Source organism: Juglans microcarpa x Juglans regia, chromosome 6S (assembly GCF_004785595.1).
Source record: "Juglans microcarpa x Juglans regia isolate MS1-56 chromosome 6S, Jm3101_v1.0, whole genome shotgun sequence".
In the NCBI taxonomy this organism is placed as follows: Eukaryota; Viridiplantae; Streptophyta; class Magnoliopsida; order Fagales; family Juglandaceae; genus Juglans; species Juglans microcarpa x Juglans regia.
The window spans coordinates 16917818-17060352 of NC_054605.1; the positions used below are offsets into that span (position 1 = coordinate 16917818).

The 142535-nt window shown below is 33.8% G+C and overlaps 15 protein-coding genes, 2 long non-coding RNA genes and 1 pseudogene across 21 annotated transcripts; 9 read left to right on the plus strand and 9 right to left on the minus strand.

Moving 5' to 3' along the window:
- Positions 1–13077: 13077 nt before the first annotated feature.
- Positions 13078–17971, plus strand: LOC121236521 (rab GTPase-activating protein 22). Of its 2 annotated transcripts, none has more exons than XM_041132966.1 (5): positions 13078–13677; positions 14767–14902; positions 15041–15090; positions 16175–16228; positions 16370–17971. In XM_041132966.1, the coding sequence occupies exons 1-5, from the start codon at positions 13403–13405 to the stop codon at positions 17646–17648; spliced, it is 1794 nt and encodes a 597-aa protein (XP_040988900.1). In that variant the 5' UTR covers positions 13078–13402; the 3' UTR covers positions 17649–17971. The 2 variants fall into 2 exon arrangements, with proteins under 2 accessions (XP_040988900.1, XP_040988901.1); XM_041132967.1 differs by having other exon boundaries at positions 13535–14001.
- LOC121236524 lies at positions 14121–14410 on the minus strand. Its single transcript, XR_005934788.1, has 2 exons — positions 14265–14410; positions 14121–14233 (listed from the first exon to the last, which is right to left on the minus strand). It is a non-coding gene; the product is annotated as an uncharacterized LOC121236524 (long non-coding RNA).
- LOC121236523 lies at positions 15123–22578 on the minus strand. Its single transcript, XR_005934787.1, has 3 exons — positions 22563–22578; positions 22159–22161; positions 15123–15268 (listed from the first exon to the last, which is right to left on the minus strand). It is a non-coding gene; the product is annotated as an uncharacterized LOC121236523 (long non-coding RNA).
- LOC121236522 (protein HLB1-like) lies at positions 20010–26582 on the plus strand. The gene is made up of 14 exons (XM_041132969.1): positions 20010–20524; positions 21379–21501; positions 21694–21763; positions 22243–22356; positions 22785–22868; positions 23274–23324; positions 23521–23550; positions 23724–23786; positions 23927–23992; positions 24076–24204; positions 24415–24450; positions 25517–25636; positions 25993–26181; positions 26386–26582. The coding sequence occupies exons 1-14, from the start codon at positions 20148–20150 to the stop codon at positions 26494–26496; spliced, it is 1563 nt and encodes a 520-aa protein (XP_040988903.1). The 5' UTR covers positions 20010–20147; the 3' UTR covers positions 26497–26582.
- A 139-nt stretch (positions 26583–26721) lies between these two features.
- Positions 26722–30590, minus strand: LOC121236520 (metal-nicotianamine transporter YSL1-like). Its single transcript, XM_041132965.1, has 7 exons — positions 30050–30590; positions 29590–29762; positions 29189–29283; positions 28943–29089; positions 28664–28853; positions 28469–28583; positions 26722–28122 (listed from the first exon to the last, which is right to left on the minus strand). The coding sequence occupies exons 1-7, from the start codon at positions 30408–30410 to the stop codon at positions 27197–27199; spliced, it is 2007 nt and encodes a 668-aa protein (XP_040988899.1). The 5' UTR covers positions 30411–30590; the 3' UTR covers positions 26722–27196.
- Positions 30591–38958: 8368 nt separating this feature from the next.
- LOC121236510 lies at positions 38959–39982 on the plus strand (annotated as a pseudogene).
- Positions 39983–45577: 5595 nt separating this feature from the next.
- LOC121237267 (serine/threonine-protein kinase BLUS1-like) lies at positions 45578–53488 on the plus strand. The gene is given in 22 exon segments (XM_041133943.1): positions 45578–45996; positions 46588–46842; positions 46957–47081; positions 47212–47256; positions 47690–47771; positions 47896–47964; positions 48096–48266; positions 48353–48418; positions 49014–49082; positions 49165–49245; positions 49346–49695; positions 49832–49968; positions 50077–50171; positions 50285–50323; positions 50412–50471; positions 51098–51199; positions 51327–51378; positions 51465–51488; positions 51491–51519; positions 52405–52469; positions 52547–52598; positions 53105–53488. Coding segments are annotated over 22 exon segments (2211 nt in total). The 5' UTR covers positions 45578–45822; the 3' UTR covers positions 53174–53488.
- A 1843-nt stretch (positions 53489–55331) lies between these two features.
- Positions 55332–58135, plus strand: LOC121237804. 3 transcript variants are annotated; one of them, XM_041134683.1, is made up of 6 exons: positions 55343–55670; positions 55767–55976; positions 56072–56151; positions 57041–57116; positions 57375–57503; positions 57588–58135. In XM_041134683.1, the coding sequence occupies exons 1-6, from the start codon at positions 55533–55535 to the stop codon at positions 57729–57731; spliced, it is 777 nt and encodes a 258-aa protein (XP_040990617.1). In that variant the 5' UTR covers positions 55343–55532; the 3' UTR covers positions 57732–58135. The 3 variants fall into 3 exon arrangements, with proteins under 3 accessions (XP_040990621.1, XP_040990617.1, XP_040990620.1); XM_041134686.1 differs by having other exon boundaries at positions 55770–55976; XM_041134687.1 differs by lacking the exon at positions 57588–58135 and having other exon boundaries at positions 55332–55670; positions 57293–57504.
- Positions 58136–58563: 428 nt separating this feature from the next.
- On the minus strand, positions 58564–60199 carry LOC121237935. Its single transcript, XM_041134868.1, has 3 exons — positions 59753–60199; positions 59014–59386; positions 58564–58847 (listed from the first exon to the last, which is right to left on the minus strand). The coding sequence occupies exons 1-3, from the start codon at positions 60128–60130 to the stop codon at positions 58645–58647; spliced, it is 954 nt and encodes a 317-aa protein (XP_040990802.1). The 5' UTR covers positions 60131–60199; the 3' UTR covers positions 58564–58644.
- Positions 60200–79455: 19256 nt separating this feature from the next.
- LOC121236921 (MYG1 protein) lies at positions 79456–83140 on the plus strand. The gene is made up of 7 exons (XM_041133431.1): positions 79456–79711; positions 80207–80353; positions 80511–80609; positions 80867–81058; positions 81225–81344; positions 81801–81872; positions 82680–83140. The coding sequence occupies exons 1-7, from the start codon at positions 79505–79507 to the stop codon at positions 82902–82904; spliced, it is 1062 nt and encodes a 353-aa protein (XP_040989365.1). The 5' UTR covers positions 79456–79504; the 3' UTR covers positions 82905–83140.
- A 159-nt stretch (positions 83141–83299) lies between these two features.
- LOC121236920 (2-keto-3-deoxy-L-rhamnonate aldolase-like) lies at positions 83300–84710 on the plus strand. Its single transcript, XM_041133430.1, has one exon. The coding sequence runs from the start codon at positions 83497–83499 to the stop codon at positions 84571–84573; it is 1077 nt and encodes a 358-aa protein (XP_040989364.1). The 5' UTR covers positions 83300–83496; the 3' UTR covers positions 84574–84710.
- A 333-nt stretch (positions 84711–85043) lies between these two features.
- LOC121236922 (mavicyanin-like) lies at positions 85044–86960 on the plus strand. The gene is made up of 2 exons (XM_041133433.1): positions 85044–86243; positions 86416–86960. The coding sequence occupies exons 1-2, from the start codon at positions 86039–86041 to the stop codon at positions 86805–86807; spliced, it is 597 nt and encodes a 198-aa protein (XP_040989367.1). The 5' UTR covers positions 85044–86038; the 3' UTR covers positions 86808–86960.
- A 2103-nt stretch (positions 86961–89063) lies between these two features.
- On the minus strand, positions 89064–93086 carry LOC121236843 (N6-adenosine-methyltransferase MT-A70-like). The gene is made up of 7 exons (XM_041133319.1): positions 91797–93086; positions 91498–91596; positions 90865–90948; positions 90440–90762; positions 90072–90288; positions 89862–89941; positions 89064–89542 (listed from the first exon to the last, which is right to left on the minus strand). Exons 1-7 carry the CDS (start codon positions 92877–92879, stop codon positions 89317–89319), a joined length of 2112 nt encoding a protein of 703 aa, XP_040989253.1. The 5' UTR covers positions 92880–93086; the 3' UTR covers positions 89064–89316.
- A 949-nt stretch (positions 93087–94035) lies between these two features.
- Positions 94036–97680, minus strand: LOC121236844 (probable serine/threonine-protein kinase WNK10). Of its 2 annotated transcripts, none has more exons than XM_041133321.1 (7): positions 97109–97680; positions 96510–96547; positions 96111–96338; positions 95800–96020; positions 95565–95713; positions 95064–95469; positions 94036–94987 (listed from the first exon to the last, which is right to left on the minus strand). In XM_041133321.1, exons 1-7 carry the CDS (start codon positions 97187–97189, stop codon positions 94272–94274), a joined length of 1839 nt encoding a protein of 612 aa, XP_040989255.1. In that variant the 5' UTR covers positions 97190–97680; the 3' UTR covers positions 94036–94271. The 2 variants fall into 2 exon arrangements, with proteins under 2 accessions (XP_040989255.1, XP_040989254.1); XM_041133320.1 differs by having other exon boundaries at positions 95556–95713; positions 97109–97678.
- A 2715-nt stretch (positions 97681–100395) lies between these two features.
- On the minus strand, positions 100396–104528 carry LOC121237284 (plant UBX domain-containing protein 10). Its single transcript, XM_041133965.1, has 4 exons — positions 103536–104528; positions 101585–101755; positions 101205–101408; positions 100396–100914 (listed from the first exon to the last, which is right to left on the minus strand). The coding sequence occupies exons 1-4, from the start codon at positions 104358–104360 to the stop codon at positions 100684–100686; spliced, it is 1431 nt and encodes a 476-aa protein (XP_040989899.1). The 5' UTR covers positions 104361–104528; the 3' UTR covers positions 100396–100683.
- Positions 104529–108768: 4240 nt separating this feature from the next.
- LOC121237812 (aluminum-activated malate transporter 10-like) lies at positions 108769–110931 on the minus strand. The gene is made up of 6 exons (XM_041134697.1): positions 110486–110931; positions 110193–110333; positions 109835–110107; positions 109621–109742; positions 109382–109525; positions 108769–109248 (listed from the first exon to the last, which is right to left on the minus strand). The coding sequence occupies exons 1-6, from the start codon at positions 110826–110828 to the stop codon at positions 108808–108810; spliced, it is 1464 nt and encodes a 487-aa protein (XP_040990631.1). The 5' UTR covers positions 110829–110931; the 3' UTR covers positions 108769–108807.
- Positions 110932–114769: 3838 nt separating this feature from the next.
- Positions 114770–119937, minus strand: LOC121237906. The gene is made up of 10 exons (XM_041134835.1): positions 119272–119937; positions 118921–119007; positions 118682–118781; positions 118540–118581; positions 118326–118385; positions 116387–117943; positions 116065–116166; positions 115803–115961; positions 115584–115709; positions 114770–115449 (listed from the first exon to the last, which is right to left on the minus strand). Exons 1-10 carry the CDS (start codon positions 119379–119381, stop codon positions 115273–115275), a joined length of 2520 nt encoding a protein of 839 aa, XP_040990769.1. The 5' UTR covers positions 119382–119937; the 3' UTR covers positions 114770–115272.
- A 16454-nt stretch (positions 119938–136391) lies between these two features.
- On the plus strand, positions 136392–139063 carry LOC121237806 (BTB/POZ domain-containing protein At3g05675-like). Its single transcript, XM_041134689.1, has 2 exons — positions 136392–136628; positions 137596–139063. The coding sequence occupies exon 2, from the start codon at positions 137666–137668 to the stop codon at positions 138959–138961; it is 1296 nt and encodes a 431-aa protein (XP_040990623.1). The 5' UTR covers positions 136392–136628; positions 137596–137665; the 3' UTR covers positions 138962–139063.
- Positions 139064–142535: the final 3472 nt, after the last annotated feature.

Consider the following 142535-nt stretch of genomic DNA (forward strand, 5'->3'; position numbering starts at 1 on the left):
TAATTGGGAAGGTGGCGACATGTATGTATATATATATATATATATAAGTGTTTTAATTTTTCTTTCTTATAGCTATCTTGGATTCTTGTACATGACATGTGATACTATCGATGGGATAATTATATATGCTATTTGGGCCTCCTCTTGTTATGTCATAATTAGAACATTCATTATATATCATTCGTGAGTACTCTCCAATTAATAGATTTTGGGTTTTTATCTGATTTGGATGACATTGGACGTGTACACAGACAAACCCGCCCAGTAGGCCACTGTACTGTCGGTACACAATGGCCCACCAGTACTTAATAAAAATCCAATCCACCACCTTCTCCATATATATGCATGTTTTGGGAGATTTTCATTTTCTTTTGTTAAGAGGATATGCCTTCGATGATTAGTATATACTGGTCCTGCCCTCCTTTAGAACCCGTTTGGATTGCAAGTTGGTTTGGTATGCTCTCATCTCATTTTATTTTAATATCTAAATACTATAAATACAAGTATTTTTCAATTTTTAATTTTTTTATCTAATCATTACAATTTTTCTAAATTTAATTCCAAATAAAATATAAAAAATAATTCAAATTTTTCATACACCGAAACAAAAATTATATTAAAAAATTATATTTTAACTTTATAATATTTTTATACAACTTTTTCTCTCTCATTTTTCAAAACTCCATAAAACATTTTAACTCAAATTATTTTACTACTATTCACGAACTATTTCAATACTATTTATAAATTTTGTATGTCATCTCAACGTCCAAATGAGCGTCCCATGCATGATATAATATACATATATATTGGGTCACCCACCCCACGATTGCGTCCCTTTCTCGATTGCCATATCAAGGACACAGTCTTCACCCGTGAAACATGGGTCGACACAAGTGCTAGATGATGGACGTCCGAAGTGTGTAACAATAAAGCAGAATAAAGTGAGTAACAATATTCTCCAGTAGTGAACCTGATCATAATTATGGTGGCATTTCCAGCTGGTCAACAAAAAGATGATTAAATAACTTAGTGGGATCGATCATGAACGTCCGAAGTGTTGCGTGATGATCATCAAATTATAACTTGTGGGAAAGATCCCAACCAGATCGTGCTGATTGAAAGCTTGTGTTGCGTACGTGTTGTACGTACGTAGATGATGCTTGTGCATGCATGTCCAGTTCCATGAACATGTTTCCAAACTTGACGTGGTTTTTTTTTTCAAAATAATTTTGAACCTGCGGATATTATTGGTCACAAATATTCTTGCATATGCAATTAAATCTATTTTTTTTATTAATTCATTCGTGTTATATACATCGATAATCGTCCGCACTCTTCGAGATCTTGCAGGCCGGGTAGAACACCTTTGGGGAACCCTAGCTCTAATTCCAAGAGCTCTATGCAGGAGTGGCGGGAGAACTCTTCCCAGCCATGCATGCACGATCGATCATGGCCCCAACTCGGTCTTGCTGTTCCTCGGGCAGTGATGTGCCGCTCTTCGTGATTTTGCGTTGGCCGAGAACAAATTGATCCAAGGTGATCTGCGGCGAAGAATGGAGATGTAACACCCGACCCAGTTAAGTTCAATTTTTATTTTTATTTTTTTTATTTTTTTATTTATTTTTTATTTTCACACGTTAACTTCCTCGCACGTTTTTTTTTTTTTCGTCTATTTTTCACCCTTAAGTTTTCCTCTCGTCCACGGCATGCATGATCATACACGTCTCTAGTGTATTTTTATCCACTCCATGCACACACAAGACTCTATTTTCAGCTCTCACCACACGCACGTCTCCCTCATATCTCTAGGATTTTTGCATCATATATATACGCACACATTAGCCATGCTTAGAGAAACTGTTGTGTTACGTTCACTGCCGCCAACCATATTTTTTTTCCTCAGCCTCATGTCGCACGAATTAGCCTCTCCTAGTCCGACGCCCATCCCTCCACCGTACACGACCAGCACCCAGGGCCCAAAGCCTCCACCATGCACCGCCCAGAACTCTCACTGCCCCCATACCCAACCCACGCATAACTCCCTCTCGTTCACTGCCTCTCTGCGTTCTCGACTCTATGCTCATCAACTTTGCCACCATAAACCTCCACCGCAAACCACCAACACCGTAAGATAGCCACTGCAAAACATTCCTCTACCTTGGTCACGTAAACCCACCCCAAACCGTGCAACACCCCAACCGCTGGCCAAGCCATAACGCCACACGGTTTGATTCTCCTTGACGCCGCTGCCCTGCCACACGAACTCACAAACAGCAACTCCTCCTTGCAAACAACGCACCACCCTCCAGGCCGTCCTCGCAGCCACAGAAAGCCAACCACCGTCGCCCAGCCGTTGAAGAAGGAACACGCACGGCATACTCTGTTTTTCCACTCCCGAAACATAGCAGTCATTGCTCAAGCCGTTCCACTAAGCTCCTCCGTCAGCCTCTCCCTCTCCCTATGCCCCTTGGTTTTTCAGCCACGTTACACGGGAAGCCACCGCACGTAGCTCCCGACCAGTCGCACGCCTTCTCGTTGTCCCACGGTGAGCTCTCTCCCCTTCCGCACACCATACTCTCTCATCGTGTTTCTCTCTCTCACTCTCTCTCGCTTCTAGTGCTCCGCTGAGATCACCACCGTAGACAACCGCCAAACTCACCGCCCATCGAGCTCTCAATTTCTCGGTGAGCCTCTGCCTCACAAACCACTGTTTTGCTTTTACGTAGCATGAGTTTTTTTTTTGTTTAGGTAGTTTTGTTAATATAAGTTTACGTAACTTGGTAATGTGTTGTTTAATTAAATAAAATTACATTAATACCCTTTATTACATATTATTTAGATATGGAATTACAGTTTTGCCATTATTATTAGATGGTTTCAATTTGAAATTTTGTTTATATTAAATCTGTTTTTACATGGTTTATGCTGGAAGTATAAAAAATTTTACAGAAAATAAATAGGATTTTCAAACTGTACTATTGGTAGCAAATTATTTTAGTAACTGTGTAATTTTATTTTTAAACATTTAAATTATGATTAAAGTTATTTGTTTATTATTATTTAACGAAATTTTTACTAGTACTTACCTTAAATGTTGAGTATTATCAAAGAAATTTAGAGAATGGGGATATTTTAAGGTTATGAGGATTTTTAGGTATTGAAGGATTAAAATAGGATATTTTTGAAGCTTTTGATTAAATATCGAAATAAGTGATTAATTAGAAATTTACGAGAATTACGTAATTATTTTATAGATGACGATTAATTATTATTTGACATTTTGAGAAAAATTCTGAAAAAAGCTAAGAAGTCTAAGTAAGTAGGGTTCTTATGCTAGACTTTGCATTAAAATCAAATGAGCTGAGGTTGATTTTTGGAAAATATACATATTTGGTTATGAAAATAAAATTGAATTACCTCAGTTATTTGTTCTGCATCACTCATGAGATTATGTTTAATAAGAAAGCATTTTGTCATGACTGGTGTAGACATGAGTTTATTTTTGACATTCTGTTTCTGAACTTTGAAAAAGAGAGCGAATAGAAAATTTTGTATATAAATTATGTTGTGATATGATTTTGTTCTATTCTGAAAATTTTTTGTACTCTAATATAATCTGATGTGATTTCTGAAAACCTCTGACATAATATTCTGTTTCTGTTTTTGTTTCATTCTGACCTCACCACGGGTGTAAAACTGTGGCCTCTGTTCGGGTTGGTACTAACTTTTCTGTTTTTGATGCGCCTATTTTGGAAACAAAGTGGTTTTCTACGTGGTCTTTTCTATGTGCACACTCGGAGCTCCGAGAATGAATAAGGGGAAGATTCACATTCTGTTTCTGCTCGGTTAGCTACCGGGATTTGCACAACCCTACCACGAGTGTTAAACATGGTATTTGTTCTGATATGATAAGATAAGATGTGATGTTTCAGTTTATGCTATGCCAAAGGGATTTTGATTATGAATATTTTCAAATTTTTGCTCTGATATTTTTGATAACATGTTTCTGACGCTGCATTTTGAAAACATTATTCTGAATCTGCATTCTGAAAGAAAATATTTTGTTCTGCATTCTGAACTCTATAAATGCTCATGTTTACACACTAGTTATGTCCTCTGTTTACTGAGTTGTTGATAACTCACTACTTATCTTCAATTATTTTTCAGATAGTTTTGATGGTTCAGCTGGAGAACAAAAGTAGGAAGTTTAGCAAAGTGTGATGATCGTAGTGGAATAAGTGCTTGAGGGTACAAGTGCTTATTTGAGAGTCGTAGTTAGTAAACTGATTTATTTTTTGGATATTTTGATTTGATGAGTTGATGATATTTTCAAGTTTTTGGAGAATTTTTAATTTATGTTATGGGGAATTTCTTTATTGTTTCCATGGAGGAACTTAGATATTTAGATTGATTAAATGGATTAATATTTTATAAGATTTAAGAGTTAACTCTCCAGACCTTTAAAATCGAGTATTACAGGAGAACAGTGCAATCAAGTCTAGCATCAATGTAAGGAATCATCGAGAACGAATGAAATTTTACGTTATTCGCGTTGAAATTTTATTTTATAACAATAAATCTAAAAGCACTCATGCATGTCACCTTTTTAGTAATCGTACAAGGAATCATGCAAGAACTTAAAACGAAAATAATAATTAAGAGAACAGGTACGGACTGATCCTACTCACCCACAGGCCGCATGTAATTAAACAACGCTAGCTAACGAACGTACACCTCGATCGGCCATTGCATGGTTAATGGTTGTTCGATCCCTTAATAACTATAGTATCCGAGTGACTACCATACCACGGTTCGGATATCAGGAGAGCTACCTATACACAAGTTTTAAAATGTATTGAAGTATGTTATGCATTGTTATATATATATATATATATATATATATATATATATATATATATAGAGCTACCTATACACAAGTTTTAAAATGTATTGAAGTATGTTATGCATTGTTATATATATATATATATATATATATATATATATATATATATATATATATGCGTGTGCTTGTAAATGATCTGTGAAGTCTTTAAAAGAAGAAGAGCTAGCTACTATTAATTGGGTCAATAGCGATAGAGTGAATTACTGTAGATATTGACTATAAAAGCGTGATGAAATATTATAATCATAAAAAATAAGAATTCAACTAAATCAGCATTCAATGGTCACGAAAGTATTGACATAATAGTTAGATCCTTAACAAATTGTAATAAAAAGGGATATACATGAGGATTATATTAGTTATTGGACTTTCTCTTAGAAACTTAGTATTAATTAAATATGCAATATGAATGATATGTCATATTAGGGATCAAGAGAGGCCAGGTACGTAACGGTAACAAGTGAGATTTAACATATAGCTAATTAGGGAAAAAAAAAAAGGAGTTGTTTTGTATTTTTTTTTGTTTTAGATAGCTGGGGAAAGGGACCAAAACCGAACCGATATGGTTTTCAGGGGAAGATATTGATCGAAACCAGTCGATGAAGGGTGGGAAAACCGGCCGGCATAGTTTCGACCAGTTGCTGTCAGTTCATCAGCGTTCCAATCGGTTCCTATCACATACAAATTTCTCAACCAAGTAACCAACAATCGGATTCAAACAATTTTAGTAACCAACAATCAAATCCCCCAACGCTAGAAACAAATTAAACAATACATCGTCATCCTGTGAGTGTGTGTGAGAGAGAGAGAGAGAGAGAGAGAGAGATGATGAGACTTGAGAGGGAGTTGACAGATCTGAGACCAGAGTCAACTGAGAGGGAGAAGATGCGCGATCTGTGAGGGAGACGAGAAATCTAAAAGGGAGATGAGAGATCTGAGAGCCTAAGAGGGCGATGAGTGGGAGATGAGAGAGAAAGAGAGAGATGAGAATCGGAGAGTTGCAGCGGAAAGAAAAGAATCGTGAAAATGAAAAAGGGAAAGGGGGTTAGGGGGTTAGGGTTGCAGCCTTAACCCAAAACAATGTCGTTTGGTGCATTAAACCAAACGACGTCGTTTTCATATATATATATATATATATATATATATATATATATATATATATATATATATATTGCAAAATGGGAACTTAAAATAACATTGTTTTACTTAAGTTTAAGTAAAACGACATCGTTTATACGTATATAAATATAAAAATATATATATTATATATAATCGGCTAGTTTAACTGGAACCAAACCGGCCAATCATGATTTTTGCTAATATCTACTGTTGGCTAACCAATTCCCAAACAGTTTCAGCCTGCTCCATGCTCTGGCGACCAATCTGAATCGATGCCGGCCGGTTTTCTCGGTCTCTATACAGCACTAACTAGGGATCATTACAACCCGTTGGACTTGGAGGATTGACTCCTATACCCTTCAAAGACCGATGGAGTCCATGGCCCATTCCATACGAGATGGACCGGGCTATCGTACCTGATGCTCTAGGTGGGTTTAATTTGGTCTCTCTTATTTGCTAGAGCCTAGACCGTTCATTGCATTCTACGTCTTAATTGCTACGTTTGGATAGTGAGAATACTTGAGAAGTGTTGAGAATGTTTATGAATAGTTATAAGTAGAGATTGAAGTGAGTTTGTGGGTCCCATTGAAAGTATTTTGAGTTGTTTGGATGTATGAAGTATGTTGAGTTGTTGACTTTTGAATAGATAATTGAAAAATGTGTGGGTCCCATCAATGATTGATTTTTTTTTAATGATGATTTTATTTATATATAATAGTGATAAATATTATAGTGATTTTATTTTTTATTTATATTTATTTTTTATTTATATATAATAGTAATAAATATTATATTGATTTTATTTTTTATTTATATTTAATAGTGATAAATATTATAGTGATTTTATTTTTTATTTATATTTAATAGTGATAAATATTATAGTGATTTTATTTTATTTTATATATAATAGTAATAAATATTATAGTGATTTCATTTTTTATTTATATTTATTTATTATTTATATATAATAGTAATAAATATTATAGTGATTTTATTTTTTATTTATATTTAATAGTGATAAATATTACAGTGATTTTATTTTTATTTATATATAATAGTAATAAATATTATAGTGATTTCATTTTTTTATATTTATTTTTTATTTATATATAATAGTGATAAATATTTAGTGATTTTATTTTTTATTTATATTTAATAGTGATAAATATTATAGTGATTTTATTTTTTATTTATATTTAATAGTGATAAATATTATAGTGATTTTATTTTTTATTTATATATAATAGTAATAAATATTATAGTGATTTTATTTTTTATTTATATTTAATAGTGATAAATATTATAGTGATTTTATTTTTTATTTATATTTAATAGTGATAAATATTATAGTGATTTTATTTTATTTTTTATTTATATTTAATAGTGATAAATATTATAGTGATTTTATTTTTTATTTATATTTAATAGTGATGAATATTTAGTAATTTTATTTTTTATTTATATTTAATAGTGATAAATATTATAGTGATTTTATTTATATTTAATAGTGATAAATATTATAGTGATTTTATTTATATTTAATAGTGATAGATATTATAGTGATTTTATTTATATTTAATAGTGATAGATATTATAGTGATTTTATTTTTTATATATATAATAGTGATAAATATTATACTGATTTTATTTTTTATTTATATATAATAGTGATAAATATTATACTGACTTTATTTTTTATTTATATTTACTAGTGATAAATATTATAGATTTTTATTTTTATTTATATATAATAGTGATAAATATTGGAAAGATTTTGGTATGAAGATGGTTCATTGCGTTTGGCATGTGGAGTATTTTCAATAGTACAAGAATATTTGAAAAGTGTTGAGGTATCTTGGCTACCCAAACTAAGCTAAGTCTAGTTTGGATTGTGAAAGTATATCATCTCATCTCATCACTATAATTTTTTTAAATTCACATACAAAATATAATAAACAGTTCAATTTTTCTAAATCTCAAAACAATAATAATATTAAAAAATAATATTTTATTTAACTTTTAACTTTCATTTAAAACCATCTCATCTCATCTCACTATCCAAACCGCACTTTAGAGTTATCCCGAATATCCAGGTTTTGATATATTGAAGGCTCAATCCGTGTTCTATTCTTCTTTATTTTTAGTGGATCTATAATATTTTCATTACCTAGATTTTGTATCTAACATATTATTTTGTCTGATATATATTTTATAAATCAACGATACGAACTAATGACTAAATGAGATCAAAATTAAGTTAATTATAGCTCGGCTCGTTTTGATGAAACACGTATATAGTAGTTCGGGATTGCGAATCCGTCTCTATCTTTTTCATCAAATAATTAATTTATTTTCCTTCTATATTATATAACCCATTTTTTTTAGTTATTATTGAGCGTAATTATCCCTTCGTCTTGATAATGATCCAATGGGTATATAATTACAATGTCAATGAGAGCACCCATTGACACACAAAATATAAAACATAAAATACTAAATAAGATGAATCCTCATGCTTCACGTGACTTCATTTAAAATGGAGGTAAAGGAGCCTTTTTTTTTTTCTTTTTTTCTTTTGTTTTTCTAAGCAAGTAAGTAAACTTTATTAGAAATTAAAAAAGATGATACACGAGGAGGGGGTGGGGTTCCCCCACTAACATCCCAAAACAATAATAACAGTGCAAATTGGTGGATAAAAAAGAAACAAAAAAAAGGTTTTTGCAAATCTCTTGGTCTTCACTCATATTCTACAAAAAGGACGCCATCTTAAAAGACGGTGATAAGTTGTTCACAAAAATTTACAAACAATGGAACCACAGCTGGTGGCGGTGGAACCTCCATTGAAAGCGATAATAGTAGCGGGTGCACTGTTGTATGTTATCTTGAGATGATTTTTGGAAAGATTCGCAATCCCTTTTTCAAGATTATCGGTTAGGGAAAACGATAACATAGCTGAAAACATGTCATCAGGTAGACTAATTTGCGGCCTGGGATCATCTATGTTCCCACTCTCATGTGATGGCTCGTGGCAACCATGCGCCGGTGGGATGGAGAAGGGTGGCTCAGATCTAAAAGATCTCGGCGAGACGAAACTACTGGGACAGTGTGTGTAGCCATCAGTGCGCGGTGGCACGTGAAAGCCATGCGCGCAAGCCGCATGTGAGATCCACGTACAGATCATTTTGGCATGACTCCACCTCATCCCAGTAGATCGGCAGATGGCAGAAGGGGTGGTGGGGCACGTGTAGGAGAATGGTGGTCGGAGAGCAACAGATCTATTTTCCTCTCAGGCCACAGCTCTCGTTGAAATGAAATTTTATAGGAAGAAGAATGAGTCTAAAAAAAACATTCGAAAAATTTGAATTTGTGCCCCACGTGACTTTTTGAAGCAAGGAGCCATGTGGTCGGACATGATTGATTCTTTGTTTTTGTCTCCCCTCAATGATCTTTTATTTTTTAAAATTTTTTTGTGCTGTCTAATTCACATGCATAATGTTTGTATTCCATTTGATCAATTCCACCCTCGTCCCACTAATTAGAATGCTCTGATTATCTTTTTGACATTCATTTGATTGTATAAATTAGATGAGATAAGAAATAATAATAGTAAAATAATTTGTGAATGATTTTGAAATAATTTGAGTTAAGATATTTTATGAGATTTTGAAAAATAAGAAAGAAAAAGTTGAATAAAAAATTATAAAATTTAAAAAGAGTTAAAATATAATTTTTATTTTTAGATTAAAAAGTTGAATTATTTTTTATGTTTTGTTTAGAAATTTGAGAAATTTATAATGACTAAATAGTGATTAGATAAAAAAATGTGAAAATTTAAAAATATTTATATTTAAATGATAATTGAATATCGAGAAGATGAGATGGTTTAAAAACTTATGAAACCAAACATCTTTTAGACATGGATTCTGTTTTTGTGACAGCGTGAAAGTAAAATAGCAACGGACATTATTGTAATTCTGCCTTAAAAAATGAATACTTTATAAAATAATAACCCTTACAGTTATGTTTTATAAAAACATTCTCGATTAAATTAAAATTATAAAAAAAAAATGTTACTTGAAGTGATAAAAATTATTGATAAAAGTGACCGATTGAATTTTTTAATTTTTTAAAATTTTTTTACTTAAAGATTAAGGAAGTAACTATTAGTATATTGATATTTTTATTTATTTTTTAAAAATACATAAAGATATATAAAAAAATGATTGAAATAAAAGAGAAAAAAATTATAAAAAAAAAAATTACATATGCACTTATCGGTCAAATTTCACCGATTCATTATTGGTCTCCATAGTATTACACATTATAAAAAGAGTCATGTATATAACAGTTTTTTATAAGATGCACACAACATTATTCAAATAAAAACAAGATGCTCAATTTCATATGGTATTTCTTTTATAACCAACTAATATGATAATATCAATTTATTAAAAATATTAAAATTAAATTGCACATAATGTTTGTTTAAAATGAAAGCATTTAAATAATTGTAAAATATTGTGTGTGTATGTTTAATTTTTATTAAAACCTATTTAAAGTTATGGCTTGATTTTCAAATTTTAATTTATTTTATAGATATTTGTCGTAAGGAGAATTATTAAGTCTAATAAAAATATCTTAAGGTGATTTAAATGCAAGACGCAAATAAGCTTTACCATTTGATATTTTCATATCAAATTATATCAATTTATAAATTTATTTTTCTAAAATTTATTTGATATATAATTATATTTGTCGTTCTCGAAAATGCAAGTTTTAAGTTGTGTTTGATAAATGAAATAATTTCAGATTACTTCACTATTATTTACAAATAGTTAATTATTATTTATAAATTAATCACTATTTTTTTACTATTATTTATTACATTTTTACTACTATTTACAGATCTTCTGAGATCATATCAGTATTCAAACGTAACTTAATCATTTCATTTAAAAAAGTAAATAAATCTAAAACGTATATAAGAAAATTATTTTTTTAAATAATCAATCATAGTTTAAAGAAAAATCTACTAGACTTATAAATCTAAAACTATATTTAATATTACTTTCTATACATTATTTTAAGAAGATATTAATGTTGTGCGACGAGAATGGTTATTTTTAATATTTAAGTTTCATTTGATTATATATATAAGATGAGATATGATAAAAACTAAAATAAATTGAATAAAATATTGTTAGAATATAATTTTTTAATATAATTTTTATTTTAAAATTTTTAAAAATATAATTATTTATTATATTTTATATAAGTGTACGGAGAACTTATAAAAAAGAGATGAACCGGCCTTGACGAAGCGGGCCGAAACACTTTAGGTGCCGGACTGGGCCGACCATTCCCAAAGTGCAAATCAAGTTTTTCTACTATTATCGGCCCCACTATCCGTCACAGAGAGAGAGAGCGAGCCGGGGGGGGGGGTGACAAAGTAAAGAAAGACAAGGAAGTTTCGCTTCCCAGGAGAGAGAAAGAGACAGAGAGACGTGGATTGGCTGATTTCTCAGAAGAATAACATAAAAATTAGTAAATTTGTGTAACAAGCCGAGTAACTTGGGCGAATCCAAACCATGGATCGCATTTTTTTTTAACTACCCTTGTGTGTGAGGTTAGGTTTGGTTTGGAGATAAGATGTGATGGTTTTAGATAAAAAAATAAAAATTAAATAAAATATTATAATAAAATATTATTTTAAATTGTTTATTATATTTTATGTGAAAATTTAAAAAAATTGTAATGATAAGATGAAATGAGACACTTTTTTAATCTATACGGGGTCTTAAAGTATCTTATTAGATATTTGGTTATAATAGTTAAGGGCTTAGAGCACTCACAATGGATTATGTAAAATCCATTTATCTGTAAAATTTGAAGGATTTAGCTTAAAATGCACATCCAACCGATTCTCTACTTCATCTCTATTTTTCAGTTTGCTATAGGGTTACCGCTACATGTAGCGTGACACTGCTCACGAATGTAAACATTTTTTAATTTATTTCTATGTCTTCTTGTACTCTTTCATCTGCATCAAAATTCATCTTATTTCACAAAAGCCCCTTTGTGTGTTTGGCGCCATCTTCATTCTTCAGTTCTTGTTGATTCCAGCAACCACTCATTCAGTTTGCTTCAAATTTCAATTCAAGAATCCTGTCATCCAGTTCAAATTTGCAAGTTCGGTTGCTCTTTCTTGCTTAAGTGGGTTCTGGCCTCTGGGTAATCTTTCCTCCGCATCCAAAGTTCGCCCATGAGCGCAAAATAAAGGGTTTGTGAAGTCAAGGGATTGTTGGAAATGGGGTCCTAATGAAACTGGTTTTGATGGGTTTTGGAGTGTGAGATGAGGGTGGGGTTTGCTTTGGTTGGAAACAGAGCGGGTGATGGTGCTAAGTGAGTTGGTTTGGGTACGGCTTTTGAAGGTGAATTCTCAGACTCTTCTGCAACGAGATCCAATATGAGGTAGTTGTTGTCCTGAGACTCCTCAACTAGTTCTTATTGAGTTCCAGATTTTTTCAACTTTTGGAGATGGTGATTTCTAGTTTTTGGAGAGAGAAGTTAGGAGGAAGATAAATAAATACGGGAAGAAATTGTAAATATTAAAAGATAGGAGGATGTTATTGATAGTTAGAAAAAATATTAGAAATGAATAAAAAATATTATAAAATATAATATTTAAATGATATGAAGAAAAATAGATAAGTTGATGTATAATATATTGTAAAAATCAGTATGTAAAATATAAAAAGTAGATTTTGGTAATATATTTTGAAGGATTCATTGGGAGTACTCTTAGCCAGTAAACTTAGGTTTCGTTTAGATATAAAAACGGTTTCATCTCATTTAATAATTATTTCTTAAATTTTTATATAAAATATAATAAATAATTTATTTTTAAAAAATTTTTAAAATAATAATAATATTATAATAATATTTTATTTAAATTTCATCTAAAACCTTTATTATCTCACTGTTTAAACGGGACATTAGTTGACTTTGCAAATTATGATTTTTCTGTTTTGGTTAGTTAAGCCCACTAGGTTGGTCAATTTGTTAGGAAATACAGCTATATGTATTATGTAATGAGCGGTTTCTGCTCTGAAAAATTATCCAAACGGTAAAAAAAAAAAAATCAATTTTCTTCTTCTATCATCTTCTCGTTTCGGAAGTACTCAGCCTCGAAGTGAGATTTTCCTTTACCCCTTGGGAGTGTTACAATTTGATTTAGTAGCTCTGCACTAATTAATGCATTCTATGGAAAGCGAGCAGAGGTCCAGATAAAGCAGTCTGCAGAGAGAGCGAGCAGAGAAGAAGGGAAGATAGATATATAAACGAGGTGGGTGGGTTTTATTATTTTCCTTCCCGGTTATGGTGTTGAGGACGGGTAAGAGAGAAAATGGCTGCGAGGTCTTGACGGTGTCCTCGCCGTGCTTCCTCTCGTTCATTCTGTTCCTCTCCTCCGGTGGCGGCGCTGATTATAAAGGATGGATCCTGTTTGTTGAAGGCAACGGAGGCGGCGGCGCTGGTGGAGGAAGCGGCTTCGGCTTCTGGGCTTCTGCGGCGGCTTCCAATGTCGGAATAACCATCGCCGCGACGGCCATATTCGGTCTCGCCTTGGCCGGCACCGTCGTCTACTCTCGTAGGTAAAAAAGGAAAGAAAAATCTCAAGGATCGAAATCCGAACCATAACGGAATGAAAACGAATCAAAACCAATCCCCGAATCCAGTTTCAAACCCTGGAAGAACTATATAGATAGATAAATGCTTACGAAAGAGAAACACGTAATGAGAGCCCTACGGCGAAGTCACATTTCTTCACCGTCGTCGTCAAATTCCTCTTCACCGTCAGCGTCTTCGTCTTCTTCGTCGACGTCATCTTCTTCGTGGGTTCATTTGCGATCGGTCTTGTTAGTCGTTGCTCATTCTTCATCGTCGTCGTCTTCGTCCTCACCAGTTTCCACCGATCGGTGAGTTCTTAATTTCCTCTTCCTATAATCCTCAGTTTTTTTCCCTTTGATTCTGTTTCCCATCAATCAATGTGATCGCATCTCTCGTAGAGTAGGGTTTTTCTCTTCACAATCGAGTACTTTCCAGATCCCGATCTGGAAAGTACTCAATTGTGGATTCCATTGTCCGAAAACGCCACTACTCAACTAGTTCTTATTAGTAAAACTGTCCCATTCTGTGAAATTCATGTTCCTTTATTTTATATTTATTCGCGGGTCTAGACTGTGTGTTCCTAGCTGGTTCGGTCATATGAAAATGTTGGAAATGGAATCGGCGTTTGATTATGAAATTGTTTACTGATATCCCCTCATTATAGTGGAACGTATGATTTTAAAAATTAAAATTCCTGAGTTGATTTCCTGCTGTGACTGTTATGGCAAAGTCTCTATCTTTTAGTACTTCGGAATTCGTTTTTTTTTTTTCATGCTCGTCAATTTTCGCGTCAAAAGAAATGCTTGTAGAATCTAGTAGAAGTTCATTTTTGTTTTGCTCTTATATAAGTAGCGTGGTAGAAAACGTCACAACTTCATGTTCTTGTTAATTGGATTTTTTAACCACCGTTATAAGGTTTTTTAACCTCGTCTGTTTTCTGGTGCAGATCAATGCTTTATGCTACTGTGTTCCTCAGTTTCTATTTGAAGTTTCATTATCGTCAGTTTCTTTGCTATTTTCTTTTTTGTTCCCCATTGGGAGAAGTTTTTATTCCTTTTTTTTGTTTTCTTCAGGGTTGGTCTTAAATCACCCTGGTCACGCCGGAGAAGAAAACATGCCCTTCTGCCAAAACTATGGAAGAGTTTCTTTACACCAGATGGGAAGCTCAGTGATGGTGGGGTCAAGTTTCTGAAGAAAGTTCGTGGTGGAGTAAGCTATCGATTTTTCTCTGGCCTAGTTGTTTGTTCCTGTCAAATTTAATTATAATGTTATGAATTGCTTCTGTTTTTTTCCCTATATTTGTTACTGTTTTGAAGATCTGAAATTCCCAATATCTCTGATGTGCAGGGTGTCGATCCAAGTCTTAGAACAGAGGTCTGGCCATTCCTTCTTGGAGTGTAAGCATGCCATCTCTACCTTTATATATTGATGACTCCACTTGTTTGCGTGTTTATATTTGCATTCTCTCTCTCTCTCTCTCTCTCTGATGAGAATTTGAGATAGATTTTGCTGCCTTTTGGACACATCTTGTTACATTGTTATTCATAGCCACAGGTTAGCCTTTTTGTTTTATTGCTCAGGTGGTTTTGTGTTATTTATTGCTCCACTGTCGTCCATATCTTTCAATCATTCTTGTTTTAGACTCAGAGTCATTCATCTTTGTCTCTATACATTGTTAGTCATAGGCTCATAGCTGCAGGTTAGCCTTTTTGTTTTTTGGGTGGTATCCACCTTTTTTGTTTCTGAGTTGCTTCCTCAGCTTGACATGTAAGTTCAGGCTCAGTTGTAACAAGAGATACCTTTTATATGACTTTTTTTTGGCCATGCTTAATTTGTTGATGCTAGTTTGGTTAAAAGAAGCCTTAAGAAATAAGCTAACTCAATTCTATTAATGCTAGTTTGGTTGTAAGAAGCTTCCAGCAGCACCATTATGGTTGCTATGTATGTTGACTTATTGGAGAGTTTCTCTCAGAATGAGAAAGCTGACATATAGGTTGCTATAATATTGTTTCTGGCTATATATAATTGCATTTCTTGTGTTCATTGTTGCTGTTTTTTTCAAGGGCCAAATTGCAGGCATGTTTGGGTAATGAGATGAGATGAAAATTCTGTGAATAGCAGTGAAATGGTTTGAGTTAAGATGTTTTATTGAGTTTTGGAAAATAAAAGAGAAAATGCTGAATAAAAATATTATAAAGTTAAAATATTGTTAAAGTATAATTTTTTAATATAATTTTTGTTTTGAAATTTAAAAAAGTTGTATTGTTTTTTGTATTTTGTTTGGAAGTTTGGAAAAGTTGTAATGATTACGTAATGCTTAGATGAAAAGTTAAATATTTGAAATTAAAAAATGTTTGTGTTTATATGATGTTTGGGAAGGAAATTATGAGAAGTTTTGAGATGAGATCATCTCACTTCCCAAACAGATGTTTGAGATCATCTGTTGTTCATGTCTTGACTGTGATTTCTCATGTGCAACAGCTATGACATTAACAGCTCTCAGAAAGAAAGGGAATTGGTCAAAATACGGAAAAGGTGGGGAATTTATCTTAGTTTGTAAATACATCCAAAATTAGGTTTTTATGTTTTGAAGCCCATATATTTGCTCGTGTTTTCCACTCCCTCCTTCCCCCTCTTTTCTTGTTCCCCTAGTCACTGTCCTTACCTGTGATGCAGAAAAGAATATGATAACCTGCGGAAGCATTGCCAGAAAATTTTAAAATGCAGTGAGAACAGGTTAAAGCTGAAGGAAACTTCTGGGAACTGCTGCAATGAGGGCAGTGGGAATTTTAGTCAGGTTCTAGATTCTCTTAGCTTAGAAGAGGTGGTCAGTGCCAGTAGGTCCCTTTTTACTGAGGGAGGAATCCCATTAGCCGAGGATGGACCCTCTTTCTGTGATCATGCCCCCCAATCCTCTGATTCATTTTTGGAAGAAGATGCACATAAGAGAGGACTGACATTTGAAGATGCCTCTGCTGGAGATACAGAGTCTACTGATTCCGACTCTTGGGAAGAATCTGAGGACATGCGACCTCTACTTGCCACCAAAGTATCTGAAAAGAATGACCTTGATGAGCCTGCCAAGGATAACACATCTCCATCTGATGCAGGAAATGAGTCTCCCTCTAATGCTAAAAGTGAGTCCAAAATCCACACTGCTGAAGATTTTGCCAATTGGCAGAGAATCATCCGTCTTGATGCTCTGAGGGCAAATGATGAATGGTTTATATACTCGCCATCTCAGGCTGCAGTGTCTGAGATGAAAGCTCGCTGGTTAGCAGAGAGTGTTGGTTTGAATGAGTATGATCACTTGGATCCATCCAGGGTTTTCCATGCTGCTCGCCTGGTTGCTATCCTCGAAGCGTATGCAGTCTATGATCCTGAGATTGGTTACTGCCAAGGTATGAGTGATCTACTTGCTCCAATAATCACAGTGTTCGAGGAGGACCATGAAGCCTTCTGGTGCTTTGTGGGTTTCATGAAAAAAGCTCGGCATAATTTCCGGCTTGATGAGGTGGGAATCCAACGGCAGCTGAAAATTGTTTCCAAGATTATCAAGGGCAAGGATATTCATCTCTACAGGCACCTGGAAAAGCTTCAAGCTGAGGATTGCTTCTTTGTGTACAGAATGGTGGTGGTTCTCTTCCGTAGGGAGTTAAGTTTTGAGCAGACGCTGTGCCTCTGGGAGGTAATATGGGCTGATCAGGCAGCAATTAGAGCAGGGATTGCCAAGTCAACATGGGGGAGAATACGGCTGAAAGCCCCTCCTAATGATGATTTGTTGCTTTACGCTATAGCAGCCTGCGTGCTACAAAGGAGGAAGCTCATAATAGAGAAGTACAGTGGCATGGACGAAATTATGAAGGAGTGCAATAGCATGGCCGGCCATCTGGATGTGTGGAAGCTTCTTGATGATGCTCATGATTTGGTGGTCACCCTCCATGACAAGGTTTAGGAAAACCTGCTCACGTCTCCTTTTCCTTATCTCCCTCCCTCCTCCCACCCAAAGAATCCCTTTGAAAATTAACTTCTAATTTATTGTTGCTCCTGTTGAGGATCCCTTCAAAACCTATAAATCTTCAGGTTGATTCACAATGCTCGATACCAGCGCCCAGTGGGCAATTTCCAGAGTGAGTAAATTATGAGATCTATAATGTATTTGTCCTCACTCAGGTCTCATTTGAGTGATGGTGGCAACACTGCAGAATTACTTCTAACTTTGCCGAGTTTCTTAACCCTGTGGCTATGATATTTATTGATGTTCTTTTTGCTTTTGTTCTCTGTTGTGATTTATCGATGCTATCATGATTCATGACCCAAATTATGTTGTTGGCTAGTGATGCTGTTATTTAATACTTGGAGGACTCTCGAGAGCAAATTCTATAATATTATATGATTTTCTTTAAAGATTTTAAGTACAGATAATAAAATTAAAACATCTAAATTCGATCTTTAAAACCTATTTCATTAAAAGCAAATAGATATTTTAATAATGTTTTAGAATGTTAGAAAATACTTCATATTAGTTTTCAGTACATATTATTATTTATATCTTAATTTTAATATAATATATATTGTACAAGGGACTATGCAAGGGTGATAATTTAAATGATAATAATACTAATAAATTATATATAATTATTTTATATTTATAAGAGGAAGATTGTGATTTCGTATTGACATAATTATATTATAATTTTTACACAATTTTTTAATAAAGTAATATTATTTTTTAAACTTCTTTAAGGCCTAGTTCGTTTTTATATGAGTTGAGATTAAAGTTAAAAGTTGAATAAAATATTGTTAAAATATATTTTTTTAATATTATTCTTGTTTTATGATTTGAAAATGTTGAATTATTTATTTTATTTTGTGTAGAAATTTAATAAAGTTGTAATAATTATATGAGATCAGATGAGATGAGTTTTGTTTTATACGTTAGAGAATGAGGTCAAACCCATGATCTAGGAGTGAAAAAAAAAAAAACGGTAAACCGGACCAAACCGAACTGGTGGGTTTGGTTCAGTATCAAGTTTGGTCCAATCTGATACCGGTTCTATTTTTCTCAAAACCGGTCGAAATAGGTCCGGTTTCGGTTTTTCCGGACCAGACCGATTCATATATATATATATATATTAATTCTTTATATTGTATAAAATATTATTTATATGATTTTTAATATTATATATAATTTTTATATACAAAATATATAATTATATATAAAATAATTTTGTACTATATGATAAATTATTAATTAATATAATGTTAAATTTTAAAATCATATATAAATAACTATATATTATCATTATAATCTATTGTATTGGTAGTTATACTAATACTATATGACTTTATATTATAATATACTATAATATAGCACTATATTATATATTATAATATATCACTATAGTCTATAATATAATTATAACATATATTATAATATACTAAAACATATTATTACTATTGTTAACGCCTAAAAACGCGCAGTCCAGAAGGAAAGAAAGATCCATTTCTTAGATACGTTGAGGTGTGTTGGGCCTCTATCGGTGTTGTTGGGAGCCCCTGTCAATGATCCGGTGCGGTTATACGGTGTTGGTGCATATATCTGTGGCGATAAATAGTATTTAAATGTAGAGAAAATAAGAAGAGATGAACACATATATTTATATGATTCGGCACTAGGCCTACGTCCACGGCAGTTTGGGGGGGATTCTATTATAATATGCTTGTTTACAGTCTCTCGTAGTCTTTCATTTCTCACTATACAATATGAGTCGGAGATCTATATGCTGGAGAATATATTTTCTCTGGAGCTTTATGTCCTGAGGTTGAAGAAGAAGTCAAAACCCCTAAAGAAAAAGTCTGAAGAAGTCCTTAAAAGTTCCTGAAACCGTAGGCTCCTTGTCCCTTTTATCTGACCCTTTGCTAGCGTGCCCCTTGGTAGTGGTGATGAATGTTTGTTTGGCGTATCTGACCCTCTCTCTCTTTTTTATTTTCTCCTGACACCCTCATCCCTTAGTCCCTTATTGTCTCCTTTCCCTCTCACTCATTTTGTCTTCTAGTGATGGCCCCCTCTGATGGGCTGGCTCTTTAAAACTATTTTGAATCTGGTGTATTTTACTTCCACATAACTATATTATTATATATTATAATTAAAAAAGTCAGACCAAAATCAATAAAATTAAAAGTGTCGATTTAGAGGTATAACCGATACGATATTAATTTTTAAAATCTCAAAATTGATACATACTGGTATAATTATAAAATATATTCAAAACCGGATGGAATCCGACCCATTACACCCCTACCATAATCTCCATTTTGGAGATGTGGGTCTTTTGCGGTGGAATCGGGGGTTTTCTCTTTCACCGCGAAATCAGTCAAAGTGAGAGGTTTAGGACTCCCATTTCCTTTCCTCGCTTGCGACAGTAAGAGTCTAATAGATCTGTCTGTCAACATGTCCACCACCACCCCCGAGGAACCTGAATTGCAGAACGGAGTTCAGCCAGAACCAGAATTGAAAACAGACTTAGAACTGGAACCCGAACCTGAATCATCGGAGCCTGAACCAGAAATAGAACCGGCGGTATCGGATTCCGCGCCGGAGCCTAAACTCGAGTCACCGGTGGCAGTCGATGCAGATCTTCAGCCTGAAGAACTCAAACAAAACTCTCTCCAATCTGATGAGGCCGATGACTCTGCAGCGAACGCACCCGCCCAGCGTGAGCTACGAAAAGACGAAGGAAGCCGAACTTTCACGATGAGGGAGTTACTCGGTGGATTGAAAGGCGACGAGCCAGATGAGAGCGGTCCAGGTGTCCCCTCACCTTACAGGTCAGCCAGTCTCCCTTTCCGCATCCGACTAATAACATTTTCTAGATTTAATTAACACCAAAGCATGCTTGATTAACATATTTATTGGTCGAATATAGCTCATAGGGTGAGACGATGAGCCACGATGCATTAAATCTTACTGAAAATTAGTTTCCTTCATGTAGAATCAATGAAGTTATCTCTAAGCCATGTATATAAATTCATGATCTGAATTATGTACCCAACAGTCAAGAGTGATTTGATTCTAGTCGCTGACAGAATTATTTCTAGTCGTTTTTTATATATCATCAGAATCTGGAATTTGGTGGATAATTTTTCCCGTGTTTTGATTCACTTGCTTTCGCGGTTGCTCTGCTGAGATTGGTCTTTGCCCGGCCTATTTGATTGTAGCTGCCATTTTATAGAAGTGCATGTGTGCACTCTCTATATCCTATTGAATTTGATATGACATAACATTGCTGCTTGCAATGGCAGATGTTGTTGGTTAAAAATTTGATTCCAACCGTTTCTGTTGATGCTTAGATGTTGCCTAGCCGCATTAGACTTCGTGGCTTTCCTCATTATTCAACCTTTAGGCCTAATTCTATAGGCATATCTTAAAAGCATCGAACCTGAACTAAAATTTTTCTGAAAGCTGATTCTGCTGGTAGGAGTAATAGCCAAAATACCCATCAATTACCAGGGTAACAATTATTTCTTATTAGGCTGTTTGCTTCTTTATTTTCACACATCGTTTTTATATTATCCATCCTCATATTTTCTCTAACTTATATATTATCACGAGTAAGAATAACTATCTGTAATTTTCTTTTACAAAAACTTTGCTTTTTACTATGTGCTTCTCAATTGTTTAGTCAAGAAAGTCCACAACAACATGTAGACCAAAACAATGCTGCTATGGACTTAATCAATAGTGTTACGGGTGTAGATGAGGAAGGTCGGTCTCGCCAACGGATCCTTACATTTGCTGCCAGGAGGTATCATCATCCTATCCTTCATAATTATCAACTTTGCCAGTATTGTCTGTTTTGTTCCTTTCTTTTACTCTTAACAAAATCTTAATGCTTTGTTATGAACCACTTTCTTAGACTTGTAAGTTTATTAAAATACAAGATTGTAAGCTCTTTTAGAGTCCTGTTCCAAATTTTTACTATATTCAAATTTTGTAGGTATGCTTCTGCCATAGACAGAAACCCTGAAGATTATGACGCACTATACAACTGGGCATTGGTTCTTCAGGTCTGAAATACTGTCTCATTTGATTCTCACAATATTAACATATGTGAATTTTATTTTTCTTTCACTCTACTAAAACTTCAACCAACTTGCTTTGGTGTTGACCTGCTTAACTGGTTGTCCAGATTTTATGCATGATCATAATGTATTTCAAGAGTGTGTTTGAAGTACACCTTATTGTAAGAAAAAGCATTTTCCTGTAGTGTGAAATTTTGATATGACGAATTCCTGCAAAGGAGAACACTGCTCAACATCATACACCAAAAACTTTTGTGTAGAATGGGATGAGTTTAAGTGCTTAATATTTGATATATTGCCCTTTCATCCCACGATTACGTAAAAAGGCTTCAGTTTCTGTATTTGTTTGGATCGAATCAGTTTGTGTGATATTTAAGCACATTCTATTTACTCTAGAGGCACTGTAGTGTATTTTTTAAGTGAATTTTATTTCGCCTCATGATCCTTTGTCACTTGGCATGCAGGAAAGTGCAGATAATGTTAGCCAAGATTCTCCTTCACCTTCTAAGGATGCTTTGCTTGAGGAAGCCTGTAGGAAGTATGATGAGGCTACCCATCTTTGCCCAACACTTCATGATGTATGGACACAACTCACCATAGCTGTCAATCTTATTAAGTCTAATGGTTGATACAAATTCTTAGAAGTAAAAATTAGCTGGAAGTTTGATAGCTTCCTTGAACGCCTATGCCATCTAAGCAACTAAGGGTGGGGAGGCAGGTTGGGGGGAGAGGATCTTTAAAGTTCTCTGACTGTACTTATACCATATTCTGTGGTATTTATAACCTTTGATCTGTGGTTGGTTATATTTTAAATGCCAAGGAATTTGCAATATGATTTTTCTCTATTCCTGGCAAAATATAAGGGCATCAATATTGCTAAAATGGAGCTCTCTAAATTCTCACCTAGCAGTTCATATTATCCATGATGTATGTATCCTGAAGAATCTGTATAACTTCCATTGATAATATATATTATTTGAAAGTAACATGTTATTCTTACTTGCAGGCTTTCTATAATTGGGCTATAGCAATATCTGATCGGGCGAAAATGCGTGGTCGTACAAAGGAGGCTGAAGAACTATGGAAGCAGGTTTTATCCCAACCTATCAGTAATCAGTCGCGATTGATTTTGACTTCCATAACTTTGAAATATTTACCACCTTTTGTAGTTTTTTGCCTGCTACTTTGGTGTCCAGACGATTTTTTGCAGCCATAAATGGATATAATAGTTGAAATGGTAGAGCATTGTAGATATAAAACAATCTACTTTGTAGTATGTAGTGGTTTGCTCTGATGATTGGAGCAGCTGAACTTTTTGACATTAAAAGACAATAATTATGCTTGATGCAAGTTCCCACTTCCCTATTTTCACTTTTATTGTCTACCATCTAGGGTTATACAATAGATATTATGCTCTTTGCATTGACAAGTAATCAAAGCTTTTTTCAGAGAATTATAGTGCTTAAACGGTGATTCTCTTAATCTGATTTTGCAGGCTACAAAGAACTATGAAAAAGCTGTCCAACTCAATTGGAACAGTCCGCAGGTATCTTAAAAGAAATTGTTGAGTTAATTTATGATTCCATATGGTGTACTCCAGCATCTTTATTGATACTCTTCCTTGTCTTTCCATTTCTCTCCCTTTGTTCTCCCTTTCAAAAACTTATTTTGATTCATCAAAGCACATAAAAAATCATTTACATTGCATTCATTGGTAATAAGTTCATTGAAATCTGTTTCAGGCACTTAATAATTGGGGACTTGCTCTTCAGGTATTTTTAGTTACATTAACATTTCCTACAAAATTAGCTTCTCTTTCTTATTATTTATTCCTTGTTAAATAATTTTAATCTTACTTTTGTTCCTTAGGAGTACTTCAACAGTTTTTCAAATACATCTATACCTGTGTTTATGCTGGGAAGTTTAATTTAATTTATACTTTTAGGAACTCAGCGCAATTGTTCCTGTACGAGAAAAGCAAAGAATTGTAAGAGCTGCAATCAGTAAGGTACAAAATATATTTGAAAATATCAGAGTGCATGGATAGCTGTATAGGAACAACCTGCAATGTGATTTTACCTATGATACGTCCAAAGATTTTCGATATGTACTAGTCTTATGATACGTTTTAATGGTCTTTCAATGTAGTTCCGTGCAGCAATACGGTTGCAGTTTGACTTCCATCGAGCAATTTACAACCTTGGAACTGTTTTGGTCAGTTGGTAACTTATCCTTCCATATTTGAGACGTCCAATCTTCCACTGGTAAATTTGTAAAAATGGTGTCATTATTTGCAGTATGGATTAGCAGAGGACACATTAAGAACTGGGGGATCAGTCAGTGCTAAAGAAGTCTCACCAAATGAGTTGTATAGCCAATCTGCTATATACATTGCAGCTGCCCACGCACTGAAATCAAATTATTCAGTACGGATGATTTCATTTTGTCTGTGACAATATTAGTTGTTTTACTAATGTAACAGAGTTTTGACTCCAATATGAACATGACCAATGAAATCTGAAGTGAAATTCAAAAGTCTTACAGTAAACATATTTTCCTTTGCCCTTACTTTCTGGTGTTTTATTGGTGCATACATTGATTTCATTTTCCACTTACTATTCTAATGTGTTTTATAGGTTTACAGCAGTGCCTTGCGGCTGGTGCGTTCCATGGTTAGTTGCTATGAGATCAGTCACTAGCTTTTCTATCTTTTCTTAATTTGTTCTGCGCTAGGGTGAGATACAGGCCTATGAATTCTGTACATGATTTGTTATGGCTGGCAAGTGTATGTTCTGACCTTTAGGTCCCTACATCAAGCATATTCTATGTTTAGGCTGTAAAGACATTCTTGGGTGATAAGGCTTGGTTTGTTTTTACAAACCATCTCATCTCATTTCATCTAATCATTACAACTTTTTCAAACTCCCAAATAAAATACAAAAAACAATTCAACTTTTTCAAATTCTAAAACAAAAATTATATTAAAAAATTATATTCTAATAATATTTTATTCAATTTTCAACATCTCATCTCATCTGTGTAATCAAATGAGACCTTACAATATAACATTAACCGACTGTGCCTCCTATTTATAATGAGATATTTATACTATTTTCTAGAAGTAAAGTAAGAGGCCATATCTTGGGAGCAAAATTAGTTTGATGCCGGGGTCGAAGAATAGGTTGGGAAGTGCAGAGGCTTCGGGGCCCGCTATATGACAAAGGAATGGAAATTTCCATATACTAGGCTAGGGTTTGGATATATATGCTGTAATCCTAATTTTATTGAGTACAGTAAAAAATAGTCTCTCTGTGGACATAGGTCTAATGTCAAACCACATTAAATCGATGTGTTGACTCTTCCTTCTCTATTCTCAATTCACCATGTTTGCATTAGGTCCAGTATGGCTGGCATCACAGAATTGTTTCGGTGGTAAAATTCGCTGTTGGAGCTAAATAATTTACCCTGCCTCAGTTTGGGAACTCCATCCCTAAACTTATTCAACATCACTTCAACTCAGAGCACCACCCTTATTCCTTTTCTCTCTCTTTCTCCCCATAGTATGTCATTGCTTCTCTTCTTGATGTTGCGATTGATTATTGTTCACAATGGAATGATACATTTGGTGCCCAAATGAAATTTAGATGAGTCCCTCAGTTTAGATGATAGCAGGGCTATGTGTATATGTTTCAATGCTGCTAGTTGAGAGAATCACTGACAGAACTCAACTGTTGACAGCTACCTTTGCCTTATCTGAAAGTTGGGTACCTGACTGCACCACCTGTAGGAATACAAGTGGCACCTCATAATGATTGGAAGCGGTCGCAATTTGTTTTAAACCATGAAGGGCTTTATCAGGTATACTTTATTTGTTTATATTTTAAAATAATAATATTGTCTATATAATGAAAATCATGCCTTGGTTTTGATAGGCTGGTAACCTCTTGTGGCAGATTATAATTATTTCTGTAGCGGCCTCGTTTGTTTTCGCAGATGAGATGAGATAAATTGAGATGAACGTTGAAAGTTGAAAAAAATATCGTTGAAATATATTTTTTTAATATTATTTTTGTTTTGAGATTTGAAAAAGTTGAATTGTTTATTTTATTTGATGTGGGAATTTGAAAAAGTTGTAATGATTAGATGAGATGAGTTGAGAAGAGTTGTGAAAACAATCGAGGCCAATCTTCTTTCTTTGTTGCCCCTCTCATCAGGTAAACAAAGTTGAGCAAAAACAAGTGCCTCAAAGCCTCTCTGGAAGATCGGGAGATGTAGTGAATATTGACAAAAGAGCCATCAGAATTGATGTTCAAGATATAGTTTCTGTATCAGCATGTGCTGATCTGACTTTACCACCTGGTGCAGGACTCTGCATTGATACAATCAATGGGCCAGTTTTCATGGTAAGCATTATCTTATTTGTTCCAAAGAGATTTTTGTTGTCCTGCATTGTAAGTTCAAACCCAATAATTCTTAGTCAGACAGAGACCAGTTCTCCATTTGCATTATGGCCTGGATCTTGATTCAAATGAAAAGAGGTGGATCAGTCTACTAGATTTTTGAAATTGGAAAGTCATAAATTTAATTTTTGCACATTGATTCTTCAGGTTGCTGACTCCTGGGAATCCCTGGATGGATGGCTTGATGCAATCCGTCTAGTTTACACAATCTATGCACGTGGTAAGAGCGATGTTCTGGCAGGTATCATAACTAGCTGATCCTTTTGTTATATTTATTGGCAGTGCTATGTTTTTGTTGAGTTGATTAACAATTTGTGTAATAAAATTTGAGATACATTTGAGAAGGCCTGAAGCTCGTCCACAATCCTTATTTCTTCCTCATCTTAGCGGAGAGCACGTCACTCACATCACTAGTCTGTTCCTCTTTCTTCTCTTCTCAGTTTCTCCCTTAATTTTTCTTAATTTTGGTTGGGGGGAAACCAGGGGTTCTCGAGGTGTTCTAAAAACAATAATTATCATATGAAGGTTCAGACCGCAAAAAAAAAAAAAAAGAAAAGAAAAAGAAAACCTATGTTATTCTCTATACATTCGGAAGCATGAGGTTTTGTACAACTGTGGAGCAACAACCCATGTGTGCCTGCCAAGGGAATATAAAAGTACGCATGTAAAGAAGGTTTAGTCCAATAGGCTGTGTTTTGTTTAAATTTCGCATCTTCCTGCCCCTCTCCTCGGGCAGCCCCAAAAATAGAAAGGTGATGAGCCCGACCAGAACAACAGACAACAATACAAGGTGCATTCTTATTGATGATTGAGAATGGATACAGTTTGTTTTGCACTTCCATCTAGTTGATGTTCGTTTTTTTTCTTTTGGCAACCTCGCATTGAATAATCTGAGTCAGGATTACCTTGCCCATATAATGTTATTAGCCAAGTCCCCTGAGAAATTGAGAAATTGTTCCTAGGAAGGCAAAAATTTCATGCAGATGGGAGGATTTACTTTGGCCAAAGCTAGAACAGCAGCAGGAAGTGTCCAAAGCCCTTCCCCACAAATTAATCCAGAAGCAATTGCAGAAACCATAAACTCAGCCTTCTTGGAGTTGAGCTTGTGCGACACAAACACAATCAAACTCCCAATACACATATCAATTGCAAAGTATGCCCCAACTAGAAAAGGCATGGCCATGACCATCGGAAGTGGCAGATATTTTCCGACCTTCTGAGGAGACATATCTCTCACTACATTGACTCCAATTGCAAAGGCGAAAAAGCCATAGCAGATTTGTAGGCAATGGTTAGGGAGAGCAGAGAAACCTTGAACTCCTAGAATAGCCATGTTTCTGTAAATCAACGCAAAAGGAGCTTTGAACTCTCCATCTGGGTTTCCAACATCAAATGCCTTGTAGAATAGAAAGAAGCTAACAGGAGTTGTCACACAGCCTAATGTTGTGCCAATGACTTGGCTCAAGAACATTGCTTTTGGGGAAGTGCAAGTCAAGTAGGCTGTTTTGAAATCTTGCATCAGAATGCTAGCCACAGAAACAACACTTTTGATGAGACCACACCCAATGAGCGCAGCTACCATGCCATCTTCTTTTCCGCTCATTGAGGCCAGGACGAAGAGGGCAACTTTCGCATAATTATAGGACATGTTTATATCCGTGAGGCCAACTCCATAAGCATTGCAGAATGCTAGAGATGGAGCAATAATATAGGATGAGACTACATAGTACCATTTTAATTGAGGGAACATGAATGGGATTGCGATGGTGGAGATGATGGCGAAGAGGGCGTATCCCACGGTTGCAAGCCATATGGGAATGTTCTCTCCGATGAAAATTTGGTTCTGTTTCAAAACTTCAACGGGCTTCTCTTGGCCACCCACAACTACAGGGGACAAGAAGACCAAATGTTAAAAGTAAAATAACGTAAATTAATATCTTCTTCAACACCTACAAGACTTTATTTACTGGTTTTGAGGAATTACAATTCCACTCTCCTTTTAGAATTGAAGTTATCTATTGTTTGTTGATATGAAAATAATTTATACAGTTTTAAATTATGTATGCTTCACGCACTCTTTTTTTAAAAAAGTAGATAAGCCTGGGACTTACATGACAAAATTTATATTTTTTTATGATAGTTCCTACTTTTTTAAAAAATGCGTAAAATTTGCACATCCCAAAACTATATCTAGTTAATAAGATGTCTACTTTTAGGTTGTTTGTCATACCCATTTCGAGGTCCCTATTCTTCAATTTGTCATGAATATTGATGATTGTGCATGCCAATATCTTCGCGAAATTGTAAAGCCCATCACCTAGGATTAAAGCAATGGATAAGAAAACCTGCCAAGAAATTAGAGTGTAAATTGGCAAAGCATGGATAGCAGAAGTCAGATAAGAATTGGAGAGAGAGCGAGCAAGACCTTATAACCAAATAAGCTCTTCATGTCGCTTTCTCGCAAACTCTCAGGGAACCAATCTCCTTTATGTCTACTAATAAGCGGCCACATTATTCCATGGGAAAGCACAGCTCCAAGAATCAAAGACAAATTTACGAGGTGGGAAACAATCATCCCAGCTCCAACATATGTCATGCTAAAATCGGAGTAGAATCTGCAAAATCCAATATTCAACTGAATAGGATGATCACTAACAGCAATATGTTGAGCTCAAAAGAAGCATAAAAGAAAGAAAATACACACGTTTGCTTCCATGCTTTCAATCCAAAAATGGGGAATTGTCCGAATCCACATTGCACTTTCCCAGTCCCAGTCCCACTAAAGAACCACTTAAAGAAACCCCAAAAGAAACTGACTGAAAAATATTTCATGAACCCCTGTACTTGTTTCCTGCAAAAAAATGTCTCCATGTCAATTTGAGGTTTGATTTTTATATGATTTTTGCTGATAGAAAATTATGGATACTAAAATTAAGAGAAGTGCAGTTACTTGGCCATCTTATCACTCTGATTGTGGAAACCATTAATGAGAACCGCAGTTGCCAAGCCACTTGGATAAGTTAACTTGAGGTCTAATATCATTATCTGCAAAATGAAAAATGATTCTTATACTATTGATAATTTGGCAGAAATTCATCATGGTTTTCTTGTTTTCATAGATAAGATGAGATGAGATGGTTTGAGATTAAAGTTAAAAGTTGAATAAAATATTGTTATAATATATTTTTTTAATATTATTTTTGTTTTGAGATTTGAAAAAATTATAATGATTCGATGAGATGAGAGGAGTTGTGAAATCAAACGAGGCAACTGCTCAAACATAGTAAAATGTTCTTACAATTTTTGAAGAAAAGAATGGCAAAGAGAGTAGAGGCCATGTAATATATGTACCTTCCTCAAAGGAATTAAGGCAAAAAGGCCAACAAAGGATACTAAATACAGGTAGCCAGTCGTCCAACCAAGTTCAGGATCCTTAACACTCTTTGGCGAGTTCCCCTCATTGTTGACCCCAGCCAACTCATATGTCTTCTTGCTCAACGCCAAAAGATAAGAACCAAATCCACCTGCAGTTCATCAAAAGAGAAACAGAAGTGCTAGATTAGATCAAAGTTCTTGAAATAAGATTTATTATGCATCAGTTACTATTCACTCTGACATCTCACACCTCTAACTTTTTTGTAAAGTGTGAGAGTGTTTTTTTATAATGTATGAGGGTGTTTTTCATAAGATGTAAGATGTGGAGTGGTGAATAGTAACTGATGAGAATATTTTTTCTCTTGAAATAGGAAAAGAAAAAGGGGAAAAAGTAGAGAATTTGATATGCAAAATTCGAGATATTAAAGCTTCAAACCTCCAGTAGCAATGCTATAGCAAGCAACTGTACAAGTTTGTATCATGGTATTCTCTTGGCGAGTGAATGGCTTTGACACAAAACCACTCTTTTCGAGCACCTTTAACCATGTCCGGATAAATAAGAAGCCAAGAAGAGCAGTAGAGACATTTAGGTTAGGAACTACCCCGGTTGCGAGGGTTAGCTTCATGGTTATCACACTGTACATACTTCCAATCATAACGCTCACCAGAATTCCCCTCACTGTTATCTGCTTTGTCCATGGCTGGAATCTCTTCGACCCCTCGTGTTCATCAGCTTGAAATCCCACGTCTTCTCCTTCAATCTCTTTCTTTTCTTTTGCTCCTAATTCAATGCTCATGGCTCCTAGATAAATCTTCTAAAACTTTCTATGTTAGAAGAAATTTCAGCTTGAAAATGCTATAATCCCAACTAGTTGGCGAAAAAAGGATATGAGAAATTTTTTAATCGGACCGTGCATGAAACTTTGAATCAAACTCTAATATGATGAGAAGAGGAAGACAGATTTATAAGAAAAAAATCTCACTGGGTTCTTGATCTTGTAGTTCAGTTCTAGATTCAATAATGGTTGGTGGAGTACTGCAGAACCATCATGCAACAGCGGAACTTGTCAAAACCTTGATATATACCCACCTTTCAAAAGTGGGTAAGTCTAGTTTCATTTGAAAAAATTTACTTTTTAAGAGTGGATCTCCTTTTTTTTTTTTTTTTTTTTTTTTTTTGAGATGATCATGCAAGATTTGTAAATCTTAAAATTGTATCTAATATTATTAGAATTGTGAAATTTAGAAGCATTAATTTAATTCAGAAAAGAAAATATTATAATTAAAAAGAGATTTTATAAAAATAAATTTATAAATTGATGATGATTTTATACAATAAATTAAATATATCTTATAATAAAAATAATTTTACAATATAACGTATCATATTAAATTACGTCAATTTATAAATTTATTTTTATGGAAGGAAAATGATAGTATGACTCTCAAATATGCTCACTAAATATGTCCACTCATATTTATTTTTTTTAATATGTAAAGAAGTGATTATTAGTAAATTTATATTTATATTTTAATTTTTTTAATAATTAAGAATGATTAAAAAATACTTAAAAAATAAATAAAAAAACTCATTTGCACTGATGCATATTTGAGCGCACCCTAGCATACTGTCGTTTATGGAATCTCTGCAGAACAAATAGTAACGAATCAAACGATGGGTAGTGGGTACGTCGCACATAAGAATTCTCGAAAAGAAGTGTTTTTGAGGTGAGCACGTGCACAAATACTCGCAACTGTGATCACGATGGGACTTTCATTATGTACGATTTTGATATCATTTTTAGAGTAATGATATACAGTATATTATACAATAATATTATAAAAAGTAATACTATATCTATCAAAAATTTATCCCGATTGTGTTTTGAAAAGTACATTTTATTTTTTTATTTTTCTTTTCTTTTTTTATGTATTTTTTAATCATTATAAATATTTTTAAAAAAATAAAAAAAATTCACAATATTATTAAAAAATATTTTCTTAATCATTAAATAAATAATAAATGATTCAAGACACTTTTAAGATACAGTTTCGATGAGTTTAGTATTTCTGTATTATAAAATGATGATATTTTTTATAAAATTATATTATTTTTATAAAATATTTTATAAAAATATCCTTCATTTAAAATATAATATATAAAATAAATATTGTAAAAAATATTATGTTTAAATTATTTTCTTTTCTTTATAAGTGGTAACTTGAAAAACAAATTAAAAAAAAAAAAATCAAATAGTCATTCTCGTGCTACACCCTAGCTCTGCTTTTTTCGTATGGTCATCATGATCTATAGGCTAACATATTTTCTCCTATTTAGATTTTTTTGCTACACAGGAAAGTAGCATTTTTTGACACGAAAAACAAATTGTCACCATCCAATATTAATTTGCTGCTAAAATTTGAAAATCTTCATCAAAATTGAAAAGAAATTGTCACATTATTTATTTTTTCGTCCATCATAATAATAAGTGGTCCATATATCATGATATCAAACGATCATATCATAATAAAAGGGTAATTGCAACTTCAGCACTATCTCAAACTCATCTTCCTGCGTGGAATTCTCATGAAGTAGATCATGTTTCAAAGGACCCTAATAACCATCATTTCTAAACTGCATGTATGATATAAATAAGATGAAAAATTCTATTCATTATCTTTATATCATACATCATATATAATTTTTTTATTTTTTTATCTTATCAAATATGCAGTATACAGATGATGAGTAGAATAACTCAATTAATTTAGAAAGAATAAAACTAAAAATATCTAAAAATAAATATGGTATGTGTTGTGTGGCCGGATGATGAGTAGCAAAATTGAAATAAGATATATTGCATGAATAGTACATCTAAAACGCTTTTGAGTACTATTTTTCTTTGTATCAAGTATTTTTTTTTTAATTAGAAAATGATACTTATACAATTCGTTACACTACCTTAATTTAAATAAGGAGTATTTTTATAAAATAACTTATAAAAGTAGCATTATGTTTTAAAAATATCCTCAATTTATTTAAAACATTGTTATATAAAAATTATTAAAATAATTGTACGTGATTACTCGTTCTAAATTATTTCCAACTAGCCCGCATGGTCGTATTTTTAAGGAGGAAAAGTGAAAACGAGGTAGAGGAGGGTTACAGCATTGGCAATCGTATAGTTATTATTAAATCTAAAATTTGATTTAAAGTTAAGGTTTTTGCTAAAGCCAAAGTTATTGGAGATATTAGTCTATATTGGACTATATATTCTAAAGTTAAAATAATAATATAATATTATATATTTTAATAATAATTTTTAAATTTTTTTTATATTTTATAGATACACTCCATATATTAATGAATAATTTAATTTTTACTTAAAATTATTATTTTTTAACTATTTTTTTCATCAACCTAAATATTCAACAAATACACTCCAACTAAAGAAAAAGAAAAAAAAAAGAAAAGAAAAATGGGAACTGAATATTAGAACCGTAGAAATTAGAGAATATTTTTAGACTAAAAAATTGTTTTCGATATAAACAATAGAACTTTAAATTTGGAGAATAGTTTGACTTTACTGTAACTCAAAAATTGAGTATTGAAATTTTGACTACTTCAATACAAACCACTTTAATAAAAATTAAGTAAAATTTGACTAAACTAATATCAATACTCTAATTAGAGTCAATGATATCTTAACCAAAAAATACTGTAACAATGTACAGATTTCAGGCTATTACGAACCACTATATATATATATATATGTATACTGTGGAAATTGACTTAGATTTATATAATATTCAATATTCATCATGCGAATTAGCATGAGACTCTTTGGCAATATCATGAGTCGACCATCGATCTACTTTTTGGCATTGATTGGTTTTATACGGATTGTGATGGGATAGCCTAATAATATCCCTTCCTTAATTCATCACCATTCTAAGTGTCGTCCTCTGTTTCAGCTTCTTGCTCGCTTTTTCCACCACCTTCAAATAAAAACAAAGAAAATGAATTTAGGGACGACATGCAGTAGTAGTAGTACATTATTTATTTGTAACACTTGCACATGAATATCTCTCTCTCTCTCTCATCATATATGCATACGACTAATTAGGAGTGGTGATGATGATGAGTTGATTAGGCATTCGAGGAAAGAATGTTGGACGGTGTCAATTATATATAAGAAAATGATCTACACATAACATTTTGTACAATAATATGTTAAATGAAGGGTATTTTTATAAAATATTTTATAAAAATAACATAATTTTATAAAAATATCTCCCTTTTATAATATTATTGTACAATATATTATATAATTTATTGTGTGTATATTATTACTCTTATATATATCTAATTCGAAAAGGATAAATTCATTCCATCATTATATAATATATATATATATATATATATATATCCTTAATTCATTCCCTGCCGTTCTTTATTAGTACAGTGACAGATCATTATTTGTGCAGACGAATCGAGCACGAAAGTATCAAAACCTCTAAAATGCTTCAATCTAGTGGAATAGTACTTTTTCAAGTTTCGATTGAATATTCCGGCCAGCTCATATATATATATATATATATTATTATATATATAGTCATAGCGCGCATACATGAGCTAGCTACCACATTTCGGCCTGCATGCCCCTTCTCCATCATTATCAAATATTCCCAGCTAATTGATCTGTAAATGAACTTTGAACGTACGTTAGAAATTAGATAAGGTTTAAGGTCGATCTCTTTTAGCGATGCCATCCTACGTACGTACGTGTTCAACTCATGAGCATCACGTCGTACGTATTTATTATATTTATGCATTCATGGGAATCTTTTCTTCTAAATTTTCTCTAATTCGTTGTTTTTTAATCAAATCCAGAAACTTAATGCATCAATAGCTGCAGCGCGCATCATTCATCATCCACCAGAGAGATAATGCTTGATTGAAAGTCAATGCTTTTTCTACTTGCGTACCCATACACTGTAATGGATAACTTCTTCACGATAATGCCTTAGCCAAATCAAGTAATTACCATATTAAAGTCGACAAGTTTATCATTTTCAATAATTAAGGTCGTTTTTTTTTTTTTTTTTTCAGCCATTGCATGCACACTAACATTAATGCATGCATATATCAGTGATCAGCTAGAGCAGTGGTACTGATCTTGCTTTGTTTTTTACAAACACATTTTGCATAGGAAGAAGCACCATTCTCGATGCAAAAAGAATCTCGCTTTTTGTGGGAGTCGCCGAACTTCCCACTACAAACTAAAGAGAAAAGGTGGAAGATGTACGTATATATTTTAGTTTCAAAATGCTTCAGGACATTCTTATTGGATTGGATAAAGACGACGGTTGACTAAAATTTAAATATTTTATGTCAAAAAAATTCCATATTAGATTAGACATCTCTAAAATAATTTAGATTTTAACTACAGTACTTCATTAAATATAATTAACTACAATTATTTTATCAAATATTAAAATATTAGTTTCTCACTCCAAGCAGATAAATTAAATTAATTAGAATATAATTAACATTTAACATTTAGAATATAATTATTAACATTTAATAATACTTTTTTAATATTAATTTAATTAGAGTATAATTATTATTAACATTTAATTAGTAGAACTACAAAATGCGATAAAAATCAATTAAATTAATTAATTATTAAAGTAATAATATTTTTTTATTATATAGAGAGTAAATGAATAATCCGGGATTGAATTTAAATGAAATAGGCAAATGTAAATTCATGTGATATTAGCTAAAATTTGAATATGCATTTGGTCAATCCAATGAGCACAAAAACATCGGATTTCTTATAATTTAAGGTTTATTTTACAATTTTAATCAAAATATTTTCTACATCCTAATCTTTCTTTTAGAAAAAAGGTTTAGAATATGAACAGTAATTTTCCAAATATAGAGAATCACTATTCATCCCCTAAATTATTTTTTATCAATATTTTATTCTTATACATTAAATAAAATTTTCTTCCAATCATCTGTACTTTCTTTTATACTTATATTTGTTATAGTTTTAAATAATAATTTAAAAAAATTAATTTTAAAAATATTATCATATCCACAAAAAAAAATATAAAATTTAGGAAAAAAATTTAGGAAACTTTTTAGCTAAATTATAGGAAATCTTATGGAGAATGAGATGAGAATGCTTGCTACAAATTAAAAATATATATATAACATAAAAATAAACTCACAAAATTATGTGATTTAATGGAGTATGTTAGATTGTAAAGTTACGTACTTTTATCGTAAAATAAATCTAACGGATCATATAAAATTACATTACTTTATAGATTTACTTTTGTATAATTCCTCTGTTTGTAACACCTTTTTTTTTTTTTTTAGTTTTACTATAATATGCTCATCCTACCATGGGACCTATTATAATTTAAAACGTACAAATTAAAATACTGTAGTTTTTATGGAAGTTGATTTACATATTTTTTTTAAAATAAAAATTGCTACAGTCACAAATAAATTGTATAAAAATAAGTCTATAAATTAATATAATTTTGTATAATACGATATATTTATTTTATAATAAAAATAATCTTATAATCTAACGTAACATATCAAATTATACTAATTTATAAATTTATTTTGATGAGATTTTTTTATAAATAAAATATTTCTCTTTTTAAATTAACGCAGCGAGTTTGTCAATAAAAAGAATTAAAAATATATTTTAGTTTGATTACAAATGTACTGGCCAGGCTTGTAGTTTAACGCTGCCGATCCACTTAGCCTGATAACCAACAATTTTGGGGCTTAAAGCCCATAAGCTCTACACCTTTCAACACAAAAGGAAGGTTCAATTAAACATAAAATCAATACCACATATTCAGAAGCCATAACAGCCCATATATGCCATAATAAATAAATAAATAAGAATCTCTTAGAGCATTGGTCCAACCAAATTCTAAATTTGACTAAAAGTTGAGATTTTGGCTAAGGTTAAAATTATTAGAGATATTAATCCATACTGAACTGTCCACCTTAAAGTTAAAATAATAATATGATATTAGATATTTTACTAATAATTTTTTTTTATTTTACAAACACACTCCATATATTAATTAATAATTTAATTTTTCCCTTAATCTAATTATGCAACAAACACATTTTGTCAACTCTTCTCACACCCAACAATTACATATATAATTTTTGCCAACCTTTCTTGGAGTAAAATATTGTTTTGAAGATAAACAATAACTAGTCAAATTTGGAGAAAAAAATGACTTTACTGTAGTTTAAAAGTAGAGTTTTAAAGTTTTAACTACTTCAATATAGACCATTTTAGTAAAGTGTGGCTCAACCAAATGGCCACTCGGAAAATTGAAGTAGACCTGACCAAATGCCCATGATTTGGTTTAGCTGTTAAGGCCATTTATCCTAACTTTACTTAATAGAATGATAACACAAGATGATTAAAATATACATTGTTGATATTAGAAGATAAAAATTATATATATTTATAAAGAGAATTTTAAAAAAATGTTTATAAAATCACCCAGGGAAAATAGATGATACGAATAAATTGATCAATATGTTTGAGAATCAGCCAAATGCTGAAAGGAACCAAAAATAAAAAATAAAAAAATACATGTTCATGTTCATGTTCCCTTTTTTTTTTTTTTTTTTTTTTCTTCCTTCTATTTTCCTTTAAAAGAAAACCAAAATATCATGTGGAACTCAAAACAAGTACTCTCATGTTGGTTTGTCACGCGAGGCACAAAAAATGACAAGTTCCATACATTGGACGTGCCCGATGACCTCATGATTTGCCTTCAAGACAGAGAATATAGACAAATATCTATTCCCACTTGAGTGCTACAAAATAATTTATAAATATATATATAGAAATGAAAAATGGCTCAATTCATGTACCTCCCCAACAACCAAACGTACACCATGTCATTTCTCCAACAATATATTCCCATTATATCTTTTATATTTGTCAATGTTCTAGTACTCTCTTTTTATATATATCGAGCTAGCCATTTTTAATTAATGATGAAGTTATATATATATATATATATATATATATATATATATATATATAGAATTTATTGTCAATGTTTTAGGGTCTATATTAAAAATACAGTGTGTAAATCTTATATTATTAATTCTCTCCGATATAGATTCTTCGATTTCAACAAATATCATAAAATTTATGCATTATGTTTATTTTTGTGTAATGAATTGCAACATGATAACTATATCTATTATTGGCCCAAAATTCATAGCGGTAGGTATTTAAATTTATTCCCTTGGAAACTCATTGGAGAATTTCCTATTCCATACTGCATGCCCAAACGGTATTTAAATTCTTTTAGGAAAGTTAACAGACTTAAAACAAGAAAAACAAATATAATAACAAAATGAAATTGATTTGTACATATCTAGAGGGTGCAAGTTTTGGATCCTTTGAAAAGAAGTACTTTAATCCATTATAAATAAATAAACAATTTATATAGTTTTAGAGTACTATACAAGTTTTAGACTATACAAATTTCACTCATTTGATTTGAAAATGTAGAAAAAAAATCTGAAACCTATATAAAAAAAAAAGAGAATTGTTATAAATACAAAGAAATTATACAAAAATAAAATTATAAACTAACATGATTTTATGTGATGTGTTAGATTTAACTTTATATTAAAAATAACTTTACAATCTAACATATTGTATCAAATTATATTAATTTAAAATTTTACTTTTATGTAATTTTTACGTAGTCGTGTATGACATTACTTGGTGAAAAAAAAGAAACCATTATTAAAAAATTTACTTTTATGGGACCCATGCATCCGCTCAGATCAAATGTCTAAGCCTAATTTGCTTTCAAAATTAAAATTTAAAACTTTAAAAATTTTAAAAATTTTCTATCTTATCATTACAATTTTTTTAAATTTTTATATAAAATAAAATAAATAATTTAATTTTTTAAATATCAAAATAAAAATAATATTAAAAATTATAATTTAATAATATTTTATCTAATTTTCTAACTTTAATTCCAGATCTCATCTCGAAATAAACAGGCGAGTACTTTAAACGACGGTTTTTAAATTAAATTTTGCAATGTCGCATTCAGTCAAACTCGCAAATCCACGATGTACCGCAGTCCGCGTCGAACAGAATTTTGCGTGACGGGAAAGAAGATGTGTAGGTCAAACTCCCAAACTCCCTGGACAAAACAGTTTTGTCCACGTCGGCATAGAGAAACCGCGTGCTCTCCCGCCCCTCGATTCAGATTTCAGACCCCGATTCCAAAACAAAGAGCTCCAACCTGCCATAGCCGCCCATAAATTCACAATTCATGAGAAACTGTCTCTCTCTCTCTCTACACACTATATTAGCCGTTTATTTTCTCTCTTCCTCATCAAGAAGATGTGTAGGTCGACTGACTTTCACGGTTATCGATCCGCCGGTCGAGATTCTCGCCTGAGAATCAGGGCGTTCTTCGTCCGGTTTTCGGGTCTAAATGATCAGAACCCGTTGCCCGAATCAATCACTCTACTCTACCTCCCGCGCATCAACGAGAACTCGCTCGACGTCGACGGATCGAATATAAAGCCGGATTCACCCGCGTTCGTCACTCTGCACCGGGTCGTTGCAGCCAAGACGAGGGAGGGGGAGGTGGTGTTCGGGAGCAGGGAGAGAGTTCGGGCTGGCGAAGGGGTGCAGTTCGAGGTGTACCTAAGAGAGGAGAAGGTTTTGAAGGGGATTTTCAGAAAAGACGAGGGCGGCGAGTGGACATTGGAGTGCAAGTGCAAAATGGAAAGCGAGGTTTCAGTTTCGGAGGCGGAGGTTTGCGTGGCAGTGGAAGGGCACGTGGCGATGAAAGAGAGGGTGGATATGGCGGTGAGGAGAAGAAGCTGGAGGAGGAAGCATGACAGCAGGGTTTGCGGAGGGTTGGAGGAGATCCCAGAGGGAAGAGAGGAGGAGGAGGAGGAGGAGGATACTACTGAATCGGACGGCCGCTGCTGTTGTTCTTGTGGGGAAGAAATGGAGAGTAGATCGGACGGTAGAGATGTTGGGGCAGGGAAGACCGAGATGAAGAAGATAGTACGGATATGGCGATGGAGATGGAAGGAGTGAGATGGGCGGTTGATGTGGGGATTTGGGTAATGTGTTTGGGGGTTGGCTTCTTGGTTTCTAATGCTTCTCTGATCAACAACTTCAGACGCAGGAAAATACTTTTGAGGCTCTTTTAATCGATGTTTTTCATTTTTTTACAAAAAATCTCTGATCGGTAATTGTAAAAAGTCATGAGTTTATTTTGCAAAATTGAGAGAGACAAACACGTCCATAAATTCTACAGAGTTAGCTAGCAACTCAACCATTGTTGATGAGATGGAAGGTGGCCGGCAACTCAACCATTGCCCACCTCCCTTCTTCCTCGAACAAATTAGTTTGCATGACTTGCGTTCACTTCTCTTTCTTTATTATTAATAAGGCAGATTAAAAATTTGAAAATCTAATTCCAACTCCACTCTGAGTCGGAGTTGGAGGTGTATCGATTCCGACTTTACCTTTAGACTTTAATATTATACATATTTTAATAAAAATATGTCTTTTATATATTAATAATATTTATTTTATATAACTATAGTTAGTTAAATACTAATATGAACAGATGTACCTAAAATAATATATTTATATTATAATATAAATAAATTAAATTGACTAATAATAATTTATTATATGTAAATATCATACTATTACTACCATGTAATATTAATGTATAATAACATATAATACTAATATATAATAACTAACGTATAATAACATTTAATACTAATGTATTATGTATAAAGATAAATTTATAAATTTATACTAACACGTAATACTAATGTATAACAATAAAAGTTTAATAACATGTATTAGTAATGTATTATAATCAATGTATAATAACATGTAACACTATGTTATCAAAAAAGAAATATGTAACACTAATGTATAAATATTAATGTATAATAACATGTAATACTAAAATATATAACATGTAATAGTAATGTATAGTAATCAATCTATTAACATGTAATACTAATGTATAATAACATGCAATACTGAGTCTAGTATATAATTAAAGTATAATAACATGTAATAGTAATGTATAAAATCCATATATATAATAGCACTAGTGTAATAACATATAATACTAAGTCTAGTATATACTTAAATTAGAAATAAGTTAGAGATTAATATAATAACTTGTAATTAAATGCTATAATATACGTCTACAATAAGAATAAATTAAACATTAGTATAAAATAGTATAATGTGTTAATATTTAATAACATGTAATACTATAGTATAATACCATGTAACTAGACACCAGTTAAATAGTAATTATACTAGCAATTAAATTTAGTGATAAAATGATTATAAAAGCCATAAATAAAATTTTTTATGACAAAACAAAGATTAAAATTGGTTTAAGGTTTAATCTAGTGTTTAGGAAAAAAAGAGGCCTAGAACGGGTTTAAGAGCCTAGTAGGGCCAATACACTACAACGGTGCAGCCTAGCCTAGCCCACCCAAAATGGCCAAAGGCCCAAAACAGAGTCAAAATGACGTCGTTTGACTCCGTTTTGGACCTTTGGTCACAAAATCCCACACACAACGCCGTTTTGGCTTATTTCCCTTAGAAAGAAACTTCTCACTCCCCCAATCTCCCTCGAGACCTTATAAGTTCTTTATAAAAATTCTCCCAATTTCCCTGTTAGAGAACCCTAGCTGTACGAACCTCAGCCTCAGCCTGTGATAGGTGTTGCCTATCTCTGCTCTCCTCTCCCATCACCACTCTCTCTCTTATGGAGACCAAGTAAGCCATTTTCCCTTATCCCATCACCTATCTCTCTCTCTCTCTTCTCACGTTGCCTCTCAGCTCTCATGGTCACTCTACCTCTCTGTCTCTCTCTTTTTTGTTTTGATGTTTTATTGGCAAGGTCTCATTGGAATCTAGTACATGACCTCTCTTTGTCTCTCTCAGTATCATGGAATCAGAGTGAATTGTTTTGAACTTATGCATTTTTTTTACTGATTTGATTTCGAAGTGTAAATGAAAATTTTTCGATCTTCATGGTCTTTTGAAAAGTGGCTTGGTGTGCTCATGTGTTGTCTGTCATATTTGGTGTTGGTTTTTCTGTGGTCCCAACAGAAAATTATTTATGCCTCAAATTTAATTTTCTCTACTGCTTATCTTAAAAGATTTAAAGATTTCAAATTATAGGATTTACCCATCACTTGATTTGATTGTGAATCTGTATAATTTTGTGTAATTCTAGGTAGATGTCTTTCATAGTTTCGTTACTTTCGTATGTGTAATTTTGTGTAAAAATCTGTGATGAGTAATCTGGTTGTTCCCATTTTATGCCATGACTTTGTTTGTGAATCTATAATGTGGTTATCATAAATTTATAACATCTCCAATTTCAATTAATATTTATGTATTGTGTTTTTTTAGCTGTTTTGTAAGGGTGTTTTGAATGATAAACCCGAACATATGGAGCTGTTTTAGTGATTATAAATCACTAAAACAACCCCAATTTGAGTTAATACATGAACTAAAATTTAGTTATAAAATATATATATATATATATATATATATCTCTATTGTCTGTGTTGTGCTCAACTGGAACTCATGTTCATTTGCTATAGTAGCAGGTTACTTGGTACATCTAATTGGAAAATAATATGAGACATCCCGAATATGAAACCTAATATGTTTGGTGTTTGAAAACAAAACTAAAAGGATCGCGTAAACTTGTAAGATTATAAGCAAAAGGTAGGATGTATACAATTAAATATATTAATTTTATATTTGCTTATTTTTAATTACTAGTTACTTATCATGCAAGATTAATGCATGCATTATTCATGGTAATAAGCTAGCAGATTATATATTTATATAGACGGAGGTTTTGATTTCTTGACCATCCAAAATGGTACCCATGTTTGTAATTTTCATGTACTGATATATCATGTTGGTCTAAAAATATTTTCCTTACTAATCTTCTCATATTTTTTTTCAGACATAGCTTGGAAGTTGGAATGACACTTGGAATGGAGCAGTCAGTAGATCTTGTAACAATGGGACTTGTAGTAGAGTAGTCAACAGATCTTGTTACAATGAGACTTTTTTTTTTTTTTTTTTTTCTAGTTTTTCGAAGCATATATGTATGTTATTTGTTTTTATTTAGTTGTGTTTTTTGTTATGTTTTTAGTAAAATTGAAGTAAAATTGAATTTTTTAGTTTAAGTTGTAATTTTTTAAAAAATTAAAATTTGAAAGTCCACATATATATTTTTAAAAAGTGGACCAAATATGAAATTAAAAAAAGCCTATTGGTCAGAGCAGAGGATGTACATCTCGGAGTTGGAGGTCGAATTTGACCTCCAAAAAAGTCAGAGATAGAGCATACCAACTCCGACTTGGTCAGTGCTCAACCCTAATTATTAGTACTACGGATAAGGATAAACTTATCACTGTATAGGATAATGATCCTTCTTTTTGATACTTAAATAGCTCGTTTTTTCTTATCACATAGTTCGCTAGATAATGTAAATACCCACTGTCTAATGTGAATAATGATGTATACAAATTCAATATGTACAAGTCTCACGCTAATTTTTTATAAAAGAGTATGAAAAATTTATTTTTATATGATTGATCCTACTTTTTTTTATAAAAGGCTTTCATAAAACTTATATATTTAAATATATAATATTATTCATCCAATATTATCTTACATGGATTATTTTTTTCCTAAAAAATACATCAAGATTGATGATGTACGCCATCCAAAATAATATGGTGCCTTGATTCAATGTAGACATTGAATCAAGGACAGCAGCACTACCGTAATGATCAGCCGATCGGTCCCATCCCTGTCTTGTTTTCACTATATATATGGACGCAGTCACACAGCCCTCGTAGTGAAAATGGCGAATGTCGAGCGAAGAGACAGACGAACAAACCCGTAATCATCGCTGTGCTCCATCTTCCCAAGATGGACAAGTCTTGCCGGTTGGTCAACCTGCCTTTCATGCTTTAATCCACTGTCAACCTGTCCTTAGTTTCTTTTGAAAGGTTATTTTAAAGATTAATGTTATATATAAATTCTAAATAGATAATTTTTTTTATAAAATAATAGATCTCACTAATAAATAATAATTTTTTTTATATTTTTTTAAAGTAGGGTTTACTTTTTTACAAAAGCTTGTATAAAACTTGTCTATTTGAGATTTGTATAAATCATTTCTCTATTTTAAATAGAGCAGTGCTACACTTTCCGAAAAAAAGTTTTCGAATACCCTTTCCGAACAGTATATTTTATATTTTATTTTTTTATATATATTTTTAATAATCATAAATATTTAAAAAAAATTCACAACATCATTAAAAAATACTTTATTAATCACTAAAAAAAAAAAACTCAATCGGGACACTTTTTGCATCCGAATTGTTTAGCATTTCTCTTTTAAATAAAACATAATAGAAAATTATTAAGAGAAGGTTGGGATATAAAAAACATTTTTAACTCATTTCATATTATCTAATCGTTATATATATTTTTAAATTCTTACACAAAATATAATAAAAAATTTATTTTTTTAAATTATAAAATAATATTAATATTAAAAAATAATATTCTAATAATATTTTATTAAACTTTCAACTTTTAAATAAGTAATATCGTGAATTTACCTCTACTCAATTTTATCGTTCATGTGTTTAATTTTTAATTTTTAATAATTAAGAATGCGTGTATTTTTCAAAAAAATATTTAAAAAGAAAAAAAATAAAAATGCACTAAAAGCCCGATCAACTGTACATGATGGGCTGCCCTAGAATGGCGTGAACAATGCCAAGTTATAGATTAACAGGTAATTAATTATAATGAGATCATTTAAGAAGGAGAGTGCCAAAATAGAAAATTTTAGTTTTCCTTGTTTCCAATAAGACAGCGCGTGATATATCGAGCATATAATTTTTAGAGAAATAATTTATACAATTTTAAAATATATAAATTTCACATATTTTTATTAAGAAAATTATCAAATTGTGTTAGGTTTGCATACTATAAAATCAAATCTAGTACTATCCTAATTTTTAATAATAATAATAATAATAATAATAATAATAATAATGAAAAATACTTGACTTATAAAAAGAATTGAATAAAGAAACTTATAAAGTACTGATACCCATATAAAATATCTTTTTAAGACCTAAATGAAATATCTTTCAATTTTTCTCATCCGAAGTTTGCTCTATCAATTTTTACAAAATCTCATAAAAATAATTTTTAGAAATAAAAAAATTCAAAATTATCTTTTAAAAAAATTAATGATACTCATATAATATATTTCACAACACATTTTATAATAAATTTCATAACACATTTTACAACACGTGTTTTAAAATGGAGATATTTTTATAAAGTAATATTATTTTTATAAAATGTTTCAATAAAATATCATTTATTTTAAAACATAATTATATAATGAAAAATTTTATATATCATATCATCTCACTTTTATTCTAATATATGATACGTGATATATTTATTATTATTGAATAATTTTTTATTAAATTTTTTATTATTTAATAGTGATAAGTATTTTATATTTTATATAGTAAGGTGAAAATATTGTGTATATAATTATAATTAGTCTTATATAATATGTCGTGGAAAGCAACGTATTTATCATTTTACGTCTAAAATATCCTGGGTCATCTATCACTTCTCCCAATCCTAGTCACGCTGTTAGTCGGAACTCCGTTGCAATTGTTGTTAAGGACGAGGCAAACGGGGGTCCCAGCCGTCCCTTTGTGACGGCGTACCTTCGTGTCAACATCACAAATAACCCAGCAGCCAGCAATGCTACGACACGTCAGCAAACGCACCTCTCTCGCCCGCTCGTTCGCTCCATCTCCCATCCCAACTTCCCAAGCAAGGAGTCCAATCTCTCTCTATCTACTTACCTTCCTCTCATAGCGGTCAACGACTCCGTACTGCACCAAAACAGCCCGTGAATACTACTGAATTCTCAGGGCCATAGAGATTGAGAGACTGGTTTTCCAAGGGCTTTGAAGAGCGGTTTTCGACCTGTTTAGGCGGTTTCACGAGCGGCTTTGGTTGAGGCATGGGGAGGATGGGGAATAATCAGAGGACTTATTCGGCGAATCCCAGTGACTACAAGCTTCTCGAAGAGGTTGGGTACGGTGCGACCGCTACGGTTTACAGAGCAATCTATCTTCCGCTCAACGAAGTCGTGGCCGTCAAGTGCTTGGATCTCGATCGCTGCAATAGCAATCTGGTTAGCTTCCTCGTTCTTTTTCTCTCTCCTTGCTATTTTCTTTCTTTGAATCTTTTTTTTACTCGGCAAAAGCAACCTTCACCTTTAAATTTTCCAACGATGTATGCGCTTTGGAACTTGATCAGTTCGTGCCTGATGTGAAGTAATGCTATGTTAGGGGGAAAAAAAGATTTAACTCGTGGCTAAGTGAATTTTTAGATGTCGAGATTGGATACTTGTATAGAGAGAAGTTGGATCTTTGAAATTGCAATTAGAGAGTGTGTATGATTTTAGAGGTGGGGGCTGAGTTTCGTGAAGATTGTGATTGTAGGGGGAGAAACTTGTGGTTGTTCAGCGGCTGTGTAATTAATTCTTAGGACAATTGCAAACATCTATATATCTTCAGGAGTACAAGCATATATATTCGTTCTAAAACTCGTCTTTTTCATAATTTTACCAATCTTTCTGACGTTTATAATTTTACTTGGTTGTTTCTCTCTATGTCACTTTAAGTCCTTGTAATCGATTAGAAATTAGTCAGTTCCTTTTTGGGTCAATTTCTGATTGTTCTAAATGGCGTTGTACTTGTTAATGGGTTGTATTATTTTTCAGGACGACATACGCAGGGAGGCTCAAACAATGAGTTTAATAGATCATCCAAATGTTGTTAGAGCATATTGTTCATTTGTTGTCGAACGGAACCTTTGGGTGGTCATGCCATTCATGGCAGAAGGCTCTTGTTTGCACCTCATGAAGATAGCATATCCAGATGGGTTTGAAGAAGCTGCTATTGGTTCTATACTTAAGGAAACTTTGAAGGCTTTGGAGTACCTTCATCGACAAGGACATATTCATAGGGATGTTAAGGTCAGTTGATCTGGAACTTCAACTTTATTTTACTGTTATTTTCTCTGTCTTCTTATTTTAAAATTTATGTTTGGAGGGTTTCAAGCATGTTGGTTTTGATATTTGTGATTGCAGGCTGGAAACATATTACTTGATAGTAATGGGATGGTAAAGCTTGCCGACTTTGGTGTATCGGCTTGCATGTTTGATACAGGTGATAGACAACGTTCAAGAAATACTTTTGTAGGGACTCCATGCTGGTAAGATATCTTGTCAATGGAGTTACTTTTACACACACAACACATACATATATTGGAGTTGCTGTATGTTATGCTAGTTTTTTTGTTTTATCCATCAGTTTTGAGATTTCAACTTGTCTTTTCTTTCCAGGATGGCACCAGAGGTGTTGCAGCCAGGAAGTGGATACAATTCCAAGTGAGTCTTATTCCATCTTGTAACTCCAAAGAAACATTGAAGTATTTTGAGGGGGCTACGTATGGAAATTGGGAATAGTCTTTTCTTGGTCAACTGCACTTGAGTACGGACAGGGTTGCATTTGGCATGAGGGTTGAGGCAGGATGCTAGTATATGTACACATGCATATGTGCAGCCCTTGTAATAGACAGTTCGTTGAACTTGGTACCCCTGTGATAGGAATTGGGGTTCGTTGTATATCACTGTTTATTACAATTTCTTCTTCTTCTTGTTCTTTTAATATTTTTATTGAAAATAGGATCACTTTCTTCTGATAGTTGTTGAAAATTTGTTTGCATAAAGTGTCGAATGATTGGTTGAGAAAATTAGATCTATTTTCAGTTTTAGATATTGTCTTAACACTTCATTGTCTGCTTTTATCAATCTTGTACAGGGCTGATATTTGGTCATTTGGTATAACAGCACTTGAGTTGGCCCATGGTCATGCACCATTTTCTAAATATCCTCCAATGAAGGTACTGAATTATGACGGTTCAATAAGATTGTATTATTAGATGAGGCATGAGCTTTGGGAGGCTTCCTTGGAAGTGTTTTTATCAAAACATCTTAAATATATCTGACCCATTTTTGTTCTGATAGGTTCTCCTGATGACCATACAGAATGCCCCTCCTGGTCTTGATTATGATCGTGATAAAAAGTTCTCTAAGGTACTGATGTTCTTTCTGGCTAAAGTGGTAAAATACATAAATATGTGCTTTGCACTTAGGTAGTTGCAATCGTTCACTCTCTTTCTGTTATTGAATAATATTCTAATTGGAGGATTTCCAGTTGTGATCAGTCATTTAAAGAAATGGTTGCAATGTGTCTGGTGAAAGATCAAACAAAGAGGCCAACGGTGGAGAAATTATTGAAACACTCATTTTTCAAGCAAACAAAGCCTCCAGAACTTTCTGTGAAAAAATTATTTGCTGACTTGCCACCCCTTTGGAACCGTGTAAAAGCCCTCCAGGTTAGCCGTTATGCTGCTGTAATGAAGCTTTCATGCTTTCACTTGTCGTGGCACACTTGTCTGATGGACTTGTTAAAAGTTTGCAGCTTAAAGATGCAGCACAACTAGCTCTAAAGAAAATGCCTTCTGCAGAACAAGAGGCAATATCACAGGTCATTAGATACATTTTGCTTGTTTCTTTCATAATCTGTCCATTTGTAAGAACAGCAAGTAACATGATTCAGTAGCTATTAGTGACAAGTGCCTCGTATTTTGAAGAAGTATTGATGCTGCTTTATTATAGTAGAGGAATGTAAAATTGCAATCTTGTTCCTCAAAAAGAGTACCAATAATTGAAATGAAGAAAACCATCTTTTAGAGGGTGGGGTTTTCATAGAAGATGTTTCCTGTGGTGATGCATATTAGCACCTTATTGGCAATTTGCTCTTTTATTCTGCTTAGATATGTTTCCTAACTATTTCTGACATCTGATAAAGTGATATAATTAACAATAGAGCTAATTTTTTTCTTCGTTTCTTTCTTTGTGGAGTTTTGTAATTCAAATCCTAGAGGCTAATATCTGTTATAACATGTATATCTTTCCTCAAGCTAGAATTAACTTAAATAAGTTGGGAAAAGGATGCTTTTCAATATAGATAATGTGGTAAGTTCTTACATTCCATTGTCAGAGATATCTAAACTTTCTCACTTATGCATGAGTAATTTGATTATTTCTTATTTTTAGTGATAATTTCTTGTTCCCACCAGAGTGAGTACCAGCGAGGAGTTAGTGCCTGGAACTTTGATGTTGAGGATTTAAAAGCACAAGCATCACTGGTAAGAAACAGGTTTTAGTATCTATCTTGATATTCAGTATTGAGATGGTATCTTCTCAGTAACATGAAATATATTTTGATAGGTGCGAGATGATGATGATGATGATGATATACCAGAGATGAGGGAAGAAGACGAAAGCATAAAATATTTGGCTCGCAAGAAGGTATGAGTTTTTCTAAATCACATAATACATATCATTCAGATTTTTCTTTTGAATATTTTTATCCTAAGTGAACTTATGATTTCTTGTCTTTTGTGGGCAGGACTCAACTGATAGCCATTCCAATTTTGCAAAATTGAATTTAAACAATGAATTGGCACAGCCTGAGCACAGAGGACAAACCAGTGGTGCAGAATTACCGCATGTTGACTACTTGAATGGAAAAGGAAAAAATTTGGGAAGTGATTTACTGGAATCTGGATGCGAAGAGAAAGTTGGTTCGAAGAAAAATGGTTCAAGCACTGAGGCGTCATCATCTATGTCAGAAAAGGACTTGTTACTGGCCAAGACTAAAGCTCAAATGGCGAAAAGTCGTCAAACTCAGAGTGGCCCACTCATGCATGGTACTGTGCTTAGTCATTCATTATCAGAGAGAAGGCGAAGCTCGGAAAGGTTTGTAATGATTCGTTGTGATTTATTCCATGAAGACAAATCATTAGCTTCTGTTTCTTCATATGCTGGTTGGTTTAGTCATTCGGATATATATTTAGTGGTTTGGATAAGTGGCTCATGGTCAGTCAATTACTAGGAGTGAGAATGAAATTCAACCATGTACTGAGAAAGCTTACCGTGAAGTACGTCGGGCACCAAGCTTTAGCGGTCCTTTGATGCTTCCAAACCGAGCTTCAGCAAACAGTTTATCAGCTCCAATAAAGCCTTCTGGAGGTAATCAAGTTATGAAATACGCAGCAAAGATCTTCATTGTTGTTGTCACTGCTGCTCTTACTGCTACAGGCTTAAAGATTTTGTGGCATTAATTGTTTTCTCTTATAGGATTTAGAGATTCTTTGGATGACAAGTCAAAGGCTAATCTGGTGCAAATTAAGGGACGATTTTCAGTAACATCAGAGAATTTAGATCTTGTAAAGGTAACATTTCTAATAATGGCATTTTGTTATCCTCACCCACTTCTTTTCTCTCCCCTATTTTCATCCCTCCCTCCTAATTATGTGACTGTCACTAACTTAAAAGTGTGCCCTAGGATATTCCATTAAGTACAGTTGCACGTCGGTCTTCTCAGGTAGGTGGGCAATTTTGATTGAAAAAATTCATCTAACTTTTTTTAGTTTTCGACTTCTCACCTGATGTTCTGTTTGTGTTGTTTTTAGGGTTCTCCACTAAGAAAGTCTGCTAGTGTTGGTGATTGGACGTTTGAATCTAAACAAATGGTTTGTATACTGACCTATCGATCTTAAATGGTTTGATTACTCATTTAACAATTATTTTGTTTATCACAAGCAAGATTCTGTTGGTACAGCTTCTTAAGGATGCAATCAATATGATAGAACAGTCACTATTTTTTTAATTTCATTTTATTATTTTTTAGAGGAAAAAAAGGCAATGTTTGATGTCTATGGGTGCGTGCAACACTATGCAACTAATAAATTCTTCACTGCGCCAATTTATGTCTCATTTCCCATTTTGGGAGTCCCAAAGTGAAAAAACATACTCAAGACATTTTCTTAAACTACCCTTGGAATCAAGACACATATTTTGGTAGAGAGGGAATATTGCTGTTCGTAGATTTTCGGATTTATTGTGGTGTAATTTCCAAATTATAATGTCCATATATGCGCACACAGACAAGCGGATACAATTAATCACTTTTTGTTGCATGTTTTTATCTTTTAAACTTTCAGGTTGTATGTATCCAACTTCTAAGTAGCAAATTATGTTAGGAAATTGTTCCCAACTTTCAAGAAGCATAATACCTGGAATGTTGAGTCGCAGATAATGTCACTTCGATATATTTATCCCTTTAAATTGGTACATTGTGATTCTCTGTTTTTTTCAGCCTGCTAATCAGTCACCAAAGGAGTTTAGCAACAGCAGTTTACCTGCATCACTTCTTATGCCTCACCTTCAGAATCTATCTCAGCAGACTGCAATTCAACAGGTAAAAGCTATCTAAAAATGAGTTCAGAATTTTATGTTTGATTTTGACTACGAAAAGATTATTTTCCTTGATGAACTTTAATCTTTGGTCCACAAATGTGTTAATTAGATTTTTTACTTGTGTCCAGGAGCTTATTATGAACTTGTTGAATAGCTTGCAACCTCCTGAGACAGCGGATGGTGAGTATGATACTTCATATTATATGTGGTTATATGGGGAAAAGAGGTACCAAACGTTTTTTTAAGGAACTCCTATTTTATTTCAGCTGCTCAAAATGGAAAGTTGCCCCCCTGCCACGCAGTTCAGAGAACAATGGAATTGTGAGTATATTCCTGTCTAGTTGGAGACTGCTCTGAACCCATTTTCATTTTATAACAGAATCAATGAAATTTGCAGAGAACTGGTTATTTTGGATATACTAAGGTCTTGGCTTTTTTTAGCTTTGGTTGTTAGTAGATTTTAAGCTAGTAGTACAGGCTAGAATTGTGTGATTAGATTTAAGATGTGGAGGTTCCGTTCTTATATGCCTTCGTCTTTTTAGTTTTATGCACAGGAAAAAATAGTTATGTAGGTTCTGAGACTAACTTCACCGAATTGAAATTCCATAGGGTGATTATTGATTATTTTTATATGTTGTGACAAGTGGTAATTGATTCCATGAGTTTTCTTCATGAAGATCTTCCATAAATTATCTCCATGCAATTTAGCCTGAAAATCAAACTTGTTTGCTAATTCAGTTTTTAGGCTGAAAATCAACCTAACCATTATTTATTGTATGAGGATCCCATGGCCAAGTTTGAAAATGAGATGAGGACTTGAGCGGATCAAAGCTGACACTTTCTATCCTTTGATTTTGTGTTGACTGACATAATTACATCAAATGTGACCAGAGCGTGTAATCATATCTGGATTGACGTTCTGCTGATTATTTTGCATGTCGGTCACTTTAAGATGATAAATTTGATTACTTGGTAGGCATAGTAGTAGATGCCAAAAATTATCAATGTGAAGGCAGAGGTAGCGATGAGGCCCATGAGAGCACCTTGATGGTCCATTATCTTGTGAATTCTAGAAAAAATAGTTATATATGTATATAAGAAAGATGGCTTGATTTCTTTGCTTGTCACTGAGGATAATTTGACTGTCCTGTCATGATTAATGGTTTCCTGGTTATTCTTCTCCATTTCCTCTGATCTGTACGACAGATTGAAGCAGCAGCTTCTGAGAGGGAGCGTTTACTACTTTTCAAGATCTCAGAGCTTCAAGCTAGGTTGGTCATCATAATTACTTCTGAATTTTTTTTTTTTTTTTTTTTTTGTCCTCCCTTTTCATTTTTTCCTTGTGCAGGATGATCAATTTGACTGACGAGCTCACCGCTGAAAAGTTAAAACACACGCAAGTGAGTAGCTCAAGGGGGTTTATATGTAGTTCTCTCATTATTTTTTGAATTACCTGTTATTAATTATGACTTTTGGCTGGGCCAAGTAAGGAGTTCTTCACAACATGACAACTTACTTTAAGAGTATGTTTGGCAAACGTGAGAATTTTCAAAATTTCCATAACTTCATTCCCAAACATTACTCAAACACAAAACAATTTTCAATTTCAAATTTTCAATTTTTTCATCTAATCATTATTAAAACACAAAAATCAAAACAAATTTTACTAGTTGCCTTTGGTATGAATGTTTTGGCAGTTGACTTAGGATTGCTAGTAGATTAACATAACACATGGATATGTTACATCTCGGGCTTGCTCTACATGTATCCCTCCTTTATTGTGTTGTTACCCATAGAGGGATAAAATCATACGAAGAGGGTGTGACCATGTGTTCCCGGCGTATATGTAGGAATTAATTATTATAATCAGTTTAAGCTTACGTTGATGATTTTATTGCTCAAACAGTTGCAACAACAGCTAAGTGCTGTATCCGGTCAGGAAGAAAATGGGGACAGGAGGGAAGGGGATGTTTGAAAGTCAAAATCTCTGGTCAGTGTAAGCTAAAATAATCAAGTATATCCAGTCAAGAGCTGTAAATCATATGCAATAAGTGTTTGCCTACCTTCTTTTTTGTGCGAGAAAGGGACTGTTTTGGCTGTTGACGGCCATGGGTAGAAGCGAGGTCTGGCAATCAATGTGGTTGGATCTCTTTTGCCACAATGTTTAACAAGTTTCTTTGAAGATTTCAGCCGCCAAATATGATGAGCACAACTTCTGCTCTTATTCAAATTAACACAATCTCCTCTCCGGCAATGTCATGTCGTAGTTTGGAATTTGGTAGTTGATTCTTTTTCCTTTTCACTTCTTACCCCCTAGTTATGGGTGCTTATTTATAATTTAGGCTGCGTTTGGATGTTGAACTGGGTTGAGTTGAGTAGAGATAAAAGTTGAAAGTTGAATAAAATATTGTTAGAATATTATTTTTTAATATTATTATTATTTTGAGATTTGAAAAAATTGAATTATTTATTATATTTTGTGTTTGGATTTAAGAAAGTTGTAATGATTAGATAAGATGAGTTAAGATAGGTTTTGGAATTCAAACTAGTTTTCGTAGGTACAATGTTCAGGTATAATATTCAAATATTATTGTGTAAACTAGATTTACGAGCTTGTAAATTAGGCGATAAATATATTATTTGTATGTTCTTTTTTATCTTGTTGCTGCTTCGTGTATTTGTTTGTCATATATGTTGCAAGCACTGAGCAATCAATTATTTTGCGAGAGCCGCCTCCCATAATCATAAAATTGGACGTGGATCGAGTTTTCTTCCAACATGTACAGGGTTAAGTTGGAGATAATCGTCTCATCTTGGCGAAAGCCTGGTGTAGGAGGAGCACATCAGGCTTCAGCTCCGGCTTTTGTGTTGGGAACAAGACCCGAGTGGTTCCTCCAAAGGCATGGGTCCCTTTCTATCTTCTCCTCCTCCGACCCCCTTGCCTGGCTGCCTGAACCCTGTAAGCGTATGGAGAAAGATAAACGAGCTAAGCCTAGTGCTAACAGGTGGTGCCCGTTTTGTATAACCGGTTGTTCTTTTGCCTGTTTTTCTCAGCTGTATATGCAGTATTTCACATTGGATCATTTCTCTTTTTTTGAGAGAAAAACCTCTCCCAAAACAACATTAAGAATTTTTTTTGTTTTGCAAGTTTATTTTTATAATGATTAAAACATATTGATGTTTTAAATTTTTTACTAATTATAATGGATTTCACACAAAATAGTACATTCACATGTGAAAAATGATTAACTTACTTGTTTTTAGTTTAACTCTATATTAAATTAAAGGTATTTTATAAAATTACAAGGCATTTTTAATGAAATGGTATAATTGCTTAGAGCATTGGCTGCCAAGTCCAAAATTAGGCTTAAGTCAAAGCCACTGAAGATATTAATTCACGTTAGATTATCTATCTTAAAGTCAAAATAATTATATAATATTATATATTTTAATAATAATTTTTTTAATAATTTTTTTTATATTTTGCAAATACATTATATATATTAATTAATAATTTAATTTTTACTTAAAATTATTATTTCCGAACTATTTTTTATATCAATTTAATTATCCAACATAATATATCTTTGTTTACAAAAAAAATATTTTCTAGAAAATCAAGACATAATATAACCTTGTTTACAAAAAAATATATTTTCTGAAAAATCTGGACATAATATAATTTTGTTAACCAATGAAAGTTTTAAAAAACATTTGATAAAGTTTTATTAATTATTTATGAATAAAAATAGATTTGATGGATGGATAGTGACTCAAACTTTAGAAATTTCTTTAGATTTGTAGCTCAAACTCTAGGCTTTTAACTAATCAAATGTAGGTCATTTATATAAAATTATGGTTTGTTTGGATAGTGAGATGAGATAAGATGATTTTAGATGAGTTGAATAAAATATTGTTAGAATATTATTTTTTAATATTATTATTATTTTAAGATTTAAAAAAATTAAATTATTTATTATAATTTATGTAAAAATTTAAGAAAATTATAATGATGAAATAAAATACGGTAAATTTTTGTAGCCAAACTAACCATTAGTTATACTTTAATTTTACTGCAATTTGACTGTTCCAGTACAAATACTATTACAAAATTTGCAAGAAAGTGATAGGTGTGCCATTCTTTGGGGGAGAAATACTAGAGCCAGAAGTGGAAAAAAGACATAAAAGAAAGAGGATTGATCACTTTCCCGAAACTTGAGAGACTCGAGGCGGGCTCTGTATCCGAGCGAGTGAGCGAGAAAAGCTCTCTACTCTCTAGATCAGCTTTCTTTTTCTAAAATTTTTTAGATGTTTGCCCGTGCCACCTCCGAGCAATGACCCCCCTCAGTCTCACAGTCACTCCGTTCTCTTCCAGCACGCGTTCCTATCTCAAGCCTACTCTCTTCCCTCCACTTACTCCCTTCCGACCTTCCCTGTCCACCCTTAAACCTCCTTCTCCCCGCACCAAACGGGTAAAACCCTAATCCCCCACTTCTATTCTCTAAACTACGACAGACTAGTTGTTGATTGCTCCCTTTTTTTTTTTTAATATACTTGTTTCTTTACAGAAGAAGAGGATCCGTTATGGGTCGTGTAGAGCGGAGTTCTCTCACGATGCACCGTTCGCTGCTGCCATCGGCGCTTGTATGCTCAACTCTCTTGTTTTTCCGGTCACCGGTAAAGGTCCAGATAATGACAGTGATTCGGTGTTTGATTTGTCCGACACGAGGTTCTCGATCATGGGGATCATCAGCTTTATCCCTTACTTCAATTGGTTGGTAAAGCTCTCTCTCTCTCTCTCTCTGTGGACACTTTGATTTTTTTAATTTTAAAAATTTATTTACATTTCGGGTTTTTCTTCTTTGGTTATTAGAGTTGGGTGTTTGCGTGGCTTGATAGTGGGAAGAGGCGTTATGCAGTATATGCAATTGTGTACTTGGCTCCATACCTAAGGTTTATTCTAACTTCTAATACCTTAAAAAGTTTTTTTTATACGTTTTTTCCCAATTTGTATGCTTGCAAGTAATGCATATGATTTCATGGGGAGATAAACATGGCGAATAAATATCCTTGTGAGTCCTCAATGTGAAGGGATGTAATAACATTTTAACCAAAAACATAAACTACTCATGTCTACCACTTAATGTGCTTTACAATCACCATCCAATGGTATTATCATTGTCATATTCCGATATGTCGTTCTCCCCTTAATTAAGTGGATTCTTGTTTGGTTTGCCACTCTCATGCCCTTCAGAAAGCTTAAATGCTAAATATTGGAGTGATTCTTTGTTGATGGACCTGATAGTCCGCATATAGAAATAGTATCTTTCATGTTCCAGATCATGATTGAGAGCGGTCAGTATGTTTGCCTCTCGCTGCATTAGCTGTCCCACCCTGCTATACTATGTAGATAGGTAAATGGTAGCAAAACTATATACAGCCACTCATGTCTTCTTGCAGAACTGTATTTAGATAGATCATTTCAATTTTTCAACGTTTCTTGTTCCTTCTTTCATTGTGTGTGAAATCTTTGAAACGAGTCACTGAGTTTTCTTCTAATCAGCTATGAAATAATTAGGTGGTTTATACTCTAAAAATGGTTTGGTGGGCAACATGCATGATTTTCTTGAATACGATTCCTTCACACTTTTAAGTGAAGTGGGTATGGTACCTATAAGAAAAAGAAAAAATTATGCGGGTATGGAATTCAATAATTTGGAATATCTGATGTGCCTAATTTGTGGTGTTTTGTCCATTTTGGAGGCATGCGATCTGAAAAGGAAATTGTGGTTTTGCGGGCATAAATTTAAGCACATGATTTTTTTCTCCCCTGATGTATTAGGTCAAACTTGTCACTGTCCCCTGAGGAGAGTTGGCTGCCTATTGCCAGCATTGTATTCTGCATCATTCACATTCAGGTACAAATTTTTGAAATGTTGGGTGCTTTTTTCATTAGGGATTCATAAATAAATGGTCACTTTTTCGTTCCCCTTGTCTTCTAGAAAGGTCTGAACCACATACTTACTATTAAGATAAGTTATAACCCACTATGTGGAGAGACTATAGATCATTCATATATTTGGTTTTTGGCTAGGTGATCAGGCAAACTCCTGAAAAAGCCCCTTTTTGCTCTTATGTCTATATTTTGTCATTTGGAGCCTTCTCTGCATTTTCAGCTGGAAGCAAGCTTAAAAGATGGAGATATTCAGGGCTTTCAATTATTTAGCAAGGCTGAAAAGCACCTTTCATCAATGGCTAGAAAGAAGGATCATTCACATGGGCAAGAAGGAATTTCTGAGGAGGAGGTATTGACCACTGAGCCACATGTAAAATATGGTGGATAAATTTTCTATTCTTGTCTGACACGGGCTTTAACTTCTAATATTAAGGGGAGAAAAACAGAGAAGACCAATCTGCTATCTGCTGAAGAGCAATCAAGAAATGACATCCCAAGGTGGGGAGTTCCCAAAAAGTCATCAGGAGATCGCGAACGCTCAAATGGAGATTGGCTTGATGATGAGAGGAAAGACTAGCAAGACAGAAACAAAGCATTACATACGGATTTCGATTGACCGTAATGTAGACTTGGGGTGGAAGGGAGAGAGAGAGAGAGAGAGAGAGAGAGAGAGAGACTGATGCCTTCTACTCGAGAATCTCAATAAGGTTGAAGCGCTTGGTCCACCTATGTCTTGCCTTTTGTGTACTGTCTTCATTGTTTATTATGTGAAATGATTTATTTACGTCGATAATATGCCGCAGTAACATTTTACTGGATGTGAGCTGGTCTTTATGGCAGCGTACTGCTAATTGTTGGTAGGCAGTTTCTGGTTTACTCTTCATGAATGTGTTAGGAGCTTCTGTACTCTGGACAGAGAGCCCGTATCCATGTACGATTTTGGCCTCCCTTATAGTTAAAAAGATGAATCCTATTTTGCCATCCAGAAGTAATTGCTCCCGCAGCCCATCCCAGATGTGTAATCAAATTATGGTAGCAGATAATGGAAAACATTGTTCTTTTTTTAAATCATGGCGGATTTGGAAACTGGAAAGTAGCCTACTACAGGCACAGATTCATGGGGTTCGGGGAAAGCATTGTTCAACTGGTGCTGCTGCCAGGGAACGTGGAGGTCAATTACCAATTTAATTTAGGAGTCCAGGACAATACGTAGCCGAACGTTTGAAGTGGATTCCGACCCAAGAATCATTCTAGCTGTAGCGTATAACACACCAACGGTTGGGCGACAGGGCAAAATCACTGACTCAGGCGGCCTGGCCCTTGCGATTTGAGAACTTCAGATTCTAGGTTCGGGTTAAACATGGATCAGGTTATTTGCAAAGAGTATCACATTTCCAGAAAGACATGAATTGCAGAGAATTCCGTATGAAAAATTACATTTCCAAAGACATGAATCCGGTATATATTTGGCATTATCATATATACACATATTACCTTGAATTGGTACTTGAAACTGATTTTTTCATAGGAAAAGGACTAAGTAGCCTCGCCTTAAAACAATAGTCTAGACCAACACCAGCGAAAAGAAAGAGAAGAAGATTCTCAGACACATAAACAGCTCCATCAGAAGCGTGGGACAAGAAGCTTCCTGTATTGAGTTCCAGAGGTGGTCCGCTTCCCAGCATAGCAAGGCCTGCATTGTGAAATCATTTTTCATTTTGTAACCTGAGCCCCTTCCCAATGTCTAAAGCACCCAAGTTTTTACCAAATCATAGAACTACCTAATTGGGAGGATATACTTGAGTTCTTGAACCATAAATTATTCCTTTCACACAACACTGAAGCAGTAAATTTCATACCTTTAACCAAGCCAAAAGCTGCAGACGTCCCAGTCTTGAGCTGAGCATTGTCCAAGTCTCTTCTTATTGTGTATCGAAATGTAACTCCGAACAGTGCGCAGCTGACAAAGTTGATTGCTATAGGAAGTATGAGCTGAGAACTGCTTGTCACCTGAGTGAAGGATATGGGCAGCCCTGCGAAGGTGCCAACAATTGCAGAAATAAAAGCTGCTTTTATGGACTCCAATCTCTCCTCATTTCTGTCCATTTCCTCGCGTTCTTTCTCCACAGAAGCATCTCCATCTTCAATCCCCTCATCATTTAGCGTTAGAGAGCGCTCTGCTTCTTCAACCATTTCTCTTGCTTCTAGTATTTCCCTCTGACATTCTTCAATCTTAATGTTTACAAGCATTGAACATTAGCGTCAACCATACCGAGAACCCAAATCAAGGATTCAAACAAAGAACTGCTAAAGAAACAAGATATTTGTTGGATTGAAATTTGGCACATTCTCTACACCTTCTTCGGGTGCCGAAAGAGACAATTCCCCAACCACGACGAGGCTTTTCAAATCTTTGCCATTTGTGGTATAACACACAATACAATATTTATACAATAAATCGTGTAAATCTAAATTGCCCAGATAATGAAAATCACCCAAAACGTTCAATTTTCTCTTCTTTAGCCATTACCGAAATAATAAAATGAACTCCATAACTTAAACGAGAAAGCATCCGCATAATTCGATTATGTGACAGACCTCGGTAGCTCTGCTCTCAAGCTGGTTAACGTAATTCCTCATCTGCTTCGCCTTAATTTCTTGTCTTTCAATCTCTGCAAGCTCTCTCTTGGCCATCTCTACCCTCTGCGACGCCTTCTCCAACCCATCAAGCAAATTCTTGTTCTCTTCTCTGTTCAGAAGCTCCTCTACTCGCTTGTCCACCATACCCGAAAGTGCATCCTTCAGATTGCCACTCTGGTCCGAGCTGTTGCCGCATTTTACGGTTAGGAACCGAGGCCTCGAAGAAGCAGCTCTGCGGGAGATTAGCGCAGCGATGGAAACCTTTCTCGAAGATAGAAGAAGAGTGTTGGCGTTTGGAGAAGGAACCAAAGTGGGGTTGATTGTGGTGGTGGGCATGGCGTTCTTCGGAAATCCTCGCTTATCCCTGATTCCTCCTTTTTGAAACGTTTCGAAGATAGAATCAATACAAATAATATCTTTTGGAGTCTTTTTATCTTTATTTTTTTTACGGATTAATTAATTAATTAAAATTTTTTTTTCTTCTTCTTACGAACTGTATAATCCGAAACATTAGTCTGTTATAGTGATTTAACGTCTCTTAATGGCCAATAAATAAACAAAGAATTTTGTGAAACAATATAAAAACTTTATGTTATCGAAATATCTAACAATATGAAGAAAGACGAATAAAATTCATGCATTTATTACAACTAGGTCGGAACAACATGCAAAGCACGTTTGTCTAATTCGGTGAAACATCGATATTTATAAAACATTAGTTTAGAATATAACATAATCCAACGCATATTTATAACATCGATAGTTTTAGCAAAGTTGTCTCCGATAAGTTTAATACAAAACCAACAAAAATATCAGTTCAAAATATGAGTCATTTGATATTTTTATTATGATGCATCATTTTGTGTCATCTTGCACTGCATCAATAGAGACGACGTTGAAATTCTTGTGTTGCTGTTGGTTGAGTCGATTGGGGTCTACTAAAAGTTCAATCATCCATTCTTTCTGCGAAACTTCTGCTACAAGATTTTCTATATATGGTAGATGCTCCTGCAAAAGAAATTTTTAATAGGCTTCCATGATTAATAAAAATTTAAAGAACAGATATGCTGAAAATTGATGTCTTGTAAATTAATACAAATCTTTGAATGCAATGTTCTTAATTAAATTACTATGCATGTTATAAATAAAAATAAAATTGGCATAACAGACAAGTATATAAAAATCAATTTAAATGATTTTTGTTATAATTTGCTTTTAATAGTTTTTTTTAATATAAAACTCAATGTGCTCATAGATAATGTAGTAAACATGTCAAAAATTCTAAGATGGACTTTTTTACTCACAATGATAAAGGCAATGGAAAACAAGAAAACATATATCACCAGTGTGATTCATAAGTTCAACTGCCGAACAACTGAATGCTTGCTCTACAACTTCATCAAACATAACAGCAGATAGTCTTCATGTACCATCGTCGAGTTCAACATATGCTCGACAACTATAAATTTGATGGAAATGTCATTTTAAGTTAGAATCAACAAAATCTATATATTAAATCTATCACATAAATTATCAAACAAAACAAAAAATTTGAAATATACATACCGTGGTTGGGAAATACTTTGGTGTTTGCAATGGTAACAAAGGAAGGTATCATTGAAATCATATACAGTTCTTTTATTGCAGCCAATACATGATGTGTAAAAAAATATCTGATGCAAGTCAACCACAATTATCTTCGACTTTATCCAAAATCTTGCTTTCTACATTACATTATAAACAATTTTTTAGGTGAATTGATTATATAAATATTTGAATTTGTTACAAAGAATAGAATTTTACCTGCATGGGTTGTAAATTTTTTATGAACTCAGCAACATCACAATTCTTGATTATTTCTCAAATACCAACAGAAGACAGAGATGTTGACGGGTATGTCAAGCATTTTGCAATAATACTCTCAAGTAATAAGTCATTAATCACCGCCCTTAAAATTCATAAAAACAAATACAACATAAGAAATAAAAATATGAAAATTTCAATATTCAAGTGGCATGAAACAAATAATGACTTATTTGTGATAATTACCACTCTTGCAATGAAGTTGCCTCAGGAAGAACAGGATTGATCACAAATTTACTTTTCGAACGCGATAAAAGTGACAATCATTCATTGAAAATAGAGATTATAATTAATGCAAGCATATACAATATAAAAGAAAATATAATATTGTTAATTATTAAAAATACCATTATAAGAACCAACTCTTATTCCTGTTCTAAGTATAATTGGTTTTGTTCTTATTATTTTCGAGATTTTTTTGCATTCATCTTGCACAAATTGACCCCATATAGTTAAACATATGGGGTTTAAACTACAAACTTGAAATAAAAAATGAATTAACAAAATATATAAGAAATAAAGAATGAAACATAATTCTAAAAGAGTGACCTATTCAAAAAATATTTTTACCTTTGATTAATGACATAGATTTCCTGAATAGTTATCGGTCAATGCTCTGAAGTTATCTCTCTACATGACTTGATGTGGATTGCAACAGTCAAAACATCTGAGAAATAAAGTTTAAATTTTTAATATATTGATAATCAAATATTCTAAAATAAAGAGTCAATTACTTATTTCTGCAATTGAGTTTTTGTAAGCATCTAGTTCGTTGAACGAAATGAGTCGGTACTTCGGTGGCTCTAAATGTTCTTCATCCTTTGGAACTTCCTCAATTATCGTTCTAGAATTTAGGATCCATTGGTATTCATGTTTTTCAATTCTATACTTTGGATCCAGTGGCTTCACATATGCATTACTGATGTAATATGACCGGAAAATATGTAAAGTATCATCTCGTGAGTCAATATCTTTATCAAACGTTGTTGCTTGCACTCGATTTTCTTGTACAGTATAAGAAATTGAAACGAACAAAAAATTGTTATGAATAATTGAGCATAATAATTTTGTTTAATTTTAAATTGTTTTTGGGTTTTAGACAAATAATATTTTTTTTAAATGTATTACAAGAAGAGAACTAAATGAATGGAACATCATCCACATTTATATAATATGAAAAGATTTAAAAAATCAAACATAAAAAAACCCAACAAATCAGTAGTAAAAAAATAAAAAAAAAAGTTTAATAAATAGGATGCAAGAATAACAAAATCCTTTACAAGTTTTTAGTACACGAAAAAAAAAGACAATAGATAGAAATAAATACTATACATCTAGATCAATCAATGTTAGGTTTTGATACTTTACTGGCGAGCGTTGCCTTGTTCGTTTGGATGACTTGTCTGCCATGATCATTTTTATTTTTTAATTTATTGTATTTGGAGTGATATCTTTTATCAATGTATAAACCGTCCTCATCTTTAAAGCTGTTCATATACAAAGATATTAAACGTGTAAATATAATAAACCCAACACTAAATTTAAAAAGAAAATTGTAAATAAAATTAAAGAACACAATAAATATTTTAAGAATACAATATTAAACATACAAAAAAGAGAATTCTATTAAATATGTAATTTTGTTTAAGTAGTTAAACTCAAATTATACAATTGAATCATTACCCATATAATATTAATCTGAACATGCTAATCTTAATAATTCCGTATACACAATATTTTTTTTACAGTTCTTTTCTGATCGTTCAATCGACACTGGTCGTATTAAAGTCCCTTATTGTAGATGCAGTCTTAGCCCTTGATAAAGCCACATATAATTGACCATATGAGAAAACGGGTTGAGATAAATATATCCCAACAAAATCCAACGTTTGCCCTTGTGACTTATTTACAGTCATTGCAAAACTTAATCTGATAGGGAATTGAGTTCATTTGAATGAGAAACCACTATTTTTATCAACATTTGATAAGAATGAGATTCTTGGAATAAAGACTCTTTTTCCGCTATGGTGTCCAATTGCGATTTCTGCATCAATGACATTTCGATCAAAAGCCCGACAAATTAAGCGTGTTCCGTTGCGTAGTCCTTCTGAATGATTAATGTTTCTAAGCAGCATGATGAGACAGTTTATCTTTAGTAACAATTCATGAGGAGGAAGTCCATTTGGGGTTAGAGTATTCAAAAAATCATCCATGATTGATTATTCAGATGCATCTATTACTTCATCAAAGTTATAATATCGCCTAAACTCGTCAGGAAATCTATGAATTAGTGATGCATTTATTTCATCAACATAAGTGTTCTTTGATGTTAATATGGCCCAATTCATCATAGCTGAAACATTTATTGAATATTCATGAATATCATAGGAAACAACATCTATTAAATGATCTAAAGAAGTGCAGTCATCTTCATAGGGAACAAGCATGCCATCAGGAATTTTTATAGTTTCATCAACTGTGATTGGTGGCATTCCGTTGCCTAATTCTAATACATATTTTGAAAAAATTAGATCCAATCTTGCTCGCATATTTTCAGTCAAATGAAGCTTGATGAATGTAGGCCACAAATAAGAAGAAACCAAATTGTCGTCGACTTGTTCTTGTCTTGTTCCTTTACAAACCACAGGTAAAACCTGTCGAAAATCTCCACAAAAAATAATAACTTTTCCACCGAATGTTAACTCTGAATCATTAATATATCATAACATTTTATTTAATGCTTCGATGTGTTGATTTCTTGACATAGGGGCCTCATCCTATATAATTCACTTTGTTACACGTAGTAGTTTTGCAAGGGCACTTTGTTTACTGATAAACATTTATTGACACAACACATGCTATGTTTATCAGTATCCAATGGAATCTTAAAGTGCGAGTGTGCTGTTCGACCTCCAGGAGTGATAGATGCAGCAACACCAGATGAAGTAGTTGCAAGTGCCATTAATTTTCTTGATCTTACTGCGGCGAGAAGTGTCTTGTACAGGAATGTATTCCCTATCCCACCAGGGCCTCAACAAAGAATGTACCAGCTCTGTTTGAAAAAACCTTTCCCAAAACTGAATAATAGACATATCGTTGTTCACTATTAAGGGCTTCTGATGCAGCAATATTTTCTTTTGAAATTTCAACAGCCAATTCATCATCAATTTCCTAGATTCGAATTGGTCTTCATCGAAACAAATATTGTCATCAAGAAGATAGAACGAATTAATGTATTTCCCCATTGATTCAAGTGTAAAAGAAATTGAGTGCAAAACTTGCATTCTTACATTGAACATAGAATCTTCAGTTGACCTAAAATCAACTGACATATCTTGCTCAAAGTGTTCCCAAAACTCTCTCGGATTGGCTGGATTACAATAAACTAATATAGTTGCAAATAGCCATTTCAAATTGGATGGCATTTGATATAGAGATACTTCATATAAACAATCTTCTAAGCCCCTATTTCTCTGTAGCAAACCATGCATAGTTGCTACCTCACAAAATGTTGGAGCCACAACACCATCAACTGTCATAAGATCTTCAAATGATAAAGGTCCTCTTACATGATTTAGCAATATCCGTAGATAATACCTCTCACCTTCAAATGGATTTGCTATAACAATTCGACTTATAACAGTTTTCTTTTTCCGACAAGTCCACTCTTTATATTGTTGGCTCCAAACATAGAATTCTGGAAATTCTTTGTACAACAACGTCCTGTCATTCTCATCGACTCGGTTTAAAGCAAAGAATTTTGTTAACATCAATTTTGCAGACCGATCAGAGTTGAGAACATTGATTAAGTTTTCATTTGCTCAAAATGTTACTTGATGTTGATCCTCAAGATGTAAATGTAAGCTATACACTGCTGGGTACATTTTGTTAACAATGAAACTATATATTCTTCATATAGCTTCTGGCAAAGCAATTCATCGGGCCCATTGGAATTGTTGGATTTCATCAATTTGTTGATTGTTTTGTTCAAAAATCAATTGAAAGCAATACGATCATAACCTTTGTAAATGTACTTATAAAGATGTTTGACTGCTTTTACCGTAGAACAAATCTCGACGCTAATGTGACAGTCAAATGTTGTAAGCAAATATGGATTATATGGAACGACCTAACGATTATCCAAATTATGACCTATCACATTGATAGTTATTCCATTGTCAGAACGCCTATATATTGGGAAGCAGTCATTTCCAACAGTCGTACCTGATGCAAAATTCTTTGGATAATGGTTTTTGCAATAACCATTTTTTTTTTCATGCAAACATTTGTTGGATTCAACATCCCACATGGTCCATGCATCATATGCTTGACAACAACATTATGCAAGTGCAAATTCGTATTTTTATCAGGTTTTTCTGCCGATACAATCTCATCAAAAGATTCAGGCGCATAAAGTTTCCAATCTCTCTGAATCTTATCAAAAGATTCAGGCGCATAAAGTTTCCAATCTCTCTGTAATATAATTAAAAAATAAGCATGTGGAAGTCATCTTTTCTAATGCTCAATAACATAAACATATGTTGAGACTTTTCCAAATATCTGTCGCTTGAATAATCGATCATTTAATTCTTCTAATTTTGCATGAAAGACCCGAGCAACCAAATCAGACCGATTTTGACTCTCTTCATGCAGGCGTAATTCATTTGAAAGTTATTGCCAATTTGGATTGCATGTCATTGTTAAAAAAATGTCTGGTTTACCATAATACTGGACTAAAACCATTGCTTTCATATATCTTTTTTGCATGTCTCTTGGACCCCCAATAAATGACGAATGCAGAATAATTTATTTTCCAACATTAGAAGCATTAGTTTCTCCAAGCGTAATTGTATCAACAATACCTTGATATAACTCAGATCGACTATGTTGTTGTTTGCTACGAAAATAATATAATCTTGACGTCTCGATCTTAACATACATATCAATAACAAATTGTTGCAATAGACGATAGACAACAACAAAATTGATTTGACATTTTCTCTTATTTACAATTTGTAACAATAATATTCACGGCACGAAACAATTGGATCCTTTATTTTTCTGTTTAATGCTACAAAAGTTAAAAAAAATGAAATATTACAAAATTGGACATTTATAAACTAAGTATAAAATGAAAAGATTAAGATTACACTCTCACCTCGCTGTTCTTTTGCAAGTAATTCTTTTGCTGACATTGATTGGTGATGATCTATTAATTGTGTTGTTTCATCACGTATTAATGCGCTTCTTCTATTGACCATTCGAATGCCTTGATGCAAACCAGTATCCCCAAAAGGTAATAACAACGAATATTGAAGTGGATCATAGCAGCCAAAATAATACTGAACTATATGACTTGACTTCCACCAGAATGACTAAAAACACAAATGTCATTTCCTCCCAACTGATCTGCATCTTCCTTTTCAACCCATATTGCTGCAATTTGTAAAGATGTCAAGGCATGAATACACGCTGATCTAGGCCAGCATCTAATCTTATATGGATTACTTGATTTTTCAAATTTGACAAATCACCAAGAGACCGAAAAAATACAGAGTATGGATTGATGCGAAGAATATCGATGAGCCGAGCTATAATTGATGGATTCATTCCGTCTCAATAAAAAATGCGATTTTCCAATTCATGCTTAGTATCATAGAAATACAATTGGAGATAAGAAGGACGCTCATTTAAAGGGACTGAATCCTTGATATAGTGATAGATCCGTCCCTGAGTTCGGAATGTATAAATCCATGTATTCCGTCTGCCAAGATCTCTATCGAATTTAACTCCAAAAGATGTAAACGCGAACTTGTTATTATAAGTCTGAACAAAGGTATTAAAATGTGCAGCTTCATCTGTGTCGGAGGTAAAAAATCATAAAACTAAGCGGGGACATCATTTGAGACCAAAGAAATTGTTCCATTAGCACAACAAAATCTGTTTGTTTTATGATATAATCAATTTGCTTTACAATATCTGCAACAAGGTATATATGACAAAGAATATGCTTCAGATGGCATGACTTGTAATAATTGTCTAAGTCCAGCAGAGCGGCGATGCCCCCACCTATTGAGTTCAAAAATGAACACAAGACAATAGGCATAAACCCATCAAATTCTTTGAATGATCTGACTAAGGATATTACTAGAAGAGTGACAAGAGTTGACAATGGAATTGGAAGAACGAATAATATAATTATACTTGTTTCTTACCCCTACAAAGTGACGGTATACTTGTTTCAAAGGTTGACTATTCTCGAACAACACATGGAGCCTATTTGAATAGGATGTTCCTAAATTTCAATGCAAAAGAATATAAGGATGCTTGAATAAGAAAGATAGAAAAATAATTTCAGGAAAACCTATTGAATCAAAGGCTGATTAGAGACGGTTGTTTCATCTATATATGTATTTCCAGATTTACGTGTCAGGAAATCCATAGAATCACTTGGACAATCAGAACGATTTGTCACATTGTTTAATGATGAAGTTGTCTCTGAATCAACCACACAGACATTAACACTAGGAGAAACACATACTACATGAGACAAAATCAATTCATCGATGTCAACGTTAAAGCGAAAAATTCGTTGTCTCTTTGACACTTTTCGTAGAAAAGTGAAGTCCTGAATGATGTTTATATGTTGGATATCATCATTTGAAGGTTCATCAATTGACGTAGTCATTTGATCATCCCCAAATGAAGCTGAATCTTTTAACTGGATGGAATTGCTTCTAAACGCTTTTTTTTAGCATATCTTTTTCTCTGTTTTCTACAGACTTACTTCTTCATTTTTCTCTTCTAGTAAATATTTATACGAGATTTTATTTGTTGGTTGTTTTCCATGATCTTTAAAAAATAGTTTTCGAGTTTAACTTTTACAAAATTAATATTACTATTTAAAAACAAATGTTATATAACTCATTAACACAATCTTATCACTTCTCATTATGTTAATGAAGCAAGCAATTCTTCCAAACGTTGAATATTGTTCCACACAACTAAGACTAAATGAATAATTAACAACTGCTTAATGCGAAATGCACACCTCCATGGTGCATTTTAAATGCTATAAACAATTTCATTGATTAATATGTTGAAAAATACATATTAAATCAACAAAGAAACAAAAATAATAAAATAACACATGAAATATAATTATACCACGAAAATAGAATCTATAAAAAGCATAGATTGATATCACATATCAAAATTCATAAAATAAAATATTTCTCAAAATTAATTTGCTATTAGTAAGTACCCACTAAAAATTACAAGCATGGTCTAGCAAAAAAATAAATATATATATTATATAAAAAGGCACTTACAGGTCTTGTAATGAATAATGGAGAGTCTTTTATATATTTAGATCTCTTGATAAGGAGGATAATTCATGTCTAGACACAAAAAACATTGTAAGTTTTGATTGTATTGTATATATACATACACACATATAAGCACAAAAAGATTGTTCAAATATGTCTTTTGCAAATATTTTGAAACGATGCAAAAAATTTAAGCCGCTTTTAAAACTTGTTTCTAGCATTTTATTCAAAACTTTCTCATTAATTCTAAACCCAATGAGAACACGAGAATTTTTTTACACTTTTTCTGTTTTGTCACAATAATATAAACTTCAATTTTCTAATAATATTTTATATTATTATTGGTTCTTTAATTTCAATTTTTTTTTATTATTATGATGGTCTTCATATTTTATTTTAGTATTGCAACAGTTGTCGTGTATTTTGTGTTAAGGTGTTTTCTTATAAATTATTTTTGTTTTTTGGATTGGGCTTTCTATGTCACAATAATATATTATATCAACTTCATTTTCCTAATAATATTTTATATTATTATTGGCTCTTTAATTTCATTTATTATTATTATTATTATGATCGTCTTCATTATTTTATTTTACTAATACAAAAGTTGTTGTGTATTTTATGTTAAGGTGTTGTTTTATATATTATTTTCATTTTTCAGATTGGGCCTCATGCGTCATAATAATATTAGATAAACTTCAATTTTCTAATAATATTTTATATTATTATTGGCTCTTTAATTTCATTTTGTTATTATTATGATCCTCTTCATTATTTTATTTTACTATTACAAAAGTTGTTGTATATTTTGTGTTAAGGTAATTTTTTATATATTATTTTGGTTTTTCGGATTGGGCCTTCTGTGCCACAGTAATATATTACATAAATTTCAATTATCTAATTATATTTTATATTATTATTGGGTCATTAATTTCAATTTATTATTATTATTATTATGATCGTCTTCATTATTTTATTTTACTGTTGTAAAAGTTGTTGTGTATTCTGTATTGAGGTGTTTTCATATATATTATTTTGCTTTTTCAGATTGGGTCTTCTGTGTCACAATAAAATATTAGATAAACTTTAATTTTTTAATAATATTTTATATTATTATTGGCTCTTTAATTTCAATTTTTTTATTTATTATTATGATCGCCTTCATTATTTTATTTTATTATTGCAAAAGCTATTGTGTATTTTGTGTTAAGTGTTTTCTTATATATTATTTTCATTTTTTCAGAATGGGCCTTCTGGGTCACAATAATATACGAGATAAATTTCAATTTTCTAATAGTATTTTATATTATTATTGGTTATTTAATTTTAATTTTTAATTTTATTATTATGATAGTTTTCATTATTTTATTTTACTATTGTAAAAGTTGTTGTATATTTTGCATTAAGGTGTGTTCTTCTTACACATTATTATTTTTTTTCGGATTGGGCCTTCTGTGCTGGGAGGTTGTGTGTAGTATTTGGGTGAGTTTTATTATTGTTGGGTCGAGGGTGTGTGTGTGTGTGAAGGGCCCAACCCGTATAACAAAGGAGAACCAAGCCCCTTTTCCAAAACGTTGTCATTTTGCCACAAATAGGGAAAAACCCTATCTTTTCTCCCCCCCCCCTCCACCCCCCGCGCCGCACACTTCCCATTTCATTTCCTTCCTCAACTCTTTCTCGTCTCTGCCTCGTCGTGCCACCTCACTCTCTTGTCTCTGCCTCACTCTGCCGCCGCTGCCTCGCCACTCTTTCGTCTTTGTATATTCTCCCCTTCAGACCTACTATCTCTTAGCTCTCTCTATTTTTCTCTGATTCTCTCTAACCCTCAACCTCTATCTACTTCTCTGTTGCTCTACTCTCTTGAAAGCTCTATGTTTGACCTCTTGAAGAAATATAAATATATATATTTTTTCATATATTTGAAGAGATCCTCTTCAGATCTCAACGTTCTTGGGGTTTTTTTATCCGGATCTGTTATTCACATCTGAAAATGTTTATATTTCCTTATTTTTGTTAGTATATATATTTCTTTCATTTTTTTGGTTCGATATGCATATTCTCTGACTTGGAAAGAATGAGAAAATGCAAATCAGAGACTTCTCTTCTCCTTTCTTGCATTATTTTTCATCTATTTTTTGTTTTCTAATTTTTTAGAAATAAAATTTTAAATCTAACGGATCTGAAGCCTCATCTTTCAGATCTGTTTTTTTTTCAGCTAATGCGTGTTGATTATCTCTGTGTGCTTGTTTATATATATATTTTTTAATACATACAAATCTGAGATTATATTTCTCAGAAATTACAATCTGTGTTTTTTTTCCTTTTTAATTTTTGTTGATCCAGTTCTTTGGCTCGATATATTGAGAAATTCGCTCATGGGTTTGATGAATTTTGTTGTTTATGCATTTTCTGGTGGGAAATTCGTAATGGATTTGTGCATATGAGTCACGTGGCTCTTTAGGTTGCTTGATTTTGTTTATATATGCTTGTACTTTGTTTTAAGATTTTAGAACTATACTTCTGTGATTTTGGGGTTTGGTATAGACATGTTCAAGGGTTTGTTTGGACTGCTTTGATGTAGAATGCATTTTATACAGACATGTTGTTGTTTTTATGTTGTTTATGCATTTTCTGATGGGAAATTCGTGATGGATTTGTGCATATGAGTCACGTGGCTCTTTAGGTTGCTTGATTTTGTTTATATATGCGTGTACTTTGTTTTAAGGTTTTGGAACTATACTTCTGTGATTCTGGGGTTTGGTATAGACATGGTCAAGGGTTTGTTTGGACTGCTTTGATGTAGAATGCATTTTATACAGACATGGTGATTGTTTTTATGTGCTTTACTTGAGCCAAAAGTTTTGAGATTCAACTTATTGCTTGGACTGCAATTTGCCCCGCTCCCTTCCTCAGCCTTACCTCCCCCTATTTGTCTTCGATTCCCCACGGTAAGTTGCTTTTGTGTTTTTAAAATTACTCTGAAATGTCAAATCTGGTAGATGATATAATGTATTTGTTTTATTAAGGTTTTTGAATCCAAAATTTAAGATTTTTGTGATTGTGGTATTAGGGTTTTGTAATTGGGTTTGAAATGAAATTGATATATGCAAATCATCTCTTCAAATATGTGATATATTCACACAATCTCTTCAAATACAGATTCACAATACAAAAAACAAAATAAAGATGAAACAGAAAAAAAAAATTAAAAAAAAAAACAATAAATCTGGAGACAGAGCAAAAAAAAAAAAAAAAAGAGAGGGAAAATGATATAAACATCTATTGAGTTTATATCAATAGGAAAAAGAAAAAAAAAAAGACAACAAACAAAAAAAAGGAAAAAGAAAGAATAATAGAATCAAAGTAAAATAACCTTTACTTTAAGATTGGGTTTGTGTTATTAGGGTTTCATGATTGGGTTTATAACTTTAAGAAAATGTGATAATTGCATCTGGTTTGTCTCACATTTTCTGCTTTGTACCTGATCTGAATGTTACCTTCAACTGTCTAATCTTTTATCTCAGATTCTTACAGATTTGTCAAATATAATATTATTTTGTTGCAATCAATCTAATTTTTGGAACATTAGAAAATACTAAATAACAATTAGAAAATATTACACTAAATAACCATGCACTCACAATGATCAAACACCAGAAAGTTCCAGTTATGAAAATCTCCAGCCAAGAACACCTTAGACAGCTGGGAAAGCAACTGAAAAGAAATCAACAGTAAACATTAAAAACCAATAAAAAAAAGTGGAAGAGAAGAGAAATCATGAGAAGTCAAAAACACAAAAAAGGTTTCCAGGAAAACCACCTGTAATGGGAGAAAATATCCAGAAGAAAACAAAGATCAACACCGAACACTGCCAAAGATCAACACCTATAACAAATGCCAAAAACACACTGCCAACTCCTCAAACAAAAGGCCAAAAGATATCAGATGGTTTGGTTTCACCTATGAATATATCAGGTTGTATAGATGTTAGGTAGCTTGGTTTCGCCTCTCAAAATACATTGTCTTTTAAAGTGCAACGTCCCCTCTCCTCCCATGCCACCTATTACATATCAAATACTGCAAAACCAGCAGGCTAGACAGGAGAAAATAAAAACTCCCAAACTAGATATGGAAAAAAATCCTCAAACCATGCATACATATATTTTTTTGTGTTCAGTAAGGGGCACATTTTTTTTGTACAGTTTTTTTATCCACTTAGATGTATTCTTCTTAAAAATCTCTCTGACATGTATTTTATTTTATTTTGTAGGAGTTCAATAACATGACCATCACTGCGCCAAGACTAGGCAACGTGCAAATTTTTTTTTTTCAGTAATCTTGAAGTTTTTTGTATACCCACTGATTTAGAATATTTTTTTAAATGATTTTTGTGATTTTTTATTTGCTTTTTAGATTATGAGTATTTTTTTTTTACTTTTTTTTAATGTTTTATGTGTTTTTTAGTTGGTGGGCAATTTTTACACATTAAGAATTTAAAGATGCAAAAGGTTACGTGTTTTTTAGTTTCTGCGCAACGGGCAAAATTTCTTCTTCTCTAGCGAGGGATTTTTTTTTTCAGTTTTGTTTTTAAAATTTAAAGATGCAAAATGTACAATTACCTATCTGCATGCACTGATTCAACTTGCATATAAGATAAAAAGCATACAAAGACCAACGAAAAGAGAAAACAAAAATTCTATTTGCACACGGGATGTGTACCGTCCGTGTACCCGTGGTTCCATGTCAACCTAAGTGAAACGGTGCGTTTGGCGTTTAATTGCTGAGAAAACTGAGGTAAAGTAAAAGAAAATTCTTATGCAAAATTGAAAAGTTAATGTATTAGACTGAGCTGAGAGATTGATACTGCTCTCTTGGCTTTATCCCCTTTCCCTTTCCCAACAGTTTCCTCGGAAACCAAACAGAAATAAACGAAATGAAAACAAAAACGAAGAGACTAACCTTACGTTGGTTATACCAAACTCAGTTCCAGACAACAACACAAAACCCACTTCCAGTCCAAAACTACAAACACAAACCAGCTTCGAATATTCAAACTTTGAGGGCCAAAGTGAAACCTAAGTAGTGAAGGCGTCCAACAAACATAGCTGTACATAAATAGGCCACTCTTTTGGAAGTGAACAACGTAGTTTGGTATAAGATTTTGACTAAACCAAGGAAAACGACAACTTTAAATTTCACCTGTAGGCTACAAGATATGTGGAACAAAAAAGGCAAAGACTTGCAGAGAGAGGAGAGGCGAAAGTGAAGAGGGACAGCCGACAAGCATAAAGGTGAGCGGAATTTGGAGAATTTAAATTTTTAATAATAGAGCAAAAAGTCGCCCCTTTTGGGAAGCTTGCTGTGTTCCGTGCGGGGTTCCATGGTCGTCTACCTTGCTGAGGTGAAACTGAGAGATTCAATCGGGTGAGGGAAAATAAAGGAGGAGGTGGGTTTCGAGTTTCATGAACAGCCGTTTCAGAAGGAGGGATTCAATCGTCTTCGTAGTTTCAAGTGAATCAAACCTTAGTCTACCCACGACGGCACGACAGCACTTTCTCAAATACAAAAATTGACCACCGGCGTAGATGAGGGTTCGACAGCACGATGGGGGTTCGACGGCATAACGACGTAGCTTCTTCTGGGATGGGTTCGATGCCACAATGGGGGTTCGTTCGACCGGACGATGGCAAGTAGACCTTCGAAATCGATTTTGAGGTATATTTTGCTTTGCTTTTGATCTAGTTTTGGTGCGAGGGCATTTTCATCCGTCTTAAATTGATTTTTATTTTTATTTTTTTTAATAATATCAGCTGACGCATTTGCTTACACACAAGGTACGCCATGCGTGTATCTGTAGAAGAACTGAACCGTAAAATATAAAGGCTGCAAAAGAGATAAAAAGCACTAAAATAGTATAGTGACACAACTATAAAATATAAAGACTGTAGAAGAGAAAAAGTATAGAGTAAAAAAATATAAAAGTAATGGACTGACGACCGGGAAAGCATAAAGAAAAAAAAAAAAAAAAAATCTAAAACGTTCTAATATTCATCGGATAAAGATGTAAAACAAGAATTTATCCACTATTTCCAAAGCTGCAGTGACTTAACGTTGATTCGGAAAAGAAGAATTTCTGTTTACTGATCTTTCATAGTCACTTGTATAATAGTAAAGATATTTTGTCAAAATAGATAGTATTCCTTTTTTTTTTTTAAAAGGAAAATAGATAGTATCCTGATGTACAGAACCAAGGTCAATATGAGTAAATATTAAATGTCACAATATTCATCTATATGTACATATATTTTTTATATCAATTAAAAACTCCAAATTTAATGTTTTTTTTAAGAAGAGAATCATACTACAATTTCACTGATGACTTTACCTATAACGGAAGAATACTTTACTCAGCAAACATCTTGAAGCTTACAAAAGAACGAGAACCAAAATGTAAAATGAACTGTGATAAAAAAAAAAAAAATCATAAAACTAAAGCCTTTAACAATGAGTTCTACATATTTATAAAATCATAATCTATTTACTTAAATACATCGTAACACCAACAATCATATCCTATTAACTCTTGCCAAGAACCTGAGATAACATATGGCTCGATTTTTCAAATAAAAAATCTAGATTCGAAACTCCACTCCCTTTGCATAAAAAAAATATCATATTGACTCTCAAAAAATCTGTTATCTCCTTTGTGTCAGTTCAAAACTTGTCGATTTAACGTTTCTTAATTGCCAATAAATAATCAAAAAAGTGGAGGCAGAAGACGCACTCTCAAAAAATCTGTTATCTCCTTTGTGTCAGTTCAAAACTTGTCGAATTCCTCTTGGCAAATTGCAAAACTTCCTAAATGCCAAATTTACTATAAAATGGCGTTTTTCCTAAATTAAACTGTTTTGTCTCCATTTGAAATACATCCTAAAACTTCCTAAACGCCAAATTGACAATGTATTTCAAGTTAAATACTTTTCTAAATTTTAATCCAATTTTATAAAACTAAACTGTTTTTCTCCACTTCAAATACATTCTATAATTTCCTAAATGCCAAATTGCCAATGGCACAAGTTGATTACTTTCTTAAATTTTAATCCAATTTTAATCAAATATTAATCCAATTTTAATCCAACATTTGTTTGACTAGACATGTTTAATTGGATTTTACTATAAACTTAATTATATACAAAGAGAAATTAGTTTAAAATTCTAATCATAGTTATAGATATTGATTTTGTTACAAATTTGGACGTGAATGTGCCTAATTGATATAATTTATGTTTATAATTAAGATATAAAATTGTGTTAATCGAAAAACAGTCCTTTAGATTATTTCAACCAATCTATATTAAATATGTCGAAATGGGTTGAAAATACAACCTAGAGCCTAGAGATAGACTTCTCGGAACCATGAAAGAAATTAAAATGGAAGAAGTCTGAGGAGGCAGATTTGGTGGTATATATAATGAGAATGATTTGGATTAAAAGAAATGCTCTAATATTTAAGAATAATTTTGCACATATAATTTTTAAATAAAAATTATAAATAAAATTTCTCTTTCTCGAAATCAATATGAAAAAGACGCATAGCGCTCATGCATTTATTACAATATTTTGTGAAAATGAATAGTATACTTAAGTTCAAAACTGTGAATAAATATGTTATAAAAAAAAAAATCTGTGAATAAATATTAAATATCACAATTACATATATTTTTATATCAATTAAAAATCTCCGATTTAACGTTTCTTAATTGCCAATAAATAATCAAAGAAGTGGAGGCAGAAGACGCACTCTCAAAAAATCTGTTATCTCCTTTGTGTCAGTTCAAAACTTGTCGAATTCCTCTTGACACCTTTTTTGGCGAGAAAATCATAAATTTAAGTGCGGTTTGGATTTTGCACATATAATTTTTAAATAAAAATTATAAATAAAATTTCTCTTTCTCGAAATCAATATGAAAAAGACGCATAGCGCTCATGCATTTATTACAATATTTTGTGAAAATGAATAGTATACTTAAGTTCAAAACTGTGAATAAATATGTTATAAAAAAAAAAAATCTGTGAATAAATATTAAATATCACAATTACATATATTTTTATATCAATTAAAAATCTCCGATTTAACGTTTCTTAATTGCCAATAAATAATCAAATAAGTGGAGGCAGAAGACGCACTCTCAAAAAATCTGTTATCTCCTTTGTGTCAGTTCAAAACTTGTCGAATTCCTCCTGACACCTTTTTTGGCGAGAAAATCATAAATTTAAGTGCGGTTTGGATTTTGCACATATAATTTTTAAATAAAAATTATAAATAAAATTTCTCTTTCTCGAAATCAATATGAAAAAGACGCATAGCGCTCATGCATTTATTACAATATTTTGTGAAAATGAATAGTATACTTAAGTTCAAAACTGTGAATAAATATGTTATAAAAAAAAAAATCTGTGAATAAATATTAAATATCACAATTACATATATTTTTATATCAATTAAAAATCTCCGATTTAACGTTTCTTAATTGCCAATAAATAATCAAAGAAGTGGAGGCAGAAGACGCACTCTCAAAAAATCTGTTATCTCCTTTGTGTCAGTTCAAAACTTGTCGAATTCCTCTTGACACCTTTTTTGGCGAGAAAATCATAAATTTAAGTGCGGTTTGGATTTTGCACATATAATTTTTAAATAAAAATTATAAATAAAATTTCTCTTTCTCGAAATCAATATGAAAAAGACGCATAGCGCTCATGCATTTATTACAATATTTTGTGAAAATGAATAGTATACTTAAGTTCAAAATTGTGAATAAATATGTTATAAAAAAAAAAAATCTGTGAATAAATATTAAATATCACAATTACATATATTTTTATATCAATTAAAAATCTCCGATTTAACGTTTCTTAATTGCCAATAAATAATCAAAGAAGTGGAGGCAGAAGACGCACTCTCAAAAAATCTGTTATCTCCTTTGTGTCAGTTCAAAACTTGTCGAATTCCTCCTGACACCTTTTTTGGCGAGAAAATCATAAATTTAAGTGCGGTTTGGATTTTGCACATATAATTTTTAAATAAAAATTATAAATAAAATTTCTCTTTCTCGAAATCAATATGAAAAAGACGCATAGCGCTCATGCATTTATTACAATATTTTGTGAAAATGAATAGTATACTTAAGTTCAAAACTGTGAATAAATATGTTATAAAAAAAAAAATCTGTGAATAAATATTAAATATCACAATTACATATATTTTTATATCAATTAAAAATCTCCGATTTAACGTTTCTTAATTGCCAATAAATAATCAAAGAAGTGGAGGCAGAAGACGCACTCTCAAAAAATCTGTTATCTCCTTTGTGTCAGTTCAAAACTTGTCGAATTCCTCTTGACACCTTTTTTGGCGAGAAAATCATAAATTTAAGTGCGGTTTGGATTTTGCACATATAATTTTTAAATAAAAATTATAAATAAAATTTCTCTTTCTCGAAATCAATATGAAAAAGACGCATAGCGCTCATGCATTTATTACAATATTTTGTGAAAATGAATAGTATACTTAAGTTCAAAACTGTGAATAAATATGTTATAAAAAAAAAAAAATCTGTGAATAAATATTAAATATCACAATTACATATATTTTTATATCAATTAAAAATCTCCGATTTAACGTTTCTTAATTGCCAATAAATAATCAAAGAAGTGGAGGCAGAAGACGCACTCTCAAAAAATCTGTTATCTCCTTTGTGTCAGTTCAAAACTTGTCGAATTCCTCCTGACACCTTTTTTGGCGAGAAAATCATAAATTTAAGTGCGGTTTGGATTTTGCACATATAATTTTTAAATAAAAATTATAAATAAAATTTCTCTTTCTCGAAATCAATATGAAAAAGACGCATAGCGCTCATGCATTTATTACAATATTTTGTGAAAATGAATAGTATACTTTAGTTCAAAACTGTGAATAAATATGTTATAAAAAAAAAATCTGTGAATAAATATTAAATATCACAATTACATATATTTTTATATCAATTAAAAATCTCCGATTTAACGTTTCTTAATTGCCAATAAATAATCAAAGAAGTGGAGGCAGAAGACGCACTCTCAAAAAATCTGTTATCTCCTTTGTGTCAGTTCAAAACTTATCGAATTCCTCTTGACACCTTTTTTGGCGAGAAAATCATAAATTTAAGTGCGATTTGGATTTTGCACATATAATTTTTAAATAAAAATTATAAATAAAATTTCTCTTTCTCGAAATCAATATGAAAAAGACGCATAGCGCTCATGCATTTATTACAATATTTTGTGAAAATGAATAGTATACTTAAGTTCAAAACTGTGAATAAATATGTTATAAAAAAAAAATCTGTGAATAAATATTAAATATCACAATTACATATATTTTTATATCAATTAAAAATCTCCGATTTAACGTTTCTTAATTGCCAATAAATAATCAAAGAAGTGGAGGCAGAAGACGCAATCGACGGTTTTCATCCAAGGCATGCTCGCACTGACCAGAGGGTTTAACCAGAAGCTCTTCACCTTCCCCAGACATCTCACTCGTCGTCTCATGGCCACCAACGCCCCCCTTAAGCGCGTCGGCACTCACAATGGAAGCTTCCACTGCGACGAGGCGCTAGGCTGCTTCATGATTCGCCTCACCAATAGGTTCTCCAACGCCGAAATCGTTCGCACCCGTGATGCCCAGGTTCGTCCCCCGAAACGATTTATTATTTGCCGCCCCCAAAAATATATTGGTGGAAATAGATAATCAAGTAGGAAGAAAAAGTTGGTATCTTTTTTTTCCCCCCTTCTAAAAGCTATTGTTCGAAGACGTTGTTCCTAGGATCTTCAGAAATCCTCAGTAGCTAAATGGGGAGTTTTTTTGGTTGGCGAGAGGACGGACGAAAATAAAAGCAAGTATAAAGAGAAGTTGGAATCCTTTTGTGGGAGCCAGTGGTTTGAATCTGCTATTCTTAGGATTTCGTATATTTACTTGCCTTAATGTGTTTTGAGTGGCTAAATGTGTAGCTCAAAGGTTGCTGAGGAATTTTTGAATCGGTTAATGCGAAATTAGAAGTTTCGAAATTAAGTATATAATCTCTTGTTGAGGCTTCTTTCTGTGGGGGCTGTAGGGAGATTTTGTTTTAACTGTTCTACGTGAAGGCGATATCTTATTTCCAATCGGTTCTGAGAGTTGCAGGTATTGGAGGGTCTCGATGCAGTTCTTGATGTTGGGGGTGTATATGATCCAGTTCGGGATCGGTATGATCATCACCAGAAAGGCTTTGATGAGGTTTTTGGGCACGGCTTCTACACTAAGCTCAGTAGTGCTGGTCTTGTCTACAAGGTAATCCTCTGTTCAAAAGCACAACATTGGTAGTTTATACGTGGGAAATGGGTGTATCTGATGCAGTTTGGTATAGTTTTATTTGACCAATGATTCAGAATCTGCATTTTCTTGATTCGAATCTAATTTGCCTCTCTGTTTCATTGTTGGTGTCTAGCATTTTGGAAAGGAGATAATAGCCAAGGAGCTTCAAGTCGATGAAGGGCACCCAGATGTGAATCGTTTATTTCTGGCTGTATACAAGAGCTTCATGGAGGTAGGTACTAGTTAGTAGTTTATACATTTTGGTATGGCCATGCATCTATGAGCGGCTTATATTCAATGAAGTTTTTACTACTTCCCGGGGTCTTTTGCATGTCGATGTTTGTTGGTTGCATAACTTCAAAATCAGCCTCATAGCTTTGGAAATATGACCATCTTACTCATCTGCAGAAAGTTTCAAATGTGTTAGATTCTTGTCATTCCTAACTGGTGGTCAGAGATGTATTCATTGAATTTTATTTATTCTTGCAGGCAATTGATGCTATTGACAATGGGATAAATCAGTTTGATACAGAGAAACCTCCAAGATATGTGAATAATACACACTTATCTTCCAGAGTTGGAAGATTCAATTTGGATTGGATAGAACCTGATCAATCACCTGAGAAGGAGAATGAAGCCTTTCAAAGAGCAATGGCTCTGGTTGGCAGTGAGTTTTTAGATGTGAGGCTTTGACATGGTTAATGGATAAGCTTTTTCTTTTTTCTTTTTGGTAATTACCAGATACCATCAAAAGGATAGAGATTTTAAAAATGGGTCATAGCTATTGTATTTCTTTTTTGTTTCGTGTGGTACCCATGTAATATAACAACTCTTTTCAACTTTTCAGAGTGTTCGGTATCATGCAACATCATGGTTACCAGCAAGGTCAATTGTAGCTGAGTGTCTTGCAGCAAGACAGGATATTGATCCTAGTGGAGAAATTATGGTTTTGACTAGATTCTGTCCTGTAAGCTGCGTTGCTCTTCTTCCTCTTTGCCCGCACAATGTTGTTAGTCTAAAACTGCTTCATATCCATGTTCAATCTATCTGTGGAATGTTTCATTCCTTTTATATTTCTTATACTCCTTTCTGTTCTGTTCTTTTCTTTTCTGTATTGTGAAAAATCCTCATTCTTTCTTTGATTCTATGTCTTCTTTATCTGGTAATGGGCAGAGAGAATCAATAGTTACTGCAATTGACTTGCCGTAGATTTTTCTTAAATAAAAGCATGTTGCTTAAGATGCCAGCTTCTATGTTAAACAATGGTATCTACATGACTACATCAATTATGTAATTCATGTTCAGAATCTGAAAAATTCATGCTGCAGAGAATGTCAAGCACTATATCATGTCAAACAGTAGCATATACACAACTGGTCTACTTGATGTTCAGAAGACCTTAATGTGGTTTTTTGCCCTGCAGTGGAAGCTTCACTTATTTGAGCTTGAGGAGGAGATGAAGCTTGACCCTCCTATCAAATATGTTCTTTATCAGGTAGTTATATCTATCTTCTGCACTTGTTTTCAGTAAGAAATAAATTTTCAATCATGTGAATAGAATATGGGGAATTTGTTTGCATGTTGCTGTCTAGCTCTTTTCCACATGTGACAACCTTTAGTGAGTCTCCTGGTTACAATTAACTTTAAAGGAAAGGTTTCTATGATGAGTTTTAACTTTCAAGCATACCCTGTTGAATGTGGTGTTAGTTCCAAGCTTTTGAATTTCGTTTCGTACCGGCCGGTACGGCCGAAATATGCCGTACCAGCCGGGGTAGCCAGTACAGAGAAGTATATTGTTTTGTACTGGTAAGAATTTCGGCTGTATCATCCGATATACAGATTTTGGCCTATTACTTTTTTTTTTTTCATTTCTTTAAACTGCAGGCTCATTTTTGGACTCTCAATTCAGACTAGACTATTTATAATTTATATTTATATATTTATATATAATTTATTCATATATAAACTATTCCAAAACAGTACCTATACCGAAATATCTCGTTTTAATGCCTCAACCGAAACGGTATTCAAAACATTGGTTAGTTCTGAATCCCAGAGAGGGTCAATGACTTTTCAGTTATAGCAGAAGCCTTTTTTTCCTTGGTCTGGGCTTTTTTTGCCTCTTGTTCTACTAAAAATGAAAAAATCTCTGCTTGTCCTCACTGATATCAAATAAATACCATTGACCATTTTCTAAATACCAAGCTTATTGTATTTAAGTTTGGGGTTTGCCTCTCTATCTCCTAACTGCATATTTTTTCTCGGGGAGTTCTGAAAATGTTTATTGCAATTCAATCTCCAGGATGACAGGAGCAAAACCTGGAGAGTTCAGGCAACGGCAGTGTCTCCAGATAGGTTTGAGAGCAGAAAGCCTCTACCTTCTAAATGGCGAGGTTTGAGGGATGATGAACTCTCAAAGGAGGCAGGTATTCCGGGTTGCGTATTTGTCCATATGAGTGGGTTTATTGGTGGGAATCAAAGCTATGAGGGTGCTCTGGCCATGGCAAAAGCTGCTTTAAAGCTCTAATTGAAGAATAGCGATTTACATCAGCATCATTATTAGTTTTGATAGAGAAAGATAGACTTTTGTGGCATTTAAGCAGGATCTCTACTAATTTGCTTATGACCCTATCCATTTCATGTGATCTGGGCAGAAATTGTGTCGTCCCAAATGTTTTCTCAGAACTTGTTTTGGACTTGCATTGTAAGATTTCAATCGTTGTCGTTTATTCATTTCATCTGAACACGGGTGATTTTTGTGGTTATTTTGATGAACTTTAACAGACAGAATGTTCTCTCATGTGCATTATATTAACCTAAGCTCTTCTGGAATTCACAATTTGACGATGCTGCTAAATAACTATCTCCAAGTTTGCTAGCAATTGGTTGAATTGAATTCCGTTCAAGCAATGTGGAAGCTTTTCAATGGGCTCTAAAGCCCACGTGCAAGGTGACAAATGATGTAAAAATCCTATTTTTTTTTTTCATCTCCTCCTAGAATTCTTTCCTAGTAAACAGTGGGTCTAGGTCTTCCTCTGAAACCCACTCTCTCACCTCCTCCGTCTTCTCGGTAAGGCTATCATTTTCCTTCAAGAAGTCGCAAACAAACTGTGGCAGCAATGGCTGCTCTCACCTATCCCACCACCGCCGCCGCCGCCACTCCGTCGCTCTTAGCCCTCAGAAGAAAGCCCTTCGCTTTCAACCCCTACAAGTTTTTATCCTTCTCTTCCCAAACCCAAAACCCCTCCACCTTGAGAAGCTTAACGCCTCTTAAATCCTCTACAAATCCCACCGCCGCCACCCCAGATCTCTCCCCCATCGCCTCTTCCACCACCCCCCAAAGCCTCAAATCCCGTCTCCATAGCGGTGAGACCCTCTACGGCCTCTTCCTCCTCAGCTTTTCCCCAACCTTCGCCGAGATTGCCGGCCTCGCCGGCTATGACTTCGTCGTGGTCGACATGGAACACGGCCCCGGTGGCGTCACCGACGCACTCTCCTGCATCCGCGCGCTCTCCGCCACCGGTACCCCGGCGATTCTCCGATTACCGGACAGCTGCCCCATCTGGGCCAAGAAAGCGCTCGATATCGGTCCACAGGGGATCATGTTTCCGATGATCGAAGGCCCAAAGGCCGCCAAAAAAGCGGTCTCGTACTGTCGGTTTCCGCCCAAAGGAGTGCGGGGGTCGGCCCACACGGTGGTGAGGGCGTCGAGCTACGGGATCGACGAAGGGTATCTGGGTAATTACGAAGACGAGCTGCTGATCATGTGCCAGGTGGAGTCCGAGGAGGGGGTAAAACGAATCGAGGAGATCGCGGCCGTCGACGGGGTCGACTGCATTCAAATGGGGCCGTTGGATCTGAGCGCGAGCATGGGGTACCTCTGGGATCCGGGGAACAAGAAGGTGAAAGATATGATGAGGACGGCGGAGAAGGCCGTGCTGGCGGTGGGGCCCAAACCTACCGGCGGGACAGGTGGGGCATACTTGTCAGGTTTTGCGATGCCATTCGATGGCCCTGATGATCTGAGGAAGCGCGGATATCACATGGTATCAGGTGCCGTCGACGTTGGGCTTTTCCGGACAGCTGCTGTGGAGGACGTCAAGAGGTTTAAGATGGGTTTGATGGACGGCTCTAATGATGATGAAGATGAGCAGCAGGATGGTGGAGACGAAGATGACAAGTACTGGAGCGAATGAGAAACCAAAAAAGAACAAAAAAAAGGCCTTTTTGGAAATTTTGGCATTACTCGTTGCTTTTCTGCAACTCTGAATTCTCTCATTTTCATCTTTTCTTCTTTGATCGTAAATGTAATGGGATTGTTCTGATTCTCGCACTTTTTTCTCCTGGGTCTTTTGCCAAGACAATAATTTTGGCTTAGGCTTCATTTTTCTTCAAAAATCTTAGCAAAACAGAAAAATTATGATTTTAATTGCATGTGAAGGTATAACCAAAATGTGCAATTGTAATCTGAGAAATGTAGAAGTACAAAAAAATAGTTCTTCAAACTCATAAATTTTTAACACACTGCTTGTATCCAATGATTCCAATTGGAAAGGAATGAATAGATGGGTAAAAAATGAGTTGGGAGGAGGAAAAGCTGACTGCTAGGATGGGTTTGCAATGACACCAGATAGGCCTGATGAGCTGAAGAAGCTTGGATTGTATGTGTATGGTGCTGTTGAAGTGGGCTTTGGTTAGGACTGCTGCTGTTGAGGATGTCAAATGAAACTATATCCATCATGATGGTACTACCATCACAACAGTGTAATGTCATGGCTCCAATTTGCAATAAATTACTGATAAAGAGTTTTTGAAACAATAAGTTGATTATCCAAAAAGATTAGGAATCACTTTGTTGTGTTTTTCCCATATAGATATATCATCTGACATCCATGCTACCCATCTCTAGGATTGTCTCACAAATGGCATTTCAAGATGACCATTCTCTTCTATTCTGGCTTACATTTTATATCCATTTCTGTTTCTTTTCTATCTTTTTTTATGGCATTATGAAAGTGTTAATGCAGAAATTATTCAATCAAAAAATGAAAAAAGAACATCAAGCTGGGACACTTTGTCGGTTTCGCACTAGTTTTTTATTCAAATTGACAAAAAAGCTTGAGCCTCAGACGACCAACCATGTGAAGGGAGAGGCTGCACAGCCATCTCTAGCCTTCTCCACACGATTACAAGATTATACAAAAAAGCAAATAATGCACCTAACAGTGCTGAGAAAAGAGTAAAACATCCCCCAACTCTCTCCTTCTCAGTTCCCTCCTTTCGACTTATTCTGAACTGCACTCAGGGATGCTGACCGTCCAACTGGCCCATGTGTCATTATTAGCAACATGATTGATCTATTTCCTAATTTTTACCTTCTTTAAGATCAGCTCAATTTCCGCATCTATCTAGACTCCAAAGCCTAGAGATCTTTATTCTTCATCATAAATTTCGTTCACCTTAGGACTTCTTACCTACATGAGTGTGAACATCTATTGTCAACTAGGAAGAGGAGGGGCATTCGGGTAAATCTTCTTCAATTCGTCGCCTTTTGCTAAACCAATCAGTTTGCACATCCTCGAGCCAATAAAATTCAGCCCTCAAGTGTCCTGATTCTGAGTCTCTGACTCTCAGATTTGAGAAAGAGAGGGTGTAATATGTATGGCCGCCAATCTTAGAACAAGTAATATGTATTATCACTTCTTGTTGGCTTTCCAGTTCCTTGTTTTGCTGCAAACCAGATCAGTTTCTTGTTATCAATACAAGGTTGGAGATTTAGATGCTTGGGGAATACCCACTTCAGCTAAACCACTAGTCTACACACAATGGTCCAAGTATCATACCTTCAAGATTGGAGATTCTCTCTGTAAGTTTCTATAATCATCTCTATCTCTTCCTTTCAGCATTCATGGTTTGTTATTCCCAAAAAAAAAAAAAAAAAAAAAACTAGAAAAAAGAGTTTGTCATATTGTTTTTATTTTTTCGATCTTTCATGGCTTCAGAATCATCCTCATGTTCTTCTGTTTCCGTTTATTCAGTGTTTTTATACCCACCAAGTCAGGATTCAGTGATACAAGTAACGGAACAATCCTACAACAACTGCAACATTAAAGATCCAATCTTGTACATGAACAATGGAAACTCTCTTTTCAACATCACCAAATATGGGGAATTCTACTTCACCAGTGGAGAGCAGGGCCACTGCGAGAAGAAGCAAAAGCTCCACATTTCTGTGCTTTTTGGAAATGGGTCTTCTGCAGATTCTCCTTCATCTGGTCCGAGTGCATTGCCAGAAATCTCACCCTCTTACCCCACTGTTTTTGGTACGATGCCACAACCACCTTCTTCTTCTCCTCCACCAAGCTTTCCGGTATTCATGGCAGCCGTTGCTTTATTTGCTGTATCTGCAATGGTTGGTGGCATCATGTGAGGAACATCATTATTTTGTACTTTGAACCGAAGTGTGAGAGATTATCTTTTGTTCTTCTTGAAATTGATATATTTTTTTCCCTTTTATTATTGGTTCAAAGATCCGTGATGAATTTCCATATTGGTTAATATGAAGATTTTGGCAATTGGTGGTTCTTCCAAAGAAGTTAGAAATGTATCGATGAACTGTACAGAGAACAAAGCCTCTTTAGCTCTTTTGCAAGAAAAGATGGACACCGAGTTCATCTTTCGATGTAAAAGAACAAAAAGAAAGAAATCAATCTGTACAGGTCCAAGACAACACCACCCGATGTTATCGGGAGTGTACCCTGTTCCATTAAACTTAAGTTATGTATTTGCCAGCTGGATGTGGACGTTGTCTCCTGACAGTTCATCTCTGTGGGTCACAGACTCACAAAATATATGAATAGGAAAGTAGTTCTACAGGGCAGTCGGCAACTATCATTGCATTGGCATACGCAAATTCACCAAATCTTCTGTGACATGGCAACTACATAAAATCACCCACCAAATCGCCTCATATCATTAACGTGACGCAGTCAAATATAATCCAAATCTTCTATTAAAAAATCTGCCAATTGTTGCATCCATGAGCTGAAGGATATCTTGAAGAATAAATATAGATAAAAGTTACTATTGAGAGCATTCATTTTACACACATGATGTGGCATCATCTAGACCACACATCTCTCTAAGTGAGTGTTGGAAACAATTAACTAGAAGCAGCCATGCAATGAGTGCAAAGTGTGCACTGCTACAATAGCTCCTCTCTAGCATTACTCTTTGGTTGGTGCTTTTATATGGTAACATCTGGTAGTGTTTGGTAACTGGTAAGTAGTTTGGGCTAGTTTTAGCAAGGTATTTCAAAAGAAAATATTTTTAGTGTTGAGTTGTGAAATTTAGAAAAGAACTATTACGGATATAAAGAGATTACATAAAAATAAACCACAAATTAACGTATCTTTACGTGATGCGTTAGATTTACTTAATTAAAAGTAATTTTACAATTTAACGTATTGCATTAAACTACGTCAGTATGAATTTATTTTTGTGTAATTCTTTTATAGCTAAAATATTTCTCAATTTAAAAAGAAAAGAAAATGAGAGAAATGATGTCCTGATGGTCAAGGTTTGAATTTTGAGATTGTACTAACATCCGAGGGAGAGAGAATTTTTTTTTTATAAGTTACAAGGGAGAGAAAATTAGAAGTGGCAATATGGGACACGACTCGTAAAACCAACATGAACACGATACAAAATTAGCAGATTTGGATTTGGAGATACAAAATTCGTATACGAATACAACTGTTACTTTCTTATACGAATACACCTGTTATATAATAGCATAGCCCCTCATACGAGTGAAAAATACAAAATTCCCAACATTTTGAAGATACAAAGGATATTTATCCCTTGAAAGAGAGGAAGCAAGAAATAGTTCTCCTTGGCCTGTGTCAAAATGGGAGGAAAAAGGACTATGGGGCATGTATTTTTTCGTCGAATCATTTTACTTGCAAGTCAATGTAAAGAACACACACTTCACATTATTAACATGACACAATTTAATTTGTAATTTTTAAAATTTTAAAATTTCTTAGAAATCACAAATTATGCCAATCAGTAGTAAGGGAAATATGTCCTTTACACAAGCTTGCAAATAGAATTAATGTTGTTAAGAACAAAAATGGCGCATGGATTGATTTGGAAAGGTACCAAGTCGATTGTTCATTGTCAAAACAGAAGATATTTATAGATTGCTGGACTTAATACTTTTGAGAGGCTATTTAAAAGCATCTTAATTTCCCACAAGTACTTATAAAGTCGGTATCACTCAGATCGACTTGATGAAACTGTTTGGAAAACAAATTTCCAAAGGCTTTATGAAAACCGTCTTAAGGCAACTAGTTTTACTACTACTAGATCGTCTCAAGGTAAAACTGGGCTGCCTATTGGAGATGAGCATTTTCTTTCATAAAAATTTCGACGATACCCCATCTATCCTACATTTAGGAAAAGGAAAAGGAACAAAACATTGCAACAAGAAATCAACGGCTATGAGATACTTTCCTCAGATCAAATGTTAGTTTTACATGTTCTATCATATAATTTACATGTAGCTTACATATCAAAAAATAAGAATAATAATATTTAGTTTGCCCTAGCAAAAATATCTTTTTTTTTTTTTTTTTGATAGGTAGCCCTAGCAAAAATATCTGACGGAGGGAAGATTTTGTTGTGCGTTCTTCTAGAACAATAAATAGGAACAAACCCTTAAACAAAAATGCTAAGGATCACAACAAGAAAAAAAATTGCTAAGGACCATACACCCAGAGCACGTAACATTTTAAACTATCAGGTGGACAAGGGTGCATTCCTCAAAATCTCTTAGAGCTAACCATACACGCACACAGAAAGTTACTGACTGTTACTCACCTGACCATGTCACCAGCTACGGTCATTGGCTTCTCTTCAGAAGCAGCATGTAGTGGTTATTGAGCTGCAGACTCTGTAAATAGCATGGCTGAGGACTTAGATGCATTTGCTGGAAAGGGACTCCTCATTTGAGCTCCAGGACCGGAGTCTACTTCCATGGCAGAAGCTCTAGGAGGGGAACTGGGTTGCACCTCCACATCTGGGTAAGCAGCCTTGAACCTTGCTCGCAGACCTTCGTCAACTAATCTTACTCCATTCAATTGATTACCGAGTGACATCCACCTGGTACATGACATTTCAGGAGTAATCAGGAAACCAAAAAATGAGCAAAATAAACCCCATATACCAAATATGCGAAAAACTGTATAGAATATTTCTCCATCACAAATTGGAAACCAAGATAATCCTGGATCCCCGGCCAGGCAACTCTAATTTATTCAAAATTATCTAGCCTTAAGGGCATAACAGATCCATCACAAAAAGCCCTCTAGCACCTCCATCTCATCAATTTATTGACAAAAATCTTTAAGGTGGTGGTAAACAAGAATGATGCAAAGAAAATTATAATCAGCACAAGTATGGGACAAGGAAAATAAACTACCCTGCATGAGTGTTGTGCATGCGGGCAAACAATTCGAGCTTTCTTGTCCTTGGACTTATTCTCTCCAGCATAGGGTACATCTGCAGCAATGCATTTTTATTAATTCAAGTTTGCAACCCAATCACAGGAAGCACTATGGTTAATATAAGCATACTATTAAAGGTACAAGGGAGAGCACACTAAAAAATATAAAGATAGTCTTCTACTCACCTCATCTGGCTTACGGCTTGTCTCTCGAACCTCAGCAACGATGACATCAGTATCGATGTTCCTGTTTACTTCTGGATTGCCCTTTATTCCAACAAGGCAATGCTCCTTACTGTGATTGAGCCAATGGCCTGTCCGCCCAGTTCTGATTATTCGCTGAAGTTGATTGGTCTTCACCCAAATGATCTCCTCAACACGCTTGTACCCCCAAAGTTCTAAACTGAAAAAAGGATATAGATAAGCTTGTGAGACAAGACAAAGGAATAATCATATGCAGCACATTTTAAGCTTCTCAGCCAAATACCAATAACCATCCATTCAAGGGAGTTATGAACATTATGGTAGGCAGATGGCCAAAAGTGAGAGCATACCATTCACGTCCAAGCTCCATTGCACGACCAGTGACCCATAGAAAAATTAGACCGTCAGTCTGCAATGCAGGAACATTGAGATTGCGCATTTCGTCATCAGCCATAGTCCCATAAGGCAACTCCATATGAATGTCCCATGGTGGATCTGCCATTATAACTCCAAATTGCCCTAAAATGTCCATTCTAAATGAGCGGATATCACAGTTAATCCATTGTGGTTCACCAAGTTCTACTTCTGAACAATATTCAGCACGCTTTAGTGGTTTGGGAGGAGGAAGCATGTCTGGCATTTGGTCTATCTCATAATGAACATACTTGCATGTCTGTCAAAGATATATAACTCCATGTAAACAACAAAGAAGTAAAAAAGAAATAGTGTACTAAGAACCCCAATCACAATGTTGTTTCATGTGAGAAAAACTCACCTTCATGTGCCGGCAAGTATCTAGAAAAGAACAGTCTCCTAAATCAATGTCAGTATGTGGAGCAATAATTCGCCGAAAATGAACCTGGAAAGAGTAGAAATTTCAATACAAAACAAGTTTAAGTATTCATAAGTATTAAGATCAAGGTTATGTCTGGCCATATCATATGGATTGAACAAATTATAGGTACCACCAAAAGAACCAAAATGTGAAACTAGTCAAAACAAAGTCAAAAACATTCCATGAAAAATTTCTGAAAGCCGCAGCAGACAATATAGACAGCACGCAGTGAAGATGTGAAAAATGAGAAACTAGAAAGGAAAACAATCAGATGTTTTCAACCACCTAAAATATCTAGTTGAAACCCTAGTGTCAAGAATGTACTTAGGTGACGAGTGAACTCCCATCTTTACGATGAAATCCAATGACTTGCACTGTATTGACTAGTGACATGCTTAGTGTGAGCTCCAGCACTTCATAAGACCAGATGATTGAGGTTTTTAGAGATTGATTTGAGTAATAACTTTATCAAGAAATTTTATTTTATTTTCGGATTGAATCAACTCTATTCAGAATAAAATTTGAAGCTGACAATCCTCTTTTGTTACACTGTATTCTATTCTACTAACTAACCTTCTCGCATGCCATAAAGGAACCAGATTGACGCCGGCAATCCTCTTTTGTAAGGGAAGAACAGTACTCCTTCAGGTTCGGCCCACCTATGGTTTTGAACTGAAAAATAAAAACGAAAAAGTAAACAGAATAGACATTATTGCACCAGCAAAAGTATCAGTTTCTTGAGATGCAACTAATGCCTGCAGATACAAGTAAACAAAGATTTTTAACGAAAAAATAAATATGGCCTTCCAGATAGCAGTATATATCAAAACATAAACAATCGTATAAGAGGCTTTTCAAAAGTTTGAAAAAACCTTTTCAGCGACAGCAGTTTCCCTTGCAGTAGGCCGGTGAATGAGGTCCAGAAGCTCCTCACCAGTCTTTGATTTCTGCATCTCCATAAAAGATTTCTTTTTCAACAATGCTTCGAGATCCTTCATATCATCTTCTTCAGTCCTAAGCTTCTGCATCACACCAATTGGCCTATGCATGGGATGAACACCTACCCCTCTGCCCATTCCAACCATTCCCATAACTCCTCTCGCACCCCTCGGACCCAGGGGTGGCAATCCCGGCATAAGTGGCTCGCCGGGTCCCATCCACATATCCGGCATTGGCCTCTGAGCAGGTCCACCTCCTCCCATTCCAAAAAGTCCAACCCCACCGTTCACATCTAGCAATGGCTGCTGTTGACTCTGATACTGATTCGCATTCCCGTCGCTACCCAAAATCGAGTGCTTGCTCTCGGGCAATTCCCTTAGAAGCCGAGTTCGGTCAATCCCCAAGACCATGACCCTGGATTTCCCACTCACTTCAAAGGCCTCCAATTCAACCCCACCATTATCCTCACCGATCGACCTCAACGCCATCTCCACCGCCAGTATCGCTCCGGACTCCCCACCCAACTCTCTCAATGCCGCTCTTTCGCCAGGCGTCGCCGTTTGGTCGTTCTCCAGCTTCCTCAACACAGTCGAAGAATCGATTGGCGCGAAGGGGACCCGACCCAACAAACACACGGCCACCATCGACCGCACCACCGAGAGGGGACTCCCGCTCTCGTCAACACCACTGGGTTCGCTCTCTGGTTGGCGTGCCGGAACGGGAGCTAGGTTCTGGGTTATGGATGGGAACGTTGGTTTGTTAGTGGGTTTGACTAGGCTAGGGTTGGGGTTTGGGAGCGTGGGTGTGGGGGTGGGAGTGAAGGGGCGGTGGTTGAAGGAGGAGACGACCTTGAGAGAGAGATCCACGGAGGACACGATGTTAGGGACTAGGGATTGAAGAGAAGCCAGAAGGTCTAGCTGGGTCTGGTGCTGTGACTCCATGCGAGCTCGGAGTTGTTGATGGACGTCTTTGATTCTGGCTATGGTGTCTTCACTACCGTCCAATCGGGATTCCATCGTTTTCTCTCTGTCACTATGGCTGGTACAGAAAATTCAGCAGATTAACCAAACAAACAAGGAAGTCTCTTTCTTTCTTCTTGGGATCCTTTCTTTCTTCTATTTCTTTCAATTTTCCTCTACGGCTGAAGAGAGGTTTTAAGGGGTGTGGGTTTAGGACTCTTTTGAGGGAGACGATGCAACTGTGGCGAAGGTTTTCTTTGTTTTGCTCTAGATTTCGGATTGATTTTTAGATTTTAATTATAAAAAGTTTCATGAAATAACATAAATTAGATAATAATAAATAAATAAATAAATAAAACCCGATAATTTCTAAGTTATATTCAGATGATATTACGAATATTAATTTTAAAATTTTGAAAAAAAAATCCTTCATAGAATTACCCTAGAAAGTTTGCAGGATATGATCTCATCATTTTTATTGCAATATTAAATAACATCATTTACTATAATTTTAAATAATTATATTTGAAATCTTTTATACTATGCACTATCTGACATAATTTAATTTAGAAGATAAATTTTAAAATTTAAGAATTACAAATTAAATTATGTAATATTTTGTATCTTAAAATAAATAAATATTCCTAGACTGCATGATTTTCTCTTTACAGTGGCATTACAAAAAAATAATAAATAGAATTTTTTTAAAATAATATAATCAGGGAGAAGAAAGGAAAGTGGCAAACTTTTCAGTTGCTGTTTTATTCTAGAGGGTTTTGATGTTTGGTAACTTCTTCAAATTTCTGCGTCTGCCCCGTTGTAGAGTCATAGACCAATCGTCGTCCAGGTATTGAACCTGATCAATGGATGGTGCCGTTCACCAATCACTCAAGCTTTTGTTTTTTGTGTTTATGCTGCGAGAAACCGTGATACCGAGGGAACCATAATAGCAATTATGGTGCAAAAACAAGTTATATACTATGTTGCAAACCCAATTATGGTGCAAAAACAAGTTATATACTAGGTTGCAAACCGCCATTTATCGTACACCCTTCCGAACATGTTACATTTTTATTTACGCGAGTCCTCAGATTAACCTATTTTAAATATAGTAGTATACAGAGACCGCAGAGACTGCATATTCCAAAACTGTATATAGCATTATTCTGTTCATAATGACCAAGGGTGTTAATACTCAAGAGGGAATTGAATACAGACAAAACAGATGGAATGGAATAAATTGAAATCATCAAGGAAGTTCACCGAATCACTAGAACAGTCTTTTTCTATCAGCTTCATGGACATGAACAGATATCAAATTGATCAATACTAAAAAAAATAAAGAATCTGCAGATATTGCCCCAAAGTTACAATAAGGCAATTATTAAGACTGAGGAAAAAGAATCGTAGCAAGAAAAGCTAGTAGATCAATTTACAGAAGCTAGTAGATCAATTTACAGAGATTTTCTTCTTTGCCATCCACTTCCTTTTGGCATTCTCTATTGCTTCCTCCCTCATCCTCAGCAGCTCAATTAAACGTTGGTGATACTGCGTGTCAATTGAAGCCAGCTCCAGCTTTAGCTCACTGTCCTGATCCTTGTCTGCCAGAGATAGAGAACATATGCTTGACAAGCCCAAGGTTTTCGACATGCCAGATTCCCCCATGTTAGCTTCATAGCTTTTCTCATCATAAACCTCATACTCCGAATTGAACCCATACCCATTCAAACCTTTATAGCATTCATCAAGACTGAAGTAATTGGACTCTAAAGCACTGTCATTACAGGCATCCAAGGCCATTGAGACACCATACTCGACCGATATATCTGAAACAGTAGATTCTTGATTGTCTTCATATTCCACGTCAGCCAATATTGGGAGAACATGGTGCTCAACAACTGCCTCGGCAAGGTCCTCTGCTGTCCCTGAATTTCCACCAGTTTGAAGTACATGACAAAAGCCAAATGAACCATGTGCTTCAGATGAGCAGTTCTCAAATGAAGATTTCCATCGGGGTGCAAGCTTGGTAATGAAGTTGTCAATTAACTCAGAAATGATGGCCACATCATCTTTTGACAGATCAAGTTGTTCAACCATCTCCTCAGCTATTGCAATTGCAGTGTCGGAATCAAGATAAAATGCAAAATGGATGTTTCTCACCTGACCTATTAAAACGAAAGCAATATATGGTTAGCCATATTAGGGAACGGAAGAATATTATTCCACAGCACATTTACTTACCATGTGGATCCGCAATGCGCAGAGTTAATGAAGCTGTATTCTCATCAAGTTTCTCCCCTCTTAGCCTAAAGTCATTATTCTCAGTAAACCTCTGAAATTCTAGAGTTGAACAGTCAGAAATTCCATTGAATCTATTCATACTACAGCCAACAGAAAGCTTCTGGCAGTTTGAGTCTATTATGTCCATGGCATGAGATTCTGGGTGTGGTGGGTTCACTAATACGGGCAAATTACTGGTTGATTTCAGTGAATCACAAATGAGATCCTTTGAACTTCCGGTTGCAAGGAATGGATCTTTCAACAGCTCCATTGCTGGCAATCTCATAGATGCTGGAACCAGACACTTCTCAATGAACTGCTTAACTTGGGGGTCATTCACTTTACTGAGAGAAGCAGGCTTTATTCCCTACAGGGAAGAATACAAGAAATATTATAACGGCCATTTTAAAAAAGGACATTAATCATATATACTGCAGGTGTTTGCCAACTTACGGAGGTAACCTTCTTATATATTTGAGCTGGATTGTTGCACTCACTATATGGGTATTCACAGGTAACCATCTCTAGCATGCACATGCCAAAAGAATATATATCAACAAGATCATTGTATTCCTCCTCGTAAAGCTCTGGAGCCATGAATTCAGGAGTGCCTGTGCAAAAAATAAAAAGATGACATGCCTCAATTAACATGGTTTAGTCAAAGTCATAACACTTCTAGAGAAAGGGATGTTAATACCAATTACACTTCGGGCAGTAGGCTGCTGCATGACAGTTGCTAACCCAAGATCTCCAATTTTAACTTCACCATTGTTTCCATTAACAAATATATTGTCGCATTTCAGGTCTCTGTGGATAATTGGAGGATTGTGGCCATGGAGATAGCTTAAACCTTGAAGAATCTGCCTTGCCCAATTCTTGATGGCTTTTATATCAACATGCTTATGCTTCTTGCGATATCTAAAACACAATAAAACCATGAAAGCTATAAATGAGCAATATATCCAACAAAAAATGAAAAAAAAATGGCAAACAGTCCACAGAACTTACAGTCTTAAACTCCCAGAACTGAATAACTCTGTTATAAGGTTGATGGTCTTGTTCTTATCATCTACCCATGAATTATAGAACTTGATGATGTTTTTGTGTTTCAAAGATTTCAGCAGATGAACCTCGGAATATAACCTCTCCAGCTGTTCTGGTGACTGCAATACATCATCAATGTTTACTTGGTTCCAAGCAACTTCTATTCCATCAACTTCATCAAATGCCTTGTATCTATATTTAACAAGGGAGCCAAAACAGGGCAAGTTTAAACCAAGACAAATTTTTCTAATTTTAAAACCTTCAAACTAAGTAATAAAACCTTACTTATAAAAAAAAAACAAAAAAACTAACTAACAAAACCACAAAGAAGAGAATTAAATAAGATAGGTAAAAGAACCATACACATTCTTAACTGCTCCTCTCCCCAAGACTTCATCATACTGAAAAAATAAACGCAAAAGAAATAAAGACTATTTCACTAAATCCAACAAAATAAACAATTTGCCTCGATAACCAAGCAAGCATGATATTGAAAATGTCTGATACCATACGGTTATAAATAATAACAATATTCTTGCTGGGCATTCAAATTTTCGTCTTACTTATTTAAGATAATTAATGGTAAGAGATAAGTGGAATTTTCAAAATCAATTGGATTTCCAGAATTAAACTTATTCAATCTATTCAGGTTTATTTGATACAGACTACCGGCAATTAATACCAATTTGATATACCAAAGAATTGAAAAAAATTTGACATAAAAAGATTAAAATGCAAATTAATGAATCTCGAATCAAATTCGGCTGAATCTTCAAACGAAAAAACAATGACTAGAAACATAATGCAATGCTTGGTTAGCGAGATAATAAGGGAAAATCTTATCTACCAAAAATTGAAACAACGTAAATCAGAAAATCCATAATAATTAAATTACTTTTCTTTGACTTTTAATTTTCTCGGCAAACAAACACGCTGAATTTAAAACCTAAAATTATCCATACCCGTACGTATCGCCCGGTGGGATCTTTCTCCACAACCTCACCAGCCAGAACCTCACATTTCGGACCCGCAACAAAATCCATTGCCAAAAAACGACGGCGAATTGCAACGAGAACAAAAAAGGAAGGAAAATCGAGAGGAAAACCGGTGAAACGCTATGAAGACAGTTTGGTTCTGAAACCAAGAAGACAAAGAAGAAGGAGAGGCTCTTCCGAGAATGCTTCACAGGCTACCAAATACGAATCGAATGCCGATTTTCGGAAACGGAATCGGCACCCGACGAAACTTGGCGACGACAGCTTCGATTCCATGGCCCAAGGTGGGTCGGCGATAGTTGCAGACGTCCTTATACAAGTCCCAGGTTCGTCCATATCTCTATTATCTGCATGTTTTGCTGCACCAAACAACGCCAATCAAACCTCAGCGAGAGTCGAGACGTAAAGGTGTGGGTAATAGGTATGGTGGGAATCGGACGCACCGCGCAGACTATAAGAACTCGAGGGAAAGAGCGAAAAGGAAGGAGCCTCGAGCTCAGAATCCTTATCATAATCATCAACGGACTTCTAGCATGTTTGTTCAGTCGCAATGACCAAAGCGCGTGGGAATGACCTGAATACTAAAAAACTCTTTTCAATCTTTTTTAATATTAAAAAATATTTAAAAATATAAAAATAAATAATTACATAAAAATAAATTTATAAATTAATATAATTTGATATGATATTTTAAATTTTTAAATTAATTTTATTCTAAAATCTTATATAATATATTGTATAAAATCATATCAAGTTCTAAAATTACTTTTTCGTGATATGACACTTTTAAGCTTGTTTGAATTTAGGGATAAGAATAGATGGTTTTAGATAAAAGATTAAAATTAAAAAAAATATTATTAGAATATTATTTTTAATATTATTATTATTTTGAGATTTAAAAAAGTTGAATTGAGATTTAAAAATTTTGAATTATTTATTATATTGTATAAAAATTTAAAAAAATTATAATGATGAGATGAGATGAAATACTTTCTGAATTCAAACGCATCTTAGTACTTGCTTTGCTTCTTTCTTAAACAAATAGTATTAATTTTCTTAATTAATATTTAAATTTTTTATTTTATATATTTCGTAGTTTTTTAATATTAGTTTATCTTTTGAATATATAGAGACATACATATTTAAAAAAATAATAATTAATCCGTGATTAACTTAGTTCAATTCTCTAGTCTAGGATTAGATAATACAGTTTATTATCCATGACGTGGGAAATATTCTTAAAATTTTCAAAGGTTGACAATCAAAAAAATAAATTAATTTATAGACTTGTGCATCGACAACACGATAAGCATGACCAAATGTCAATTTGATAGCATATTTCTTAACAAACTTCCATGTCTTTTCATTTTTGACATCGTAATGATAATAATAATAAAATTTATTCCAACTCAATAGGAGAAAAATATATTTAAAAATTATTTATGAAAATTCTCTCAATTAAGACTCGCATAATGAAATGAATTGCAGGAAAAAAAATTATTAATTATGTATTTATTATTTTTAAATAGAATTCTAGAATTTTATAGAAGTAAACAGTTAAATTCAGAATAAAAGTAATTTACCAAAAACATAGCTTGGCGGTGGAATTGGAGTGGTGTTGATTTCACTCGAGCATTGAGAGCGTGGAGTGGAGTTGACGGTGAGAGCCATGTGCAACAGAACGAAGATTCGGCTCCGGAATGCATTCCCCTTTAAGAGGAAAAGGAGTACATCTTTTTATTTTTTTTAATTATTTAAAATTATTTATAGTTGAACAAGATTTATCTCTAAATTATTTATACTTAATACGTCACGTACCGGAAGGGACAAGCAAGAGACAACGCTAACTGGACGAGGAATTGAGCCGGGCTGTATGGAGAGGAGGGGGGAAACCTCCATTCCAAAGACGTGGCCCACGCATTCAACGCGGTACATATATATCTGATGAGAAATAAAAAAAAAAACAAAAAAATAGGTGTACAGTATAAAGTTGCTGAATAGAATTTTTTAATAAATAATAATATAAATTAACGGTATAAAATAGGCTGAAAATATTAAATTATGTGGATTATTGAGATGGATTAGGATTTTTTATCATTATTTGTTTAAATAAATTTATTATTTTATCTTTAATTTTAGAGAAGTTGCAAGTCTATATACAAATCTAAACAATTAAATTTACATATTGATGGTACATTAAATTTACCTTATAATAAATTTCTATTTTACGATATGATGAATTATATTAAACTACGCATGTGTATAAATTTCTTTATATAAAATTTGTGTGTAGATTAGAGCATGTTTAGATGTTTGGAGTATCTCAAAATTTTGTGAATATTAATAAAATAGTTTAAGTGAATATATTTTATTGGGTTTTAAAAAATGAGAGGAAAAAAGTTGAATAAAAATATTATGAAATTAAAAATTTGTTTGAATATAATATTTTAATATTATTATTGTCTTTAAGTTTGTAAAAGTATTGATTTTTGTATTTGAATAATAATTAAGTAATAATTAGATGAAAAGATTTAAAATTTAAAAATATTTTATATTTGAATGATACGTGTGAATGACATTACTAGAAGTTTTGAAAATTATAAGTTTGCCAAACATCCCCCAAGTATGTAGAAATGGTAATCAAAGGCTGCCGTCCCCTAACGGCAGCTAAAGTCTGATTCCTTGGCATTCATTCTCCAACCAACCACTCCCTTCCTATGGTTGCATCCCATTCCCCTCGCCTCCCCTCCACCAATAACCACGTCTCTCACCTTATCAACCCCACTAACTCGCGGTCAAAGCATAACCACCCATATTTTAAGCATCTCAACTTAATATGTGATTCTTATAGAATCTTCCATGAATGAATGATTCGAGTAAAATGAATTCTACGTAAGTAGTTAACCTTTGATAAAATCTTAGGCCCTTCTGTCAAAGACAAAAAGATTTAAATAGTAAATTAAATTAAGATAAAAGTTAAAAATTAAATAAAATATTATTAAAATATAATTATTTAATATTATTTTATTTTGAGATTCGTGAAATTTGCAAAAGGCTGCCCTAAAGAAAGAAAATGAGAAAATTTGGAAAATGGGTGCTTATGCATTGTTGTTCGACATAATGCAGAGCACAGCTGCCGTCGCTCACCATAGAAGTATAAATCCTACATCCTTGCCAAGTTACCAACCATAAGCCAGTCGACTGGAAACTTCAGGAGAATGCAAATTTCAACCCACTCAAACAAAGGTCAATAATCATCTCTAAGCTCATTTGAATTTTCAATTTGATTGTCATATGTGCAAAATCAACGTCTTAATATTTCAAATGCATTTTCCACTTAGGGCCATCTGCATTAGAGATTCAGCATCGAGGAAAAACAAATATCCACGTCGAGACATGGCAGGCAACCTATCTATCTGATTGCAGCGTTGCTAATCAAGTTGAAATAGGAAAGAAAATTACAACAATCATTTCTACTTGCACTTGCAGGCCCCATCTCGGAGTACTAATAAATATATTACTTCTGAAGAAGTAGAGTTCATCTATGAGTTCAGCTCCACAAAAAGGCCGGCCTGAGGATGCAATCCTGCTTCTTTCAATGTCAAAGACAGTTTCTCTGGTCCGTAAATAACCCGGGGAAAGTTAGAGACGAGACTATAATTATCAACTTCTAAACAGCCCAAGGAATCAACATAGTCATATAGAGATTGAATTGTTGCATCACTATGAAACCTCCTCTCCTTGCGTTCTCCAGTAGGAAACCGTACTAAAACCTGGCCAAGATGCATAAAGCACAAAGGTACATCAGGTTCAATAAAGACTTTAATTTTTATGTCCAAACTACCGACAAAAGGTATTAAATAATGACACACAAAAGTGCAAATGCACAGAACTTTGATCGTAATGCCTCCATAATACCAATTCAAAACAGGGAAAAAAATGTAGCAAAGAGGCTACATAATGAAAAGTTGTTAAAATTTGCACAATGAAGTTAAAAACCACATAACAGTACAAGAAAAGCATGATGCATAAGATAGTTTTAGCTCAAGCTCCAGGACTTTACCTGTGTAACATTAGGTCCCTTTTCAGGTTCAGCACCAAGCGAGAAGGCTTTCTCCTGCCGCATTTTCACTAATGCAGCTTCTTTCTCTGCAGCTTCACGTGCTGCTCTTTCACGAGCCTCTTCTTCCTCCTTACGCTTCCTCTCAGCTTCAGCAGCTTCTCTTTCAAGACGTTCTTGCTCTTCTCTCCTCTGGCGCTCCCTAGCCTATCATAGAATAGCAATAAGGCACATTTAAAAAAAAAAGGGACCTAGTTCTCCCCAAAACCCAACTCTTTGCTATTGTGGAGACAGGGAAGGGAGCATGAGAATGCCATCTGGCCCACAGCAAACATCCCAGAAGACAAGAAAAAAACTCTTTTTAAGTTAAAAATGCTGCATACTTGATCAGCTTCGAGTGCTGCTCTGTAAGCAGCATCTTGCTCCTCCCTTAATCTCGTGTTGTTTCTTCTTTCTTCTGCATCAAGCCTTGCTGCAACAAGAACAGGGGCACTTTCTTCAAGCACTTTCTGTAATATCACGAGCATTTCTTCAGGTGATTTTGGTCCCTCAACCTTCATGATAAACATATAATGGTAAGTCCACAATAGGCAAGAAAAAATTGTCCTCTTCAGAGGCAGTGAAGGGAAATGCAAGTGCAATGAATGGAACATGATGAGAAGGCTGCTATCAAATATAGAGTTTGATGATACCAGAAAAGCCCAGTCATCCAACCAATTATGTAACAGAAGATCATTTATGAATATATGCCAAATCTTGAAAAGATGTTGATATTCACAGAAAAACTGTCCATTCCGGACTAAATCTATTAATTTGGGTGTCCATATTCACAGTTAATCATTCATAACCAGCTTCAAGTAAATTATAATATGTGCAATATGAAATAATTAAACATAGTATAACGTATTCTTTTTTTTTTTCTTTTTAATCAGTAAGAGCAATTATATTAATGAACATGGAGTTTAAGGCAGCATGGTTGGCTTAGACACCACAAAACAAATAACAATTAAATTTAATGCAGCCAAAAAATGGTGCTTTTATTTTCCTTTATACATTGGCCCCTTAAAATAGATAAGAAAGGTTTGCCTTCCAGCAGTGGATAATGTGAAAGACAGTTCTATATGTTCAACTGTCATCCATCCATTTATTAGGAAATAATGGGCCATCAAGGCCAGAAGAAGACCAGCCATACTTCTCCATCAGATCTCCTATGTATGAAGAAAAATAAAAAGTAGATCGACAACTGGAGAAGAGCTCTTCATTTGTGTTAAGTTTCTAACTTTTGCAGAATATCCTCTCTACATGTCACTGAACTCTTCATGCCCTTCCACCAGATAACATACAAAAACAGAACTAATCACTCCAAAAGGCAGACCCTGTAATCTATGTTAACGTATTTATGCAAGGAGACATTGCTTTTGCTCAATTGACTAGAAGGGTGATTAAAAAAAATAAAGACAATAATATTTCAACAAAAAAAAAAAAAATGATCTGATATTTTTCCCTGATCGTTTTTTTTACTCTTTTCCTTTTTCCTCTTTCAAACCATATGAAACCAATGCCATATGCACCCCCATCATCTATCACTTCTCCACTTTCTCACTGCAATATCATGCTCTTCTAATCTGACAAAGTTAACCAAATGTCTTCTTTGTGTATTTTCAAATTGCATTTGACAATCTGGAATTGATCACGACTGGCATTCATGGTTAAATAGGTAACAACAGTGATTTGAACTAGACATCGGATAAACATAAATAAAATAAAACCCTTTAACAAATAGAAAGTGGTTGCTAGAACTATAACATAATTATATTTTCTAACAACAAATATACTTTTTTCTCATGGGTCTGTTGAGCAGGTAACCCTTTCCCTTACTTAAAACCCTCCCTCCCTAGCATAGGTGAAACCTGATTTCAGGTGTCCTATTCGATGGCATGAAAATTTATCAATTTGGATCAACTATCAACCATACAAAAGACTTTATTCTTCAATCCGGGGGAACTCTTTTTCAGTACACTTGTTGTTATCATCCAAACAATTCTAGATTTTTTGTTTTATCAGTAAACAAGAGTTTTATTAATGATATAGAGTAGGCCAAATAATTCTATGCTGAATGTGAAACATATAGACTGCATGCCGGCTAATGCAGCCATTAGATTCAGTGGGGTCCTCAATTTCAATTTCTACATATGGCCTATGCGTCTAATAATTGAGGTAAGAAGAGTAACAAAGAGTAATTACTTCTACGAAAATTCGCTAGATTCACACAAAATTCCATTTGAACTTCAAAACCTCGAACCCAGAAGAGAAATATGCATGACACAGCAGTACCTGCTGGAGCAGCGCAATCCTCTGATTCGTAGCCGCCATAACCACGGCACAGAATGGAAACCGCGAAGCCTTTAAACTGTTACACATCTTGAACCCTTCGCTAGCCCTAATACTCCCTCCCCACGGCACGAAGTTCTCGTTTACGAAGTCCGCCAGAAACTCCGAGCACAGAGTCCGCTCGCAGAACAAAGGCGTGTCCGGATGATCCGGTGAGTGCAAGTACACGAACATGAGCTTGAACTCATTCCTCGACCTCTGCAGCGCGTCCATGAACCCCTCGCTCACGAAATTCGGCCTCCTGGACCCGTAATCCCTCTCGAACGCCAGCACGAAGTTCATAGCCTCCGAAGCCGCGGCCGACATTGGAACCAACCGGGCCGAAGCCTCCCCTGCCCGGACCGAACCCGAACCCAGACCGATCATTCCCATCGAGTACGAGAGCACACCACCCGCGGCCCAAAATCCGAGCCCAATCGCGCCGGAAATCAAGCCTAGACTGCCGGAAATTACAGAAATCGGCAACGTAACAAGCTTCCACGCCAAACCGGGACCGGAGACCCCATTCGCGGACGGTTCCGATCGTTCTGAGACTCTTCCGTGCGGCTCTAAATCGGAAGACCGCGTGCCACTGCCGCCCCCATCTACGGAGGCGGTTGTGGTTTCTCTAGTGGAATTATCCGGGGGTGCGACGTTCGTGCCAGTGAAGGAGGAGATCGCGAGCTCGAGGTCCCAGCCATGGGCGGCGAGGATCTCAGTGCACAAATCGGGATCTTCGAGGCCCGTGATTGCTTGGAAATACGTCAATTTGTCGGCTACATCAACCATATCTGTACGGAAATCGCCGCAAGAGGATGAAGTTGAAAGGTTAGGGTTTTGTCACCGAAATCGTTGACCAAAATTATTGACAATCAGATAAATATGGAGAGAAGTCTATCTCTCCCAGAGACAAAACTGAAGGGACTGGAATTTTCCTACGGCGAATGGATCAATGAGCCTTTACGTACACCGACGGAGCGGATCATATAGTTTTCGGGGTCGCAATACCGGAAGTAACCGTTATTGTTTCTTAAAATAACGTAATTGCCACTCAGAGAGTGAGAGCAGAGGATTTGCCCATCGAAGTATAGGGTGTAATCGGTACTTCCCATCCGGTTCAGTTGGGTTCGGTTCGGAGAGTTAAAATTGATCCATCATTTCTATCGGACGGGATCGTTGGCTATCGGTCCATTCGGTCTTGATAATCTATGAACACTTTTTTCTTTGCATATATATGGTTAATAAAATTAAGTGATATTTTTAATATTTTATATATGGTTAATATTAAATAATTTTATTATATATATGATCAATAGTGATCTTTTAAATGAAAATGATATAATTAACTTATATAATTATTATATAAAATAATGTATTATACATATAAAATATTTAAAAATATATATACATTCGGTTGATCTCGATCTGATCTAAAAAAATACACATTGAGACCGATCAACAAGACTATTAATCCGACCTGATTCAGACAGAACCATTCGACCTAGTGAATTTTTCCGATATGGTCCGGTCCTCTTACAAAGTGTATGATCTCCTATGCTTGTACAAAGACTAATTTTGTCTTTTTTAAATTAACTAATGAAATCTCATATTTTAATTAATCTTTTCTATTAACTATTTAAATAACGCCTATTTCAAATGTGTTAAATCACTATAGTTAAAAATGAAAATAATTTCTCAAAAAAAAATGACATGAATTAAATAGTATATTAAAAAAGTTGACTTGATATTGTAAATTTAAATTATATTTATTTTACGATAGAATAACTGAATAAGTTACCATTTGATATACTATGTCAAGTTTAGTTTATGAAATAGTATTTTTGGTATTCTCCCACTTAACTATCAAGATTCAACAATATTATTGTAAAGAATAACAATACAGCAATACTACATTTCAATCTACATTTATTAATTGTCACACCTATTGATGTAGCGTGGTATAACTAATTTTTATGTAAAAATTGAGGACAACAAAAATCAAAATGAAAAAAAAAATATTGAATAAAATACGCAAAAGTGACTGTATATAGAGTTTTTAAAATAAATATAGACAAGTCTCAAATGTACAAATTTTATACAAAGCATTTATAAAAAGTAGATTCCACCATAAAAAATATGAAAAAAGTCAATTTTTTTTTTAATGAGACACATTTTTTATAAAAGACCTCACATTTGAGATTTGTACATAATATCGTATTATTACAAATTGAATAAACGTTGAAATCGAACTGTTTCATAAACTTGTGGGCGGACGCGGAGTCTAAATGCTATTGGCAACTGCCTTGGGGAATCCTACGGCATCGTGTCCAACGTGGCAAAGTAATGATGTCCTTTGCACTCTGTCTTCGTTCCCATTTCGCCCTCATCCCCACGAATGCTACTCTTCACTATGTCTTTGTTTCTGTCTTCTACATCCACACGAAGCCCCATCATTCTCCACGAAGTTGCCACCCAATGAAGTCGAAGCCCGCCGCAACCCAATCTTCGTCTTCTCCATAGTCAATCGTTGTGTTCTCCACAAACCCATGGAACTCACACGAACACCCGAAGTCACTGTTTTCGTCTTTTTCACTACTTTCTTTGTTTTTGTGTCCCCAATGTTTTATTTCTCTATTTTTTCTTGTGTTTTTTTTTTTTTTTTTGTTGGATGGAATCTTTTGTAATTGTCAGGGTGAATTAAGAGGTTAATGTCTATTAATATTTATGTAGTGTAAATCTTCTACCCTACCTCTCAAAGAAATACTTCATTCGTCTTTCCACAGAAGAACACCAATAACCTTAGTTCAAGATTAAGAATTAGAAAACGAAGAAATCTCATTATTAAAAAAAAAAAAAAAAAACCCAAGAAATGAAGAAACCCCTAAAAAAAAAAAATTTTGAAGAAACCCCATTTAAAAAACAAAAATTGGGGGCCTACACTTACAAGATGGTTTACGATGTAGAAAATAATGCTTAGGAGGAGATGGTGAAAGGCATGATAGCAGGATGGAGAGGATCAATGGTAGCCATGGATGAGGAGGTGATGTACGCTTTGGATGAGGCCACAGATGCTCTAAGAAAGTACATTCCAGAGAGGGACGTGTGGGACAACATATGGGAGTTGAAGAGTTTTTTTTTTTTTTTGGTGAATTTTGGACTCAAACAACGAGTTTCAATTGGTTTCAATCGATTTTTCAATTTTTTTAAATTTTTTACAGATGCTGACATCATGGTTATACAACGATTCCTAGAGGTGTAAATTCAAACTGAAAAATCGGTCCGGACTGGACCTGACTGGATCGGTTTTATCGGTTTTGAACCAGTCCGGTTCGGAACCGGTTTTTAAAATCTAAAAACCGGCCGATTCCGGTCCGGTTCTGGTTCCAGAATTTTTTGGACTGGACCAAACCGGACCGGACCGGTTGATTAAAAAAATAAAAAATAATATTTTTATATATAAGTTTTATACAAAATATTTTATATATATTAAATATTAATATATATATAAGTTTTATATATAATATATAATTATAAATTTTTATGTGAAATTTTTATATATAATATATATAATTATATATATTTATATATGAAGTAATTTCTTGTTATAATTTATAAATTATTACATAAAATGTTAATATTAAATCACTAAAAGTTTATAACTAATACTAATATATAACTTATAACTATACCAATAGTCTAATATTAATACTATTATATAGTCTAATATATTTATAAAAATATAAAACAATTGTTTTTAAATCAATTTTTTTTTTTTTATAAACAAATTTTTAATAACAAATTGTGAAACTTACATTTTAAAAAAATTGAAAAATCGGACCGGATCGGACCGGAAATCGGTAAAACCGAAAGTACCGGTTTAGGAGGATAACTGATGCGTAATCGGTTTTGAAAAATACAAAACCGGTACATACCGGTTCGGTCTTAAATTTTATCCAAAACCGAATCAAACCGAACCGATTACACCCCTAACGATTCCTCACGCCGGTTGCACGCTGAATGAGATCTGCTCCCAATATCGATTAACAAAATAGGAAAAAAAAAAAAAATCCGTAAGCTTTGGGCCGAAGATGAGCTTATTATTATTATTATTACTGTATTTTTGTTTATTTCCCGCAAACTTTGTGCCATCACTTCACTTGAGATCTTCAATCAAAACCTTGAAAATGGCTGCCAAGGAAGGAAGACCGAGCTCCACCCGACTGTTCATGCCATCACTTAAAATCTTCCTCTGAGCAAGCTTCAGCTTCCTCCTAATTTCCAAACATTCTTATTTTTTTTGTATTTTTGGTCTCATTTCCTCGAGTTACCGAGTAGGCTCTCGTCTTACACCTAACTCACTATGATGAGATGGCATAGTCTATCGGTCTTATGATTTTTCTTTTAAAAATATGAAGAAGATCCGATGATGATAAACATACTAAATTTTACATAGTAACATTGCTCTTCAATGTGTTAGCGTTATTTCTGTGTTCTTTGTTTGGTGAAAGGTGGGAATATTTGGCGATATTTGTGATAATAATTAAAAGTGCAGCTCGGGATTTACACAAAGAACTAAGAAGGAAAGAAAAAAAAAAAAAAAAAAGGAAAACTGGGCACCTCTTAGTACTAATATATATGAACTGCATCATCAGCTCCAGATCAATTGGTTTTGGAGAGATTGCATTGAAATGAGAAACAGTAGTTCATGAATTGAGTTCATAACCGGAGAAGTTGATGGTAGCCTTTTTTATATTATTTTTAAATGCGTCTTGGACGTTAATAATAGCATGGCAAGATTAATAGGTATTTGAATATTAGCCAAAGTAGGTAAAGCAGTTTGCTTCGTAAATGCTTTGCATATATAATAGAAAACAAATGCTGCATGGATTGCTGGTGGGTGGCGGCGGCACCAGGCAGTACTGCTGCACACTCATATCTGGTTCTACAGATCTAAGCTTACTTTTCATCCCACAAATATTACTTTTCATATTCTCTACAATTTTACAGAACCTGATCATATCTTTTCTACGATATTCAGTTACACAAAGCCAAGAAAAATATATGGAACTCATGCGCCCCCCCCCCTCCTCTTAAAATATGCTTGGGGGTCTCATTTTCCCGTTCTTTACTTCCTACAATCACTTGTAAGAAAAGAAAAAGTAAATTATATGGTATTCAGATCAGTTGAAAGGCCTGCATGGTTTCCCTATCTTTCTGTTGATCTGGTGAAAAATGGTCACTCAGCTCCATTTTTTTGGCACTTGTCATTAATGCTTGCAGACACAAAATTAGCCGAGTCTGCCAGCTCTTCAACAGCATCCACAATGCCATTGATCCTTAAGGCAATTTCAGTAAGTAAAGAGGCTGAAGTTACTAGTGGAATAATTTCCATGAGAGGAGGAAGTGTAACCGTTGTTCTGGAAGCTGCAGGCTCTATTTTCTTGTTTTCAGGAATTTCAGACTCTGAGTTTGATGGGGAAGTGAATAACTCGGGAAAGGATTTTAAGTCAGCTTGGAGCTCTTGAACTGCACTGTTCATTTCTCCAACCAAGTAGTGTATGTTAGATGATTTCTTCATGGTCTTGATTGTCACTGCTAGCTCTTTTATGACACTTGAAGAGTTGGAGCCGACTTTCGAAGAACTGTTGCTGATATGCTTCTTTATATACTCAGGTGCCTGTTGATATAAAGTGGTTAGAACTTAAGACTTCTGCTCTTTTACGATGATTATGATGATGGAAATATGTAAATTTAATAATTTCAATTATATTCTAACAAGAACTCTCGCCATGTCTAGGAGCTTGGGTTACCTGATTTTCAGAACTGATGCAGCCATTGAGAGCTTCTATGCAATAAGCACAGCTGCGCATGGATGCCCCAATTTTGATGTACTGTTTCCATGGGTGCTGAAAGTTGAAGCGGCCATGGGCTGGCTCCCATCTAGCAAAATTTGCCTATATATATGCAACCAATGTCGATCATTCCTAATTTCAGTGAAAAATCATGGAACAAAGTTTTAAGGAATGAATTGCTCAGTCCTGCCACATACCATAATTTCTTCTGTTGCCTTAGAATTCAGTACACATTTGTAGCCTTGCAGTTTCTTCTGACATTCTTTGCCACTATCAACAAGGCTACTGTCACCATCTTGGAAGTATTCTGCTACACAACCTGGATATATATTGTTGGAAAAATGTTAGATTCTCAACAAGAAGTGGCATAACCATAACAATGAAATATATATTCAATATTAACCTACTCACCATCTAAGGAATCTGCAAGCTTGTCCATGTTGCGAGTTATTAAAGCATGGAGCTCTTGACCAGCCCAAATGGGGCAAACAAGCATGGTTACAACAATGCAGAGTGAGGTGCCAATAATAATGGTGGATAATCTTTGATGTGCCAAATCAAACAATTTATCCACCCGATAACCTGATACTGAAACCAGACTAAAGGTAAGGATGAATATCATGGCACCATAATCAAACCGAATTTTCACAGAAGGAATGAATCTTGAGAAGGTCGCTGCAGAAGCTGCACAGAATAGAATTGCTAGGATTACTTCACTCAGATACAAGAAGTTAAGAATAAACTAGTTATGGAGTAGATTTTTGCAGACCTAGTAGGAAAACTGAGGTTCCAATAATTACAGGTTCAAATCTTTCTCCCGATTGACTAGCAACCCAATGAACACCAATTGCAAGAAATCCAGCAAGACAAGTTCCGCACACTCTGTTCAAACTTTTGCATAGTGTTGCACCTGCAATTCAGTAAGGCAGAAGTCAAACTACAAAGCTTCAAGCAAAGTGCTTTTGTACTTGGATTTTAAGCACACAACAACTTAGGATGAAGCCAGTATCTTTTAGGCTATGGCATAATCAAGAGTAGCTGAATTGGGTAGATTCTACTTACCCACAGTGTTTTCAAATACAACCACAACTGTCATGATTGCCCACATAGCATTCCCTCCAACTCCTTCGTATAAAGGCCTCATATAGTAAAAAACTGAGACAACCGTGAGGGCCATTCCTACTTTTAGACAATGGATCACTTTTCGGGGATCATCTACTCCTAAATCCCAGGCTTTCTGCAAAAACTTCCACACTTTCAAGGCCAACCCTACAATAAACAGTTTTAGACCAAGAAAGACATTGCTGGCAGGCTTTGCTTCCGGCACCAAAGTCTGTGATGCGCCATCGGCCATCTTTATCCTCCACTCCACTCCATTATTGGTTACTTCCTTCTCAGAAGCCATCGCTTATGTGTTAGCCAAGAGATAAATGTATTGCCTTCCAAGATATGTTAGAGGACACAGAAGCCCTGCAGGGATAGTGATAAAAGGTATAGCCAAAGACCCCAATGCCATGCAATTAATGGAACGATCGATTAGGCTTAGGATGATGAAGCTGGATGACTACTGAAGTATATATATACACAAAAGGTGCACTAACACATTTCATACTGCTTTCGAAGAAAATTAAACTATTTCCAATGACACGAAGATGGTTTGTTTTTTTAATTTTTTGACCGACACTGCATGGAGATAAAAAGATCATTTCTTATATTTTCTGGGTAGGTAGGATAGAAGTCTCTCTCCCAGTGTGCGCTCGCATACGCATTTGTCTTATTAACAGTACACAGGCAGACTGCAACCATCTCTCTTTCCTGCCCCAATTAATTAAACAGTTTGACCTCTTACACTTGTTACACCTCACAAGGACATTCTAGCGATTGCAATATTTCATTAGGTAAAATTGCATATACTTCAATAATAACTATATGGAAATTCCACATGAGGAATGTTGGTCATGGATGCACCTGGATGACCTAAAACATAACTTTGGATGAGCACCTGACAAATACGTCCTAAAATATTATGCAAAAGTAAGCATCACCGAATTATGACTCAGATGATCACAAAGCATTCTGTTCATGTGTTATCTAATCATCCTTTTTTCCAAGTGGCCGACCTTTGGGTGTTGGCTAGCTGTTTCAAAGTACCCTAACTGTAGGCTGTCGCCATGGTATTCCGCCGCCGTAAGAAAGGATTATTAATAATAAAATTATGGGTACCATCATTTTTCTTAAAAAAAAAACTTAGATTTATATTCTTCTCTCATCTTTCTCCCAGCAATATGAATATTTGTGCAGATTACAACTCATGTAAGGTATAGCATTCTTATATGCTGGTATGTTGCCTGGTGATGTGGCTGTTCAGGTGGTCATTCAGTGTTGGCATGGCCTCTCTCCTGCACTAAAAAGTGTGGGGAATGGATATGGTTCCCTACTGATTACAAGGACTCACTCCTCAGTGATACCATCTTTGCAGTTGTCTTATTATAAGGGCATTCGATTTTCTTATTTGTAAACATCTTTGAAACTTTTCTCCATCTGTCTACATGATATGAGTAATCAACAAGGAATTGTTCCATAAATCCGATCCAATATAACATCTCATACACACCAGCTAGTACACCAACACATTTAAGCCTCGAAAGAGGGGGAAGAGGAGCGGCCCGTGGTGGGGCGGGGCGGGGCTGGTGGGGAGATGGTGATCTGATAACATTATATAATCAAATCCTCTAGAGATCAGAAGCAATATCAGACGTACATGATTCTCATTACCACCAATATCAAACCTTGATCTCCCCATGGCCAGTCGTTTTCAACTAAAGTGGGGAACCTAATAAAGCTTTTGAAACTTTAGTACCATATCCTTTATTAATTTTAATGCCAATCAGTGGTTCTCCTTTTCCTAGAAAATTAGGTCGTGAGCGCGCAGGACCATCCAAAGTTAACATGCAACAACATCTTTAACAAAAGCAATATTGCAATAAGGTTTTAGGCTGTGCTATAGGCTAATCTGATCACTTGAATGGAGAAGGCACGTACTTATAATCTCCTTAAGCAATAAGGTCGAAAGGCAAACTCAACTATCAAAAAGCTACACATTCTGATCTCTGTCGTCACTCTCTTGACATTATGATTATCAAATGCTTAATTAATATATACAGTTCTAGTACTTGTGCTAGTACGTACTCAAGTAATTTTTGAAAAGTTGATCCAAATCTTTAATTAATATCGACCTCACTTACCCCTAAATGGAAGGGTTTTAATTAAATTAAATATATCATTGATGGACATGATCAAGCACATCCTCTTTGTTTCATTGAAGCATGCAATTTTAAACCTTTTTTTTTCAAGTATTTTTATCCAAACCTATAGTTCAATTAAATAGTTGGTGCAGCTGCGCACTACATGATGAGTACCATGACCCTGAACCTGAAGAAATTGTTGCTGATCGTCATCCCCAAAGTCGGCCTCAAAGTGGAGAAAGCACCACCAGTACATGTCATATAGGATATAAATCATATAAGGTGAACAGATCATCATGCTCCCATTAATAAAAATAAATAAAAAATCTTGCCCAACTTTCTAGTTTTTTATGTTTGAGAAAAATATATGTACCTAATAACTATACATATATATATATATATATATATATATATATATATATCTTAATTAACCTAATAACAATATAGTGCATGGTGACTTGGTATATATTAATTAATTAATTAAGCATTAACCAAGTATAGTGCATGCCAATATAATAGGCATTGATATTAAGTATTAAATAAGTATATTATAATTAAAAAATTAAAAAAAAAAAAGAAAAGAAAAATCAAGCATTTTACAACGCTATCATAATCTATAATGGTGTCGCAAAATTAGACATAATAGACGTTGAAATAGTATTTGATGATGGGGAAATCTTGAAATTTGTGCAAATAATTAATATCGAACAAGTTGATAGTCCCGAACTTACTATAAATTTTAGAAATTATTTACATCTAAGAATTCAAACTTTAGACTTAGGAGAATATATACCAAACTCAAATATCCTTGCCATTTGAGCCAAATCTTAAAAATTGTTTAGGCCTCATTTGTTTATATAGATGAGATAAGATAAAAGTTGAATAAAATATTATTTTTTAATATTATTTTTATTTTAAAATTTGAAAAATAATTGTTTATTATATTTGGGTAGTAATAGGCTTATTACTACTCTATTACTATCCATCTACCACTCAAGTACAGTTTAAATTTTTTTTTTTATTTTTATATAATTTTCTTTTAAGTATTTTTTAACATCCTTAATTAGTAAGAAAAAATTAAAAATATATATAATTTTATTAATATTCACTTTTTTAATCATTACCTAAAATAAAAATTAAAACAAAAATAAAATAAAAATAATAATAAATAAATAGTAATAGAGTAATAAATACCCTATGATTATTCAATCACCCAGTGGTCTCAGTAGATCGAATGGGAATAGAATTGGAAATGACCTCTTGTATCCGGTCTTCTAGACACTTTCTCCTCCCTATGCAGGATATCTAGCAGTAGCTGTGCTCTAAAGTGCAGGATACCTAGCAGTAAAGAGCAATGTAGGCGTACAGTTCAAGTCGTGCTTACCTTTGCCTTCTCTTTTAGAAAGAAAAACAAAGAGTACGTACCTTATGACCGTTCATCGTATGGAGGCAAAATTAGTAGATGTAGGCCTCCCAAGGTGATCGATCATCTTTAGTGCATAAATATAGAAAAACACTTGTTACAAGCGTCTGGTATAAATAGTGTGTAAATGTGATTGACGTGAAAACACTTAATGAGAGAAAGATCGAGCTGCTAGAATTGGTGAGAGAGAAAGATCGAACTAATGAGAGAGAGAGCTGATGAGAGAGAGAGCTGATGAGAGATAAAATTCATTTTAAATTTAACGTGACATGGACGACTATACGCCAATTATATCTAACGACTGTAAATAAAAGAGCTAATATATATATGGAAAACCACTATTAATTTGAATGAGTCTCATTAAACATAATATCATTCTGAAGGCCAGTTGTCGAACTCGAATGGGCTCACCATCCTAATTATGAGCAGTCAGTATTTTATTATAGAGAAATATTTAGATCACAAACAAATTTTATAAAAATAAATTTATAAACTGACATGATTTGACGTAATCAGTTAGACTATAAATCTACTTTTATTGTGAAATAGATATAACATAACATATAAATCTATATCAATTTGAATGTTTATTTTTATGAAATCTATTTTTGGGTGTAGCACTTCTCTTAACAATTTTATATGACTACGTAATGTTTATGAAATCAACAACAGAAAGGATTAGAAACAAATCAGCAGTTAGCCTATCATTAATTGATTTATCAGCTTCACACTATAAACAGGTTATGGTTGCAGGAGCAACCCAAATCGGGAAAAAAAAAAAAGAAAAAAAAAAAAAAAAAAAAAAAAAAAAAAAAAAAAAAAACTAGTGCACCATCCCTCAGGTTCGTATTGAAACCCAACCTAAACTCCAGCACAATAATATGATCGAGTCTGGGGCATCATTTTGCTTCTTGCCCAGCTCTCTAATCTGGATCTACTCGAGGAGAACGATTGCACTTTTCTTTGTCAGTATATCCTATATAGCTAGCTAGTCTATGCATCCTATGCATTACATTCCCATTTCAAAGCTAGTGGAAATGAGATGGCCACAATCCTTTTCCTTGTTCAGATGTGGCTTTTAACTATCCAGAACACCCAACATGGCAGGCATTTGAGCAAGTGAATGCTTAAGGTACTTCTGAAACTCTCATTTTCATGTGTTCAATCAGCATCCGAGCGTCTCAGCCAAGGTTGGTTATGGGACACAGCAAGGCTTGTTGCTGGTAATTGTCCAATATCCCAACTCCATCAATTGCATTACCGTGTCGATCTATTGTATCATTCTCAGTGGTCTTTGTTTGATTTAGAAGCTGGACAAGGGACAGAAATACATCTATCCTCGTTACATGACTGCTTGCCTGCAATACAATTTGAGTACAATAAGATGATAAGAAAATAACTGAGGATAAAATCAGTTTTTATTTTTCCTTTTAATTTTTTAGAGAGACTGTGATGTGATTATCCTTTTTGTTATATCCTATATTCAGTTTACCTCAACAATAAAGCGTGTCCAAATCTTGTCACCTCTAGCTTCCATTACTCCTTTCAAGATGTTCAGCCGCAAGCCACGTATTGCATCTGCTATCTCAAGAAAGAGTCCCTGTTCTTCACATAGCATCTGAAACAGAGAAAAGGGAATACATTGAGAGGGTTCTTATTAACAAAGCTGAAAATAGTTTCGAAGGAGCTTTTTTTATTTGCTCTCCTATACCTCAATAAGCATTTGGCCTTGGCCGGGTGGGTTAAGGTCTTCAACTATAATGGGGCAAACCATTGTTTTACTTCCAACTTCAAATGCCCATGTAGTACCACCGCTTACAACATCCATGGCATTTTCTTTGAGAACCACTCCAGTCTCCTGGCCAATCAGCTACAGAACCAATCAAGTTTTTGCATTAGACAATTATAAGCAAACATCCAGCCTGAGCATATTAAATCTTTTCTCAGATAAAGGAAACTTCAGAACTACTCACCTTTGGCTCATCGGAATGTTTAAGCCTGTCTGCATATTTTGCAACACTTTGCAAGAAAAACATGTATTTGATGGTTCGATCCAACAGAGAATCAATGCTACACTGTTACATCATAACATCTCTTAGTAATTATCCCCATCAAATGCAACATTAAATATCACAAGATGTTAGATAATTTAAAGTGGCAAATGGTTCCAGAAACTCCCAATTATAAGAAAAACTAGTACGATCCTCCATTGTTAACAGGAATAATTTTTTTTTCCTGAATGATCAGACACTTTGTTCCTTCTTTATCATCCTCAAAGAAAAGACTAAAATATACCTTTCCACCATGAGGGATGATCCCTCTCAATTCTTTGATGCGATCTTGGATCTGCTGCCGGTCTTTAGGCCTTGGCCGAGTACTCTCCCCTGGCCTAGCCCTTTTTCTGGAAGCCTTTGTAGGTTCCTCAGGCTTCAGAGATCGTGCTACACCAGCAATCCCCACATTGACGCTATAGCTATCATCAATCCATAAACCTACCTGTGATTTTGGGAGAAGCTCTTTCTTGGGAACATTATTTTTCTTCTCTGGGTTGTATTCAGGTTGCATCATGTTCATGCTGCCACTGGAGCAAGCAAGACTTTCCAACTGCGATTGGTTGCTATTCACAGATGAACTATCCACTCTTCTTCTTTTGGTGGTGGATAGTTTTTCCTCAAAGCTAGATTTGGCAAAAGACTTGGAATTACTTATGCCATCCAGAAGTTCTTGAAGGCCTAATTCTGAGAATAACCCCTTCCTGGGGCTAGTCATGGAACCAATATCCAACTCTGAGACGCATTCTGACATACCCATACCAGTGGCAGCACTCATTATTGGCATTATGAGATCTTCCCAACACTCCCCAGATTGATTTGGATCGAACTCCAGACCCAAATCATTGAACAGATCATTTTCAACAGCATGCATAATTGCGGAATTCTCTAGCCCGTCAGACTTGAATGCATTAATGATGGAACTTTGCATAGAATTTTCTGGATGTTTGATTGGAAAATGGTTAAAAATATCATCTCCAACCAGACAAGATGATGCTGAAGTAACTCCTATTGGTTGTAAAATATCATTACGAAATGCAGTCTCCAATCTATTGATACTATATTCTGGTGAGGGAGAAAACCACTGAGACAGATCATCCACCAGACAGAATTCGGAGACTTCTGTTGTAAAATCATCTGGCCTGAACTCCTCAGCAAATTTATGCATGTTGGTTGCTTTTTCTAGAAGTTCACCTTTGGTTAAATAAGTTGGACAGAAATGCTGAGACAAATCATCCCCCGGAACATTGCTTGCTCTATTTTGGCAAGAATCAAGAGTGTTTGCTTTCGGAGTAAACAGATTCGAAGAATCCTGAACTGTTGATTCAGAAGCCAACAGTGGAATGAATGGAGTCAAGATAGAATCTCCGCTACTCCTTTTACAAACAGAAGGGGCAGACTGTAAAGACTCTTGCTGGAACTGCGAACTAAGCTTATCAGATAGCAAGACTCGAGTGTTTGTACCACCTGTTTGTAATTGGTGATTGGGGTGAGACAAGTCTATGAGCATGGGAGCCATCATTTCATCATGAGTCCCAAAGATGGAATCAGACAGCTCATTCAAAATTGTTGCTGAGCAAGCTTCTCCCAACAGCTCCCGCCGGCAGTCATAATGTATGGCATTGAGATCCCCATCACATGAATTTCCAGATGAAATTAAGGAAGCAAATATCCCATTTCGAATATAATTTTCATCGTTCAAGGACAATGCATTTTTTTCCAATGGAATGAGGGAACGAACATTTTCCATCTCCTGAAACAATCTTTTTGTTTGATCCAAAAATTCTGACCTCTCCAGTAGCTGCAACAGCAATAACAGCACTTTCAATTAGAGGTGTTCAATCATACCCCAGCATATGATGGTAATGTACTTTATCTTCAATTCCATACCATAACGTTTAACTTAGTCAGTGGGAATTTAATAAAAACATCAAAATATCTCTAGTAGAAACCACTCATATCTTTGTATTTTAGTTTACTTGTAAAAGGATCTCTAAAGGTTAAGTGTTTTTATGTCAAATTCATTCTGAATGGAGATACATGTCTCAGTTTTCTTCTAATTTATATGGAGCTTGATAGAAGTTTCCATCGCTAGTAAGTTGTTTGACTCACTAGCACATAATAAAATAGCCTTTTCAAGTTAATGCATAAAGCTGAAAAGTATTTCATCTCCTTAAACTAACCTTCTGGGTGGATCCAAACTGTACCACTCCTATTGGTGCCACAGAGATCACCGCAATTGTCTGCAAATTGGAATGTATTGTCAATGAACATGGTTAGCTTCGTATGGCCATGGAAAACAAACATCCCAAAGGATATCAAATTTCAGTAACAGACAGAGGAAATATATCACAAAATTTGCTTTGTATTCTATGCGAGTGCATAAAATATCAGTACCTTAATTCCGGAGGAAAATTGGTTATGAAACTCAGAATCATCCTGCAGAATGAAAGGAGAATTTTATATAAGAGGATGAAAGCAATAATCCTCCTGGACAAGTAATTAGTCAACAACTGGAGAAGAAGAACCACTGAAATACCTGGAATATATCTTGACTTGGAAAAGAACCCCATTCTCCACCATGAGCATCTGAGAACATCCATCTATGCCTTCCAGTGAAGGCAGCTTGGCCGATTACTCTAAAATACACAATAACAATGAGATAACAACGGTCACTTAATCTTGCCACAAAAATCTTGTTAAATATGGAAAATTAGGTTCAAAATCAACAGATTTTATGACAGAACAAAGGAGCTATAGTAAATAAATTAAGCATACCCTTCACCCAACATGTGGACCAGTGGAAACATTTCAACCACTGCCCCTACTTGCTCTTCATAATAGGCGTCATCAAAAGTCAACAATCTGCCAGCGTATCAAAAGCACAAGTTAGACATCCATACTAATTCCAAATATGAAGTTAACTACTTCAGGATTTCCAGGACTAATCAAAATGCTAAATGATCAAAATCTATTTAGTTAATCACAAAAAATACGAATTGAAAAAGGAAAGAAAACTTGATAAATTTCTTAAACAAAGAACTTAAAAAAAGTATAGCCATAATACTACCAGCTCCAGAAGATAAAAAATTCAGAAATTTTTGAGAAAGAAAGAAACGCTTAGCTTACAAGGAATCACGCTGGATAAAGCGCCAGAAAACCCCATAAGACCACCCATCCCTGCAACACAGACTCTTGAGCGTTTTCTTCAACACCGAACCCGCGTCTGCTTCACCCATTTCACAAACTCTCAAAAAAATCAATGTATATCTAACTTGACGATCCCAAGCTCATCACTCAGACTCGGGCAGGTCGGGTCCGGGTCAACAAGCCGAACTCAGTCGCATCAAATGCCACTGGTTTTCTGTGAGAATAAAAAACGGAGGAAAACGTTTGGCTTGGGAGTTGGGGGGGGGGGGGGGGGGGGGGGGGTGTTATGGAAGAGTCAGAAGTGGGCAGGAGAGCAAGGCGAGAAAGGATTTGTTTTTATATAAAACAGAGTCTGCAGACTTGTGAGAGAAAAACAGAAAGCGGTCGGTGAGAGAGTGGATGGAAGGATTAAAAGCAGGTCCTATTTTTGTATATATGTCGATAGCAAAGGTCGTAGTTTCGCGTATTTGGTTCTTGTTTAGCTCCTCTCTCTCTCTCTCTCTCTGTAACACAGTACTATGTATTGGTAGTGTTGTCTTTATGGACGAAAGATCAGAGACACTCAAGCTTGAAGGACAACAGTGAGATCTCCAGCATTTACAGTCCAGATATCTGTGTCTTTTTCCAGATTTTCTAGTTGAATTTCTCGTGAAAACCCTCTCGAAATGTCGCGATCTATGTTGTGGGGGATAGAAATCAGACCCCACCAACACACTTATTTGATTTTTTTTAAATAGATTTAATATTTTTTTAAACTAATTGAATTCTTCTATTCTTCATCTATACAATACATATTTAATAAAATTAAAAATTAAAAAATTATATATAATATAGGATATGAAGATGATGAATATTTATTTTTTTTAAATAATTTGTCAGAAATATGAAAAGGGAATTGATCTCGTGTTAAATGCAAGATTGTTGGGAAATATTACGGCATTGATTGGAAATTAATTTTGAGTCATATACATTGAATATGGGTTAATATATTGGAAAGATTGGAATAGTTAATTAATTAAATTAGATAAATAATTTGTATAGTTCTATTCAAGTCTCCTACATATAAATTAAAGAAAGTAAACAAATTTAGAATTCACATGAAAAAAAATTATTTTTAATAGTAGACTTTACTTTTTTTTTAAAAAAAAGAATATGTAGAATTTTTATATGTAGCAGTACTTATTAAATTATTATGTATTTACTAAATATACAAACAAGCATGTATTTTTTTTAATGACATCTGCTTTGTTTTTTCTTTCTTTTTTGTTTTTAGTTTGCTTTGTTATTTCATCATTAGTACTATTTTCTTTCAGATTTTCCTTTTATCTTTGTATAGTATTGTTAATTTTAATTAACGAATCTCTCACTCATTTGCTCTATAAATATCTAATAATTTAATAAACTGATTCGGATATTTTTCTCCGAATCAATTTAAAAGATGTATATCTTTACTCAGGGAAGAGTCTAAAATTATTGTATAATTATAGTTTTTTTAATAATATAATTACAATTGAATGCCCAAATGTTGCGTATATTTTGGGTACGATTATTGTATATGACAGTTATGGTAGATCATTATTACATTTTAAAAAGAGATAGATACAGTTTAATAAATAATTTAGCGCTGGAATTGGAAGGGATATTTCTCCCTCTTCAGTGACCTGGCCTACCCCCGAAAAGTCCCAGGGCCGAGGTCTCAGGTTATGTTTGGGTATCAAATACATCTCAATTTATCTCAAACCAAACGTTGATAGGACCTATTACTTTTTTAACTTCTCATAAAAAGTTAAACATATATCAATCTACTTCATACATTTAAACATATATCAATTCGACCTACAAAATACTATTATTTACAAATCAACTCAGATTACCTCAACACCCAAACACAACCTTAGTGAGCCAAGCTCGGCCCAACCTACTTCTGCAAGGAAGAATCGGGTCATGACAAACGTGAGCAGGGCCCCAGCCCGAACCACACGTGAGGGGGGACTATTGCATTAAATGTGTCAACATGATATGTAAGCAAAAATCCCAATAAGAGATTCAGTTACTGGCAAGGGGTTGTCCCATTAAATGTGACAGCATGATCTAGGAGGCAAGACCAGGCTTCGTTTGGTATATAAACTTATCTCAACTCATTTCAACTTATCATTACAACTTTTTTAAATCTCAATACAAAATATAATAAACAATTCAACTTTTTCAAATCTCAAAATAATAATAATAATATCAAAAAATAATATTCTAACAATATTTTATCATCTTAACTTAACTCAACTCAATTCAGTTCAACATCCAAACACATCCTAAAAGGGAGAACTGAAGACGGAAGAAGACAGTATACACACATTCAGTATTTCTCTCTAACTCTCCATAGATTCTTTCTTCCTTGGCTCCCTTGGAAAAATTCTGACAGTGGCATCGGAAATAACATGGACATCCCTCTCGCCGCCCTTTCTTCCACCCTCCAAGGTCCAAAAGCGTCGTCATTACCTGGTGACTACAAAACACGCATCAACAATAACATTTATAAATAGTATTCACAATAATGTAGATTTTAATATTAGAATAATTATAGTTGAAGGCTTTTATATCACATATCATAATTTGATTTAAAATACTTTAATATTATAATTTTTTTCATAAGGTAAGTGCAAGGAAAATAGTTTGATTTATGGGAGAGCAATTTTCATTGAAAATTAGAAACACATGATGGAAACTCATGTTTAGAGGCAACAAGATTAAGGGCACGTTTGATTACACATATGAGGTGACATGATATGAGATAAAAGTTGAAAGTTAAATAAAATATTATTAGAATATAATTTTTTAATATAATTTTTATTTTAAAATTTAAAAAAGTTAAATTATTTATTATTTATTATATGTGAGTTTACAAAAATTCATATAATCAAAAATGAGTCTCATCTCATCTCATCTCAATAACTAAACAAGACCTAATGCATGACCCAAATTTCAAAATTTTGGTCGATATGAGGTTGCGTGTGCAACGCGTTACATAACATGACCCAATTATGAATCACACTAATATTCCATGATGCAGTGATTTTAATTAATTAATTAAGTTGTTTAGTTTTTTTCACTACCCAATGCTAACTGTTGCATCCATATATATTGCTATTTATATCCAAATAACCAAACCAATCATGATGACGACCCACTTGAACTTGATTCGATTCAATGCCGCTACTAATCATGACCATCATTTAAAAATAAAAATAATTTATATATATATATATATATATATATAGACACACTTGAATATTAGAAAATGACTTATCCAGTTTACCTATAATATCGTACATACGTTCTTAATTAAATATGAAGGAGTACAATTTCTTCAAAATTTATACTTTTTTTTAGATTCCAACTCATTTTTCCTAACTTATTTAAAAACTATTTATCTATATATATATATTAAAACCATTACCTTTATTTTATGCTATTAAAATGCGTAACTATTATTTACAATTTAACTCGTATTTTTGGTAGGAAATAAGCTGTATAAATGCTAAATAATTCTCAGAAAATGTGAAAAATTTTGATATCTACTATTATTATTGGTCCACTAAATTAGTTTCTTTTATTACTGTTGCATTGAATATTATATCAATATTTCCTCATGCCGCATCGGCTGGATCAATCTGCAGCCTTATATAAATATATATATATATATATATATATTATATATATATATATATATATAGAACCGTGGTCCTTGCAAGATTGATCAAAATCTCCAATTAACTATTTATTTTCCACATGACTTTATGATATTTTTAAGTTCTCAGACATCAATCAACCACCCAAGCGAATTACGAAAAAGCACAAAAATATAAAAGGATCGAGCTACTACCTAATCAATGGCATCCATAATAATAATGATTCATGCAGCTTTCCTCTTTCTCCTTAATTATAATTATATATATATATAATATATATGTGGATCGAGATGATTCATGCTGCAGCATGCATGCTGTCTATATCTAATATTGTTCGTATACTTGTTTTATATATATCTATATCTAATATATATGCAATATATATATATATATATATACATGCTTGATTAGGAATCTTCTCATTATTATAAGTTCTTGAAAAAAAAAACCCTAAAAATTTCTGCTAATATTTTATCTATCTTGAGAGCCGGTGAAGAAGATCGCCGCTAATACGTCTGTATGTCACTTGGCAAAATATATATATATATATATATATATATATATATAGGAAAAGTCTCAACGCAAGTGTAGGGGGGGAAGGCCCCACGGACGGTATCTTATGAAACGCACCGTTTGGATTAAATGAAAACGGTGCATTTTACTAAAAAACAACTGAAAAAATACCTCTTCGATTGTAAAAACGGTGCCTTTTATTTTTTCATCTTCTCCATCCACGAAACTATTCTCCACCTCCCCTCCCCAGCCCTCTCTTTGTGTTCGACTCTCCCCTCCCCTGCCCTCTCTATGTGTCGACGCCCTTGAGTGAGTCTTGTGTTGGTCCATAGAGCGAATAATTGTTTGGTCAACCCTTGAGATCCGGATTTATATAGAATTTGACAAAGAATAAGTAAAGCTTGGACCCGCACTAACCCATTACTCATCCCGTATATATTTGCTTGATTCACAACTTCATCGGAAGAAATCAACCCGTATAGATTTCCCCACATTCTTCTCATCACAGATTTCACCATTTCGTTTGACAAATTTCCCAACTCACACAGTCACAAATCCAAGCACAGATGAACAGAGAAGAGAAAAAAAAGCTTTGATCTTGGATCTTACCTATTTCAACATGGGTACCAGCCGACGGAAGTTCAGGAAAGGGCGGGAGAGATTTTGGAGGAGATTTGCTGAAAAAAGTGCAGAGTACAAAGCGGAGACATATTAGGTTTTTTGACTTTTTGGGCTTTACTTTTTATTTTTTAATAATATAAATACTGATGTGGCAAAATAACACGTCAGCTATGTGCTCATAGAGGCATAAATTTCGCCTGTATGTAGCAGCTCCCATATATATATATATATATATTATATGGAGTTTTTTTTTTTTTTTTTGGTTATAAGGAGTTTTTAAGTAGAATATATAATCAATTATTATAAGCTGGTTCATGCATTCATGCCGTCCTTGCATGCATGGTATACGTACGTACAAATATAAAGGGATGATTGGCTTTTGTTTATACAGAGATCATGAAGTTAATTAATTTATAATATTTAAATAAAAATTGGTGGGGAGTCCGGAGTACTACTGGAGTTATTTCTGTAATTATCTTTGAGCTTTCGAGAGAAACGTCCAATTAAGCAATATTATATCGATAGACAAAAAGTAACGAAAACAATAATAATGAGTTACTTAAACTAATCATAAAAACATTAATTTAATTATTTAATTTATATAATTAAATATATAGTGGCGTGATAATTATGTTATGCATCTCTTTCAGTACTGATAGTCTTATACATAGAAAAATTTAATTGTAAGCGATTCAGTACATTAATATGCGTACCCATTCAATATGATTGGTCAGAAAGTAGATTTTATTGAAAAAAGTACTAATTTAAATTTAAAATATGAAGACAACAATATTAATACATAGATTGGTACACAAATTTACTTGAACATAACAAAACTCTATATATACACTTCGTCTCTGCACTTTTTTTTTTTTTAATGCACATACTTCATTTCTACAAAACAAACGCACCAAATTAACAAATTAACGTAATTTTATGGAATTTGTTAGATCTATGTTACAATAAAAATGATTTTACAATCTGACATACATACTACATCAAGTCATGTCAATTTATAATTTACTTTTATATAATCTTTTTGTAATTAATATATATATATATATTATATATACACACATTGAACGCAAAAAAAGTTAAAAAAAACCACTTTCTAATTAACCTGCGTGCGCCATATATATATTGGCTCGGTCTGAATCCACCCAATCGAGTTCATCCAAGCGCGCGATTGTTGCGCAATTCCATTCATTTTAATGAAACACATAGATATACATATAAATTCTAGGAGATAAGTGGAATGACGCTTTAACCATAAAATAATTTTTATAAAATTAAATTCACAAACTGACGTAATTTGATGTGATATGCTAGATTATAAAATAAATTTAACGGATTATAAAATATCACGTCAGTTTATAAATTTATTTTTATAAAACAATTTTATGATTGTAGCACTCTGCTCATATATATATATAAAAGATGATTTTAAGAAGATTATGTTCTTAACTTAAGGTGTCGACCATGGATGTTGTCGCCTGGCGGAGAATATTCCGTGGAGGGGGCCGAAGGGGGGACTGAGTCAAGTGATGCTATATAGTACCACACTCTCATCTTATTTTAATTATATTAAATAGTTTGTGATACATTCATCACCATTAGATGATAAAAAAGTATGTAATAAATTAGTGAAAAAAATGGAGAATTAACTCGTGTTTTAATTATTTAGGATATGTCATAATTCTAGGTATATTTATATATATATATATATATATATATATATATATCTCCATCCAGCTTCATGATGTTTTGATGAGAATTAATTTTCCAGAGAGTTTTTTAAGATATATTTTATAACATCTTTTAAACATCAATTATTACTCTCCAAAGTAAATGATTATAACTACTTTTGGTTCCAAGATCGACCCTTTTACGTCATAAGATCGATCAGTTAATTGTCGTTTCATCTGGTTGGCAACAAAAGTTATTAATTACCCATTTCTCTGATGAATAAGATCAGCCATATTTGAATGTTAATTTGGAATTAACCGCCAGTATTTGATTAATTAGCAGAGTATGTCAGTATCCAATATATATCTAATATCATCATGACATGCTACTAAAAATTTATCATTTACCGTCTTATTTGTATTCTTTCCTTTAATTACAAAAAAAAAAAGAATATTTATGATAAATTATTCACGATAAGAATGATTATTTATGATGCGAACAGACTGATCATTTTGATGAAAAATAATTATTTTCATTAAAAAAATAATATTTGGACACGAATAAATATTTTTCTTGTAGTACTTTCTTCTTCTTTTTTCATTTTATTTTTATTTTTAGTGACAAGGGTTACTATTGGGGTTTTGACTGTATTAGTCCTGCATGCACGTCGTGTAAATCTCTGATCCCATATACCTAACAAATAAATTATATAGAATTATTTATCTTGGTTAATTCTTATTTACTGATAATACCTCTAGGTTATATATGTATATAAATTAAAATCTTGAAGTGGTGCCTATCAAACATATTGGATTAAGTTTAGAGTTTTGCTATTCATTAATGTCTTCACACATGACCACAATTATTTTTTTATTTTTTGGTTTTATTTTTTTTAAATTAATTAAATTTTTTTATTTATCATTTATACACCACGTATTTAATAAAATAAAATTAAAAATTATATATAATATATGGTATGTCGATAATGATAAATAAAATTTTTCTTAATTTTACGAAGAAGCTAGCCCTAATAATTCGAAGGTACGTCTGATACCTTTACATGCATGAGCATGGATAAAAGAGAAGCTTGCAGCTTATGTCATGAACAATGTATAACCTTGCCTCCCACAGTACTCCCAAATCCCAATAAAGAGGTGGCCAATGCGATGTTCTTCATGTACGTACATACGTACGTACATAGTTATAATGTTCTTTAGACTAATTTAGAGTATCTGATCGATGCATCGATTGTCCCTGGCCTGGCATGTCATGTCTTGTCAACCTGCTTACAACTTACTTGCTTTTCATTAGTTGTCTCAGGCTAGCCAGCTAAAACAGCTAAATGGCCGGAGTGTTATCTTCAATCGCAAAGCTAGCCCTCTTTCTCTCATGCATTGTGTAGGGTATCCGAGGTCCAAAAACCTAAAAGCTTAGAGACATACATTATTCTTGATGATAGAACGAAAGGAATGTCGGTCCAATACCACTAACAACATGATCTATATTATATGGGTCCCGGCCATGCAACTCCCCGCCATTTATATGGCACAATAATTATCTGCTCCTATTCTAATTAGAATCTTTACTTCGCAGTACCTCATGCTATTTTTTTGGATCTTTCACATTGTCTGTTTTAGAACTAGCGAGGTTATAAGTAGATTTCAATACACACTCCAATACCAACGACTCTTTTGTTTACTAGGGTTGTGATTTATAGTAAGATTGCATATAGAAAAATGTTTCGGTTACAAAAGAATTGTATAAAAATAAATATACAAACGGACGAGATTTAATGCGTTATGTCAGATTATAAATTAATTACTTTTATTGTAAAGTATTATACCTAACGCATCACATGAAATACATCAGATTGTAAGTTTACTTTTATAAAATATTTTTGTAATTATACGTAGAACTTCTCTAGCAAAAGGACCATTCGATATTTCGTTATCTGATGATTAATGTTTCCAAAACTAATCATACTCATGCGTAAAAAATGATTAAAAGCCAGTCCAATATGCGTGCTTTTTTAACACATTGATCTTGATGTTCATTTGTTAGTCAACATTGAGAATTATAAGGTCTATCTGGGGGCACTTAACTGCTTAGCATTCCATTTTCTCTTTGTGGGTATATGTCATACAAAGGGGGAGATTGAAAAGACCCACAAGCGATCATTTAAGACGCAAAGTTAAACCCCATTATTCTCAGCATCACAAACCCTTTCATTTTCAGTCGCGAAGCTTATAATTCTGTCTCCTATGGGCAGCACACGCTTCATCATAGCCGTTGAGAACAAAGTCAACGGCAAAATCGCTTAAAAACTTTTTCCAATCTCTTTTTCTGCTAAAAAGTGTGGAGGATTAAATCCAATGTAAGATTTAGGCTGCTCATTAATGTCTCCTTGCTGTTTCCACAAACTTTTTTGTATTTTAAGGAAGAACTGCAGCTTATAAAATGAATTATCTGATCATCAACTCCATAAGAAAAATTATATACACCATATTATCGTCTCATTTTCATCCTATTAAGTATGATGTGGCACATTTATCATTATTAAATGATCATTTATTACATACTTCTATATCATTTAATGGTGATGAATGTGCTACATACCACTTAATATAATTAAAATAGAATGAGAATGTGATATATAACATTACTCATGACTGCTGGAACTTAGTGACAATATCAATCGAGTAATAAGAGGTCCTACCTATATATGATGATTGAATGAACAAGAAAGATCCGCTCAAACATGCACATTAATTATAGTCGTGACATAGTGAAATGCAGCTAAATAAGCTTTATTCTCTGGCACAAAACATGCTTTGCCCTGTGAAAAAAGGGCAACGGGACCAATTTAATGGATATCGGACAGAAACTATCAATGAGAACTATCATGGCATGTTCTCTTTCTACTAGTACTATCAGTGGCGCATGTGATTATAATTCAACTTTGCAAGTTTTTGACTAGTGATAAAGGGAATTTCATATCTCTTTTCATACCTCGGGAATCATAATAATAATAACAATAATAATATTATTGAATATAATGTAGTAATTCGGGAAAGTTGTTCTCTTTTTCTTTTTACAAGGAGCTAGCAGCTAGCTTTCTTTCAATCCAAACAGAGGCATTAATAACGTCGTTGTATCTAGTTGTCGACATCCTTTAGTTAAGTCCAGTTCTTTTCTTCTTCCTTCGCTTTTTAGTACCAGTAAACGTTGAATAAAATGTCGTGGAAACTTCAAGTACTACATCTTTTCTTATTACTTGAAAGAACACCAATTTAAAACGTACGGTTGCGATTGGGTAGTAGTGAGGTATAATTCTAAAGTACTTTATGAATAGTAATAAAAAAATAATAATATAATATTAAATAACAGTAAATAATAATAAATAATAGGTAAAATTTAATAATAAATAATAATAACTAAGAATACCTCAGTACCGAAACTAGTCCCACGTCTAATCCTGCAGGAAGTTTAAAGTTGTCAAGGCTAGCCAGCACAACATTAACAAGGTTTTGAAAAAAATTTAAAGGGCCTTAGCTCGTTCCAAATTAACCAAATGACCTAGCTGGATCTGAATTAATATGAGGATACCCTTTTAAAGAATGATCAAAGGAGAGCCTATAAATTATTGCTGTCAGGTTTAATTGTGGCATTTGACAAAAGATTTCCTCAAATGACTCCGCCATCATAATTATAATGTAGTATTAATTTGACATGTTGGTCTCTTTGCTTCAACCTTTACAGCCGAAAACTCTCTGATCTTTATTAATTTTTATCATTAATACAATGAAAAATGAAATGGGTTCCTTCTGCTAGCTTGTAGATTAATTAATAAATTATGTCTTGGGCTTATTTCTGTTGGGAAAAGTTTGCAAGGAATCTCACACTTTTATGGAGAGCATGCAAAAGCTGACAGTGCAATTGAGCTGCCACATAAGCTTTATACTGCCCAATAAAAGACTAGCATAAATGCTGATCTCACGGGACCTTTCCCATGCATGTTACCATGATCAGTACCCGGCCTAGAACAAAAGGGAAGCAGCAGGATTAACATATTTACATATAGCCTGATCTGATCATACCCAATAGAAGATCATTGGCAATTTCTGAAGGTCTAAATAATCCCCCCACAAAACAAACACGAAGAATAGATTGCATGTTTCACTTAATATGATTACAACCGGAAATGCACACAATGTGCATGTTAAATGGCCGCTGTGCATTGCAAATACATTAGGCCAATAGAAATAACCAAGAGTTTTTCAATCGAAAACATTTCTTACTGGGGACCGAAGAATAGAAGTGATCAACATCGATCTTCATCAGGAAAAAGCAAAAGACGTTAAATTTGGAGCTATAAACCACTAATGATCCAATAATCATGCCATTTCGATCTCCTTTGTATTCCAGAAGGTACTGGTCTACTCCGCAAGCAGGGACGCAGGCAGGCCAGGCCCCCACCCAACTTTTCTCGGCTCCCTCACCAATGCATGTGGGCCCCACCACCTCGGAAACATACCCTACCCCCGAAAAAAAAAAGTCTTTATCCTATACTACTGCACCTCCGACAATGATTTTCCGACATCGGCGTACTGTCCCATGCATCCAGAGAATGTCTTCCCTCTATGTCTTGTGTCGACACCTGCATGCATATATAATAAGCAATGATTCTATGCGATCATTCCCTCCCAAAACTCTATGCGCAGCTTTATATATTTTCTCGACTCATAAAAAATTGGAGCATTGTTTAGGATACGGGCTACTTTCCAAGTTTCATCGGTTCCATGCTACTTTAACAGAGGGGTTATACTAGCCATTAACCAACATTAGATAAGACGTTCTACATCTTAGTTACTTCTTGATCATAACATTACTAAAAAAGAAAATAGCGTATATATTATATATATAATATTAGGTATCATAATTCTTTATATACCCGGTCCACGAGAGAGATTTTCCTATTATTCGCCGTTAGATTGAATCGGTAATGGAATAAGAGGAACAACCAATGGGGCACCTAGTTGCATTTTTTTTATTTTGATGAGTGCTATAACTTAAAAAAAAAAATTCTATAAAAATAAATACACAAATTGACATAATTTTATATAGTACATTAGATTGTATTATATGATCTATTTTATAATTTAACGCGTACTATATAAAATCACGTCAGTTTATAATTACTTTTATGAGCTTACTAAGAAGCCAATCTTGGTGAAATGGATTCCACCTCCTTTTAGGACCCTCAAATTAAATATTCATGGTGCTTTCAAAGGCAATATTGGTCCTTTTGGTTGTGGTAGTGTCCTTAGGTCCTCTAATTGCTCCATTATTGCTAGGTTTTTTTTCTTTTTTCTTTTTTTGGCTTTGGTACTAATACTCTTACAGAATTATCAGCTCTAAAATTTGATCTTACTATGTGCTATTAGTTAAGTATTTATGAACTCATTGTTGAATCATATTCCCTCGTTGTAAATTGGTTTAATCCTGAAACCAACCCCTTAAAATATTTTGATATTTGGGATGATATTAACAGTTCAAGCATCATTTTCCTTTTAATCTCAAGCATGTTTACAGAGAGGGTAATGTTTTAACGGATAACCTTGTCTTATTCGGAGCCCTGGGCAACACGGCAAGTTTCTCTTCTCTAGTTCAATTGCCTAAGCATATGCTTGATTTGCATGTGCAAGTATGGACCCTATGTAATCTTCTATTATTAATTTTCTTGTTTCATTTTCTTTAGAAGGCTGCTAAAGATACAAAAAGATCACATACATTGATGTGGTACACTGTCAGTGTGCCACGTGTCTTTTTTTTTTTCCTCTCTTTTTCCTCATTCTCCCCGACATCTTTTTTTTTTCTTCCCTCTCCCCTTCTCCCCTCCTCCCCATTTCCCTTCTCGTTGTGTCGTCACCTTAGTCGCCTCTTACCAAAGTCGCCGTCAAAGCTTCCTCACCCTCGCCAACGTCGTTGCCGCATCCCTCACCTTCCTCGCCACTCGTCAATGTCGCCCTTCACCCTCGCCGTACATGGCGTGGTTTCCTTGCGCATGGAGTGGTGTGCACATGGCCACTGCTCACGACCCCAGTGGACAAAGACCGTGGTTGCGAAGTCAAAAATCGCCAGCAGTCCAAATGGTGACCGCCAGCGAGTCAACTGGTCTGAGTGCACCTTGTCGTGCTTGGTGTAGTTTCCTTGCGCACTACGTGGTGCGCACATGGCCACTATTCACGACCTCGGTGGACGGGGGCTGTGGTTGCTAAGCCAGAAACAGCCAGAGGTCCAAATGGTGACCTCCGGCGAGTCAACTGGGCTCACGGTGTGGCACCGCGAGGCGTCTCTTTTCTCAGTTGAGTTGAGGGGTTAGAAAAAGGAGAGGGAAATGGAGAGGAAGGGAGACGCACAGAGGAGAAGAGAGAGAAAAAAAAAGTAGAATAAGAAGAATAAGGGTAGACGGTAGTGTGCCACATCAATGTATGAGATTTTTTGTATCTATAGTGTTCTCATCTTCTTTAAGAGCTTGGTTTTGAGATTTATTGTAATCTCATGCTCCCTTTATATACAATATCCATCTGTTATAAGTGAGAGTTATCAATAATATTGAGATACCGTCATATTTTTAAAAATATATATTTCTTTTTTATTTTATTTTCATCGCGTTATATAAATAATATCTATTTTATTACTCTGAGATTATCTTTTATTGTATAAAATTTAATTTCAAAAATTAGTAACTAATATCACCTCGTTATTGTTTGTAGACAATATTAAACTTCGATTAGGGAAAAAAAAAAAAGGACAACATTAAACTTTTAAACATTAATGTAAGATGTACTTCGCACAAAAAAAAAAATCGTGTGGGAGATATTGTGCGATGGTTGCGCGAGAACCAAGAAGCCCGAATCGTTCGCTTGAGGTGCGAAACGTGGCTAATCCTCGACGTTAATTCACTTGTCAATCGGACGATGGCGGTGATTTTGAGGGCTGATTGCCGGTTATAGAGGAGGCAGCAAAGCCGGACGGTTCAGATGCTTTTGTTTCTTCTTTCTTCTTCTCACTTCACTCTCTGTCTACGACCGAGTTGTGGGGGACCACCTGAGTCAATGTGGGTTGTCATTGGGTCTAGTGCTGCCACGTAATCCTCATTTTTTGCGTGGAACGATAATTGTGTCAGGCACCACGTCATCACTCTCCACTCTCTTAGCTTTCCCTAGATTGATAATTTTTTTATTTGAAGTCTGTAAAATCAAATATCTAAAAATTTAAAAAATTATATAAAATCAATATATTAAGATTAATAGCTTAAAACTCGATTGTTTATAAAATCTGATTCGAGATTTTTAAAACTTTAGACTTTAATTCTATGACCTATATGAGAATTGAGAAAGATAATTATAGTGTATGGATTTTTGTTCTTGTTAGTCCCTTCATCAATATTAAACATATGTACTTATGTGCAAATCTAAGTTATACAAACAACATAAAAATAATTATATAATTTAATGCGGTTTGATATAGTACGTCATTTTATAAAGTATTTTTTTATTATAAAGTAAATATAATATATTACATTAAACAGCGTCAGAGTGTAAGTTTACTTTTATAAAATCATAATCTAACACTTCTTTTTATTAATTCATTACTGGTGATATCTCGGTCTAAAAATATAATCCCAAAAATCGTTTTGTTTGGATAATATTCACACCATCAGCTTGCTAGATTTACCTTCGTTCTGGGTCAAAAGGTTATATCATTCTCAACTAAGTGCTGGAGGAATACAGAGTACAAATGTGGCTAACAAAAATATAGAAAAGCTATTCCATTTAAAATACAAAATACTAATTAAGACATCTACACCACACATAATTCACTTAATATAATTTGATTTAAAAAATAAATTTTAAATTTTAAATTTTATAAATCAAATATTTTTATTTAAATAATGTGAATGATGTGTAGTATATAAGCCTTAAAATAGCATTACTCTTTTAAATAGATCATTTAAAATCGATGCTTGACTTCCAAGAACGAACTTGGTCGTGTGTGTGTGTGTGTGTGTTTTAATGGGCTGCAGGCTGCAGCTGGAATATGTGATTTTGAACTTTCCAGATATCCATTTATTAGCTTTTGGGCTCAGGGAGGCTTGGGCTTCTGACTACAGGTGGCTTACATGGGCCACTTCTGATCCTTCAGTTTTTTTTACTCTATTTCATGTTCCATGTTAATAAATCACACGGATCCTTAAGATTTCTGTCCTATTTATAAAAAGTAATAAATAATTTATAAATATTATGAATAATTTATCAATAGTAAGATAGTCTGAGATGATATGAGATCACCTCACTAATTAACCAAACGTAGTTGATTTAAATAGAGATAGATCGGCCTTATAGCATCTCTTAGCATTTATGTTGTTTGACACACCAATCGTGTAGACTGTTGGACTTCTAATTCAATTATTCTTGGTTTATAGTATAGAATAATGAAAATAAATGATATTTATAGTTATAGAGTGCGTAAGTTTTGTACATTATTTTTTTTAAAAATAAATAAATATAAAATATATATAAAAAAATTATTTTTTAATAATAATTTAATTACTTTTTTTCAAATTAAATATTCGAGACTTATAGATTTTATAATTATATATAATATTACTGCAACGAAACATGGAGAAGATCTTGATATTTACTATTCTGTAAATCTAGAAAAGTTGTCTACTCGCCTATGATATCATAGATAGCTAGTTTATACCACTTGAATATTCGCTGCATCATGGTTTAAAGCCGAGAATGCTCGCCCAGAACAATTTTTTTGTTTTTTTTGGGTTATATAAGTAAATAATTTTATTATAATAATTTAAAATAGGTAGAGGTTGAGATTACAACAATCACTTAGTTCTCTGACATAGTAAGTAATAACTACGCGTAGTGTTAAAATTCGTAACGATAGATACAATCATAGTTTATATAATTATGTATTTATTTTAAAAAAATATGTATTTTATTATTAAAAAATTAAAATTCGTAACGATAGATACAGTCATAATTTATATAATTATGTATTTATTTTAAAAAAATATGTATTTTATTATTAAAAAATTAATTTTATATATATATATATTTATTATTTGTAAAAAAAATATGCAATACTTTCACTTTATGACTGTAAATACTATTTCTCAAATAAAATATAGGAGAGAGAAGTTGAGATTTATGTTAGCACTCTTCAAAGAGATCTGTTCAAAATTTTTACTAGATTCGTGAGAAGACTCGTCATAACATTACTTAAGAAGTCGTTTGGATTGAGAAACATTAAATCCATCTCATCTATCATTATAGTCTTTTCAAATTTCCATATAAAATATAATAAACAATTCAATTTTTTTATATCTCAAAATAATAATAATATTAAAAAATAATATTATAATAATATTTTATTTAACTTTCAATTTCTATCTAAAATCACCTCATCTCATCTCATTAATATTCTTTTACACTTAGATTCCGTTTGGATACAGAAATAATTTCATCTCATTATTATAATCTTTTTAAATTCTTACATAAAATATAATAAATAATTCAATTTTTTCAAAATTTAGAATAATAATAATATTAAAAAAATAATATTTTGATAATATTTTATTCAACTTTAAACTTTTATCTAAAATTTATTTCATCTCACTATCTAAACGGAACTTTATTATTCTAGTGCTTGAAAATAAAATAGTTTGATTTAGTATAAAGTATTATCCAACATGACAGAGAAGGATCTTGTCACAAAATGGTTTAAGATTCGGTTAATTATCACGACATATGATTAAATATAATCTCATTCAATCTATTCTTTTTCGGCCACTTTGTCTCGAGGGCATTAAACAATTGCTTGTGCATGCCCAACTTGTGCAAATTGCAAGAAAAACAAAGCAAAGAAATTGCCACCCTTTCTCGTACTTTGAGCCTCTCATCCTTGAAGTTAGTAATCAAATGAATTTCTTTTAAACATCCCATTTTCTTTATTCTCATATTTTGGGTAAAGTTTTGTTTATTTTTACAATTTTTTTTTTAAATGATTTCATTCTATCTCATTTAATTATTATAATTTTTTTAAATTTTTATACAAATAAAATAAATAATTTAACTTTGTAAAATTATAAAACAAAAATAATATTAAAAAATATATATTTTAACAATATTTTATTAAATTTTTAATTTTAATCTCAACTCATCTCATACGCAAAAAATAAATAAATTTTCTATGCAAACTCAATAACTTAATTTCCTTTGGATAGAAAATTATATCTCTATAACTCTTTTATAATTATTTTATAATCGATCAATACAATTAGACTGTTTCATTAAAATTAAATATTAATTTTATAAAATATTGAAATTGTAAGATAATTATAAAAAAAAAAGAAATTATAAGCCAATAGTTTTGTAATCAAACACATAAACAGTTGTCTCTACCAATCATTTGTCACCCACTATAAGGTAATTATACTGCCAAGTTCTATCGCCCAATTTTGCCCTTTTAAGTATTTGTTATAATCACTCGGAAGTGTACAAATCTCCTATTTTATTTTAGTGTGTATCAGAAGCCAGAAGGTCACATCTGTCATTTGGAACTTTTGGCTTCTCATGTTTCTCACAGCTGAAGCTGAACCAGAGCGTCAGAGCGAGAGTCCCTAATATGTGATGAAGGCCTTCAATTGCGTTCTTGGGAATTTCAGAATCACAGGCAGATTAGCTATTAGCGGTAGAATTGTTCTCTGGGGTTAAAGCCCGGTTCACCCGAGATTTTGTGCTCTTACGGGTTAGTAGCTTTTTTCACAGATTATCCATTTGGAAAAGTTTCGTCTTCATCTACACCTACTAATCGTTTTGATTCATGCTCTGAACGCATATTCTAGTTGGGCTTTTGATTTATTTTCCCGGATATTTTGGGGGTCTAGCCCTAGGCATATACCCATTTAATGGAGGATTTAATTCTTGTTAGGAGCTTGAGGAAAAAAATGTTGGGTTTTGTTCTTCTCTGCTTATTTAACAAAGAATCTCATTAAAAGAAAAAAACAAATGCTTGTTATCATTTTTCGCTTTAGTATACGATTTGTTTGGTTAACATGAGAGTGGCGAGGAAATTTGAAATTTTTACATTGATAATGTTAAAGTTTGTGTAGGATTTATCACTAACAGGTTGGGGGAGGATATAGGAAAAGTGAATAAAAATTCTTGCACTATAATAGGAATGTTGAACTTTCTCGCTGGGCTTTCTCTGTTTTGCTCAACACATGATGATTTTAATTCGCTAATGTCCTTCTTTCCTTTGATGTGGTATGATCAAGTTATGGTGCATTTTTGGACAGGGAAATGAATCAGCTAAGAGGCATATTAGTTTGTGATGAGGCATAACATCATAGGAATGCACTGGAATAATTAGTGATAATTTTCTTTCCTTTCGTACATTCGTTGGAAAATAATGACTTCTGTTTTCATAGAACTTTTACTCTTCTTGTCCCTTTTTCGTGGAAATTGAGTAAATTTGTATCGGTGTCCAGAAAATCCTCGAGTCAGTTTAGTAGACAGGCATGTTCTTATGCTGTTGGAGTCTTGGAGATATGCGCAATGATGGCTATGTTTGTACTCGTTTTGGAGTCTTTTAAGTTCATGAGTTAGCCACTGCGTTTTAATTCATTCAGTTTGTAACACTTCTAAAGCTTTTGTTCAAACATATGGAATCTATGTGAACTGACTTCTATTTTCTTTTCGTATTTGTTCTACAGTTGCACTTCAATTCAAGCTTCATTCTTTAGATTGCATGAAGCATGAATTTGGCTGTATTCCTCTTCAGACATGGACAAATCCATAGCAGCCAAGACTTACAAACTTGGTGACCAGGGCACCAGTGACATTGTTATATGCTTAAAAAATAGAGAAGGAAGACCTGAATGCTTCTACTCTCACTCCTCCATCCTCATAAATAGGAGTAAATTCTTTGCCAGTCAGCTCTCCCATCCAAACTCTAGTACTTGCATTGAGATTTTCTGCTCAGAGTTTGACTATGATGATCATGTTAATCTTTTGAGGCTGCTGTATCTTCCTGGAGAGTTGGTTCTGGAGTCCTTGGGCTCTGTCAAATCTGCTATTGGTATTCTGCAAACAGCTGTTGCCTTACATTGTGAAGAGATCACCCAGAGCTGCATCCAGTACTTGGAGGCCGTTCCTTGGGAGGACAAGGAAGAGGAACAAATTTTGAAAGCAGTTACTAAATTGGGTCCAATAGCCATGCCTATATTAGCCAGAATCCAACCCGTGGATTTAACTGCCACAAAAAATGTTTTTGTTGCTGCAGTTCGCTTTGCCATGTCCATTGGTGGACCACATACTCCATTTGGAGATGAGCTAAAGACTTCTGCTAGAGAACAAGTTGAATACATGCTAGGGGAAGATGAAGAGACACCATTAGTTACTGCAGATCATGAGTTGACATCAGTGGTAAGAATTGGCCTTTCAAAGATATGTTCATCATTTGAAAGTGAGTTATCCTCTCTGCTTTTGGAGTCTGAACTTGCGTGCGAGACAGCAGAGGATAAAATTTTGCAGACTTTATCTGATATCGAATGGATGAGTAACATACTTCCTAAGATGGATTTAATGAAGGACTTTGTGTCTAAGTGGATTGAGATCTCTGCTGGTGTTTTAGGGATGGTTGAAGATAAGAAACTCGTTTGTGCCATGTGGGGTGTGAAAGTAAAGTTGATAGAAGTGACCAGTAAAGTCATGGAAGCAGTTGGCTATGGCAGTGTGATTCTTCCAGCACCATGCCGGGTGCAATTGCTAAAGACATGGCTCCCTTACATACGGAAGATAAAGCCTCTCTTGGACTTAAAGGGCAACAAGGGGATGGGTTTTCCTTACAAGATGAGCGAAGACCTGTGCCAGAGCATCGAGGGGGCAATGGTGGCATTGATACTGGCATTGCCATCAAATGATCAAGCTGATATTTTGGGAGATTGGATGAGAACCGAGCAACCACTGTTTCCTGATCTGAGCGAGGCTTTTGAGGTCTGGTGTTACAGAACCAAGTCTGCAAAGAGAAGGTTAGTGCAGGGATTAGACAATGTTAACAATGCCACTGTCAGCCTTTGAATTCTCTCTGTTGCAATATAATCATTTTATGAAATCTGATGAACGTGAAAATCCTATTCATGTATTTTGAAGGAACTAAGTTCTATCTGAATTTTTTTTTTTTCCATTTCATTTCCATGTAATTTCTAAGCAGCTCAAATTCCCTACGTATTATTAAACCCAGGGCATGATTAATAGGTTATTAATGTCCATGTAGGTAGTTTTGGTGGATCATACAAAGATAATAAAAAAACCATCTGAACTTGCAATATCGGTCTTGATCGGTCTTGTACATATATGAATGAAGTAATAATTATTAGATAGTTCTAAAAAAATAGACACGTAGTAATCTCGCCCATTTAATAGGATACCATATCAATAAAAATTAATGGTTATATAAATAACTTTATTATACAATCTCATGATTGTGTGAGAATACACCTACTTCTAGGGCTGTACAGAAATTGACGGCACCGGCCGCCACCGACGTGAACCGATCGGCCGCGTCAGGAACCGGCCGGAACTGGTGGAGAACTGGTCGGCATGCGGTGGAAATTTCAAGAAACCGACGTTCAGCGGTTCAGTCACGGTTTGAAGCTGGACCGGATCGCTAAACCGACCGATATAATAAAATCTTTTTTTTTTAATATACCTTTATCGAAACGATGCCGCTCCACTTAAGTTTAAGTGGAACGGCGTCGTTTTAGTTAATAAATATTATAACAGATGCTGGAAACGACGCCGTTTGGCATTAAATCAAACGGCGTTGTTTTATTAAGGACGTAAAAAAAAATAATAAGTCTGAAATGACGCCGTTCCACTTAAGTGGAACGGCGTCGTTTCGATAAGAGTCTTCTTCTTCTTCTTCCCGAATCCCCTTCTTTTCGAATTTGCTCATGCAACTCTCTCTCTCCTCTGTAACTCTCTTTCTCTCCTATGCATCTCTCTCTCTCTCAGTCTCTCTCATTATTCTCTTAGTAGAACTGTCGAGAACCGACGCCGATCGAGAACCGTCAGAGAACCGCCTCGATCGGTGTCCTCCTCCCCATCGACTGGTTACGATCGACGTCTCTCCTATTTTTCCAGATGTCGGTCGGCGTCAATTTTACTCAAAAACTACACTGACGACGTCGGTTTTCCCCTCTGCCTATTTCTACTAAAACTAAAACTATATACCATGTACTTTTTAGTTTTTTCCTGAACAAAAAGAATTAAGTAGGGAAACTCCAAGCATTGTTTACCTTTACCTACCTGTTGGAAAATGCTTTACATGTTTTGGAATAACCTTAACTGTAGGTCCCAGAACACGTTGTTTTGGACTGGAACTTTGATCCTTGATAGCAGGTTCCATTTCAAAGTGTATTTTTTTTTTTTTTTTTGACATAACAAGGGTAGGAGGAGATAATTGGAGTTGGAGGTGGCTTTCCAATCTCGACGTGACTATAATAATACTCTATTTATTGAAAACCGGATAGGAAAAATTAGACAGCGCAAAGTAGCAAGTGCTCCTTCTCATGGAATTTAAACCATCGAAGGGGAATGTTAAAGTGTCGTTTAGATGTTGAGTTGAGTTGAGATAAGTTGAATTTTTTATAAATAATAGTGAGTTGAGATGGTGAAGTAAATTTTATAAGACCCACTTAATATGATTTTAGATGTATTTGAATATTAAGATGAGTTTAAATATATTTATGAAAAGTTGAAAAAGGTTGTGATTCTTGCGTATAAAAAGATGTTGAGTTAAAAAAGATTGTAAGTCTCACGTGTAAGTATGTTTTGAGTTGAGATGAATAGTAATTGAGAGATGAGTGAGGAGGAACTAAGAGGTTGGGATTGGGTTTTCGGGTAGCGTTTTAGTTCTACGGGAAACAAGGGGTTGGGGTCAAGCTTAGTGTATTTTGGGTTATTTTTCACGAGTTTATTGGGTCATTGAGGTCAATGGGCAAGGTTTTTTCTTGTATACATCAGTGTACTTGGTTATTTCTTTTTTATATTTATAATATTTTTACTTATAAAAAAAAATGAGTGTTTGGATGTTAGACTCAGTTTAAAATTAGATTAAACTGAGTTGATCTCAGTTCAGTCTAAGTTCCAAATGAGAAATGATATATAATATAAGTCCTACATGTAGAAATCTCGCGCAAGCTCTTCATAAAAAAATGATGAAAGATGATGAAAAACTCCTTTCTTTCTTTCTTCTTCTTTTTTTTTTTAATGGAGTCTAATCTATGAAAAAAAAGATTTGTACAACACTTATATATTTAAGATTTGTACCTAACATTATTCAGGTTAAATACACCAATTAGTTGAAATAAAATACATTCATTGAAGTTGGGGATAGACATGACCTCGTTTGGATTCAGAGATGAGTTGAGATAGTTTTAGATAAGTTGAATAAAATATTGTTATAATTTTATTTATTATTATTATTTTCAGATTTGAAAAAGTTGAATTGTTTATTATATTTTATATTTTATATAAAAATTTAAAAAAGTTATAATTATAAAATAAGATGGATTGAAATAAGTTTTCAATCTAAACCCGAGCCAGAGACAGTTTATAGTTACCTTTGCTAATAACCACTTTCCACACGTGTCTGTCTTATGTTGCATAGCCAAGACAAGTTTGGTATCAGCCAACCCTTCCTGCTTCTTCTTTCCAATTTGGTTGGTGCAGCCAAAAGTATATTTTGTCGGCTCCATTCACATTGAATTGCATGGTCGGTTTGAACGCGAAAAGTTATATGCAGGTTCCACGAAACAACCAAAACAACCCCTACAAAGGAACAAGAAGAGGCAGGAAGGGTGAGACAGTGATTTCATGATTTCTATGTTTTTTTAAGAAATTTTTTGTGGCATTTTTTAGTTCATATATTATTTTTAACTAAATACCTTATCATCATATCAAGATGATATTACGGGTTCTTGATAATTTTTTAGGTGCTATAAATATTAGGTCGATAACACCACAATATTTAATTAATAATTTAACAAGTAAATATTTGAAAACTCCATATATTAACTAGTTAATAAATAATAATAATTAGGATTTTAAATGAAGTCACAGTATTTGCAATACTCTAGATGTAATACCTGCATAATATCGCAAAAGTGCTAGATATATCAAAAGTCATATAAGTCTAGAAAATATACGTTTATTTTTTAAATCATAGTAATTTTACAATGTCCTTTTTCGAAGTACCTGTGCTATACAAAGATTTATTTTATATCAAATTCTATCGTATAAATCATAAAAGAAAAATTACATAATTATTTATCATTTAATGATATTATACATTAAAGTTAATATCTTGACATATTTTGATATGATACATCATATTATAAAATTATTTTTATTATAAATTAAATCTAATAGATTATATATTTATTTTTATAAAATCTGAAATCTTTCTTTTTTAATTTGTTGTCTTTTAGCTTTAAACATGTGTTATACTTCATAAAAAGGAAGTAATATTATACACATCAACTATGCTGACCGAAAATCCAACACTACCCTTGGACGCTCCGAAACTCTCTCTCTCCTAATTAATAACCGATAATAATAAAAATAACGGTACTACTCAGCTGTTCATTGT

Bases quoted from the DNA above. Each gene is read 5' to 3' on its own strand.
- LOC121236521 (XM_041132966.1), top strand. From the start codon at position 13,403: ATGGTGTTGAGGACGGGTAAGAGAGAAAATGGCTGCGAGGTCTTGACG. The intron at 13,678-14,766 runs GTAAAAAAGGAA...TGTTTTCTTCAG, and splicing joins ACCGTCGTCTACTCTCGTAG to GGTTGGTCTTAAATCACCCT. The intron at 15,091-16,174 runs GTAAGCATGCCA...CATGTGCAACAG, and splicing joins TGGCCATTCCTTCTTGGAGT to CTATGACATTAACAGCTCTC.
- LOC121236522 (XM_041132969.1), top strand. From the start codon at position 20,148: ATGTCCACCACCACCCCCGAGGAACCTGAATTGCAGAACGGAGTTCAG. The intron at 21,764-22,242 runs GTCTGAAATACT...CTTGGCATGCAG, and splicing joins ACTGGGCATTGGTTCTTCAG to GAAAGTGCAGATAATGTTAG. The intron at 23,325-23,520 runs GTATCTTAAAAG...AATCTGTTTCAG, and splicing joins TCAATTGGAACAGTCCGCAG to GCACTTAATAATTGGGGACT.
- LOC121236520 (XM_041132965.1), bottom strand. From the start codon at position 30,410: ATGAGCATTGAATTAGGAGCAAAAGAAAAGAAAGAGATTGAAGGAGAA. The intron at 29,284-29,589 runs GTACATATATTA...TTCATTTTGCAG, and splicing joins CCTTAATTCCTTTGAGGAAG to ATAATGATATTAGACCTCAA. The intron at 28,584-28,663 runs GTCTTGCTCGCT...ATTTCTTGGCAG, and splicing joins AGAGCTTATTTGGTTATAAG to GTTTTCTTATCCATTGCTTT.
- LOC121237804 (XM_041134683.1), top strand. From the start codon at position 55,533: ATGACCCCCCTCAGTCTCACAGTCACTCCGTTCTCTTCCAGCACGCGT. The intron at 55,977-56,071 runs GTAAAGCTCTCT...TTTGGTTATTAG, and splicing joins TCCCTTACTTCAATTGGTTG to AGTTGGGTGTTTGCGTGGCT. The intron at 57,504-57,587 runs GTATTGACCACT...TCTAATATTAAG, and splicing joins AAGGAATTTCTGAGGAGGAG to GGGAGAAAAACAGAGAAGAC.
- LOC121237935 (XM_041134868.1), bottom strand. From the start codon at position 60,130: ATGCCCACCACCACAATCAACCCCACTTTGGTTCCTTCTCCAAACGCC. The intron at 59,387-59,752 runs GTCTGTCACATA...GTAAACATTAAG, and splicing joins TTGAGAGCAGAGCTACCGAG to ATTGAAGAATGTCAGAGGGA. The intron at 58,848-59,013 runs GTATGAAATTTA...TTCACAATGCAG, and splicing joins AGCTTTTGGCTTGGTTAAAG to GCCTTGCTATGCTGGGAAGC.
- LOC121236921 (XM_041133431.1), top strand. From the start codon at position 79,505: ATGCTCGCACTGACCAGAGGGTTTAACCAGAAGCTCTTCACCTTCCCC. The intron at 80,354-80,510 runs GTAATCCTCTGT...GTTGGTGTCTAG, and splicing joins GTGCTGGTCTTGTCTACAAG to CATTTTGGAAAGGAGATAAT. The intron at 81,059-81,224 runs GTGAGGCTTTGA...TCAACTTTTCAG, and splicing joins TTGGCAGTGAGTTTTTAGAT to AGTGTTCGGTATCATGCAAC.
- LOC121236920 (XM_041133430.1), top strand. From the start codon at position 83,497: ATGGCTGCTCTCACCTATCCCACCACCGCCGCCGCCGCCACTCCGTCG.
- LOC121236922 (XM_041133433.1), top strand. From the start codon at position 86,039: ATGGCCGCCAATCTTAGAACAAGTAATATGTATTATCACTTCTTGTTG. The intron at 86,244-86,415 runs GTAAGTTTCTAT...CCGTTTATTCAG, and splicing joins CAAGATTGGAGATTCTCTCT to TGTTTTTATACCCACCAAGT.
- LOC121236843 (XM_041133319.1), bottom strand. From the start codon at position 92,879: ATGGAATCCCGATTGGACGGTAGTGAAGACACCATAGCCAGAATCAAA. The intron at 91,597-91,796 runs GTTTTTTCAAAC...TTTATTTTTCAG, and splicing joins AAACTGCTGTCGCTGAAAAG to TTCAAAACCATAGGTGGGCC. The intron at 90,289-90,439 runs GTATGCTCTCAC...TCCTTTTTTCAG, and splicing joins ATGGAGCTTGGACGTGAATG to TTTAGAACTTTGGGGGTACA.
- LOC121236844 (XM_041133320.1), bottom strand. From the start codon at position 97,189: ATGGATTTTGTTGCGGGTCCGAAATGTGAGGTTCTGGCTGGTGAGGTT. The intron at 96,021-96,110 runs GTAAGTTCTGTG...ATTGTGTTTTAG, and splicing joins AGTTCTGGGAGTTTAAGACT to ATATCGCAAGAAGCATAAGC. The intron at 95,470-95,555 runs GTAAGTTGGCAA...TCTTCCCTGTAG, and splicing joins TATATAAGAAGGTTACCTCC to GGAATAAAGCCTGCTTCTCT.
- LOC121237284 (XM_041133965.1), bottom strand. From the start codon at position 104,360: ATGGTTGATGTAGCCGACAAATTGACGTATTTCCAAGCAATCACGGGC. The intron at 101,756-103,535 runs GTACTGCTGTGT...TTTATCATGAAG, and splicing joins GGATTGCGCTGCTCCAGCAG to GTTGAGGGACCAAAATCACC. The intron at 100,915-101,204 runs GTAAAGTCCTGG...CATCTTGGCCAG, and splicing joins AGGGACCTAATGTTACACAG to GTTTTAGTACGGTTTCCTAC.
- LOC121237812 (XM_041134697.1), bottom strand. From the start codon at position 110,828: ATGGCTTCTGAGAAGGAAGTAACCAATAATGGAGTGGAGTGGAGGATA. The intron at 109,743-109,834 runs GTGAGTAGGTTA...ATATATATCCAG, and splicing joins GCTTGCAGATTCCTTAGATG to GTTGTGTAGCAGAATACTTC. The intron at 109,526-109,620 runs GTATGTGGCAGG...GCATATATATAG, and splicing joins AGGCAACAGAAGAAATTATG to GCAAATTTTGCTAGATGGGA.
- LOC121237906 (XM_041134835.1), bottom strand. From the start codon at position 119,381: ATGGGTGAAGCAGACGCGGGTTCGGTGTTGAAGAAAACGCTCAAGAGT. The intron at 117,944-118,325 runs GTTAGTTTAAGG...TTGCTGTTGCAG, and splicing joins AGTTTGGATCCACCCAGAAG to CTACTGGAGAGGTCAGAATT. The intron at 115,962-116,064 runs GTGAGTAGTTCT...TTGGTTCTGTAG, and splicing joins AACATTCCGATGAGCCAAAG to CTGATTGGCCAGGAGACTGG.
- LOC121237806 (XM_041134689.1), top strand. From the start codon at position 137,666: ATGGACAAATCCATAGCAGCCAAGACTTACAAACTTGGTGACCAGGGC.